The sequence below is a fragment of the Sesamum indicum genome, linkage group LG7 (assembly GCF_026168435.1).
Source record: "Sesamum indicum cultivar Baizhima isolate 11 linkage group LG7, ASM2616843v1, whole genome shotgun sequence".
Lineage (NCBI taxonomy): Eukaryota > Viridiplantae > Streptophyta > Magnoliopsida > Lamiales > Pedaliaceae > Sesamum > Sesamum indicum.
In genome coordinates, this window is record NC_142663.1 from 8,626,250 (window position 1) to 8,770,428 (window position 144,179).

General features: G+C 32.8%; 6 protein-coding genes and 26 non-coding genes across 46 annotated transcripts; 28 read left to right on the forward strand and 4 right to left on the reverse strand.

Annotated features, from left to right (window-relative positions):
• Nucleotides 1-6,624: 6,624 nt before the first annotated feature.
• On the reverse strand, nucleotides 6,625-7,745 carry LOC148787530 (uncharacterized). Its single transcript, XM_088882397.1, has 3 exons — nucleotides 7,520-7,745; nucleotides 7,062-7,299; nucleotides 6,625-6,898 (listed from the first exon to the last, which is right to left on the reverse strand). The coding sequence occupies exons 1-3, from the start codon at nucleotides 7,743-7,745 to the stop codon at nucleotides 6,625-6,627; spliced, it is 738 nt and encodes a 245-aa protein (XP_088738523.1).
• Nucleotides 7,746-11,308: 3,563 nt separating this feature from the next.
• Nucleotides 11,309-15,017, forward strand: LOC105166399 (Cyclophilin-like peptidyl-prolyl cis-trans isomerase family protein). Its single transcript, XM_011085737.3, has 2 exons — nucleotides 11,309-12,094; nucleotides 14,575-15,017. The coding sequence occupies exons 1-2, from the start codon at nucleotides 11,407-11,409 to the stop codon at nucleotides 14,781-14,783; spliced, it is 897 nt and encodes a 298-aa protein (XP_011084039.1). The 5' UTR covers nucleotides 11,309-11,406; the 3' UTR covers nucleotides 14,784-15,017.
• An 874-nt stretch (nucleotides 15,018-15,891) lies between these two features.
• On the forward strand, nucleotides 15,892-16,196 carry LOC148787531 (signal recognition particle RNA). The gene has a single exon (XR_016066576.1).
• A 1,932-nt stretch (nucleotides 16,197-18,128) lies between these two features.
• LOC148787532 (signal recognition particle RNA) lies at nucleotides 18,129-18,434 on the forward strand. The gene has a single exon (XR_016066554.1).
• Nucleotides 18,435-20,521: 2,087 nt separating this feature from the next.
• LOC148787533 (signal recognition particle RNA) lies at nucleotides 20,522-20,827 on the forward strand. Its single transcript, XR_016066574.1, has one exon.
• A 2,090-nt stretch (nucleotides 20,828-22,917) lies between these two features.
• On the forward strand, nucleotides 22,918-23,223 carry LOC148787534 (signal recognition particle RNA). The gene has a single exon (XR_016066575.1).
• Nucleotides 23,224-25,313: 2,090 nt separating this feature from the next.
• LOC148787535 (signal recognition particle RNA) lies at nucleotides 25,314-25,619 on the forward strand. The gene has a single exon (XR_016066550.1).
• A 2,090-nt stretch (nucleotides 25,620-27,709) lies between these two features.
• LOC148787536 (signal recognition particle RNA) lies at nucleotides 27,710-28,015 on the forward strand. The gene has a single exon (XR_016066570.1).
• A 2,090-nt stretch (nucleotides 28,016-30,105) lies between these two features.
• LOC148787537 (signal recognition particle RNA) lies at nucleotides 30,106-30,411 on the forward strand. Its single transcript, XR_016066571.1, has one exon.
• A 2,088-nt stretch (nucleotides 30,412-32,499) lies between these two features.
• LOC148787538 (signal recognition particle RNA) lies at nucleotides 32,500-32,805 on the forward strand. Its single transcript, XR_016066551.1, has one exon.
• A 2,089-nt stretch (nucleotides 32,806-34,894) lies between these two features.
• Nucleotides 34,895-35,200, forward strand: LOC148787539 (signal recognition particle RNA). The gene has a single exon (XR_016066558.1).
• A 2,090-nt stretch (nucleotides 35,201-37,290) lies between these two features.
• On the forward strand, nucleotides 37,291-37,596 carry LOC148787540 (signal recognition particle RNA). The gene has a single exon (XR_016066564.1).
• Nucleotides 37,597-39,685: 2,089 nt separating this feature from the next.
• On the forward strand, nucleotides 39,686-39,991 carry LOC148787541 (signal recognition particle RNA). The gene has a single exon (XR_016066559.1).
• Nucleotides 39,992-42,079: 2,088 nt separating this feature from the next.
• On the forward strand, nucleotides 42,080-42,385 carry LOC148787542 (signal recognition particle RNA). Its single transcript, XR_016066560.1, has one exon.
• Nucleotides 42,386-44,474: 2,089 nt separating this feature from the next.
• On the forward strand, nucleotides 44,475-44,780 carry LOC148787543 (signal recognition particle RNA). Its single transcript, XR_016066556.1, has one exon.
• A 2,090-nt stretch (nucleotides 44,781-46,870) lies between these two features.
• LOC148787544 (signal recognition particle RNA) lies at nucleotides 46,871-47,176 on the forward strand. The gene has a single exon (XR_016066557.1).
• A 2,090-nt stretch (nucleotides 47,177-49,266) lies between these two features.
• On the forward strand, nucleotides 49,267-49,572 carry LOC148787545 (signal recognition particle RNA). Its single transcript, XR_016066561.1, has one exon.
• Nucleotides 49,573-51,664: 2,092 nt separating this feature from the next.
• LOC148787546 (signal recognition particle RNA) lies at nucleotides 51,665-51,970 on the forward strand. Its single transcript, XR_016066563.1, has one exon.
• A 2,088-nt stretch (nucleotides 51,971-54,058) lies between these two features.
• Nucleotides 54,059-54,364, forward strand: LOC148787547 (signal recognition particle RNA). The gene has a single exon (XR_016066565.1).
• A 2,087-nt stretch (nucleotides 54,365-56,451) lies between these two features.
• Nucleotides 56,452-56,757, forward strand: LOC148787548 (signal recognition particle RNA). The gene has a single exon (XR_016066567.1).
• A 2,086-nt stretch (nucleotides 56,758-58,843) lies between these two features.
• Nucleotides 58,844-59,149, forward strand: LOC148787549 (signal recognition particle RNA). Its single transcript, XR_016066568.1, has one exon.
• A 2,088-nt stretch (nucleotides 59,150-61,237) lies between these two features.
• Nucleotides 61,238-61,543, forward strand: LOC148787550 (signal recognition particle RNA). The gene has a single exon (XR_016066569.1).
• Nucleotides 61,544-63,632: 2,089 nt separating this feature from the next.
• Nucleotides 63,633-63,938, forward strand: LOC148787551 (signal recognition particle RNA). Its single transcript, XR_016066553.1, has one exon.
• A 2,090-nt stretch (nucleotides 63,939-66,028) lies between these two features.
• On the forward strand, nucleotides 66,029-66,336 carry LOC148787552 (signal recognition particle RNA). Its single transcript, XR_016066572.1, has one exon.
• A 2,086-nt stretch (nucleotides 66,337-68,422) lies between these two features.
• Nucleotides 68,423-68,728, forward strand: LOC148787553 (signal recognition particle RNA). Its single transcript, XR_016066578.1, has one exon.
• A 1,955-nt stretch (nucleotides 68,729-70,683) lies between these two features.
• Nucleotides 70,684-84,747, reverse strand: LOC105166407 (uncharacterized). 13 transcript variants are annotated; one of them, XM_088882610.1, is made up of 19 exons: nucleotides 82,493-84,746; nucleotides 82,113-82,161; nucleotides 81,935-82,034; nucleotides 81,429-81,534; nucleotides 81,087-81,138; nucleotides 80,939-81,008; nucleotides 80,126-80,249; nucleotides 79,754-79,790; nucleotides 79,358-79,677; nucleotides 78,984-79,029; nucleotides 78,810-78,902; nucleotides 78,348-78,435; nucleotides 78,053-78,159; nucleotides 76,336-76,450; nucleotides 75,738-75,878; nucleotides 75,554-75,622; nucleotides 75,391-75,468; nucleotides 75,160-75,286; nucleotides 71,908-75,083 (listed from the first exon to the last, which is right to left on the reverse strand). In XM_088882610.1, exons 1-7 carry the CDS (start codon nucleotides 82,822-82,824, stop codon nucleotides 80,158-80,160), a joined length of 801 nt encoding a protein of 266 aa, XP_088738736.1. In that variant the 5' UTR covers nucleotides 82,825-84,746; the 3' UTR covers nucleotides 71,908-75,083; nucleotides 75,160-75,286; nucleotides 75,391-75,468; nucleotides 75,554-75,622; nucleotides 75,738-75,878; nucleotides 76,336-76,450; nucleotides 78,053-78,159; nucleotides 78,348-78,435; nucleotides 78,810-78,902; nucleotides 78,984-79,029; nucleotides 79,358-79,677; nucleotides 79,754-79,790; nucleotides 80,126-80,157. The 13 variants fall into 13 exon arrangements, with proteins under 13 accessions (XP_088738733.1, XP_088738740.1, XP_088738736.1 ...); XM_088882607.1 differs by lacking the exons at nucleotides 78,053-78,159; nucleotides 78,348-78,435 and adding an exon at nucleotides 70,684-71,102 and having other exon boundaries at nucleotides 74,989-75,083; XM_088882616.1 differs by lacking the exons at nucleotides 78,053-78,159; nucleotides 78,348-78,435 and having other exon boundaries at nucleotides 82,493-82,775; nucleotides 82,954-84,747.
• LOC148787554 (signal recognition particle RNA) lies at nucleotides 70,814-71,118 on the forward strand. Its single transcript, XR_016066552.1, has one exon.
• A 3,266-nt stretch (nucleotides 84,748-88,013) lies between the features above and the next one.
• Nucleotides 88,014-88,320, forward strand: LOC148787555 (signal recognition particle RNA). The gene has a single exon (XR_016066573.1).
• A 2,083-nt stretch (nucleotides 88,321-90,403) lies between these two features.
• LOC148787556 (signal recognition particle RNA) lies at nucleotides 90,404-90,710 on the forward strand. Its single transcript, XR_016066562.1, has one exon.
• A 6,820-nt stretch (nucleotides 90,711-97,530) lies between these two features.
• LOC105166495 (NAC domain-containing protein 46) lies at nucleotides 97,531-100,836 on the reverse strand. Its single transcript, XM_011085872.3, has 3 exons — nucleotides 100,558-100,836; nucleotides 98,650-98,933; nucleotides 97,531-98,338 (listed from the first exon to the last, which is right to left on the reverse strand). The coding sequence occupies exons 1-3, from the start codon at nucleotides 100,736-100,738 to the stop codon at nucleotides 97,649-97,651; spliced, it is 1,155 nt and encodes a 384-aa protein (XP_011084174.1). The 5' UTR covers nucleotides 100,739-100,836; the 3' UTR covers nucleotides 97,531-97,648.
• Nucleotides 100,837-126,209: 25,373 nt separating this feature from the next.
• On the forward strand, nucleotides 126,210-130,688 carry LOC105166408 (homeobox protein knotted-1-like LET12). 3 transcript variants are annotated; one of them, XM_088882779.1, is made up of 6 exons: nucleotides 126,210-126,794; nucleotides 128,843-128,963; nucleotides 129,190-129,383; nucleotides 129,470-129,601; nucleotides 129,699-129,835; nucleotides 130,446-130,688. In XM_088882779.1, exons 1-6 carry the CDS (start codon nucleotides 126,264-126,266, stop codon nucleotides 130,447-130,449), a joined length of 1,119 nt encoding a protein of 372 aa, XP_088738905.1. In that variant the 5' UTR covers nucleotides 126,210-126,263; the 3' UTR covers nucleotides 130,450-130,688. The 3 variants fall into 3 exon arrangements, with proteins under 3 accessions (XP_088738905.1, XP_011084050.2, XP_011084049.2); XM_011085748.3 differs by lacking the exon at nucleotides 130,446-130,688 and adding an exon at nucleotides 129,922-130,235; XM_011085747.3 differs by lacking the exon at nucleotides 130,446-130,688 and adding an exon at nucleotides 129,914-130,235 and having other exon boundaries at nucleotides 126,211-126,794.
• A 10,110-nt stretch (nucleotides 130,689-140,798) lies between these two features.
• Nucleotides 140,799-141,233, reverse strand: LOC105166496 (uncharacterized). The gene has a single exon (XM_011085873.2). It carries the CDS (start codon nucleotides 141,231-141,233, stop codon nucleotides 140,799-140,801), a length of 435 nt encoding a protein of 144 aa, XP_011084175.2.
• Nucleotides 141,234-144,179: the final 2,946 nt, after the last annotated feature.

A 144,179-nucleotide genomic window follows, 5' to 3' on the forward strand; every position in this document is an offset into this window, starting at 1 on the left:
ATATTAAGAGGAGACTGAACAACATTCACATCACATACCATAAAGACTTTACCAGAATTTTCTTCAGTGATAGCATTAGCATCTTCTATGTTATTATTATTCCTATTTTTCTTTTTTGATTTTCGACAGTCTTTTATATAGTGTCCCTTTCTCCCACGGTTATAGCATCTTCTTTCCCTAGTTTTTTCATCTCTATTTCTATCATCCCTGGTTCTAGATCTCGACTTACTCCTACTTCTGCTGCTACTCCCACCTTTGCTATGTTTCCTATATTTGTATTCAAAATTTTGATTTTTAGTCCTTCCTCTTACATTGTTTACTTCATTCTGGTTTTGACTAGGTTTATTAGTCTTAAGGTCCATTTTCTTACTCTTAAGGCTATTAATTACGGTATCTAGATTTACATTATTCCCACTGTATTTTATAACAACTTTTATATCACTAAAGGCTTCAGGGATATCATTAAGCAAGACAATAGGAGAGTAGTCATCAATATTTTTATCACCAGTAAGTTTTATGTCTTGAATTTTTGTTGTAAAATCATCCAAGTTTTCTTCAATTTTTGAGATAAATCAAGTTTATATCTAAAAAAATTTTCAAGCAAAAATAATTTACTTGGCAAAGAAGTTTCAGTAAAAAGTTCTTCTAATTTATTCCAAAGATCTTTTACAGAATTTGTTTATCAACTTTTCTTAAAATCGTGTACAAATTCAGAATAATGGAAGAATAAACATATTCATCATTTTCAAGCTTCTTTTCATCATAAACATTATAAGCATATTTTCCATCTATAACTTTGAAAACCTTTTCTTGAATCAAAATACCTTTCATTTGTTGTTGCAAAAAATCAGACTTATCGTCAAAAGGTTGCAAATTATAACCAGCCATATTATGATGACAGAATCAAAAAAGATATAACAGGAATAAATGACCTAGTAAATTTAGAGTAATATCAACAACGTATATAAGAAAAAGCAGTAAAAAGAAAACCACCAGAGCAGTTAAGTTAACAGATAAATGGGAAACCCAAGCTAAATCTCGACCAGATACTTGGTAGCCTCAAGGGTTCGGTCAGGTGAGGGATTAGCGAGGGGTTTTGATCTTGGTTTATAAGAATAAGCACTAAGTAATAAATAAAAGTAAAGCACAAAGCAGTAAAAAAGATTTCAGCACATAACAGATAAAGAATGCACTAAGCAGTAACCAAGATAAAATGGCACAAAGCTAGACCTCAAAGCATATTAGAACAAATCTAAGAAGAGTCAGAGCAGATATTACCGTATCGAAGCGGAGACAGAATCATGACATCTGATACCACTGTTGGGAATTAATCCTACCAGTGATGAGCTCGAAACTCACAAGCCCTAATCAAAACTATTACAAAAGAAATGGTGGGTACAAAACCCTTATTACAAACCGAATATACAAAAGAATGAATTTATGATACAAATTACTGAATAGATTTACAGATCTATAAAATAACAATAATTAGAATAAATGATTTTGCTCAGAGAGCCAGATCTGTAGAGAAAGAAACACAACTACAAAAGGCCTGCAACCTCTCACGGTTGCTCGAAAACAACCAAACAATCACAACCAGATACCCATGGCCATAGAGACTCACTCAAAAAACCACCAAGGTTTATCACGCAGATATCAGTTTACAAAGAACAACTTATGATCAGAATAGGAGAAGGAGAGAAAGTGATAGAATTCTGAATCGGTTATTCAAAATCCAGAAGCCATGGGGGGGCTTTATAAGGTAATTCATCAAAGACAGAGAGAGAGAAATGTGGCGGAGAAGTGATTCCAAGAGCATTAGAATCAATGGGGGAGAAACCAGAGAAAGAGAGAGACGAGGGAGGACAAACAACAGAGTGGGAGAGAGTGGCTGAAGAGAATGGAAATTAGGGTTAGGATTTCAGCCTTTAGGTATAAATAGAAGGGTTGTCGGGTCGGGTAGACGGGTTAGGAGAAAACGGGTGGCTGAGCAAAATCAGTGGGCCATCAAGTGGGCTGTAACAATTAGGTTGAGCCATCCAGTGAGAGATTGGGCTTTGACTTGGGTCTACCATTAAAGGTCATGGACCACATATTTTAACAATTTATTTGTTTAAGTCTACTTAATATTTCATTTAGTTTTTATTTCTATTTAAATATTTACTCTTTTGTATTTTTTTTGATTCATTATAATCATTTTACTCATCTTTTTATATTCAATTTGATAAATTGATATTAAAATTTTGAAATTATTTTAAATTAGTTCTTCTCTCTATCATCTTCTTTCTTCCCTCCCTCACTCCCACCCCTCCAGTTATCTTTCTTACCGTTCATGGATAGAAGTTTTCATTCTTAATTTATATTTTATTTTTTATAAGTACGATCAATTTAGATTATGTAATTTAATATAATTTGTGAAGAAGATGAATTACATAAACAAACAATACATTTAACTAATTTTTTATTTTTATTTTTAAATAAGACTTGATATATGTAGAAATTGATTAATCTATTCAAAACTACTATGTTTTACTCATTAAAAGTAAAAGTTTTATTTTGCATAAAAGATTCATTCATAGCACCATATATTGTAAAAAAAATTATTTAATTTAAAAAAAAAGAAAAAGTATATAATTGTGCATAGTACGGGTTCTACACTAGTTCATTAATTATGATGTGATTTATCTGTTTAAAGAGTGATTATATAAAGTTTATATATTATTCAAAGAGGGTGTTTGTAATTTATTTAGTAGGTAATAGGTAATAGGTAGATGTATATGTAATAATTACTAAGGATTAAAGGCAATTTTAGTCCCCTAATTTCAAGAAATTCTTATTTTAGTCCCGTAACTTACTAGGGTTCTATTTTAGTCCTCTATAATTTAAAAAAAAAACTCAATTTTGGTATACATTTGATCGGAAACTTGACTCAATCACCGGAAAAAGTCACATGGCCTTCACGTGACTTTTTAAATTGGGGGTTTTATTTTTATTGATTTAAAAAGTCACATGGCCTAATGGATTAAAGACAATTTTAATTCCCTAACTTCAGGCAATTCTCATTTTAGTCCCGTAACTTACTAGGGTTCCATTTTAGTCCTCTATAACTTAAAAAAGCTCAATTGTGCTGCACGTTTTTATTTCCATGTCATCGCCACGTTGTCGCCACGTGCGCTTTTTAAGCCAATAAAAACGAAACCCCCAATTTAAAAAGCCACGTGAAGGCCATGTGACCTTTTTCTGTGACTGAGGCAAATTTCCGACCAAATATGTACCAAAATTGAGCTATTTTAAGTTATAAAGGAATCAAATGGAATCCTAGTAAATTACAGGACTAAAATGAAAATTACTTAAAGTTAGGGAACTAAAATTACCTTTAATCCTAATTACTAACACCTAGGTAGCAATTTTTTAGGGCCCAATAGAATTATCTAGCCCTTTTAACCATTGGGTCAGGCTCAATTAAGATAAAATCAGCTGGTCAAAGTACACAAAGACCAAGGAGCAAATACTACCCTCGACCAATTGAAGCTTGCTTGCGAAATCAACCCAATCTAAGCCTATTTTTAACCCACTTGTGGCCCAATCAGCTTAGCTTGCATATCAACATTATTTCCCACCTCGACCTAAAGACACGCCAACAAGAAATAAACACATTATTTTGAGGTAAGACCATAGGTAACTACCCTTAAATAGGTCATTTTTCTGCTAATGTGGCAAGTCATGCTTCTGCTCGCGCAGGATATGGATGACATGGCATATAATTTGATCTGTATTACCCCATTAAACTAAATATCCTAAAATTTGGGTATGTTTAGATTATACTCAATCGATTCCTCAATTTTCTCATCTGACTTCTATAAATAGTAATTTGAATAGGTCAAAGGAATGATTTGATCGCTTTGACTCTACATACAAAATTTTCACTTATTTTCAGCTTAATTACTTATACTCATTACTCAACAAAACCTCTCATTTTCCCTAGCACTCCACATATTCTTCACAGGTTTCATCATATAACCAGCTAGCTTCTCATATATTTATGACATATTTTAACTTTAACTTCACTAATTCTTTTACCAACTTAAGTATTAAAGTGTTAATATTTATTCTGCAAGTTAGTCCCACATTGTGGTTAAATCAATGCCAAATTCCATTAATTAGATTACTTTCTTGGGAAATACATAAAAATGTTTGTTTTTTATTGCAATATACCTAATAACATCAGCATCAGATTTCTAGCTCCACAAGAAACGAAAGATGACAAAGTAAAGGCAAAGAGAAGTTATAATGGTAGGCAAGAAAAAAATTGCACTTTATATCCCATAAGTTAGCCCTTTGAATTTTGTCTTATTATTTTTAAGTTTATCACATTATATCCCATAATTTAAAACAAATTTATAATTTTAGTCCCACATCTCAAGGAAAATTAGAAATTATAATTTTGTTTCATTGTTTCAACGGGAACAACACGTGATGACACGAGCCCGGTTAAATCTTGATGAAAATTAAGGCTATTTTCGTCAAAAATTTAACAAAATTAAGGCTTGAGTTCAAAATTGTAAATTTTTTTGGAATTATCGGATGCAATATGATAAGTTAAAATTAGTAAGATTAGAATCTCACACACAAGAAAAAAAATAAAACCTAACTTGTGAGAAGTAAAATGTAGTTTTCTCATTAAAGGCCATTGAGGAGGCTGTTTTCCTCAGCCGAAAATAGGGTAAATTATATTTTTTGTCTCATAAGTGGACCTATTTTCAATTAACACTCAGGTCAATTCGCACATTGAGTCCCATATGTGGGTATTTTTTTTCAATTTGAGGACCATTGAGGAATTTCTGTCCAATTGATAACGGCAGTTGCTCTCTCCATTAGTCAATACAATCAAAATAAGGGTAAATTACATTTTTGGATGCATAAGTGGGCCTGTTTTCAATTTTGGTCCCATAAGTGGACCTGTTTCCAATTCTGATTGCACACGTAAATGTGCGAATTGGCCTGAGTGTGGGACTAAAATTGGAAACAGGTCCACTTATGAGACCAAAAATGTAATCTTATTTTGAATGTATTGACTAACGGAGAGAGCAGCTGCAATTATCAATTGGACGAAAATCCCTCAATGGTTCTCAAATTGAAAAAAGAAAACCACATATAGGACTCAATGTGCGAATTGACCTGAGTTTGAGAGCAAAATTAAAAACAAATCCACTTATAGAACCAAAAATATAATTTACCCGCCGAAAATACAAAGCCACATATTGTCCGTAGTCTTGCAAGTACGAGGTGAAGCCAAAGCAGGCTAAAACAAGAAAACGCACCAACGTATATATGCATTGGTAAGCACTCCAAAGACCTGAGAGGTAGTAAAATATCATTTGTCTTAGCCGGCTGCTACTTTGTCCTAAAAGATGCCAACAACACATTCTCAGATTCTAACACTGTTGCAACTACAAATTTATATGTTGACCTGAATCGTTTGTCTATTGTATAAATATCTTCAGACCAGTGCATAACTTTCACTTCTTACATATTTCTTGACAGAGAGAGAGAGAGAATGAACACGATTGCAGATGACATATTTCTGCAGTGTTTTCATGGAAGCTTATCGATGAATCAAACGGAGAAAGAGCGAAGACCCTATCATAGAAACTGCAGCTGCAAACTGCACAAGTCGAAAGACGCTAATGCGAGTGTGTGTTTGCATCACAAGAACGTTAAAGTCATGAAGAAATCATGGTACAAATGCTCCTTGTCGCTCCAAGTTCCTCAGTTTCAAAGGAGTAATGAGGAGAACAATGCATGGAAGATAGGGAGGACAGATCAATGGATGATCATGTAGAAGGAAAAAGGTAGCATTATTGTATAATTGTAACGACATATACATGTTTTTGTCAACCTTTCAAGATGAAAAATGTATCTGTAATTTCACCTTCCCAATGCAGTACATTAATATAAACAATATTATTGATATAATGTTACATGATAATTTTAATATTGTCACCAAAGTCACATAATTAAAATTGCAATCAATGGGAAATTTCTTACGCCCAAGTAAAATGTGTAAAGAAATCAACTGAAGCAAGATAAACGATGCTTGCCATTGGAAGGAAATCTTGATGCAGTGTTCTTGATCAAAGGCACAAGAAAGTGAAAGAAATGGTTTTCTATATCCTGTTAAGCTTCAGGAAGAAGAAGATACACATATATGTATTCCAGCTATGCCTAACTACCAAGAACTCGTGAGAAGAAAACTTACAACGTCTAGTTCGTATTTTTACTAATAAAGAATCAAGAAACCAAAACATTTATGTAGAATTTTATTGAAGAAGAAGTGAATAACAGAGTTGCTGTATCTGCTATATATATACATTTGAACCCAACGGCTATTAACTAACTTGACATTGAAACAAGGAAAGAAGTGCTAATAACTAAAAGAAGCGTGGTGACGCTTTCAAGAAGAAAACACAGCTAAACAAAGCTTGAAGTCGCAGTTAATTCCTTCTAAAATACTCGTCCTTCTCAAATGCACTTGTGACTGAGTCCAGCGTTTTTGCTGCTTTACTGTCTTCTTCCTGTGCTAAAGTCTTTGACTGGTTAGTAGCTATTTGAGCTAGTTCTTGGTTATCTTTCAACCCCCCACTCAAGCTGGACTGGGAAAAATTTGACTAGGCCAAGCTTGGGAAGCTGAGAATGGAAAAGAGGGCCTGACAGTGACTTAGTAAAAAGGTCAGCAAGTTGGTCTCTGGAAGGCACATGGGAAGGTGCAAGAAAACCGAAGTCATAGTGATCACGAACTAAATGGCAGTCGATTTCTAAGTGTTTAGTTCGCTCGTGGAAAACAGGGTTCTGCACAATATGGAGAGTTGCTCTATTGTCACAAAGAAACGGAATGGGCCTGGGAACAACAACACCAAGATCATCCAACAATGAAGAAAGCCAAACTAACTCACATGCTGTGGATCCCATGGCCCTGTATTCAGCCTCTGCAGTGGTTCAAGAGACGGTATTTACCTTCTTCGTTTTCCAGAAAATTAAGGCATGGCCTAAGAGACATAAACCTGTTAGCGACTTCGACTGTCTGGGCATGAAGCCTAGTCAGCATCACAATAGGCTTTGAGACAAAGAGAGGTATTGGAAGGGAAAAAGAGCCCCTTATGCTAAGTTCATTTGAGATAACCAACCAAATGTGAAGCTGCCTCCCAATGCTCTTTGCAAGGAGACTGTAAGTACTGACTAAGCTGTTGAGTGGAGTGGGACAGGTCTGGCCTTGTAAATCCAAGGCACTGTCTGAAGAGGCTGCAAGTTTTATTCACACTGGGAATGGCGTGTTCGTGCTCTTTGCATCAGTCATCTTCAAATCAGATATCTTGAATGTATTTACTTTGAGTGAGAACAATTCCTTTAGGAGCTCGGGCTATTTCAAGTCCTAAAAATTACTTTGTTGGCTCCATATCTTTTATAGTGAAAAGCTGGTGGAGATATGCCTTGACTTTTTCAATGAGTGACAAGGAGGTACGTGCAAGCAAAACGTCATCAACATAGACAAGTAAAAAAGTGAATCCATGAGGAGAAACCTTGGTAAATAAGCAGTAATCATTCTTAGATTTCTTGCAATCAAAGTGCTCCAATTTTGAGCGAAACTCAAAATGCCATTGACGTGAGGCTTGCTTGAGCCCATATAATGATTTGTTCAACTTGCAAGCATGTCCAGGTGGAACTGGATAACCATCTGGAGGCTCCATATAAATTTCTTCATCCAAGGGTCCATGCAAGAAAGCATTATTTACATCAAGTTGATGTAATTCCCATCCCTTTGAGGCTGTGACTGCATGAGAGCTCTTACTGTAACTACTTTGGCTACAGGGGAGAAGCTCTCAAAGTAGTCTACCCCTTCTATCTGATTGTACCCTTTTGCTACCAAGCGTGCTATGAATCTGTCAATTGTGCCATCAGGGTTAAATTTGAGCTTATACACCCATCTATATCCAATTGGTTTTTTGTTATCAGGTAATGGTTGAATGGTCCATGTCTGGTTTTCTTGTAGCCTTGATTTCAGTTTCCATGGCTTGAATCCATTGCTGTTGCTTGACTGCTTGTTGGTAAGTATAAGGTTCCTGCAGATGAGAGATACATGAGTTAAAAGCAGCGTATGTAGGGGAAATATTAGTTACAGTGATAGTATTATCAAGTATAGAGTTGCTGCAGATGAGTCATTCATCCAAGAAGGCTTTGAAGAGACTCTGGTGGATCTTTTGAGCACAGGTACTGTTGGACTAAGAGCTTCAAGAGCCTCTGCTGGTGAGCTAACATGATCATCAAAATCAGGATTTAAATCAGGAAAATGTAATGGTAAAGAACCTGAAATAGGATCAGATTGAACCTCTTTGTAGGGAAAGATGTCCTCATAAAACAAAACATCTCTGCTAACAATTATCTGATGTTTCTCAATGTCGTAAAGCTTATAGCCCTTTTGGCCATGCACATATCCGATGAATATACATTTAGAAGATCTAAAATCAAATTTATCTTTGGAAGGGTGAGTGTTGGTTGCAAAACAAAGGCATCCAAATACCTTCATATGTTTGTAATCAACTTGTTTATTAAAGGCCATTGAGGAGGCTGTCCTCAGCCGAAAATACAAAGCCACATATTGTCCGGTAGTCTTGCAAGTACGAGGTGAAGCCAAAGCAGGCTAAAACAAGAAAACGCACCAACGTATACATGCATTGGTAAGTACTCCAAAGACCTGAGAGGTAGTAAAATATCATTTGTCTTAGCCGGCTGCTACTTTGTCCTAAAAGATGCCAACAACACATTCTCAGATTCTAACACTGTTGCAACTTCAAATTTATATGTTGACCTGAATCGTTTGTCTATTGTATAAATATCTTCAGACCAGTGCATAACTTTCACTTCTTGCATATTTCTTGACAGAGAGAGAGAGAGAGAGAGAATGAACACGATTGCAGATGATATATTTCTGCAATGTTTTCATGGAAGCTTATCGATGAATCAAACGGAGAAAGAGCGAAGACCCTATCATAGAAACTGCAGCTGCAAACTGCACAAATCGAAAGACGCTAATGCGAGTGTGTGTTTGCATCACAAGAACGTTAAAGTCATGAAGAAATCATGGTACAAATGCTCCTTGTCGCTCCAAGTTCCTCAGTTTCAAAGGAGTAAAGAGGAGAACAATGCATGGAAGATAGGGAGGACAGATCAATGGATGATCATGTAGAAGGAAAAAGGTAGCGTTATTGTATAATTGTAACGACATATACATGTTTTTGTCAACCTTTCAAGATGAAAAATGTATCTGTAATTTCACCTTCCCAATGCAGTACCTTAATATAAATAATATTATTGATATAATGTTACATGATAATTTTAATATTGTCACCAAAGTCACATCTTAAGTGATATAATAATTTTAATTTATTACATTATAATAAATTTGAATTAAAATTGAAATCAATGAAAAAAAAATTTCGCCATGTAAGATGTCTGCAGATCCCATCTATTTAGCAAGAAAATGAATTAACATCTGCGTGTAGCAGCACTCAGTAGGTCGATATTAAACACGACACTAACTTACTTCAGAATGATTGTATTGGGGAAACCTTGAGACAACCTTCTTTTCTCTTCTCTATCCAAACTTGTATATGACACTACAAGAAATATAACATTTAACTACAACTAATTGCTATGATTAATAATAAATAGTTATTGACCATGGTCACGTAACGGTTATTGGGGTTATCGGCCGAGGTCTTTATGAGGGTGATTAAAATATTTGTCCGCCTGGAAATCAGGACACAAGTCAAGAACTACCGCCCTGAAGACTCCCACCGCAACGGAATATGCGAACTGTTGGGGAGCAGTTGGAAGCAGATAAAACCGAAAATTTCGTGAATCAAACGCTACGCACCTTAAGCGCTAGAAGGAATCCTAAACAGATGTAAGAACTAGACTAGATGCGTCAACCAACTAAGACAGATTGAAGTTTTTATCAGAAAAAAAAAATATCATTTTTACTTTTCTTTTTCAATTAGAAATTTTAGGCTTTTAGATGTTAATTTTTTTTCTTTTTTCTTTAGTTACCAAAACTCCAAACATAAAAAGAAAAAGAGAGAAAATATTGCTCCCAGTTGTCTTCCTCAACACCACCACCGCCGTCCCCTGCAACTTATCTTCCTCATCATACCCCGTCGCCGCCCGTTCAATTGTCACTCGTCAGCCATGAAACCCCACCCACATCCCGATATAGATCCGTCATGGCCTTTTCCGGTAGCCGTCTCAGCCGCGGCATCCCACCACAAAGCCAAGCAGACCCCCCGCCTTCGCCGTTCACATCATTTGATCCGGAATGCAAAGGTGAATTTAATGCAATAATAGGGAACGATTAGTCAAAAACTTCTCTTACATGTCATAAAAATCTCTGCTAGATATGTTGGGGTCATTGTGATTGGAATGAGGGGCAAAGAGCAGAAACCGTGCAATGTTAACAAGAGAAATCCCGCTACATAAAATTACTCCCAACGCAATAAGCCGTTCGCAATTTTTAGTGCTGTAACATCCTTTCTAGCAAGACAGAGACCGAAAAAAACGAACATAAATAAGTATGTGTTGAAATAATATATATGCTTGAATTTATTTTTAGAATTGATTTAAAATTATTCAAAATAAATATTGTATATTTGATGTTGTGTTATGAGAGATAAAAGTTAGTGTTTATTGTCAAATTATATATATATAAGTGTCGTATATTTAATGTTATGTTTTTTTAAATAAAAATTATTATTTATTATCAAATTATTTATCTTTTGTATCATGTTTATGTTTGTATATATTATATATATAAAATCCAAAACAAAAAATTCACTAAGATAATATGTTAAAAAAAGTACGCAAACTATCTCGAAGATCACCAAAAAATAAACCAGACAAAACCAATATTGAATTGTATCAAGATAATGTAAAATCTAAAATTAACAGTGATTAATTGGGACATCAAGCAAAGTAAAGAAAGAGTAAACGAAGCCTAAGAGAAATTCAAATATAGTCCAAGGGAAAATTAATTATATGATTAAAAAAAATTAAATATACCATGCGATATTTCGCACGAATTCGGATTCGTACTTGGATTGGATTGGAATTTAGATTAGAATCAATTAATTTAGTTGGAGGAGGTTTGATTCGAGTCAAATTTTTTCTAATTAGAATAACAATTTGCATCACAATATGAATTTGGAAGATATATTTAAAATGTGAAACAGTTTGGGCCACAATCAATCTGAGTTGTGTGGCATCCAAATATCCCACATAACCACACACCCTTCTCTCTGTCCCCACTCCCCCCCTTCACCCCCACCTACCTCTCTCCGCCATGCGCTACCTCTCACCATGGGCTGCTCCTCCACTTGCTACCTTCCCCCCAATCCCCTCCCATCACACCAGCACCACCATCCACACCACCAGCGTCTTCCCTTAAACCGCCGCTCCCTTCTCTTCCTTTCCACCACCCTCCCTCTCTCCACCCCGCTTACTTCCTCCGCCTCCCCCCCTCCCTCACCGGACACCACCGTCACCGACAGAGTCTTCCTAGACTTCAGCCTCTGCCCATCGTACTTCCTCAACCGCACACTCGGCGAGTACGACCTCTCCGTCTGTGCCGAGTCCGAGCCCCTCGGTCGCCTCGTCCTCGGCCTCTATGGCAACCTCGTCCCCATCACCGTCTCCAACTTCAAAGCCATGTGCAATGGCTCCTCGGGCTCAACCTACAAGGGCACTTTGGTCCAGAAAATATTCCCGGGTCAGTTCTTCGTTGCGGGTCGACAGGGCCGGAGAGATAAAGGAGAGGTTAAGCCGCCGGTTGAGCTTGCTAGAAACACGGAGACAGTTGATTCCAAAGCCTTTCTATTGGAACACTCCAGGCCCGGTTTAGTTTCGTTGTGCTTGTCTGAAAATGATGATGATGACGATTTGAAGCTCAGCCCGAATTATCATAATGTAGAGTTCTTGATCACTACTGGGCCCGGCCCATGCCCCCAGCTTGACAGTAAGAATATTGTCTTTGGGTCTGTGCTTGAAGGTGAGTTCTCTAAATTACTGCCATTTAGCCTTCACACTTTGGTTGTGAATTTGGATGAAATACTTTGATAATATGTGATGTTTAAAGTTTGATTGATGTGTATCAAGTTTTAAGCAAATACTCGTCAATAGTTGTTTAATGAGTAATTTTGGATCTCTGTCGATTTGTTCTTGGTTTATAGTCTCTTCGCTCCTCAGAATTATGTTCCTTTTTTCATTGCTTAAGAACTCATTGCATCTCAACGTTATATGCCTACTTTGATCTCACTCCGAACTTTGGGAAGAGCTAGGCATTTATTGTTTTAAGTAGTGGCTGAGACTTAGTAGCGTTGTCTTACTATGATTACTGTAATTGAGAGAGCAGTTTTGGAGGGGGAAAACAATGTATGGAAATCCAGCTTTATTTTGGGACATCAAGAAAAGTTAACAGTAGTTATAAGTTTGGGGCAGGGGAAGTATTATTTGTGAGCATTTGCAAGAATATAATAGGAAGGGCCGATGAAGGTGCTGCATTATGATGTGGAACTATTGTTAGGATTGTTTTGGTGGCATAGAAATTATCTCCAAGAACTAGAACAAGAAGACATTCAATTTGATCCGTATCAACTTTTTTCCAAATTTCAGCTTTAACAGCTCAGTTCCATGATGCCAAATTATGCACGAGATATATTCAGATTAGTGGTGTGAGAGCCAAAGTTTTAACTTGGTTGCCATATGTTGTGAGTCAATGTGATCCAACATTCAACACAGAGCTCTTTCAAAACCACATTTTAGATTAGTTTTTAAGGAACATACATCTTTTGTTGTTCTAGTATCTAAACCGTTTTGTTATATTCTTCAAACTAGTGAAAAGTTTCACCGCCCAACTGTTTAATTATTCGATAATGTGGTTCTTTAATACCATGGTTGAAAGTGAAGAAAGGTTTGAGGATATTATTTTCAACACCATATGATGATAGTTCTAATCCACAGCTCGGGACCACTAGAAAGAGCAGAATGAGCTAGTTGACGATAAAGTTGGGATTCTGATGAGCTCGTCCTTTAAACTTGATTGGTACTAAGTTCAGATCTGGTTTCTGAAGTTGAATGCCAAAACCGTTATCTCCTTAATTTAAGTTCTAGTTCACATAGATCATACAAATTTAGATGGTACAGAATCCAGTGTTGTTTAATGACAGGATCATGTCACATTTGTACTCCTTTTGTTTGTGCATTCAATGCCTATTTGGTTTCAATGTCACCTGCAGATCACTAGTACTTAGTTTAAAGAATTTTGAAAATAATTTTCATAGATCTATTATATGACAATTTTACGTCGAATCTATATTGCAATGTTCATATTTTTGGGGAGCAGGTTTCTTAAATATATATTTATGATTGAATAGGTGTCTTTCTAGGATCTTTTTGAAATGTTTCGGGAAACTCTTGGAGGATTTTGATTAGGAAAATTTCTACTCTTTTAAGATGGGATAGGTAGATTATATATCTTCAAAGCTTTTGTTTTTTTTTTTTTTCATTATGTTCATGTTTCTAGCATACATTCAACTGATTTGTGTGTTCTTGTTGATTTATGTTCAAATTATGATGTGATTTGCCTACGTAATTCTAAAGGCATCTTTGTAAATTCTATATTGTTTAAGAGGATATTTTAATATTCTTACTAGTAAGGACTTGTTATATTTGAAATGATAATAAATATATATATAAATTTCTCATTTTGGAAATGAATTTATAAGTTAACCACAACATATATCTTTCTATATAGATAATGATTTAGACAATCAATCAATTTATTCTTCATGTGATTATGATACTAAATACATTATTTTGGGAGCAATTATTATTAGTTGACACTTGCATGAAAATTACAATTATCTTGACGGTTTAAGTTATTGAATAACCTTTTGGAATTTGAAATTTGTAGTCGTTTTAAAAATCATCACCAATCGTTCTTTTTCACATTACTTTTTGACGTTCTTGTTTATTTGTAATATACTACAATAGTAGAAGTGCTTGAACTAAATATTCTTATACCACAGATGCAAGAATGCCGTAACATCATACTGTTCATATGGAAAGATAAAGAACTATCAATATAGATTATTTTCCCATCTTAAACTGCTATAATTCCCAAATAAGTTAGTTATAAAATAGCCTTTTTACATTGGAATTCTTATATTGATGTCAGCATTTTCGTCCAAAATCCTAATGTGTTAGGGGTGTGACCGTAAACAAAGCATTTAAGAATGGGCTTAGATGTAATCCTCAAACTTCAAAGGAGTCAAGTGCAAATACACTTTCTCATAGGAAGTCTACATGTAATTAGCTCAAAAGTTCATAGTTCAAATTTATTTTCTGTATCATGTCATACTGAAACTTATGCTGTAAAATATTCATATCCTCTGAATACCATGGCACAATGATATCAGTTATTCTCTGCCACCTGCTGGTGCACAACTGAAGAATCGAACCATGTTGCAGGGTTGGATGTTGTCACAGCCATAGCTTCCATTCCCACGTACAAACCAGCAGAAAGAATCCGACAATACAACGACTTTGCAGAGTTTATTGGAGACGGAAGAGCAAAAACTGCGCGCGCCATCTGGAACAGACCTCTCAAAACTCTGTATATCAGTGATTGTGGAGAACTGAAAGTTGCAAAACCTACACTTCCCCCAACTCTACCCTGATACTGCTATGTTACGTTGTTGAGGTTCCCAAATAGTACTCTTGTGCATCCTGTAAGTTACGAATATTTTCCTCAGCAACTACGGTAAAATTCAGGTGAGAAGAATCTGCGTTTGTTTCTAGTGTTCCGCTGCTCTCTGCATTGTTTCTTTCTTTTTTGTGAACCAGAATTCGTTTTGGTTGCTCGATATATGTAGACCTTCTTGCTCAGATGAAAATTTCTGATTAACTTTTAATCCGTTCCTTTGATGTATACGTATACATAATTTAACTTAAAAAAACATATATAACTAAGTTATGTTTTTATGTACATATATTATATATGACATAAATGTGTAGGAAAAATTGCAATTTTAATCCTGTAATTTAGGGATTGGCATTTTTTGTACCATTTTATAAATTGTATTTTGCAATTTTAAAATTTTAGCAACTTTAGTCTTTATCTTGCCAATTTGATCAGAAATTACATGTGAGTTGCATATGATCCAGTTAACTTGCAATTTTTGTCCTATAAATTAATTTCGTGCAGAACAAAAAATGTCAATATCTTAAGTTATAGGACTAAAAATGCCAGTCCCTCCTAAGTTACGGATTAAATTTAAAATTTAATTTGGTCATGTGTCACACATAATTTTTCGGTGATATTGGTCGAAAAAAGGACTAAAATTGTCATAATTTTGAAGTTACAAGACTAAAATTGTATTTTTCTTGTATGTGATGTGTGTATTTCGAGATCTATATTTATATGTATCTATATCTATATCTATATATATCTACATCTATATCTATATCTGTACTATATCAAAAAGTGTAAATCTTTCATGTGTTGTTTTTTCTTTAAAGACATTTATACCCTTACTTAAATAACCTCTATAATAATAAATAAAAATTACTTATAAAAATATAAAACCCTATTACAAGAAGACTACTTAAGAGTTCTAATACCTCTTAAAGTCTAAACTATTTAGATAATGATAGTTTAAAAGAATAATTGATCTCCCATCGGCTTCCAATTAAAAATGGTGAATGAAGGTAATCAATTCCATCCCACATTGTTCGAAAACTATTTCTGCAATTTATTAATAAGGAAATCAACAAGCAAAACTATATGTCGAGCTCGGGTGCGTGAGCTTATAACCCAAGCGGGGATATCAAAGTGGTTGAACATTGAGCTTACTCAACTAGTTGGGCCACTGGTTGCTAGATGCTGGCATGCCCGTTCCAAGCTAGGAGTTTGGGCCATGTGGTCCAGGCGAAGGTATGGGCTTCGTGGCTCTTAAAGTGGAGGGCACTGCGTCAGGCTGGCTTCACAGAGCAGCGAAAACCTCCCGCTCTTTGTATTGGAAGGATAACGTGTCGGTGCTCCATTGGCTCACCAAAGCTAGTCGATCTTCTCTTATTTTCGACATGTATTTGACCATCTTTCAATTTTTTTATGTGCATTTATCTATTTTATTAGTAAAGTAGGTATGGTTCTTGGAACTTCTATAATGCACAATTTTTCATATATAATGCAATGTTTTTATTGCAATTAAAAGTATTGACATTGTAATTAGTCTGTGGATTGTATACCCTTGATATTATATATGAAATTGTATGCTACAAAAATATATAATAACGGAGAAGACTGGTAAGTTTACGCTATCACGTGTTTGATCACGATTTCTCCTAACTAAATATTAAAGCCTAATTACATAATTCTTTTGTTTAACATAATATTAGGTGAACAAGGCAACTTCAAATTTACATTTTTTTTTTGTTGATCGCTAATACTCTTTTGAATAGTCAATTAACATAATTTACTTTTTCTGGATAGTCACATAATTAAGTATTTTTAATAGGTAATGCAGATAATAGAGTTGTAAATTAAAATTTTTAATTTCCTCTAATATTTTAATTGATATATTGAAATCCCAATATTAAAAGTTAAAAATTCATTAATTAATATTGAAAAAAGGATTGAGTAAAATTTTGAAATCTAAATTACTTTCTTTATAATCCTTTTCCAAAAATATTTTAAACATAAATAAGTCAAACAAAATATGCTACCAAGCATTAGTTAATAATTTGAATCAAAATTGTAATACCACTCATGAATCATAAATTGATGAAATAAATGACATATAAGTTCAGGCTGAGAACTCGTGTCCGTCGATTGAAAATTCCTTTTCGGCAAGTTGGCCATTAATCGAATTTTAAAATACATTCTACGTGGGTATAGAGAAGATACTCGCATAATCCCGGGCTCACTAATCTGGGCATGTCGAATGGTCTAAGCTCTAATCGCCAAGCAGATTTCAGAACTATGTGGGAGAAAGTTCTACATATGCGGAGCCACCTCTAGAATATTAATGAAGCACCTTTAGTGTCATTATGCCTAGCAGTCTGTCATGGGTAATATCACGTAATAACAAGGATTATAAAGGAGGGACGATTTCACTACCTCATTTTATACCGTTTAGAAAGCTATAAGATAAGAAACATACAACCATATGTAAATAACTCGTGCACGTACATGTTGTTCGTATCTAAGTTTCAAAATGCAGTCAATAGGTTAGGAGGATGTTCCCGAGGCCATTACTATCACTAACTTTTTTATTCAAGAAAAATGTCTATACATTAGATGATTCCTAAAATATTTTTCGCCCGATGTTGTGGTACTATGAACATAATTCATTTTTTGTCAATATACATTTGATATAATCTTGTATATTTATATAGAAAAGTTTCACACCACAATAAGATTTTACGAGGGTAAAGTTCCTGTATTTCAATGCAACAAGATGAACAATTATCCATCTACTTCATTAGATGAAGTACTATCTCATCTCATATTAATATGAGTGTTTGGAAATGGATAATCTATGTTTTTTACATTTTTTGATTTTCTCGGAATAATATATGGTCTTGCTAAAATTAATAATTATTAAGCTTGATAAAGCACGCAAAGCTTTATATACAATGGTGGTAGATTTAAGTGGGGAGGAATAAGAAAATTGTATATATGTATATACATATATCATGTATTAGCTACCGAATGGAAAAACATAATATATCAAATGAAATCTACATTGTTATATGTTTTATGCTCGAAACTTCATGCTTGAAAAATGAATTTCCAACAAATTTATGCATGTGTCAATCAATAAAAATACAGTCAAAGAGTTGATGTTCCCAAAATGACGAATTCAAATAAGGTTTACTTAAATTACAAGTTTAGAAGAATAAGTGATTTCCCATTGGCTTCCAATTAAAAATGGTGAATGAAGGTAATCAATTCCATCCCACATTGTTCGAAAACTATTTCTGCAATTTATTAATAAGGAAATCAACAAGCAAAACTATATGTCGAGCTCGGTTGCGTGAGCTTATAACCCAAGCGGGGATATCAAAGTGGTTGAACATTGAGCTTACTCAACTAGTTGGGCCATTGGTTGCTAGATGCTGGCATGCCCGTTCCAAGCTAGGAGTTTGGGCCATATGGTCCAGGCGAAGGTATGGGCTTCGTGGCTCTTAAAGTGGAGGGCACTGCGTCAGGCTGGCTTCACAGAGCAGCGAAAACCTCCCGCTCTTTGTAGTGGAAGGATAACGTGTCGGTGCTCCATTGGCTCACCAAAGCTAGATGGGCTGGCCCTAACTGAACAATCACTTTTTTTCTTATTATTTTTCAAACTAAAAATTAAATGAATGTGGTAATAATGTTATTTTAATTTAACCAAACTCACCAAATCGAATTATGAGCTATTCATTACGTAGAATTCAACATACAGTGAGATTAGTCGATCTTTTCTTATTTTCGACATGTATTTGACCATCCTTCAATTTTTTTATGTGCATTTATCTATTTTATTAGTAAAGTAGGTATGGTTCTTGGAAATTCTATAATGCACAATTTTTCATATATAATGCAATGTTTTTATTGCAATTAAAAGTGTTGACATTGTAATTAGTCTGTGGATTGTATACCCTAGATATTATATATGAAATTGTATGCTACAAAAATATATAATTACGGAGAAGACTGGTAAGTTTACGCTATCACGTGTTTGATCACGATTTCTCCTAACTAAATATTAAAGCCTAATTACATAATTCTTTTGTTTAACATAATATTAGGTGAACAAGGCAACTTCAAATTTACATTTTTTTTTTGTTGATCGCTAATACTCTTTTGAATAGTCAATTAACATAATTTACTTTTTCTGGACAGTCACATAATTAAGTATCTTTAATAGGTAATGCAGATAATAGAGTCGTAAATTAAAATTTTTAATTTCCTCTAATATTTTAATTGATATATTGAAATCCCAATATTAAAAGTTAAATTCATTAATTAATATTGAAAAAAAGATTGAGTAAAATTTTGAAATCTAAATCACTTTCTTTATAATCCTTTTCCAAAAATATTTTCAACATAAACAAGTCAAACAAAATATGCTACCAAGCATTAGTTAATAATTTGAATCAAAATTGTAATACCACTCATGAATCATAAATTGATGAAATAAATGACATATAAGTTCAGGCTGAGAACTCGTGTCCGTCGATTGAAAATTCCTTTTCGGCAAGTTGGCCATTAATCGAATTTTAAAATACATTCTACGTGGGTATAGAGAAGATACTCGCATAATCCCGGGCTCACTAACTTGGGCATGTCGAATGGTCTAAGCTCTAATCGACAAGCAGATTTCAGAACTATGTGGGAGAAAGTTCTACATATGCGGAGCCACCTCTAGAATATTAATGAAGCACCTTTAGTGTCATTATGCCTAGCAGTCTGTCATGGGTAATATCACGTAATAACAAGGATTATAAAGGAGGGACGATTTCACTACCTCATTCAATACCGTTTAGAAAGCAATAAGATAAGAAACATACTACCATATGTAAATAACTCGTGCACGTACATGTTGTTCGTATCTAAGTTTCAAAATGCAGTCAATAGGTTAGGAGGATGTTCCCGAGGCCATTACTATCACTAACTTTTTTATTCAAGAAAAATGTCTATACATTAGATGATTCCTAAAATATTTTTTGCCCGATGTTGTGGTACTATGAACATAATTCATTTTTTGTCAATATACATTTGATAAAATCTTGTATATTTATATAGAAAAGTTTCACACCACAATAAGATTTTACGAGGGTAAAGTTCCTGTATTTCAATGCAACAAGATGAACAATTATCCATCTACTTCATTAGATGAAGTACTACCTACATCTCATATTAATATGAGTGTTTGGAAATGGATAATCTATGTTTTCTATATTTTTTGATTTTCTCGGAATAATATACGGTCTTGCTAAAATTAATAATTATTAAGCTTGATAAAGCACGCAAAGCTTTATATACAATGGTGGTAGATTTAAGTGGGGAGGAATAAGAAAATTGTATATATGTATATACATATATCTTGTATTAGCTACCGAATGGAAAAACATAATATATCAAATGAAATATACATTGTTATATGTTTTATGCTCGAAACTTCATGCTTGAAAAATGAATTTCCAACAAATTTATGCATGTGTCAATCAATAAAAATACAGTCAAAGAGTTGATGTTCCAAAAATGACGAATTCAAATAAGGTTTACTTAAATTACAAGTTTAGAAGAATAAGTGATTTCCCATCGGCTTCCAATTAAAAATGGTGAATGAAGGTAATCAATTCCATCCCACATTGTTCGAAAACTATTTCTGCAATTTATTAATAAGAAAATCAACAAGTAAAACTATATGTCGAGCTCGGTTGCGTGAGCTTATAACCCAAGCGGGAATATCAAAGTGGTTGAACATTGAGCTTACTCAACTAGTTGGGCCACTGGTTGCTAGATGCTGGCATGCCCGTTCCAAGCTAGGAGTTTGGGCCATGTGGTCCAGGCGAAGGTATGTGCTTCGTGGCTCTTAAAGTGGAGGGCACTGCGTCAGGCTGGTTTCACAGAGCAGCGAAAACCTCCCGCTCTTTGTAGTGGAAGGATTACGTGTCGGTGCTCCATTGGCTCACCAAAGCTAGATGGGCTGGCCCTAACTGAACAATCACTTCTTTTCTTATTTTTTTTTCAAACTAAAAATTAAATGAATGTGGTAATAATGTTTTTTTAATTTAACCAAACTCACCAAATCGAATTATGAGCTATTCATTACGTAGAATTCAACATACAGTGAGATTAGTCGATCTTTTCTTATTTTCGACATGTATTTGACCATCCTTCAATTTTTTTATGTGAATTTATCTATTTTATTAGTTAAGTAGGTATAGTTCTTGGAACTTCTATAATGCACAATTTTTCATATATAATGCAATGTTTTTATTGCAATTAAAAGTATTGACATTGTAATTAGTCTGTGGATTGTATACCCTTGATATTATATATGAAATTGTATGCTACAAAAATATATAATAATGGAGAAGACTGGTAAGTTTACGCTATCACGTGTTTGATCACGATTTCTCCTAACTAAATATTAAAGCCTAACTACATAATTCTTTTGTTTAACATAATATTAGGTGAAGAAGGCAACTTCAAATTTACATTTTTTTTTTGTTGATCGCTAATACTCTTTTGAATAGTCAATTAACATAATTTACTTTTTTTGGACAGTCACATAATTAAGTATCTTTAATAGGTAATGCAGATAATAGAGTTGTAAATTAAAATTTTTAATTTCCTCTAATATTTTAATTGATATATTGAAATCCCAATATTAAAAGTTAAAAATTCATTAATTAATATTGAAAAAAAGATTGAGTAAAATTTTGAAATCTAAATCACTTTCTTTATAATCCTTTTCCAAAAATATTTTCAACATAAACAAGTCAAACAAAATATGCTACCAAGCATTAGTTAATAATTTGAATCAAAATTGTAATACCACTCATGAATCATAAATTGATGAAATAAATGACATATAAGTTCAGGCTGAGAACTCGTGTCCGTCGATTGAAAATTCCTTTTCGGCAAGTTGGCCATTAATCGAATTTTAAAATACATTCTACGTGGGTATAGAGAAGATACTCGCATAATCCCGGGCTCACTAACCTGGGCATGTCGAATGGTCTAAGCTCTAATCGCCAAGCAGATTTCAGAACTATGTGGGAGAAAGTTCTACATATGCGGAGCCACCTCTAGAATATTAATGAAGCACCTTTAGTGTCATTATGCCTAGCAGTCTGTCATGGGTAATATCACGTAATAACAAGGATTATAAAGGAGGGACGATTTCACTACCTCATTCAATACCGTTTAGAAAGCAATAAGATAAGAAACATACTACCATATGTAAATAACTCGTGCACGTACATGTTGTTCGTATCTAAGTTTCAAAATGCAGTCAATAGGTTAGGAGGATGTTCCCGAGGCCATTACTATCACTAACTTTTTTATTCAAGAAAAATGTCTATACATTAGATGATTCCTAAAATATTTTTTGCCCGATGTTGTGGTACTATGAACATAATTCATTTTTTGTCAATATACATTTGATAAAATCTTGTATATTTATATAGAAAAGTTTCACACCACAATAAGATTTTACGAGGGTAAAGTTCCTGTATTTCAATGCAACAAGATGAACAATTATCCATCTACTTCATTAGATGAAGTACTACCTACATCTCATATTAATATGAGTGTTTGGAAATGGATAATCTATGTTTTCTATATTTTTTGATTTTCTCGGAATAATATACGGTCTTGCTAAAATTAATAATTATTAAGCTTGATAAAGCACGCAAAGCTTTATATACAATGGTGGTAGATTTAAGTGGGGAGGAATAAGAAAATTGTATATATGTATATACATATATCTTGTATTAGCTACCGAATGGAAAAACATAATATATCAAATGAAATATACATTGTTATATGTTTTATGCTCGAAACTTCATGCTTGAAAAATGAATTTCCAACAAATTTATGCATGTGTCAATCAATAAAAATACAGTCAAAGAGTTGATGTTCCAAAAATGACGAATTCAAATAAGGTTTACTTAAATTACAAGTTTAGAAGAATAAGTGATTTCCCATCGGCTTCCAATTAAAAATGGTGAATGAAGGTAATCAATTCCATCCCACATTGTTCGAAAACTATTTCTGCAATTTATTAATAAGAAAATCAACAAGTAAAACTATATGTCGAGCTCGGTTGCGTGAGCTTATAACCCAAGCGGGAATATCAAAGTGGTTGAACATTGAGCTTACTCAACTAGTTGGGCCACTGGTTGCTAGATGCTGGCATGCCCGTTCCAAGCTAGGAGTTTGGGCCATGTGGTCCAGGCGAAGGTATGTGCTTCGTGGCTCTTAAAGTGGAGGGCACTGCGTCAGGCTGGTTTCACAGAGCAGCGAAAACCTCCCGCTCTTTGTAGTGGAAGGATTACGTGTCGGTGCTCCATTGGCTCACCAAAGCTAGATGGGCTGGCCCTAACTGAACAATCACTTCTTTTCTTATTTTTTTTTCAAACTAAAAATTAAATGAATGTGGTAATAATGTTTTTTTAATTTAACCAAACTCACCAAATCGAATTATGAGCTATTCATTACGTAGAATTCAACATACAGTGAGATTAGTCGATCTTTTCTTATTTTCGACATGTATTTGACCATCCTTCAATTTTTTTATGTGAATTTATCTATTTTATTAGTTAAGTAGGTATAGTTCTTGGAACTTCTATAATGCACAATTTTTCATATATAATGCAATGTTTTTATTGCAATTAAAAGTATTGACATTGTAATTAGTCTGTGGATTGTATACCCTTGATATTATATATGAAATTGTATGCTACAAAAATATATAATAATGGAGAAGACTGGTAAGTTTACGCTATCACGTGTTTGATCACGATTTCTCCTAACTAAATATTAAAGCCTAACTACATAATTCTTTTGTTTAACATAATATTAGGTGAAGAAGGCAACTTCAAATTTACATTTTTTTTTTGTTGATCGCTAATACTCTTTTGAATAGTCAATTAACATAATTTACTTTTTTTGGACAGTCACATAATTAAGTATCTTTAATAGGTAATGCAGATAATAGAGTTGTAAATTAAAATTTTTAATTTCCTCTAATATTTTAATTGATATATTGAAATCCCAATATTAAAAGTTAAAAATTCATTAATTAATATTGAAAAAAAGATTGAGTAAAATTTTGAAATCTAAATCACTTTCTTTATAATCCTTTTCCAAAAATATTTTCAACATAAACAAGTCAAACAAAATATGCTACCAAGCATTAGTTAATAATTTGAATCAAAATTGTAATACCACTCATGAATCATAAATTGATGAAATAAATGACATATAAGTTCAGGCTGAGAACTCGTGTCCGTCGATTGAAAATTCCTTTTCGGCAAGTTGGCCATTAATCGAATTTTAAAATACATTCTACGTGGGTATAGAGAAGATACTCGCATAATCCCGGGCTCACTAACCTGGGCATGTCGAATGGTCTAAGCTCTAATCGCCAAGCAGATTTCAGAACTATGTGGGAGAAAGTTCTACATATGCGGAGCCACCTCTAGAATATTAATGAAGCACCTTTAGTGTCATTATGCCTAGCAGTCTGTCATGGGTAATATCACGTAATAACAAGGATTATAAAGGAGGGACGATTTCACTACCTCATTCAATACCGTTTAGAAAGCAATAAGATAAGAAACATACAACCATATGTAAATAACTCGTGCACGTACATGTTGTTCGTATCTAAGTTTCAAAATGCAGTCAATAGGTTAGGAGGATGTTCCCGAGGCCATTACTATCACTAACTTTTTTATTCAATAAAAATGTCTATACATTAGATGATTCCTAAAATATTTTTCGCCCGATGTTGTGGTACTATGAACATAATTCATTTTTTGTCAATATACATTTGATAAAATCTTGTATATTTATATAGAAAAGTTTCACACCACAATAAGATTTTACGAGGGTAAAGTTCCTGTATTTCAATGCAACAAGATGAACAATTATCCATCTTCTTCATTAGATGAAGTACTACCTACATCTCATATTAATATGAGTGTTTGGAAATGGATAATCTATGTTTTCTATATTTTTTGATTTTCTCGGAATAATATACGGTCTTGCTAAAATTAATAATTATTAAGCTTGATAAAGCACGCAAAGCTTTATATACAATGGTGGTAGATTTAAGTGGGGAGGAATAAGAAAGTTGTATATATGTATATACATATATCTTGTATTAGCTACCGAATGGAAAAACATAATATATCAAATGAAATATACATTGTTATATGTTTTATGCTCGAAACTTCATGCTTGAAAAATGAATTTCCAACAAATTTATGCATGTGTCAATCAATAAAAATACAGTCAAAGAGTTGATGTTCCAAAAATGACGAATTCAAATAAGGTTTACTTAAATTACAAGTTTAGAAGAATAAGTGATTTCCCATCGGCTTCCAATTAAAAATGGTGAATGAAGGTAATCAATTCCATCCCACATTGTTCGAAAACTATTTCTGCAATTTATTAATAAGGAAATCGACAAGCAAAACTATATGTCGAGCTCGGTTGCGTGAGCTTATAACCCAAGCGGGGATATCAAAGTGGTTGAACATTGAGCTTACTCAACTAGTTGGGCCACTGGTTGCTAGATGCTGGCATGCCCGTTCCAAGCTAGGAGTTTGGGCCATGTGGTCCAGGCGAAGGTATGGGCTTCGTGGCTCTTAAAGTGGAGGGCACTGCGTCAGGCTGGCTTCACAGAGCAGCGAAAACCTCCCGCTCTTTGTAGTGGAAGGATAACGTGTCGGTGCTCCATTGGCTCACCAAAGCTAGATGGGCTGGCCCTAACTGAACAATCACTTTTTTTCTTATTTTTTTTCAAACTAAAAATTAAATGAATGTGGTAATAATGTTTTTTTAATTTAACCAAACTCACCAAATCGAATTATGAGCTATTCATTACGTAGAATTCAACATACAGTGAGATTAGTCGATCTTTTCTTATTTTCGACATGTATTTGACCATCCTTCAATTTTTTTATGTGCATTTATCTATTTTATTAGTAAAGTAGGTATGGTTCTTGGAACTTCTATAATGCAAAATGTTTCATATATAATGCAATGTTTTTATTGCAATTAAAAGTATTGACATTGTAATTAGTCTGTGGATTGTATACCCTTGATATTATATATGAAATTGTATGCTACAAAAATATATAATAATGGAGAAGACTGGTAAGTTTACGCTATCACGTGTTTGATCACGATTTCTCCTAACTAAATATTAAAGCCTAATTACATAATTCTTTTGTTTAACATAATATTAGGTGAAGAAGGCAACTTCAAATTTACATTTTTTTTTTGTTGATCGCTAATACTCTTTTGAATAGTCAATTAACATAATTTACTTTTTCTGGACAGTCACATAATTAAGTATCTTTAATAGGTAATGCAGATAATAGAGTTGTAAATTAAAATTTTTAATTTCCTCTAATATTTTAATTGATATATTGAAATCCCAATATTAAAAGTTAAAAATTCATTTATTAATATTGAAAAAAAGATTGAGTAAAATTTTGAAATCTAAATTACTTTCTTTATAATCCTTTTCCAAAAATATTTTCAACATAAACAAGTCAAACAAATTATGCTACCAAGCATTAGTTAATAATTTGAATCAAAATTGTAATACCACTCATGAATCATAAATTGATGAAATAAATGACATATAAGTTCAGGCTGAGAACTCGTGTCCGTCGATTGAAAATTCCTTTTCGGCAAGTTGGCCATTAATCGAATTTTAAAATACATTCTACGTGGGTATAGAGAAGATACTCGCATAATCCCGGGCTCACTAACCTGGGGCATGTCGAATGGTCTAAGCTCTAATCGCCAAGCAGATTTCAGAACTATGTGGGAGAAAGTTCTACATATGCGGAGCCACCTCTAGAATATTAATGAAGCACCTTTAGTGTCATTATGCCTAGCAGTCGGTCATGGGTAATATCACGTAATAACAAGGATTATAAAGGAGGGACGATTTCACTACCTCATTCTATACCGTTTAGAAAGCAATAAGATAAGAAACATACAACCATATGTAAATAACTCGTGCACGTACATGTTGTTCGTATCTAAGTTTCAAAATGCAGTCAATAGGTTAGGAGGATGTTCCCGAGGCCATTACTATCACTAACTTTTTTATTCAAGAAAAATGTCTATACATTAGATGATTCCAACATATTTTTCGCCGATGTTGTGGTACTATGAACATAATTCATTTTTTGTCAATATACATTTGATAAAATCTTGTATATTTATATAGAAAAGTTTCACACCACAATAAGATTTTACGAGGGTAAAGTTCCTGTATTTCAATGCAACAAGATGAACAATTATCCATCTACTTCATTAGATGAAGTACTACCTACATCTCATATTAATATGAGTGTTTGGAAATGGATAATCTATGTTTTTTACATTTTTCGATTTTCTCGGAATAATATATGGCCTTGCTAAAATTAATAATTTTTAACCTTGATAAAGCACGCAAAGCTTTATATATAATGGTGGTAGATTTAAGTGGGGTGGAATAAGAAAATTGTATATATATGTATATACATATATCTTGTATTAGCTACCGAATGGAAAAACATAATATATCAAATGAAATATACATTGTTATATGTTTTATGCTCGAAACTTCATGCTTGAAAAATGAATTTCAAACAAATTTATGCATGTGTCAATCAATAAAAATACAATCAAAGAGTTGATGTTCCAAAAATGACGAATTCAAATAAGGTTTACTTAAATTACAAGTTTAGAAGAATAAGTGATTTTCCATCGGCTTCCAATTAAAAATGGTGAATGAAGGTAATCAATTCCATCCCACATTGTTCGAAAACTATTTCTGCAATTTATTAATAAGGAAATCAACAAGCAAAACTATATGTCGAGCTCGGTTGCGTGAGCTTATAACCCAAGCAGGGATATCAATGTGGTTGAACATTGAGCTTACTCAACTAGTTGGGCCATTGGTTGCTAGATGCTGGCATGCCCGTTCCAAGCTAGGAGTTTGGGCCATGTGGTCCAGGCGAAAGTATGGGCTTCGTGGCTCTTAAAGTGGAGGGCACTGCGTCAGGCTGGCTTCACAGAGCAGCGAAAACCTCCCGCTCTTTGTAGTGGAAGGATAACGTGTCGGTGCTCCATTGGCTCACCAAAGCTAGATGGGCTGGCCCTAACTGAACAATCACTTTTTTTCTTACTTTTTTTCAAACTAAAAATTAAATGAATGTGGTAATAATGTTTTTTTAATTTAACCAAACTCACCAAATCGAATTATGAGCTATTGATTACGTAGAATTCAACATACAGTGAGATTAGTCGATCTTTTCTTATTTTCGACATGTATTTGACCATCCTTCAATTTTTTTATGAGCATTTATCTATTTTATTAGTAAAGTAGGTATGGTTCTTGGAACTTCTATAATGCAAAATGTTTCATATATAATGCAATGTTTTTATTGCAATTAAAAGTATTGACATTGTAATTAGTCTGTGGATTGTATACCCTTGATATTATATATGAAATTGTATGCTACAAAAATATATAATAATGGAGAAGACTGGTAAGTTTACGCTATCACGTGTTTGATCACGATTTCTCCTAACTAAATATTAAAGCCTAATTACATAATTCTTTTGTTTAACATAATATTAGGTGAAGAAGGCAACTTCAAATTTACATTTTTTTTTTGTTGATCGCTAATACTCTTTTGAATAGTCAATTAACATAATTTACTTTTTCTGGACAGTCACATAATTAAGTATCTTTAATAGGTAATGCAGATAATAGAGTTGTAAATTAAAATTTTTAATTTCCTCTAATATTTTAATTGATATATTGAAATCCCAATATTAAAAGTTAAAAATTCATTTATTAATATTGAAAAAAAGATTGAGTAAAATTTTGAAATCTAAATTACTTTCTTTATAATCCTTTTCCAAAAATATTTTCAACATAAACAAGTCAAACAAATTATGCTACCAAGCATTAGTTAATAATTTGAATCAAAATTGTAATACCACTCATGAATCATAAATTGATGAAATAAATGACATATAAGTTCAGGCTGAGAACTCGTGTCCGTCGATTGAAAATTCCTTTTCGGCAAGTTGGCCATTAATCGAATTTTAAAATACATTCTACGTGGGTATAGAGAAGATACTCGCATAATCCCGGGCTCACTAACCTGGGGCATGTCGAATGGTCTAAGCTCTAATCGCCAAGCAGATTTCAGAACTATGTGGGAGAAAGTTCTACATATGCGGAGCCACCTCTAGAATATTAATGAAGCACCTTTAGTGTCATTATGCCTAGCAGTCGGTCATGGGTAATATCACGTAATAACAAGGATTATAAAGGAGGGACGATTTCACTACCTCATTCTATACCGTTTAGAAAGCAATAAGATAAGAAACATACAACCATATGTAAATAACTCGTGCACGTACATGTTGTTCGTATCTAAGTTTCAAAATGCAGTCAATAGGTTAGGAGGATGTTCCCGAGGCCATTACTATCACTAACTTTTTTATTCAAGAAAAATGTCTATACATTAGATGATTCCAACATATTTTTCGCCGATGTTGTGGTACTATGAACATAATTCATTTTTTGTCAATATACATTTGATAAAATCTTGTATATTTATATAGAAAAGTTTCACACCACAATAAGATTTTACGAGGGTAAAGTTCCTGTATTTCAATGCAACAAGATGAACAATTATCCATCTACTTCATTAGATGAAGTACTACCTACATCTCATATTAATATGAGTGTTTGGAAATGGATAATCTATGTTTTTTACATTTTTCGATTTTCTCGGAATAATATATGGCCTTGCTAAAATTAATAATTTTTAACCTTGATAAAGCACGCAAAGCTTTATATATAATGGTGGTAGATTTAAGTGGGGTGGAATAAGAAAATTGTATATATATGTATATACATATATCTTGTATTAGCTACCGAATGGAAAAACATAATATATCAAATGAAATATACATTGTTATATGTTTTATGCTCGAAACTTCATGCTTGAAAAATGAATTTCAAACAAATTTATGCATGTGTCAATCAATAAAAATACAATCAAAGAGTTGATGTTCCAAAAATGACGAATTCAAATAAGGTTTACTTAAATTACAAGTTTAGAAGAATAAGTGATTTTCCATCGGCTTCCAATTAAAAATGGTGAATGAAGGTAATCAATTCCATCCCACATTGTTCGAAAACTATTTCTGCAATTTATTAATAAGGAAATCAACAAGCAAAACTATATGTCGAGCTCGGTTGCGTGAGCTTATAACCCAAGCAGGGATATCAATGTGGTTGAACATTGAGCTTACTCAACTAGTTGGGCCATTGGTTGCTAGATGCTGGCATGCCCGTTCCAAGCTAGGAGTTTGGGCCATGTGGTCCAGGCGAAAGTATGGGCTTCGTGGCTCTTAAAGTGGAGGGCACTGCGTCAGGCTGGCTTCACAGAGCAGCGAAAACCTCCCGCTCTTTGTAGTGGAAGGATAACGTGTCGGTGCTCCATTGGCTCACCAAAGCTAGATGGGCTGGCCCTAACTGAACAATCACTTTTTTTCTTACTTTTTTTCAAACTAAAAATTAAATGAATGTGGTAATAATGTTTTTTTAATTTAACCAAACTCACCAAATCGAATTATGAGCTATTGATTACGTAGAATTCAACATACAGTGAGATTAGTCGATCTTTTCTTATTTTCGACATGTATTTGACCATCCTTCAATTTTTTTATGAGCATTTATCTATTTTATTAGTAAAGTAGGTATGGTTCTTGGAACTTCTATAATGCAAAATGTTTCATATATAATGCAATGTTTTTATTGCAATTAAAAGTATTGACATTGTAATTAGTCTGTGGATTGTATACCCTTGATATTATATATGAAATTGTATGCTACAAAAATATATAATAATGGAGAAGACTGGTAAGTTTACGCTATCACGTGTTTGATCACGATATCTCCTAACTAAATATTAAAGCCTAATTACATAATTCTTTTGTTTAACATAATATTAGGTGAAGAAGGCAACTTCAAATTTACATTTTTTTTTGTTGATCGCTAATACTCTTTTTAATAGTCAATTAACATAATTTACTTTTTCTGGACAGTCACATAATTAAGTATCTTTAATAGGTAATGCAGATAATAGAGTTGTAAATTAAAATTTTTAATTTCCTCTAATATTTTAATTGATATATTGAAATCCCAATATTAAAAGTTAAAAATTCATTAATTAATATTGAAAAAAAGATTGAGTAAAATTTTGAAATCTAAATCACTTTCTTTATAATCCTTTTCCAAAAATATTTTCAACATAAACAAGTCAAACAAAATATGCTACCAAGCATTAGTTAATAATTTGAATCAAAATTGTAATACCACTCATGAATCATAAATTGATGAAATAAATGACATATAAGTTCAGGCTGAGAACTCGTGTCCGTCGATTGAAAATTCCTTTTCGGCAAGTTGGCCATTAATCGAATTTTAAAATACATTCTACGTGGGTATAGAGAAGATACTCGCATAATCCCGGGCTCACTAACCTGGGCATGTCGAATGGTCTAAGCTCTAATCGCCAAGCAGATTTCAGAACTATGTGGGAGAAAGTTCTACATATGCGGAGCCACCTCTAGAATATTAATGAAGCACCTTTAGTGTCATTATGCCTAGCAGTCTGTCATGGGTAATATCACGTAATAACAAGGATTATAAAGGAGGGACGATTTCACTACCTCATTCAATACCGTTTAGAAAGCAATAAGATAAGAAACATACAACCATATGTAAATAACTCGTGCACGTACATGTTGTTCGTATCTAAGTTTCAAAATGCAGTCAATAGGTTAGGAGGATGTTCCCGAGGCCATTACTATCACTAACTTTTTTATTCAAGAAAAATGTCTATACATTAGATGATTCCTAAAATATTTTTCGCCCGATGTTGTGGTACTATGAACATAATTCATTTTTTGTCAATATACATTTGATAAAATCTTGTATATTTATATAGAAAAGTTTCACACCACAATAAGATTTTACGAGGGTAAAGTTCCTGTATTTCAATGCAACAAGATGAACAATTATCCATCTACTTCATTAGATGAAGTACTACCTACATCTCATATTAATATGAGTGTTTGGAAATGGATAATCTATGTTTTCTATATTTTTTGATTTTCTCGGAATAATATACGGTCTTGCTAAAATTAATAATTATTAAGCTTGACAAAGCACGCAAAGCTTTATATACAATGGTGGTAGATTTAAGTGGGGAGGAATAAGAAAATTGTATATATGTATATACATATATCTTGTATTAGCTACCGAATGGAAAAACATAATATATCAAATGAAATATACATTGTTATATGTTTTATGCTCGAAACTTCATGCTTGAAAAATGAATTTCCAACAAATTTATGCATGTGTCAATCAATAAAAATACAGTCAAAGAGTTGATGTTCCAAAAATGACGAATTCAAATAAGGTTTACTTAAATTACAAGTTTAGAAGAATAAGTGATTTCCCATCGGCTTCCAATTAAAAATGGTGAATGAAGGTAATCAATTCCATCCCACATTGTTCGAAAACTATTTCTGCAATTTATTAATAAGGAAATCAACAAGCAAAACTATATGTCGAGCTCGGTTGCGTGAGCTTATAACCCAAGCGGGGATATCAAAGTGGTTGAACATTGAGCTTACTCAACTAGTTGGGCCACTGGTTGCTAGATGCTGGCATGCCCGTTCCAAGCTAGGAGTTTGGGCCATGTGGTCCAGGCGAAGGTATGGGCTTCGTGGCTCTTAAAGTGGAGGGCACTGCGTCAGGCTGGCTTCACAGAGCAGCGAAAACCTCCCGCTCTTTGTAGTGGAAGGATAACGTGTCGGTGCTCCATTGGCTCACCAAAGCTAGATGGGCTGGCCCTAACTGAACAATCACTTTTTTTCTTATTTTTTTTCAAACTAAAAATTAAATGAATGTGGTAATAATGTTTTTTTAATTTAACCAAACTCACCAAATCGAATTATGAGCTATTCATTACGTAGAATTCAACATACAGTGAGATTAGTCGATCTTTTCTTATTTTCGACATGTATTTGACCATCCTTCAATTTTTTTATGTGCATTTATCTATTTTATTAGTAAAGTAGGTATGGTTCTTGGAACTTCTATAATGCAAAATGTTTCATATATAATGCAATGTTTTTATTGCAATTAAAAGTATTGACATTGTAATTAGTCTGTGGATTGTATACCCTTGATATTATATATGAAATTGTATGCTACAAAAATATATAATAATGGAGAAGACTGGTAAGTTTACGCTATCACGTGTTTGATCACGATTTCTCCTAACTAAATATTAAAGCCTAATTACATAATTCTTTTGTTTAACATAATATTAGGTGAAGAAGGCAACTTCAAATTTACATTTTTTTTTTGTTGATCGCTAATACTCTTTTGAATAGTCAATTAACATAATTTACTTTTTCTGGACAGTCACATAATTAAGTATCTTTAATAGGTAATGCAGATAATAGAGTTGTAAATTAAAATTTTTAATTTCCTCTAATATTTTAATTGATATATTGAAATCCCAATATTAAAAGTTAAAAATATATTAATTAATATTGAAAAAAAGATTGAGTAAAATTTTGAAATCTAAATCACTTTCTTTATAATCCTTTTCCAAAAATATTTTCAACATAAACAAGTCAAACAAAATATGCTACCAAGCATTAGTTAATAATTTGAATCAAAATTGTAATACCACTCATGAATCATAAATTGATGAAATAAATGACATATAAGTTCATGCTGAGAACTCGTGTCCGTCGATTGAAAATTCCTTTTCGGCAAGTTGGCCATTAATCGAATTTTAAAATACATTCTACGTGGGTATAGAGAAGATACTCGCATAATCCCGGGCTCACTAACCTGGGCATGGCGAATGGTCTAAGCTCTAATCGCCAAGCAGATTTCAGAACTATGTGGGAGAAAGTTCTACATATGCGGAGCCACCTCTAGAATATTAATGAAGCACCTTTAGTGTCATTATGCCTAGCAGTCTGTCATGGGTAATATCACGTAATAACAAGGATTATAAAGGAGGGACGATTTCACTACCTCAATCAATACCGTTTAGAAAGCAATATGATAAGAAACATACAACCATATGTAAATAACTCGTGCACGTACATGTTGTTCGTATCTAAGTTTCAAAATGCAGTCAATAGGTTAGGAGGATGTTCCCGAGGCCATTACTATCACTAACTTTTTTATTCAAGAAAAATGTCTATACATTAGATGATTCCTAAAATATTTTTCGCCCGATGTTGTGGTACTATGAACATAATTCATTTTTTGTCAATATACATTTGATAAAATCTTGTATATTTATATAGAAAAGTTTCACACCACAATAAGATTTTACGAGGGTAAAGTTCCTGTATTTCAATGCAACAAGATGAACAATTATCCATCTACTTCATTAGATGAAGTACTACCTACATCTCATATTAATATGAGTGTTTGGAAATGGATAATCTATGTTTTCTATATTTTTTGATTTTCTCGGAATAATATACGGTCTTGCTAAAATTAATAATTATTAAGCTTGATAAAGCACGCAAAGCTTTATATACAATGGTGGTAGATTTAAGTGGGGAGGAATAAGAAAATTGTATATATGTATATACATATATCTTGTATTAGCTACCGAATGGAAAAACATAATATATCAAATGAAATATACATTGTTATATGTTTTATGCTCGAAACTTCATGCTTGAAAAATGAATTTCCAACAAATTTATGCATGTGTCAATCAATAAAAATACAGTCAAAGAGTTGATGTTCCAAAAATGACGAATTCAAATAAGGTTTACTTAAATTACAAGTTTAGAAGAATAAGTGATTTCCCATCGGCTTCCAATTAAAAAAGGTGAATGAAGGTAATCAATTCCATCCCACATTGTTCGAAAACTATTTCTGCAATTTATTAATAAGGAAATCAACAAGCAAAACTATATGTCGAGCTCGGTTGCGTGAGCTTATAACCCAAGCGGGGATATCAAAGTGGTTGAACATTGAGCTTACTCAACTAGTTGGGCCACTGGTTGCTAGATGCTGGCATGCCCGTTCCAAGCTAGGAGTGTGGGCCATGTGGTCCAGGCGAAGGTATGGGCTTCGTGGCTCTTAAAGTGGAGGGCACTGCGTCAGGCTGACTTCACAGAGCAGCGAAAACCTCCCGCTCTTTGTAGTGGAAGGATAACGTGTCGGTGCTCCATTGGCTCACCAAAGCTAGATGGGCTGGCCCTAACTGAACAATCACTTTTTTTCTTATTTTTTTTCAAACTAAAAATTAAATGAATGTGGTAATAATGTTTTTTTAAAAATAACCAAACTCACCAAATCGAATTATGAGCTATTGATTACGTAGAATTCAACATACAGTGAGATTAGTCGATCTTTTCTTATTTTCGACATGTATTTGACCATCCTTCAATTTTTTTATGAGCATTTATCTATTTTATTAGTAAAGTAGGTATGGTTCTTGGAACTTCTATAATGCACAATTTTTCATATATAATGCAATGTTTTTATTGCAATTAAAAGTATTGACATTGTAATTAGTCTGTGGATTGTATACCCTTGATATTATATATGAAATTGTATGCTACAAAAATATATAATAATGGAGAAGACTGGTAAGTTTACGCTATCACGTGTTTGATCACGATTTCTCCTAACTAAATATTAAAGCCTAATTACATAATTCTTTTGTTTAACATAATATTAGGTGAAGAAGGCAACTTCAAATTTACATTTTTTTTTTGTTGATCGCTAATACTCTTTTGAATAGTCAATTAACATAATTTACTTTTTCTGGACAGTCACATAATTAAGTATCTTTAATAGGTAATGCAGATAATAGAGTTGTAAATTAAAATTTTTAATTTCCTCTAATATTTTAATTGATATATTGAAATCCCAATATTAAAAGTTAAAAATTCATTAATTAATATTGAAAAAAAGATTGAGTAAAATTTTGAAATCTAAATCACTTTCTTTATAATCCTTTTCCAAAAATATTTTCAACATAAACAAGTCAAACAAAATATGCTACCAAGCATTAGTTAATAATTTGAATCAAAATTGTAATACCACTCATGAATCATAAATTGATGAAATAAATGACATATAAGTTCATGCTGAGAACTCGTGTCCGTCGATTGAAAATTCCTTTTCGGCAAGTTGGCCATTAATCGAATTTTAAAATACATTCTACGTGGGTATAGAGAAGATACTCGCATAATCCCGGGCTCACTAACCTGGGCATGCCGAATGGTCTAAGCTCTAATCGCCAAGCAGATTTCAGAACTATATGGGAGAAAGTTCTACATATGCGGAGCCACCTCTAGAATATTAATGAAGCACCTTTAGTGTCATTATGCCTAGCAGTCTGTCATGGGTAATATCACGTAATAACAAGGATTATAAAGGAGGGACGATTTCACTACCTCAATCAATACCGTTTAGAAAGCAATATGATAAGAAACATACAACCATATGTAAATAACTCGTGCACGTACATGTTGTTCGTATCTAAGTTTCAAAATGCAGTCAATAGGTTAGGAGGATGTTCCCGAGGCCATTACTATCACTAACTTTTTTATTCAAGAAAAATGTCTATACATTAGATGATTCCTAAAATATTTTTCGCCCGATGTTGTGGTACTATGAACATAATTCATTTTTTGTCAATATACATTTGATAAAATCTTGTATATTTATATAGAAAAGTTTCACACCACAATAAGATTTTACGAGGGTAAAGTTCCTGTATTTCAATGGAACAAGATGAACAATTATCCATCTACTTCATTAGATGAAGTACTACCTACATCTCATATTAATATGAGTGTTTGGAAATGGATAATCTATGTTTTCTATATTTTTTGATTTTCTCGGAATAATATACGGTCTTGCTAAAATTAATAATTATTAAGCTTGATAAAGCACGCAAAGCTTTATATACAATGGTGGTAGATTTAAGTGGGGAGGAATAAGAAAATTGTATATATGTATATACATATATCTTGTATTAGCTACCGAATGGAAAAACATAATATATCAAATGAAATATACATTGTTATATGTTTTATGCTCGAAACTTCATGCTTGAAAAATGAACTTCCAACAAATTTATGCATGTGTCAATCAATAAAAATACAGTCAAAGAGTTGATGTTCCAAAAATGACGAATTCAAATAAGGTTTACTTAAATTACAAGTTTAGAAGAATAAGTGATTTCCCATTGGCTTCCAATTAAAAATGGTGAATGAAGGTAATCAATTCCATCCCACATTGTTCGAAAACTATTTCTGCAATTTATTAATAAGGAAATCAACAAGCAAAACTATATGTCGAGCTCGGTTGCGAGAGCTTATAACCCAAGCGGGGATATCAAAGTGGTTGAACATTGAGCTTACTCAACTAGTTGCGCCACTGGTTGCTAGATGCTGGCATGCCCGTTCCAAGCTAGGAGTTTGGGCCATGTGGTCCAGGCGAAGGTATGGGCTTCGTGGCTCTTAAAGTGGAGGGCACTGCGTCAGGCTGGCTTCACAGAGCAGCGAAAACCTCCCGCTCTTTGTAGTGGAAGGATAACGTGTCGGTGCTCCATTGGCTCACCAAAGCTAGATGGGCTGGCCCTAACTGAACAATCACTTTTTTTCTTATTTTTTTTCAAACTAAAAATTAAATGAATGTGGTAATAATGTTTTTTTAATTTAACCAAACTCACCAAATCGAATTATGAGCTATTGATTACGTAGAATTCAACATACAGTGAGATTAGTCGATCTTTTCTTATTTTCGACATGTATTTGACCATCCTTCAATTTTTTTATGTGCATTTATCTATTTTATTAGTAAAGTAGGTATGGTTCTTGGAACTTCTATAATGCAAAATGTTTCATATATAATGCAATGTTTTTATTGCAATTAAAAGTATTGACATTGTAATTAGTCTGTGGATTGTATACCCTTGATATTATATATGAAATTGTATGCTACAAAAATATATAATAATGGAGAAGACTGGTAAGTTTACGCTATCACGTGTTTGATCACGATTTCTCCTAACTAAATATTAAAGCCTAATTACATAATTCTTTTGTTTAACATAATATTAGGTGAAGAAGGCAACTTCAAATTTACATTTTTTTTTTGTTGATCGCTAATACTCTTTTGAATAGTCAATTAACATAATTTACTTTTTCTGGACAGTCACATAATTAAGTATCTTTAATAGGTAATGCAGATAATAGAGTTGTAAATTAAAATTTTTAATTTCCTCTAATATTTTAATTGATATATTGAAATCCCAATATTAAAAGTTAAAAATTCATTAATTAATATTGAAAAAAAGATTGAGTAAAATTTTGAAATCTAAATCACTTTCTTTATAATCCTTTTCCAAAAATATTTTCAACATAAACAAGTCAAACAAAATATGCTACCAAGCATTAGTTAATAATTTGAATCAAAATTGTAATACCACTCATGAATCATAAATTGATGAAATAAATGACATATAAGTTCAGGCTGAGAACTCGTGTCCGGCGATTGAAAATTCCTTTTCGGCAAGTTGGCCATTAATCGAATTTTAAAATACATTCTACGTGGGTATAGAGAAGATACTCGCATAATCCCGGGCTTACTAACCTGGGGCATGTCGAATGGTCTAAGCTCTAATCGCCAAGCAGATTTCAGAACTATGTGGGAGAAAGTTCTACATATGCGGAGCCACCTCTAGAATATTAATGAAGCACCTTTAGTGTCATTATGCCTAGCAGTCGGTCATGGGTAATATCACGTAATAACAAGGATTATAAAGGAGGGACGATTTCACTACCTCATTCTATACCGTTTAGAAAGCAATAAGATAAGAAACATACAACCATATGTAAATAACTCGTGCACGTACATGTTGTTCGTATCTAAGTTTCAAAATGCAGTCAATAGGTTAGGAGGATGTTCCCGAGGCCATTACTATCACTAACTTTTTTATTCAAGAAAAATGTCTATACATTAGATGATTCCTAAAATATTTTTCGCCGATGTTGTGGTACTATGAACATAATTCATTTTTTGTCAATATACATTTGATAAAATCTTGTATATTTATATAGAAAAGTTTCACACCACAATAAGATTTTACGAGGGTAAAGTTCCTGTATTTCAATGCAACAAGATGAACAATTATCCATCTACTTCATTAGATGAAGTACTACCTACATCTCATATTAATATGAGTGTTTGGAAATGGATAATCTATGTTTTTTACATTTTTTGATTTTCTCGGAATAATATATGGCCTTGCTAAAATTAATAATTTTTAAGCTTGATAAAGCACGCAAAGCTTTATATACAATGGTGGTAGATTTAAGTGGGGAGGAATAAGAAAATTGTATATATGTATATACATATATCTTGTATTAGCTACCGAATGGAAAAACATAATATATCAAATGAAATATACATTGTTATATGTTTTATGCTCGAAACTTCATGCTTGAAAAATGAATTTCCAACAAATTTATGCATGTGTCAATCAATAAAAATACAGTCAAAGAGTTGATGTTCCAAAAATGACGAATTCAAATAAGGTTTACTTAAATTACAAGTTTAGAAGAATAAGTGATTTCCCATCGGCTTCCAATTAAAAATGGTGAATGAAGGTAATCAATTCCATCCCACATTGTTCGAAAACTATTTCTGCAATTTATTAATAAGGAAATCAACAAGCAAAACTATATGTCGAGCTCGGTTGCGTGAGCTTATAACCCAAGCGGGGATATCAAAGTGGTTGAACATTGAGCTTACTCAACTAGTTGGGCCACTGGTTGCTAGATACTGGCATGCCCGTTCCAACCTAGGAGTTTGGGCCATGTGGTCCAGGCGAAGGTATGGGCTTCGTGGCTCTTAAAGTGGAGGGCACTGCGTCAGGCTGGCTTCACAGAGCAGCGAAAACCTCCCGCTCTTTGTAGTGGAAGGATAACGTGTCGGTGCTCCATTGGCTCACCAAAGCTAGATGGGCTGGCCCTAACTGAACAATCACTTTTTTTCTTACTTTTTTTCAAACTAAAAATTAAATGAATGTGGTAATAATGTTTTTTTAATTTAACCAAACTCACCAAATCGAATTATGAGCTATTGATTACGTAGAATTCAACATACAGTGAGATTAGTCGATCTTTTCTTATTTTCGGCATGTATTTGACCATCCTTCAATTTTTTTATGAGCATTTATCTATTTTATTAGTAAAGTAGGTATGGTTCTTGGAACTTCTATAATGCACAATTTTTCATATATAATGCAATGTTTTTATTGCAATTAAAAGTATTGACATTGTAATTAGTCTGTGGATTGTATACCCTTGATATTATATATGAAATTGTATGCTACAAAAATATATAATAATGGAGAAGACTGGTAAGTTTACGCTATCACGTGTTTGATCACGATTTCTCCTAACTAAATATTAAAGCCTAATTACATAATTCTTTTGTTTAACATAATATTAGGTGAAGAAGGCAACTTCAAATTTACATTTTTTTTTGTTGATCGCTAATACTCTTTTGAATAGTCAATTAACATAATTTACTTTTTCTGGACAGTCACATAATTAAGTATCTTTAATAGGTAATGCAGATAATAGAGTTGTAAATTAAAATTTTTAATTTCCTCTAATATTTTAATTGATATATTGAAATCCCAATATTAATAGTTAAAAATTCATTAATTAATATTGAAAAAAAGATTGAGTAAAATTTTGAAATCTAAATCACTTTCTTTATAATCCTTTTCCAAAAATATTTTCAACATAAACAAGTCAAACAAAATATGCTACCAAGCATTAGTTAATAATTTGAATCAAAATTGTAATACCACTCATGAATCATAAATTGATGAAATAAATGACATATAAGTTCAGGCTGAGAACTCGTGTCCGTCGATTGAAAATTCCTTTTCGGCAAGTTGGCCATTAATCGAATTTTAAAATACATTCTACGTGGGTATAGAGAAGATACTCGCATAATCCCGGGCTTACTAACCTGGGGCATGTCGAATGGTCTAAGCTCTAATCGCCAAGCAGATTTCAGAACTATGTGGGAGAAAGTTCTACATATGCGGAGCCACCTCTAGAATATTAATGAAGCACCTTTAGTGTCATTATGCCTAGCAGTCGGTCATGGGTAATATCACGTAATAACAAGGATTATAAAGGAGGGACGATTTCACTACCTCATTCTATACCGTTTAGAAAGCAATAAGATAAGAAACATACAACCATATGTAAATAACTCGTGCACGTACATGTTGTTCGTATCTAAGTTTCAAAATGCAGTCAATAGGTTAGGAGGATGTTCCCGAGGCCATTACTATCACTAACTTTTTTATTCAAGAAAAATGTCTATACATTAGATGATTCCTAAAATATTTTTCGCCGATGTTGTGGTACTATGAACATAATTCATTTTTTGTCAATATACATTTGATAAAATCTTGTATATTTATATAGAAAAGTTTCACACCACAATAAGATTTTACGAGGGTAAAGTTCCTGTATTTCAATGCAACAAGATGAACAATTATCCATCTACTTCATTAGATGAAGTACTACCTACATCTCATATTAATATGAGTGTTTGGAAATGGATAATCTATGTTTTTTACATTTTTTGATTTTCTCGGAATAATATATGGCCTTGCTAAAATTAATAATTTTTAAGCTTGATAAAGCACGCAAAGCTTTATATACAATGGTGGTAGATTTAAGTGGGGAGGAATAAGAAAATTGTATATATGTATATACATATATCTTGTATTAGCTACCGAATGGAAAAACATAATATATCAAATGAAATATACATTGTTATATGTTTTATGCTCGAAACTTCATGCTTGAAAAATGAATTTCCAACAAATTTATGCATGTGTCAATCAATAAAAATACAGTCAAAGAGTTGATGTTCCAAAAATGACGAATTCAAATAAGGTTTACTTAAATTACAAGTTTAGAAGAATAAGTGATTTCCCATCGGCTTCCAATTAAAAATGGTGAATGAAGGTAATCAATTCCATCCCACATTGTTCGAAAACTATTTCTGCAATTTATTAATAAGGAAATCAACAAGCAAAACTATATGTCGAGCTCGGTTGCGTGAGCTTATAACCCAAGCGGGGATATCAAAGTGGTTGAACATTGAGCTTACTCAACTAGTTGGGCCACTGGTTGCTAGATACTGGCATGCCCGTTCCAACCTAGGAGTTTGGGCCATGTGGTCCAGGCGAAGGTATGGGCTTCGTGGCTCTTAAAGTGGAGGGCACTGCGTCAGGCTGGCTTCACAGAGCAGCGAAAACCTCCCGCTCTTTGTAGTGGAAGGATAACGTGTCGGTGCTCCATTGGCTCACCAAAGCTAGATGGGCTGGCCCTAACTGAACAATCACTTTTTTTCTTACTTTTTTTCAAACTAAAAATTAAATGAATGTGGTAATAATGTTTTTTTAATTTAACCAAACTCACCAAATCGAATTATGAGCTATTGATTACGTAGAATTCAACATACAGTGAGATTAGTCGATCTTTTCTTATTTTCGGCATGTATTTGACCATCCTTCAATTTTTTTATGAGCATTTATCTATTTTATTAGTAAAGTAGGTATGGTTCTTGGAACTTCTATAATGCACAATTTTTCATATATAATGCAATGTTTTTATTGCAATTAAAAGTATTGACATTGTAATTAGTCTGTGGATTGTATACCCTTGATATTATATATGAAATTGTATGCTACAAAAATATATAATAATGGAGAAGACTGGTAAGTTTACGCTATCACGTGTTTGATCACGATTTCTCCTAACTAAATATTAAAGCCTAATTACATAATTCTTTTGTTTAACATAATATTAGGTGAAGAAGGCAACTTCAAATTTACATTTTTTTTTTGTTGATCGCTAATACTCTTTTGAATAGTCAATTAACATAATTTACTTTTTCTGGACAGTCACATAATTAAGTATCTTTAATAGGTAATGCAGATAATAGAGTTGTAAATTAAAATTTTTAATTTCCTCTAATATTTTAATTGATATATTGAAATCCCAATATTAATAGTTAAAAATTCATTAATTAATATTGAAAAAAAGATTGAGTAAAATTTTGAAATCTAAATCACTTTCTTTATAATCCTTTTCCAAAAATATTTTCAACATAAACAAGTCAAACAAAATATGCTACCAAGCATTAGTTAATAATTTGAATCAAAATTGTAATACCACTCATGAATCATAAATTGATGAAATAAATGACATATAAGTTCAGGCTGAGAACTCGTGTCCGGCGATTGAAAATTCCTTTTCGGCAAGTTGGCCATTAATCGAATTTTAAAATACATTCAACGTGGGTATAGAGAAGATACTCGCATAATCCCGGGCTCACTAACCTGGGGCATGTCGAATGGTCTAAGCTCTAATCGCCAAGCAGATTTCAGAACTATGTGGGAGAAAGTTCTACATATGCGGAGCCACCTCTAGAATATTAATGAAGCACCTTTAGTGTCATTATGCCTAGCAGTCGGTCATGGGTAATATCACGTAATAACAAGGATTATAACGGAGGGACGATTTCACTACCTCATTCTATACCGTTTAGAAAGCAATAAGATAAGAAACATACAACCATATGTAAATAACTCGTGCACGTACATGTTGCTCGTATCTAAGTTTCAAAATGCAGTCAATAGGTTAGGAGGATGTTCCCGAGGCCATTACTATCACTAACTTTTTGATTCAAGAAAAATGTCTATACATTAGATGATTCCTAAAATATTTTTCGCCGATGTTGTGGTACTATGAACATAATTCATTTTTTGTCAATATACATTTGATAAAATCTTGTATATTTATATAGAAAAGTTTCACACCACAATAAGATTTTACGAGGGTAAAGTTCCTGTATTTCAATGCAACAAGATGAACAATTATCCATCTACTTCATTAGATGAAGTACTACCTACATCTCATATTAATATGAGTGTTTGGAAATGGATAATCTATGTTTTTTACATTTTTTGATTTTCTCGGAATAATATATGGCCTTGCTAAAATTAATAATTTTTAAGCTTGATAAAGCACGCAAAGCTTTATATACAATGGTGGTAGATTTAAGTGGGGAGGAATAAGAAAATTGTATATATGTATATACATATATCTTGTATTAGCTACCGAATGGAAAAACATAATATATCAAATGAAATATACATTGTTATATGTTTTATGCTCGAAACTTCATGCTTGAAAAATGAATTTCCAACAAATTTATGCATGTGTCAATCAATAAAAATACAGTCAAAGAGTTGATGTTCCAAAAATGACGAATTCAAATAAGGTTTACTTAAATTACAAGTTTAGAAGAATAAGTGATTTCCCATCGGCTTCCAATTAAAAATGGTGAATGAAGGTAATCAATTCCATCCCACATTGTTCGAAAACTATTTCTGCAATTTATTAATAAGGAAATCAACAAGCAAAACTATATGTCGAGCTCGGTTGCGTGAGCTTATAACCCAAGCGGGGATATCAAAGTGGTTGAACATTGAGCTTACTCAACTAGTTGGGCCACTGGTTGCTAGATACTGGCATGCCCGTTCCAACCTAGGAGTTTGGGCCATGTGGTCCAGGCGAAGGTATGGGCTTCGTGGCTCTTAAAGTGGAGGGCACTGCGTTAGGCTGGCTTCACAGAGCAGCGAAAACCTCCCGCTCTTTGTAGTGGAAGGATAACGTGTCGGTGCTCCATTGGCTCACCAAAGCTAGATGGGCTGGCCCTAACTGAACAATCACTTTTTTTCTTATTTTTTTTCAAACTAAAAATTAAATGAATGTGGTAATAATGTTTTTTTTAATTTAACCAAACTCACCAAATCGAATTATGAGCTATTCATTACGTAGAATTCAACATACAGTGAGATTAGTCGATCTTTTCTTATTTTCGACATGTATTTGACCATCCTTCAATTTTTTTATGTGCATTTATCTATTTTATTAGTAAAGTAGGTATGGTTCTTGGAACTTCTATAATGCACAATTTTTCATATATAATGCAATGTTTTTATTGCAATTAAAAGTATTGACATTGTAATTAGTCTGTGGATTGTATACCCTTGATATTATATATGAAATTGTATGCTACAAAAATATATAATAATGGAGAAGACTGGTAAGTTTACGCTATCACGTGTTTGATCACGATTTCTCCTAACTAAATATTAAAGCCTAATTACATAATTCTTTTGTTTAACATAATATTAGGTGAAGAAGGCAACTTCAAATTTACATTTTTTTTTTGTTGATCGCTAATACTCTTTTGAATAGTCAATTAACATAATTTACTTTTTCTGGACAGTCACATAATTAAGTATCTTTAATAGGTAATGCAGATAATAGAGTTGTAAATTAAAATTTTTAATTTCCTCTAATATTTTAATTGATATATTGAAATCCCAATATTAATAGTTAAAAATTCATTAATTAATATTGAAAAAAAGATTGAGTAAAATTTTGAAATCTAAATCACTTTCTTTATAATCCTTTTCCAAAAATATTTTCAACATAAACAAGTCAAACAAAATATGCTACCAAGCATTAGTTAATAATTTGAATCAAAATTGTAATACCACTCATGAATCATAAATTGATGAAATAAATGACATATAAGTTCAGGCTGAGAACTCGTGTCCGGCGATTGAAAATTCCTTTTCGGCAAGTTGGCCATTAATCGAATTTTAAAATACATTCAACGTGGGTATAGAGAAGATACTCGCATAATCCCGGGCTCACTAACCTGGGGCATGTCGAATGGTCTAAGCTCTAATCGCCAAGCAGATTTCAGAACTATGTGGGAGAAAGTTCTACATATGCGGAGCCACCTCTAGAATATTAATGAAGCACCTTTAGTGTCATTATGCCTAGCAGTCGGTCATGGGTAATATCACGTAATAACAAGGATTATAACGGAGGGACGATTTCACTACCTCATTCTATACCGTTTAGAAAGCAATAAGATAAGAAACATACAACCATATGTAAATAACTCGTGCACGTACATGTTGCTCGTATCTAAGTTTCAAAATGCAGTCAATAGGTTAGGAGGATGTTCCCGAGGCCATTACTATCACTAACTTTTTGATTCAAGAAAAATGTCTATACATTAGATGATTCCTAAAATATTTTTCGCCGATGTTGTGGTACTATGAACATAATTCATTTTTTGTCAATATACATTTGATAAAATCTTGTATATTTATATAGAAAAGTTTCACACCACAATAAGATTTTACGAGGGTAAAGTTCCTGTATTTCAATGCAACAAGATGAACAATTATCCATCTACTTCATTAGATGAAGTACTACCTACATCTCATATTAATATGAGTGTTTGGAAATGGATAATCTATGTTTTTTACATTTTTTGATTTTCTCGGAATAATATATGGCCTTGCTAAAATTAATAATTTTTAAGCTTGATAAAGCACGCAAAGCTTTATATACAATGGTGGTAGATTTAAGTGGGGAGGAATAAGAAAATTGTATATATGTATATACATATATCTTGTATTAGCTACCGAATGGAAAAACATAATATATCAAATGAAATATACATTGTTATATGTTTTATGCTCGAAACTTCATGCTTGAAAAATGAATTTCCAACAAATTTATGCATGTGTCAATCAATAAAAATACAGTCAAAGAGTTGATGTTCCAAAAATGACGAATTCAAATAAGGTTTACTTAAATTACAAGTTTAGAAGAATAAGTGATTTCCCATCGGCTTCCAATTAAAAATGGTGAATGAAGGTAATCAATTCCATCCCACATTGTTCGAAAACTATTTCTGCAATTTATTAATAAGGAAATCAACAAGCAAAACTATATGTCGAGCTCGGTTGCGTGAGCTTATAACCCAAGCGGGGATATCAAAGTGGTTGAACATTGAGCTTACTCAACTAGTTGGGCCACTGGTTGCTAGATACTGGCATGCCCGTTCCAACCTAGGAGTTTGGGCCATGTGGTCCAGGCGAAGGTATGGGCTTCGTGGCTCTTAAAGTGGAGGGCACTGCGTTAGGCTGGCTTCACAGAGCAGCGAAAACCTCCCGCTCTTTGTAGTGGAAGGATAACGTGTCGGTGCTCCATTGGCTCACCAAAGCTAGATGGGCTGGCCCTAACTGAACAATCACTTTTTTTCTTATTTTTTTTCAAACTAAAAATTAAATGAATGTGGTAATAATGTTTTTTTTAATTTAACCAAACTCACCAAATCGAATTATGAGCTATTCATTACGTAGAATTCAACATACAGTGAGATTAGTCGATCTTTTCTTATTTTCGACATGTATTTGACCATCCTTCAATTTTTTTATGTGCATTTATCTATTTTATTAGTAAAGTAGGTATGGTTCTTGGAACTTCTATAATGCACAATTTTTCATATATAATGCAATGTTTTTATTGCAATTAAAAGTATTGACATTGTAATTAGTCTGTGGATTATATACCCTTGATATTATATATGAAATTGTATGCTACAAAAATATATAATAATGGAGAAGACTGGTAAGTTTACGCTATCACGTGTTTGATCACGATTTCTCCTAACTAAATATTAAAGCCTAATTACATAATTCTTTTGTTTAACATAATATTAGGTGAAGAAGGCAACTTCAAATTTACATTTTTTTTTTGTTGATCGCTAATACTCTTTTGAATAGTCAATTAACATAATTTACTTTTTCTGGACAGTCACATAATTAAGTATCTTTAATAGGTAATGCAGATAATAGAGTTGTAAATTAAAATTTTTAATTTCCTCTAATATTTTAATTGATATATTGAAATCCCAATATTAAAAGTTAAAAATTCATTAATTAATATTGAAAAAAATATTGAGTAAAATTTTGAAATCTAAATCACTTTCTTTATAATCCTTTTCCAAAAATATTTTCAACATAAATAAGTCAAACAAAATATGCTACCAAGCATTAGTTAATAATTTGAATCAAAATTGTAATACCACTCATGAATCATAAATTGATGAAATAAATGACATATAAGTTCATGCTGAGAACTCGTGTCCGTCGATTGAAAATTCCTTTTCGGCAAGTTGGCCATTAATCAAATTTTAAAATACGTTCTACGTGGGTATAGAGAAGATACTCGCATAATCCCGGGCTCACTAACCTGGGCATGTCGAATGGTCTAAGCTCTAATCGCCAAGCAGATTTCAGAACTATGTGAGAGAAAGTTCTACATATGCGGAGCCACCTCTAGAATATTAATGAAGCACCTTTAGTGTCATTATGCCTAGCAGTCTGTCATGGGTAATATCACGTAATAACAAGGATTATAAAGGAGGGACGATTTCACTACCTCAATCAATACCGTTTAGAAAGCAATAAGATAAGAAACATACAACCATATGTAAATAACTCGTGCACGTACATGTTGTTCGTATCTAAGTTTCGAAATGCAGTCAATAGGTTAGGAGGATGTTCCCGAGGCCATTACTATCACTAACTTTTTTATTCAAGAAAAATGTCTATACATTAGATGATTCCTAAAATATTTTTCGCCCGATGTTGTGGTACTATGAACATAATTCATTTTTTGTCAATATACATTTGATAAAATCTTGTATATTTATATAGAAAAGTTTCACACCACAATAAGATTTTACGAGGGTAAAGTTCCTGTATTTCAATGCAACAAGATGAACAATTATCCATCTACTTCATTAGATGAAGTACTACCTACATCTCATATTAATATGAGTGTTTGGAAATGGATAATCTATGTTTTCTATATTTTTTGATTTTCTCGGAATAATATACGGTCTTGCTAAAATTAATAATTATTAAGCTTGATAAAGCACGCAAAGCTTTATATACAATGGTGGTAGATTTAAGTGGGGAGGAATAAGAAAATTGTATATATGTATATACATATATCTTGTATTAGCTACCGAATGGAAAAACATAATATATCAAATGAAATATACATTGTTATATGTTTTATGCTCGAAACTTCATGCTTGAAAAATGAATTTCCAACAAATTTATGCATGTGTCAATCAATAAAAATACAGTCAAAGAGTTGATGTTCCAAAAATGACGAATTCAAATAAGGTTTACTTAAATTACAAGTTTAGAAGAATAAGTGATTTCCCATCGGCTTCCAATTAAAAATGGTGAATGAAGGTAATCAATTCCATCCCACATTGTTCGAAAACTATTTCTGCAATTTATTAATAAGGAAATCAACAAGCAAAACTATATGTCGAGCTCGGTTGCGTGAGCTTATAACCCAAGCGGGGATATCAAAGTGGTTGAACATTGAGCTTACTCAACTAGTTGGGCCACTGGTTGCTAGATACTGGCATGCCCGTTCCAACCTAGGAGTTTGGGCCATGTGGTCCAGGCGAAGGTATGGGCTTCGTGGCTCTTAAAGTGGAGGGCACTGCGTCAGGCTGGCTTCACAGAGCAGCGAAAACCTCCCGCTCTTTGTAGTGGAAGGATAACGTGTCGGTGCTCCATTGGCTCACCAAAGCTAGATGGGCTGGCCCTAACTGAACAATCACTTTTTTTCTTATTTTTTTTCAAACTAAAAATTAAATGAATGTGGTAATAATGTTTTTTTTAATTTAACCAAACTCACCAAATCGAATTATGAGCTATTCATTACGTAGAATTCAACATACAGTGAGATTAGTCGATCTTTTCTTATTTTCGACATGTATTTGACCATCCTTCAATTTTTTTATGTGCATTTATCTATTTTATTAGTAAAGTAGGTATGGTTCTTGGAACTTCTATAATGCACAATTTTTCATATATAATGCAATGTTTTTATTGCAATTAAAAGTATTGACATTGTAATTAGTCTGTGGATTGTATACCCTTGATATTATATATGAAATTGTATGCTACAAAAATATATAATAATGGAGAAGACTGGTAAGTTTACGCTATCACGTGTTTGATCACGATTTCTCCTAACTAAATATTAAAGCCTAATTACATAATTCTTTTGTTTAACATAATATTAGGTGAAGAAGGCAACTTCAAATTTACATTTTTTTTTTGTTGATCGCTAATACTCTTTTGAATAGTCAATTAACATAATTTACTTTTTCTGGACAGTCACATAATTAAGTATCTTTAATAGGTAATGCAGATAATAGAGTTGTAAATTAAAATTTTTAATTTCCTCTAATATTTTAATTGATATATTGAAATCCCAATATTAAAAGTTAAAAATTCATTAATTAATATTGAAAAAAAGATTGAGTAAAATTTTGAAATCTAAATCACTTTCTTTATAATCCTTTTCCAAAAATATTTTCAACATAAACAAGTCAAACAAAATATGCTACCAAGCATTAGTTAATAATTTGAATCAAAATTGTAATACCACTCATGAATCATAAATTGATGAAATAAATGACATATAAGTTCAGGCTGAGAACTCGTGTCCGGCGATTGAAAATTCCTTTTCGGCAAGTTGGCCATTAATCGAATTTTAAAATACATTCAACGTGGGTATAGAGAAGATACTCGCATAATCCCGGGCTCACTAACCTGGGGCATGTCGAATGGTCTAAGCTCTAATCGCCAAGCAGATTTCAGAACTATGTGGGAGAAAGTTCTACATATGCGGAGCCACCTCTAGAATATTAATGAAGCACCTTTAGTGTCATTATGCCTAGCAGTCGGTCATGGGTAATATCACGTAATAACAAGGATTATAACGGAGGGACGATTTCACTACCTCATTCTATACCGTTTAGAAAGCAATAAGATAAGAAACATACAACCATATGTAAATAACTCGTGCACGTACATGTTGCTCGTATCTAAGTTTCAAAATGCAGTCAATAGGTTAGGAGGATGTTCCCGAGGCCATTACTATCACTAACTTTTTGATTCAAGAAAAATGTCTATACATTAGACGATTCCTAAAATATTTTTCGCCGATGTTGTGGTACTATGAACATAATTCATTTTTTGTCAATATACATTTGATAAAATCTTGTATATTTATATAGAAAAGTTTCACACCACAATAAGATTTTACGAGGGTAAAGTTCCTGTATTTCAATGCAACAAGATGAACAATTATCCATCTACTTCATTAGATGAAGTACTACCTACATCTCATATTAATATGAGTGTTTGGAAATGGATAATCTATGTTTTTTACATTTTTTGATTTTCTCGGAATAACATATGGCCTTGCTAAAATTAATAATTTTTAAGCTTGATAAAACACGCAAAGCTTTATATATAATGGTGGTAGATTTAAGTGGGGAGGAATAAGAAAATTGTATATATATGTATATACATATATCTTGTATTAGCTACCGAATGGAAAAACATAATATATCAAATGAAATATACATTGTTATATGTTTTATGCTCGAAACTTCATGCTTGAAAAATGAATTTCAAACAAATTTATGCATGTGTCAATCAATAAAAATACAGTCAAAGAGTTGATGTTCCAAAAATGACGAATTCAAATAAGGTTTACTTAAATTACAAGTTTAGAAGAATAAGTGATTTCCCATCGGCTTCCAATTAAAAATGGTGAATGAAGGTAATCAATTCCATCCCACATTGTTCGAAAACTATTTCTGCAATTTATTAATAAGGAAATCAACAAGCAAAACTATATGTCGAGCTCGGTTGCGTGAGCTTATAACCCAAGCGGGGATATCAAAGTGGTTGAACATTGAGCTTACTCAACTAGTTGGGCCACTGGTTGCTAGATACTGGCATGCCCGTTCCAACCTAGGAGTTTGGGCCATGTGGTCCAGGCGAAGGTATGAGCTTCGTGGCTCTTAAAGTGGAGGGCACTGCGTCAGGCTGGCTTCACAGAGCAGCGAAAACCTCCCGCTCTTTGTAGTGGAAGGATAACGTGTCAGTGCTCCATTGGCTCACCAAAGCTAGATGGGCTGTTCCCAACTGAACAATCACTTTTTTTCTTATTTTTTTTCAAACTAAAAATTAAATGAATGTGGTAATAATGCTTTTTTAATTTAACCAAACTCACCAAATAGAATTATGAGCTATTCATTACGTAGAATTCAACATACAGTGAGATTAGTCGATCTTTTCTTATTTTCGACATGTATTTGACCATCCTTCAATTTTTTTATATGCATTTATCTATTTTATTAGTGAAGTAGGTATGGTTCTTGGAACCTCTATAATGCACAATTTTTCATATATAATGCAATGTTTTTATTGCAATTAAAAGTATTGACATTGTAATTAGTCTGTGGATCGTATACCCTTGATATTATATATGAAATTGTATGGTACAAAAATATATAATAATGGAGAAGACTGGTAAGTTTACGCTATCACGTGTTTGATCACGATTTCTCCTAACTAAATATTAAAGTCTAATTACATAATTCTTTTGTTTAACATAATATTAGGTGAAGAAGGCAACTTCAAATTTACATTTTTTTTTTGTTGATCGCTAATACTCTTTTCAATAGTCAATTAACATAATTTACTTTTTCTGGACAGTCACATAATTAAGTATCTTTAATAGGTAATGCAGATAATAGAGTTGTAAATTAAAATTTTTAATTTCCTCTAATATTTTAATTGATATATTGAAATCCCAATATTTAAAAGTTAAAAATTCATTAATTAATATTGAAAAAAAGATTGAGTAAAATTTTGAAATCTAAATTACTTTCTTTATAATCCTTTTCCAAAAATATTTTCAACATAAACAAGTCAAACAAAATATGCTACCAAGCATTAGTTAATAATTTGAATCAAAATTGTAATACCACTCATGAATCATAAATTGATGAAATAAATGACATATAAGTTCAGGCTGAGAACTCGTGTCCGGCGATTGAAAATTCCTTTTCGGCAAGTTGGCCATTAATCGAATTTTAAAATACATTCAACGTGGGTATAGAGAAGATACTCGCATAATCCCGGGCTCACTAACCTGGGCATGTCGAATGGTCTAAGCTCTAATCGCCAAGCAGATTTCAGAACTATGTGGGAGAAAGTTCTACATATGCGGAGCCACCTCTAGAATATTAATGAAGCACCTTTAGTGTCATTATGCCTAGCAGTCGGTCATGGGTAATATCACGTAATAACAAGGATTATAACGGAGGGACGATTTCACTACCTCATTCTATACCGTTTAGAAAGCAATAAGATAAGAAACATACAACCATATGTAAATAACTCGTGCACGTACATGTTGCTCGTATCTAAGTTTCAAAATGCAGTCAATAGGTTAGGAGGATGTTCCCGAGGCCATTACTATCACTAACTTTTTGATTCAAGAAAAATGTCTATACATTAGACGATTCCTAAAATATTTTTCGCCGATGTTGTGGTACTATGAACATAATTCATTTTTTGTCAATATACATTTGATAAAATCTTGTATATTATATAGAAAAGTTTCACACCACAATAAGATTTTACGAGGGTAAAGTTCCTATATTTCAATACAACAAGATGAACAATTATCCATCTACTTCATTAGATGAAGTACTACCTACATCTCATATTAATATGGGTGTTTGGAAATGGATAATCTATGTTTTTTACATTTTTTTATTTTCTCGGAATAATATATGGTCTTGCTAAAATTAATAATTTTTAAGCTTGATAAAGCACGCAAAACTTTATATACAATGGTGGTAGATTTAAGTGGGGAGGAATAAGAAAATTGTATATATGTATATACATATATCTTGTATTAGCTACCGAATGGAAAAGCATAATATATCAAATGAAATATACATTGTTATATGTTTTATGCTCGAAACTTCATGCTTGAAAAATGAATTTCGAACAAATTTATGCATGTGTCAATCAAGAAAAATACAGTCAAAGAGTTGATGTTCCAAAAATAACGAATTCAAATAACGTTTACTTAAATTACAAGTTTAGAAGAATAAGTGATTTCCCATCGGCTTCCAATTAAAAATGGTGAATGAAGGTAATCAATTCCATCCCACATTGTCCGAAAACTATTTCTGCAATTTATTAATAAGGAAATCAACAAGCAAAACTATATGTCGAGCTCGGTTGCGTGAGCTTATAACCCAAGCGGGGATATCAAAGTGGTTGAACATTGAGCTTACTCAACTAGTTGGGTCACTGGTTGCTAGGTGACGGCATGCCCGTTCCAAGCTAGGAGTTTGGGCCATGTGGTCCAGGCGAAGGTATGAGCTTCGTGGCTCTTAAAGTGGAGGGCACTGCGTCAGGCTGGCTTCACAGAGCAGCGAAAACCTCCCGCTCTTTGTAGTGGAAGGATAACGTGTCGGTGCTCCATTGGCTCACCAAAGCTAGATGGGCTGTTCCCAACTGAACAATCACTTTTTTTCTTATTTTTTTTCAAACTAAAAATTAAATGAATGTGGTAATAATGCTTTTTTAATTTAACCAAACTCACCAAATAGAATTATGAGCTATTCATTACGTAGAATTCAACATACAGTGAGATTAGTCGATCTTTTCTTATTTTCGACATGTATTTGACCATCCTTCAATTTTTTATATGCATTTATCTATTTTATTAGTGAAGTAGGTATGGTTCTTGGAACCTCTATAATGCACAATTTTTCATATATAATGCAATGTTTTTATTGCAATTAAAAGTATTGACATTGTAATTAGTCTGTGGATCGTATACCCTTGATATTATATATGAAATTGTATGGTACAAAAATATATAATAATGGAGAAGACTGGTAAGTTTACGCTATCACGTGTTTGATCACGATTTCTCCTAACTAAATATTAAAGTCTAATTACATAATTCTTTTGTTTAACATAATATTAGGTGAAGAAGGCAACTTCAAATTTACATTTTTTTTTTGTTGATCGCTAATACTCTTTTCAATAGTCAATTAACATAATTTACTTTTTCTGGACAGTCACATAATTAAGTATCTTTAATAGGTAATGCAGATAATAGAGTTGTAAATTAAAATTTTTAATTTCCTCTAATATTTTAATTGATATATTGAAATCCCAATATTTAAAAGTTAAAAATTCATTAATTAATATTGAAAAAAAGATTGAGTAAAATTTTGAAATCTAAATTACTTTCTTTATAATCCTTTTCCAAAAATATTTTCAACATAAACAAGTCAAACAAAATATGCTACCAAGCATTAGTTAATAATTTGAATCAAAATTGTAATACCACTCATGAATCATAAATTGATGAAATAAATGACATATAAGTTCAGGCTGAGAACTCGTGTCCGGCGATTGAAAATTCCTTTTCGGCAAGTTGGCCATTAATCGAATTTTAAAATACATTCAACGTGGGTATAGAGAAGATACTCGCATAATCCCGGGCTCACTAACCTGGGCATGTCGAATGGTCTAAGCTCTAATCGCCAAGCAGATTTCAGAACTATGTGGGAGAAAGTTCTACATATGCGGAGCCACCTCTAGAATATTAATGAAGCACCTTTAGTGTCATTATGCCTAGCAGTCGGTCATGGGTAATATCACGTAATAACAAGGATTATAACGGAGGGACGATTTCACTACCTCATTCTATACCGTTTAGAAAGCAATAAGATAAGAAACATACAACCATATGTAAATAACTCGTGCACGTACATGTTGCTCGTATCTAAGTTTCAAAATGCAGTCAATAGGTTAGGAGGATGTTCCCGAGGCCATTACTATCACTAACTTTTTGATTCAAGAAAAATGTCTATACATTAGACGATTCCTAAAATATTTTTCGCCGATGTTGTGGTACTATGAACATAATTCATTTTTTGTCAATATACATTTGATAAAATCTTGTATATTATATAGAAAAGTTTCACACCACAATAAGATTTTACGAGGGTAAAGTTCCTATATTTCAATACAACAAGATGAACAATTATCCATCTACTTCATTAGATGAAGTACTACCTACATCTCATATTAATATGGGTGTTTGGAAATGGATAATCTATGTTTTTTACATTTTTTTATTTTCTCGGAATAATATATGGTCTTGCTAAAATTAATAATTTTTAAGCTTGATAAAGCACGCAAAACTTTATATACAATGGTGGTAGATTTAAGTGGGGAGGAATAAGAAAATTGTATATATGTATATACATATATCTTGTATTAGCTACCGAATGGAAAAGCATAATATATCAAATGAAATATACATTGTTATATGTTTTATGCTCGAAACTTCATGCTTGAAAAATGAATTTCGAACAAATTTATGCATGTGTCAATCAAGAAAAATACAGTCAAAGAGTTGATGTTCCAAAAATAACGAATTCAAATAACGTTTACTTAAATTACAAGTTTAGAAGAATAAGTGATTTCCCATCGGCTTCCAATTAAAAATGGTGAATGAAGGTAATCAATTCCATCCCACATTGTCCGAAAACTATTTCTGCAATTTATTAATAAGGAAATCAACAAGCAAAACTATATGTCGAGCTCGGTTGCGTGAGCTTATAACCCAAGCGGGGATATCAAAGTGGTTGAACATTGAGCTTACTCAACTAGTTGGGTCACTGGTTGCTAGGTGACGGCATGCCCGTTCCAAGCTAGGAGTTTGGGCCATGTGGTCCAGGCGAAGGTATGAGCTTCGTGGCTCTTAAAGTGGAGGGCACTGCGTCAGGCTGGCTTCACAGAGCAGCGAAAACCTCCCGCTCTTTGTAGTGGAAGGATAACGTGTCGGTGCTCCATTGGCTCACCAAAGCTAGATGGGCTGTTCCCAACTGAACAATCACTTTTTTTCTTATTTTTTTTCAAACTAAAAATTAAATGAATGTGGTAATAATGCTTTTTTAATTTAACCAAACTCACCAAATAGAATTATGAGCTATTCATTACGTAGAATTCAACATACAGTGAGATTAGTCGATCTTTTCTTATTTTCGACATGTATTTGACCATCCTTCAATTTTTTATATGCATTTATCTATTTTATTAGTGAAGTAGGTATGGTTCTTGGAACCTCTATAATGCACAATTTTTCATATATAATGCAATGTTTTTATTGCAATTAAAAGTATTGACATTGTAATTAGTCTGTGGATCGTATACCCTTGATATTATATATGAAATTGTATGGTACAAAAATATATAATAATGGAGAAGACTGGTAAGTTTACGCTATCACGTGTTTGATCACGATTTCTCCTAACTAAATATTAAAGTCTAATTACATAATTCTTTTGTTTAACATAATATTAGGTGAAGAAGGCAACTTCAAATTTACATTTTTTTTTTGTTGATCGCTAATACTCTTTTCAATAGTCAATTAACATAATTTACTTTTTCTGGACAGTCACATAATTAAGTATCTTTAATAGGTAATGCAGATAATAGAGTTGTAAATTAAAATTTTTAATTTCCTCTAATATTTTAATTGATATATTGAAATCCCAATATTAAAAGTTAAAAATTCATTAATTAATATTGAAAAAAAGATTGAGTAAAATTTTGAAATCTAAATTACTTTCTTTATAATCCTTTTCCAAAAATATTTTCAACATAAACAAGTCAAACAAAATATGCTACCAAGCATTAGTTAATAATTTGAATCAAAATTGTAATACCACTCATGAATGATAAATTGATGAAATAAATGACATATAAGTTCAGGCTGAGAACTCGTGTCCGGCGATTGAAAATTCCTTTTCGGCAAGTTGGCCATTAATCGAATTTTAAAATACATTCAACGTGGGTATAGAGAAGATACTCGCATAATCCCGGGCTCACTAACCTGGGCATGTCGAATGGTCTAAGCTCTAATCGCCAAGCAGATTTCAGAACTATGTGGGAGAAAGTTCTACATATGCGGAGCCACCTCTAGAATATTAATGAAGCACCTTTAGTGTCATTATGCCTAGCAGTCGGTCATGGGTAATATCACGTAATAACAAGGATTATAACGGAGGGACGATTTCACTACCTCATTCTATACCGTTTAGAAAGCAATAAGATAAGAAACATACAACCATATGTAAATAACTCGTGCACGTACATGTTGCTCGTATCTAAGTTTCAAAATGCAGTCAATAGGTTAGGAGGATGTTCCCGAGGCCATTACTATCACTAACTTTTTGATTCAAGAAAAATGTCTATACATTAGACGATTCCTAAAATATTTTTCGCCGATGTTGTGGTACTATGAACATAATTCATTTTTTGTCAATATACATTTGATAAAATCTTGTATATTATATAGAAAAGTTTCACACCACAATAAGATTTTACGAGGGTAAAGTTCCTATATTTCAATACAACAAGATGAACAATTATCCATCTACTTCATTAGATGAAGTACTACCTACATCTCATATTAATATGGGTGTTTGGAAATGGATAATCTATGTTTTTTACATTTTTTTATTTTCTCGGAATAATATATGGTCTTGCTAAAATTAATAATTTTTAAGCTTGATAAAGCACGCAAAACTTTATATACAATGGTGGTAGATTTAAGTGGGGAGGAATAAGAAAATTGTATATATGTATATACATATATCTTGTATTAGCTACCGAATGGAAAAGCATAATATATCAAATGAAATATACATTGTTATATGTTTTATGCTCGAAACTTCATGCTTGAAAAATGAATTTCGAACAAATTTATGCATGTGTCAATCAAGAAAAATACAGTCAAAGAGTTGATGTTCCAAAAATAACGAATTCAAATAACGTTTACTTAAATTACAAGTTTAGAAGAATAAGTGATTTCCCATCGGCTTCCAATTAAAAATGGTGAATGAAGGTAATCAATTCCATCCCACATTGTCCGAAAACTATTTCTGCAATTTATTAATAAGGAAATCAACAAGCAAAACTATATGTCGAGCTCGGTTGCGTGAGCTTATAACCCAAGCGGGGATATCAAAGTGGTTGAACATTGAGCTTACTCAACTAGTTGGGTCACTGGTTGCTAGGTGACGGCATGCCCGTTCCAAGCTAGGAGTTTGGGCCATGTGGTCCAGGCGAAGGTATGAGCTTCGTGGCTCTTAAAGTGGAGGGCACTGCGTCAGGCTGGCTTCACAGAGCAGCGAAAACCTCCCGCTCTTTGTAGTGGAAGGATAACGTGTCGGTGCTCCATTGGCTCACCAAAGCTAGATGGGCTGTTCCCAACTGAACAATCACTTTTTTTCTTATTTTTTTTCAAACTAAAAATTAAATGAATGTGGTAATAATGCTTTTTTAATTTAACCAAACTCACCAAATAGAATTATGAGCTATTCATTACGTAGAATTCAACATACAGTGAGATTAGTCGATCTTTTCTTATTTTCGACATGTATTTGACCATCCTTCAATTTTTTATATGCATTTATCTATTTTATTAGTGAAGTAGGTATGGTTCTTGGAACCTCTATAATGCACAATTTTTCATATATAATGCAATGTTTTTATTGCAATTAAAAGTATTGACATTGTAATTAGTCTGTGGATCGTATACCCTTGATATTATATATGAAATTGTATGGTACAAAAATATATAATAATGGAGAAGACTGGTAAGTTTACGCTATCACGTGTTTGATCACGATTTCTCCTAACTAAATATTAAAGTCTAATTACATAATTCTTTTGTTTAACATAATATTAGGTGAAGAAGGCAACTTCAAATTTACATTTTTTTTTTGTTGATCGCTAATACTCTTTTCAATAGTCAATTAACATAATTTACTTTTTCTGGACAGTCACATAATTAAGTATCTTTAATAGGTAATGCAGATAATAGAGTTGTAAATTAAAATTTTTAATTTCCTCTAATATTTTAATTGATATATTGAAATCCCAATATTAAAAGTTAAAAATTCATTAATTAATATTGAAAAAAAGATTGAGTAAAATTTTGAAATCTAAATTACTTTCTTTATAATCCTTTTCCAAAAATATTTTCAACATAAACAAGTCAAACAAAATATGCTACCAAGCATTAGTTAATAATTTGAATCAAAATTGTAATACCACTCATGAATCATAAATTGATGAAATAAATGACATATAAGTTCAGGCTGAGAACTCGTGTCCGGCGATTGAAAATTCCTTTTCGGCAAGTTGGCCATTAATCGAATTTTAAAATACATTCTACGTGGGTATAGAGAAGATACTCGCATAATCCCGGGCTCACTAACCTGGGGCATGTCGAATGGTCTAAGCTCTAATCGCCAAGCAGATTTCAGAACTATGTGGGAGAAAGTTCTACATATGCGGAGCCACCTCTAGAATATTAATGAAGCACCTTTAGTGTCATTATGCCTAGCAGTCGGTCATGGGTAATATCACGTAATAACAAGGATTATAAAGGAGGGACGATTTCACTACCTCATTCTATACCGTTTAGAAAGCAATAAGATAAGAAACATACAACCATATGTAAATAACTCGTGCACGTACATGTTGTTCGTATCTAAGTTTCAAAATGCAGTCAATAGGTTAGGAGGATGTTCCCGAGGCCATTACTATCACTAACTTTTTTATTCAAGAAAAATGTCTATACATTAGATGATTCCTAAAATATTTTTCGCCGATGTTGTGGTACTATGAACATAATTCATTTTTTGTCAATATACATTTGATAAAATCTTGTATATTTATATAGAAAAGTTTCACACCACAATAAGATTTTACGAGGGTAAAGTTCCTGTATTTCAATGCAACAAGATGAACAATTATCCATCAACTTCATTAGATGATGTACTACCTACATCTCATATTAATATGGGTGTTTGGAAATGGATAATCTATGTTTTTTACATTTTTTGATTTTCTCGGAATAATATATGGTCTTGCTAAAATTAATAATTATTAAGCTTGATAAAGCACGCAAAGCTTTATATACAATGGTGGTAGATTTAAGTGGGGAGGAATAAGAAAATTGTATATATGTATATACATATATCTTGTATTAGCTACCGAATGGAAAAACATAATATATCAAATGAAATATACATTGTTATATGTTTTATGCTCGAAACTTCATGCTTGAAAAATGAATTTCCAACAAATTTATGCATGTGTCAATCAATAAAAATACAGTCAAAGAGTTGATGTTCCAAAAATGACGAATTCAAATAAGGTTTACTTAAATTACAAGTTTAGAAGAATAAGTGATTTCCCATCGGCTTCCAATTAAAAATGGTGAATGAAGGTAATCAATTCCATCCCACATTGTTCGAAAACTATTTCTGCAATTTATTAATAAGGAAATCAACAAGCAAAACTATATGTCGAGCTCGGTTGCGTGAGCTTATAACCCAAGCGGGGATATCAAAGTGGTTGAACATTGAGCTTACTCAACTAGTTGGGTCACTGGTTGCTAGGTGACGGCATGCCCGTTCCAAGCTAGGAGTTTGGGCCATGTGGTCCAGGCGAAGGTATGAGCTTCGTGGCTCTTAAAGTGGAGGGCACTGCGTCAGGCTGGCTTCACAGAGCAGCGAAAACCTCCCGCTCTTTGTAGTGGAAGGATAACGTGTCGGTGCTCCATTGGCTCACCAAAGCTAGATGGGCTGTTCCCAACTGAACAATCACTTTTTTTCTTATTTTTTTTCAAACTAAAAATTAAATGAATGTGGTAATAATGCTTTTTTAATTTAACCAAACTCACCAAATAGAATTATGAGCTATTCATTACGTAGAATTCAACATACAGTGAGATTAGTCGATCTTTTCTTATTTTCGACATGTATTTGACCATCCTTCAATTTTTTATATGCATTTATCTATTTTATTAGTGAAGTAGGTATGGTTCTTGGAACCTCTATAATGCACAATTTTTCATATATAATGCAATGTTTTTATTGCAATTAAAAGTATTGACATTGTAATTAGTCTGTGGATTGTATACCCTTGATATTATATATGAAATTGTATGCTACAAAAATATATAATAATGGAGAAGACTGGTAAGTTTACGCTATCACGTGTTTGATCACAATTTCTCCTAACTAAATATTAAAGCCTAATTACATAATTCTTTTGTTTAACATAATATTAGGTGAAGAAGGCAACTTCAAATTTACATTTTTTTTTTGTTGATCGCTAATACTCTTTTGAATAGTCAATTAACATAATTTACTTTTTCTGGACAGTCACATAATTAAGTATCTTTAATAGGTAATGCAGATAATAGAGTTGTAAATTAAAATTTTTAATTTCCTCTAATATTTTAATTGATATATTGAAATCCCAATATTTAAAAGTTAAAAATTCATTAATTAATATTGAAAAAAAGATTGAGTAAAATTTTGAAATCTAAATTACTTTCTTTATAATCCTTTTCCAAAAATATTTTCAACATAAACAAGTCAAACAAAATATGCTACCAAGCATTAGTTAATAATTTGAATCAAAATTGTAATACCACTCATGAATCATAAATTGATGAAATAAATGACATATAAGTTCAGGCTGAGAACTCGTGTCCGGCGATTGAAAATTCCTTTTCGGCAAGTTGGCCATTAATCGAATTTTAAAATACATTCAACGTGGGTATAGAGAAGATACTCGCATAATCCCGGGCTCACTAACCTGGGGCATGTCGAATGGTCTAAGCTCTAATCGCCAAGCAGATTTCAGAACTATGTGGGAGAAAGTTCTACATATGCGGAGCCACCTCTAGAATATTAATGAAGCACCTTTAGTGTCATTATGCCTAGCAGTCGGTCATGGGTAATATCACGTAATAACAAGGATTATAAAGGAGGGACGATTTCACTACCTCATTCTATACCGTTTAGAAAGCAATAAGATAAGAAACATACAACCATATGTAAATAACTCGTGCACGTACATGTTGCTCGTATCTAAGTTTCAAAATGCAGTCAATAGGTTAGGAGGATGTTCCCGAGGCCATTACTATCACTAACTTTTTTATTCAAGAAAAATGTCTATACATTAGATGATTCCTAAAATATTTTTCGCCGATGTTGTGGTACTATGAACATAATTCATTTTTTGTCAATATACATTTGATAAAATCTTGTATATTTATATAGAAAAGTTTCACACCACAATAAGATTTTACGAGGGTAAAGTTCCTGTATTTCAATGCAACAAGATGAACAATTATCCATCAACTTCATTAGATGATGTACTACCTACATCTCATATTTATATGGGTGTTTGGAAATGGATAATCTATGTTTTTTACATTTTTTGATTTTCTCGGAATAATATATGGTCTTGCTAAAATTAATAATTATTAAGCTTGATAAAGCACGCAAAGCTTTATATACAATGGTGGTAGATTTAAGTGTGGAGGAATAAGAAAATTGTATATATGTATATACATATATCTTGTATTAGTTACCGATTGGAAAAACATAATATATCAAATGAAATATACATTGTTATATGTTTTATGCTCGAAACTTCATGCTTGAAAAATGAATTTCCAACAAATTTATGCATGTGTCAATCAATAAAAATACAGTCAAAGAGTTGATGTTCCAAAAATGACGAATTCAAATAAGGTTTACTTAAATTACAAGTTTAGAAGAATAAGTGATTTCCCATCGGCTTCCAATTAAAAATGGTGAATGAAGGTAATCAATTCCATCCCACATTGTTCGAAAACTATTTCTGCAATTTATTAATAAGGAAATCAACAAGCAAAACTATATGTCGAGCTCGGTTGCGTGAGCTTATAACCCAAGCGGGGATATCAAAGTGGTTGAACATTGAGCTTACTCAACTAGTTGGGCCACTGGTTGCTAGATACTGGCATGCCCGTTCCAACCTAGGAGTTTGGGCCATGTGGTCCAGGCGAAGGTATGGGCTTCGTGGCTCTTAAAGTGGAGGGCACTGCGTCAGGCTGGCTTCACAGAGCAGCGAAAACCTCCCGCTCTTTGTAGTGGAAGGATAACGTGTCGGTGCTCCATTGGCTCACCAAAGCTAGATGGGCTGGCCCTAATTGAACAATCACTTTTTTTCTTATTTTTTTTCAAACTAAAAATTAAATGAATGTGGTAATAATGTTTTTTTTAATTTAACCAAACTCACCAAATCGAATTATGAGCTATTCATTACGTAGAATTCAACATACAGTGAGATTAGTCGATCTTTTCTTATTTTCGACATGTATTTGACCATCCTTCAATTTTTTTATGTGCATTTATCTATTTTATTAGTAAAGTAGGTATGGTTCTTGGAACTTCTATAATGCACAATTTTTCATATATAATGCAATGTTTTTATTGCAATTAAAAGTATTGACATTGTAATTAGTCTGTAGATTGTATACCCTTGATATTATATATGAAATTGTATGCTACAAAAATATATAATAATGGAGAAGACTGGTAAGTTTACGCTATCACGTGTTTGATCACGATTTCTCCTAACTAAATATTAAAGCCTAATTACATAATTCTTTTGTTTAACATAATATTAGGTGAAGAAGGCAACTTCAAATTTACATTTTTTTTTTGTTGATCGCTAATACTCTTTTGAATAGTCAATTAACATAATTTACTTTTTCTGAACAGTCACATAATTAAGTATCTTTAATAGGTAATGCAGATAATAGAGTTGTAAATTAAAATTTTTAATTTCCTCTAATATTTTAATTGATATATTGAAATCCCAATATTAAAAGTTAAAAATTCATTAATTAATATTGAAAAAAAGATTGAGTAAAATTTTGAAATCTAAATCACTTTCTTTATAATCCTTTTCCAAAAATATTTTCAACATAAATAAGTCAAACAAAATATGCTACCAAGCATTAGTTAATAATTTGAATCAAAATTGTAATACCACTCATGAATCATAAATTGATGAAATAAATGACATATAAGTTCATGCTGAGAACTCGTGTCCGTCGATTGAAAATTCCTTTTCGGCAAGTTGGCCATTAATCGAATTTTAAAATACATTCTACGTGGGTATAGAGAAGATACTCGCATAATCCCGGGCTCACTAACCTGGGGCATGTCGAATGGTCTAAGCTCTAATCGCCAAGCAGATTTCAGAACTATGTGGGAGAAAGTTCTACATATGCGGAGCCACCTCTAGAATATTAATGAAGCACCTTTAGTGTCATTATGCCTAGCAGTCGGTCATGGGTAATATCACGTAATAACAAGGATTATAAAGGAGGGACGATTTCACTACCTCATTCTATACCGTTTAGAAAGCAATAAGATAAGAAACATACAACCATATGTAAATAACTCGTGCACGTACATGTTGTTCGTATCTAAGTTTCAAAATGCAGTCAATAGGTTAGGAGGATGTTCCCGAGGCCATTACTATCACTAACTTTTTTATTCAAGAAAAATGTCTATACATTAGATGATTCCTAAAATATTTTTCGCCGATGTTGTGGTACTATGAACATAATTCATTTTTTGTCAATATACATTTGATAAAATCTTGTATATTTATATAGAAAAGTTTCACACCACAATAAGATTTTACGAGGGTAAAGTTCCTGTATTTCAATGCAACAAGATGAACAATTATCCATCTACTTCATTAGATGATGTACTACCTACATCTCATATTTATATGGGTGTTTGGAAATGGATAATCTATGTTTTTTACATTTTTTGATTTTCTCGGAATAATATATGGTCTTGCTAAAATTAATAATTATTAAGCTTGATAAAGCACGCAAAGCTTTATATACAATGGTGGTAGATTTAAGTGTGGAGGAATAAGAAAATTGTATATATGTATATACATATATCTTGTATTAGCTACCGATTGGAAAAACATAATATATCAAATGAAATATACATTGTTATATGTTTTATGCTCGAAACTTCATGCTTGAAAAATGAATTTCCAACAAATTTATGCATGTGTCAATCAATAAAAATACAGTCAAAGAGTTGATGTTCCAAAAATGACGAATTCGAATAAGGTTTACTTAAATTACAAGTTTAGAAGAATAAGTGATTTCCCATCGGCTTCCAATTAAAAATGGTGAATGAAGGTAATCAATTCCATCCCACATTGTTCGAAAACTATTTCTGCAATTTATTAATAAGGAAATCAACAAGCAAAACTATATGTCGAGCTCGGTTGCGTGAGCTTATAACCCAAGCGGGGATATCAAAGTGGTTGAAAATTGAGCTTACTCAACTAGTTGGGCCACACTGGTTGCTAGATGCTGGCATGCCCGTTCCAAGCTAGGAGTTTGGGCAATGTGGTCCAGGCGAAGGTATGGGCTTCGTGGCTCTTAAAGTGGAGGGCACTGCGTCAGGCTGGCTTCACAGAGCAGCGAAAACCTCCCGCTCTTTGTAGTGGAAGGATAACGTGTCGGTGCTCCATTGGCTCACCAAAGCTAGATGGGCTGGCCCTAACTGAACAATCACTTTTTTTCTTATTTTTTTTCAAACTAAAAATTAAATGAATGTGGTAATAATGCTTTTTTAATTTAACCAAACTCACCAAATCGAATTATGAGCTATTCATTACGTAGAATTCAACATACAGTGAGATTAGTCGATCTTTTCTTATTTTCGACATGTATTTGACCATCCTTCAATTTTTTTATATGCATTTATCTATTTTATTAGTGAAGTAGGTATGGTTCTTGGAACCTCTATAATGCACAATTTTTCATATATAATGCAATATTTTTATTGCAATTAAAAGTATTGACATTGTAATTAGTCTGTGGATCGTATACCCTTGATATTATATATGAAATTGTATGGTACAAAAATATATAATAATGGAGAAGACTGGTAAGTTTACGCTATCACGTGTTTGATCACGATTTCTCCTAACTAAATATTAAAGCCTAATTACATAATTCTTTTGTTTAACATAATATTAGGTGAAGAAGGCAACTTCAAATTTATATTTTTTTTTGTTGATCGCTAATACTCTTTTGAATAGTCAATTAGCATAATTTACTTTTTCTGGACAGTCACATAATTAAGTATCTTTAATAGGTAATGCAGATAATAGAGTTGTAAATTAAAAATTTTAATTTCCTCTAATATTTTAATTGATTATATTGAAATCCGAATATTAAAAGTTAAATTCATTAATTAATATTGAAAAAATGATTGAGTAAAATTTTGAAATCTAAATTACTTTCTTTATAATCCTTTTCCAAAAATATTTTCAACATAAATAAGTCAAACAAAATCTGCTACCAAGCATTAGTTAATAATTTGAATCAAAATTGTAATACCACTCATGAATCATAAATTGATGAAATAAATGACATATAAGTTCAGGCTGAGAACTCGTGTCCGTCGATTGAAAATTCCTTTTCGGCAAGTCGGCCATTAATTGAATTTTAAAATGCATTCTACGTAGGTATAGAGAAGATACTCGCATAATCCCGGGCGCACTAACCTGGGGCATGTCGAATGGTCTAAGCTCTAATCGCCATTCAGATTTAAGAACTATGTGGGAGAAAGTTCTACATATGCGGAGCCACCTCTAGAATATTAATGAAGCACCTTTAGTGTCATTATGCCTAGCAGTAGGTCATGGGTAATATCACGTAATAACAAGGATTATAAAGGAGGGACGATTTCACTACCTCATTCTATACCGTTTAGAAAGCAATAAGATAAGAAACATACAACCATATGTAAATAACTCGTGCACGTACATGTTGTTCGTATCTAAATTTCAAAATGCAGTCAATAGGTTAGGAGGATGTTCCCGAGGCCATTACTATCACTAACTTTTTGATTCAAGAAAAATGTCTATACATTAGATGATTCCTAAAATATTTTTCGCCGATGTTGTGGTACTATGAACATAATTCATTTTTTGTCAATATACATTTGATAAAATCTTGTATATTTATATAGAAAAGTTTCACACCACAATAAGATTTTACGAGGGTAAAGTTCCTATATTTCAATGCAACAAGATGAACAATTATCCATCAACTTCATTAGATGAAGTACTACCTACATCTCATATTAATATGGGTGTTTGGAAATGGATAATCTATGTTTTTTACATTTTTTATTTTCTCGGAATAATATATGGTCTTGCTAAAATTAATAATTTTTAAGCTTGATAAAGCAAGCAAAGCTTTATATACAATTGTGGTAGATTTAAGTGGGGAGGAATAAGAAAATTGTATATATGTATATACATATATCTTGTATTAGCTACCTAATGGAAAAACATAATATATCAAATGAAATATACATTGTTATATGTTTTATGCTCGAAACTTCATGCTTGAAAAATGAATTTCCAACAAATTTATGCATGTGTCAATCAAGAAAAATGCAGTCAAAGAGTTGATGTTCCAAAAATGACGAATTCAAATAACGTTTATTTAAATTACAAGTTTAGAAGAATAAGTGATTACCCATCGGCTTCCAATTAAAAATGGTGAATGAAGGTAATCAATTCCATCCCACATTGTTCGAAAACTATTTCTGCAATTTATTAATAAGGAAATCAACAAGCAAAACTAAATGTCGAGCTCGGTTGCGTGAGCTTATAACCCAAGCGTGGATATCAAAGTGGTTAAACATTGAGCTTACTCAACTAGTTGGGCCACTGGTTGCTAGATGCTGGCATGCCGGTTCCAAGCTAGGAGTTTGGGCCATGTGGTCCAGGCGAAGGTATGGGCTTCGTGGCTCTTAAAGTGGAGGGCACTGCGTCAGGCTGGCTTCACAGAGCAGCGAAAGCCTCCCGCTCTTTGTAGTGGAAGAATAACGTGTCGGTGCTCCATTGGCTCACCAAAGCTAGATGGGCTGGCCCTAACTGAACAATCACTTTTTTTCTTATTTTTTTTCAAACTAAAAATTAAATGAATGTGGTAATAATATCTTTTTAATTTAACCAAACTCACCAAATTGAATTATGAGCTATTCATTACGTAGAATTCAACATATAGTAAGATTAGTCGATCTTTTCTTATTTTCGACATGTATTTGACCATCCTTCAATTTTTTTATGTGCATTTATCTATTTTATTAGTAAAGTAGGTATGGTTCTTGGAACTTCTATAATGCACAATTTTTCATATATAATGCAATGTTTTTATTGCAATTAAAAGTATTGACATTGTAATTAGTCTGTGGATCGTATACCCTTGATATTATATATGAAATTGTATGCTACAAAAATATATAATAATGGAGAAGACTGGTAAGTTTACGCTATCACGTGTTTGATCACGATTTCTCCTAACTAAATATTAAAGCCTAATTACATAATTCTTTTGTTTAACATAATATTAGGTGAAGAAGGCAACTTCAAATTTATATTTTTTTTTGTTGATCGCTAATACTCTTTTGAATAGTCAATTAGCATAATTTACTTTTTCTGGACAGTCACATAATTAAGTATCTTTAATAGGTAATGCAGATAATAGAGTTGTAAATTAAAAATTTTAATTTCCTCTAATATTTTAATTGATTATATTGAAATCCGAATATTAAAAGTTAAATTCATTAATTAATATTGAAAAAATGATTGAGTAAAATTTTGAAATCTAAATTACTTTCTTTATAATCCTTTTCCAAAAATATTTTCAACATAAATAAGTCAAACAAAATATGCTACCAAGCATTAGTTAATAATTTGAATCAAAATTGTAATACCACTCATGAATCATAAATTGATGAAATAAATGACATATAAGTTCAGGCTGAGAACTCGTGTCCATCGATTGAAAATTCCTTTTCGGCAAGTCGGCCATTAATTGAATTTTAAAATGCATTCTACGTAGGTATAGAGAAGATACTCGCATAATCCCGGGCGCACTAACCTGGGGCATGTCGAATGGTCTAAGCTCTAATCGCCATTCAGATTTAAGAACTATGTGGGAGAAAGTTCTACATATGCGGAGCCACCTCTAGAATATTAATGAAGCACCTTTAGTGTCATTATGCCTAGCAGTAGGTCATGGGTAATATCACGTAATAACAAGGATTATAAAGGAGGGACGATTTCACTACCTCATTCTATACTGTTTAGAAAGCAATAAGATAAGAAACATACAACCATATGTAAATAACTCGTGCACGTACATGTTGTTCGTATCTAAGTTTGAAAATGCAGTCAATAGGTTAGGAGGATGTTCCCGAGGCCATTACTATCACTAACTTTTTGATTCAAGAAAAATGTCTATACATTAGACAATTCCTAAAATATTTTTCGCCGATGTTGTGGTACTATGAACATAATTCTTTTTTTGTCAATACACATTTGATAAAATCTTGTATATTTTTATAGAAAACTTCCACACCGCAATAAGATTTTACGAGGGTAAAGTTCCTATATTTCAATGCAACAAGATGAACAATTAGCCATCTACTTCATTAGATGAAGTACTACCTACATCTCATATTAATATGAGTGTTTGGAAATGGATAATCTATGTTTTTTACATTTTTTGATTTTCTCGGAATAATATATGGTCTTGCTAAAATTAATAAGTTTTAAGCTTGATAAAGCACGCAAAGCTTTATATACAATGGTAGTAGATTTAAGTGGGGAGGAATAAGAAAATTGTATATATGTATATACATATATCTTGTATTAGCTACCGAATGGAAAAACATAACATATCAAATGAAATATACATTGTTATACGTTTTATGGTCGAAACTTCATGCTTGAAAAATGAATTTCCAACAAATTTATGCATGTGTCAATCAAGAAAAATACAATCAAAGAGTTGATGTTGCAAAAATGACGAATTCAAATAACGTTTACTTAAATTACAAGTTTAGAAGAATAAGTGATTTTCCATCGGCTTCCAATTAAAAATGGTGAATGAAGGTAATCAATTCCATCCCACATTGTTCGAAAACTATTTGCAATTTATTAATAAGAAAATCAACAAGCAAAACTACATGTCGAGCTCAGTTGCGTGAGCTTATAACCCAAGCGGGGATATCAAAGTGGTTGAACATTGAGCTTACTCAACTAGTTGGGCCACTGGTTGCTAGATGCTGGCATGCCCGTTCCAAGCTAGGAGTTTGGGCCAAGTGGTCTAGGCGAAGGTATGGGCTTCGTGCCTCTTAAAGTGGAGGGCACTGCGTCAGGCTGGCTTCACAGAGCAGCGAAAACCTCCCGCTCTTTGTAGTGGAAGGATAACGTGTCGGTGCTCCATTGGCTCACCAAAGCTAGATGGCTGGCCCTAACTGAACAATCACTTTTTTTCTTATTTTTTTTCAAACTAAAAATTAAATGAATGTGGTAATAATGTTTTTTTTAATTTAACCAAACTCACCAAATCGAATTATGAGCTATTCATTACGTAGAATACAGTGAGATTAGTCGATCTTTTCTTATTTTCGACATGTATTTGACCATCCTTCAATTTTTTTATGTGCATTTATCTATTTTATTGGTAAAGTAGGTATGGTTCTTGAAACTTCTATAATGCACAATTTTTCATATATAATGCAATGTTTTTATTGCAATTAAAAGTATTGACATTGTAATTAGTCTGTGGATCGTATACCCTTGATATTATATATGAAATTGTATGCTACAAAAATATATAATAATGGAGAAGACTGGTAAGTTTACGCTATCACGTGTTTGATCACGATTTCTCCTAACTAAATATTAAAGCCTAATTACATAATTCTTTTGTTTAACATAATATTAGGTGAAGAAGTCAACTTCAAATTTATATTTTTTTTTTGTTGATCGCTAATACTCTTTTGAATAGACAATTAGCATAATTTAATTTTTCTGGACAGTCACATAATTAAGTATCTTTAATAGGTAATGCAGATAATAGAGTTGTAAATTAATAATTTTAATTTCCTCTAATATTTTAATTGATTATATTGAAATCCCAATATTAAAAGTTAAATTCATTAATTAGTATTGAAAAAATGATTGAGTAAAATTTTCAAATCTAAATTACTTTCTTTATAATCCTTTTCCAAAAATATTTTCAACATAAATAAGTCAAACAAAATATGCTACCAAGCATTAGTTAATAATTTGAATCAAAATTGTAATACCACTCATGAATCATAAATTGATGAAATAAATGACATATAAGTTCAGGCAGAAAACTCGTGTCCGTCAATTGAAAATTTCTTTTGGGAAAGTTGGCCATTAATCGAATTTTAAAATACATTCTACGTGGGTATAGAGAAGATACTCGCATAATCCCGGGCTCACTGACATAGGGCATGTCGAATGGTCTAAGCTCTAATTGACAAGCAGATTTCAGAACTATGTGGGAGAAAGTTCTACATAAACAATCAGAATAAAATCTCACAAATCACATAACAATCAATCAAAAAAATACCAACATTCACAAAAATTTATAAGACAAACTTGCGATCACAAAAAGAATTGGAACACAAACCACAATCAGAAAAAGAATCACAAGACAAACCATAATCACAAAAAGAATACAAACAACCACATAAACTATTCAAAAGACAAAAGGTCTAATCCAATAAACAAGTTCAAACAATCAAGTCGAATTGCACCAAAATCCACAACAATTCAACTTCACAAGCTCACAAACAAAAACGATCAAACAATCAAAATACAAACAGTCACATAAACAAAACAAATCTAAAAATCACACAACAATCATAAAAAAAAACCGTGAATCACAATCAATCACAAAACAAACAACAATCACAGTCAAATTACACTACAAACAGTACAATCACATAAACAACCAGAATAAAATTTCACAAATCACACAATCAATAAAAAAGAAACCAACAATCACACGACGAATTACTGATATTCCATTAGAGTATCAAAAGAATCAAACACTGAGAAAACTAACCAAATAAAGGAACATCAATCAGACCAAATTCACCCAAAAAAATGAATAATCACAACCACAAAGAATGGTCCAAAAAACTAATTCAAATATCACACCAGTTGCACCCAAGCCCACAATCACAAAACTAATTACAAAACAAAATTAAAACAAATTCCAAGAAACTAGAAATTCAAGAATCATAACCGACAAAAAACAATCCAGAATCACAAACAACATCTCTCAATCACAAACTAATTTGAAATAAAAGATGAATCCAAGAAACAAGTTCGAACAATTAAAACAAATTGCACCAAAACCCAATGAGACCACAAACAACACAATCTCATAAACAATTAGAATAAAATCCCACAAATCACATAACAATCAATCAAAAAAGTACCCACATTCACGAAAATTCATAAGACAAACTCGCGATCACAAAAAGAATTTAAACATAAACCACAATCACAAGAAGAATACAAATAACCCATAATCACATAAAATATTCAGAAGACAAATCCAAGAGACAAGAATAAACAATTAAGTCAAAAATTGCACCAAAACCTACAACAATTCAAGTAACTTCACAAGCCCACAAACAAAAACGATCAAACAATCAAAACTACAAATAGTCACATAAACAATACAAATGCAAAAATTACACAACAGTCATATAAAAACTGTGAATCACATCAATCACAAGACAAACAACAATCACACGTCAAATTACACTATGAACGACACAATCTCATAAACAATCAGAAAAAAAAACCCACAAATCACATAACAATCAATTAGAAAAATACCCACATTCACGAAAATTCATAAGACAAACTCGCGATCACAAAAAGAATTAGAACACAAAAAGAATCACAAGACAAACCACAATCATATAAAAAATACAAACAACCGATAATCACATAAACTATTCAGATGACAAAAGGCCTAATCCAAGAGACAAGTTCAAACAATTAAGTCAAATTGCACCAAAACCCACAAAAATTCAAATAACTTCACAAGCCCACAAACAAAAACGATCAAACAATCAAAATACAAACAGTCACATAAACAATACAAATCCAGAAATCACACAACAGTCATAAAAACTGTGAATCACTGTGGTCAATCACAAGACAAATAAAAATGAGACGTCAAATTGCACTACGAACGATACAATCTCATAAACAATCAGAATAAAATTCCACAAATCACATAACAATCAATCAGAAAAATACCAACATTCACGAAAATTCATAAGACAAACTTGCAATCACAAAAAGAATTAGAACACAAACCACAATCAGAAAAAGAATCACAAGACAAACCACAATCACAAAAAGAATACAAACAACCACATAAACTATTCAGAAGACAAAGGTCTAATCGAATAAACAAGTTCAAACAATCAAGTCAAATTGCACCAAAATCCACAACAATTCAACTTCACAAGCCCACAAACAAAAACGATCAAACAATCAAAATACAAACAGTCACATAAACAAAACAAATCTAGAAATCACACCACAATCATAAAAAAAAACCGTGAATCACAATCAATCACAAAACAAACAACAATCACAGTCAAATTACACTACAAACAGTACAATCACATAAACAACCAGAATAAAATTTCACAAATCACACAACAATCAATAAAAAAGAAACCCACAATCACACGACTTACTGATATTCCATTAGAGTATCAAAAGAATCAAACACCGAGAAAACTAACCAAATAAAGGAACATCAATCAGACCAAATTCACCCAAAAAAATGAATAATCACAACTACAAAGAATGGTCCAAGAAACTAATTCAAATATCACACCAGTTGCACCCAAGCCCACAATCACAAAACTAATTACAAGATAAAATTAAAACAAATTCCAAGAAACTAGAAATTCAAGAATCATAACCGACAAAAAACAATTCAGAATCACAAACAACATCTCACAATCACAAACTAATTTGAAATAAAAGATCAATCGAAGAAACAAGTTCGAACAATTAAGACAAATTGCACCAAAACCCAAAATAAATTACACAAACAAAACAAACCAACACAACCCAACATCACAAAAACAATCAGAACACAAAAAACGCAAACATATAAATAATTCTAAAAAAAACCCCACAGACTAATCACAAAAAACCCACAATCAAAAGACAACAATAATCAGAAGACATCAATCAGACAAAAGTAACCAAAAAAAAAAAAAAAATACATCAAGCATAACCAAAAAGTCATACCTTGTATGTCAACTGCCAAATTTATCTTACCTTGTTCGAGTCATTCACATTCAGCAAAGCGTGTGACTGAAATGTTGATGTCGTGAACACGCACGATCAATCTTGTGTTGGTCCTTTGGTAAGAGCTACAGGAACAAGATATTGATTAAAATATATGCCACGATTCAAAAAATTAAGCAAATCAACCACATGAAAACGTACTGAAGATGCAACTATGTTCCTTTCCATGATGGAAGTGCACGATCACTATAAGCATTAGATTTTCCAACCTTTGAACTGGTTTTGGATGTTATGGTTGCTAAAATCAATCTACCCGAATCGATATTTTCTACAAGCCAACAAGCAGCCATGAAATTCAGATTTGGAAGATAGAAAAACTGTTTCATCCTTTCGATGAGAGTTTACTCGAGTTAGGGCACAAAACAGAATTACCTTGAAAACCCTATACGATTACAGTTGTTCGACATCAATAGCTAAAGAACCTTGTACATTTTTCAAAACTTGTGTCACCTACAAAAGGAACAAATTAGATAAGATTATGATCCCTAAGGAAGTCAAGTGATCTCTAACAAAGCTTTAGAACTTTGGAGCTTACATGCCATTTCGTGTCCTCAAACCCTGAATATTAACTAAAGCATGCTTCAGCAGCTTTACGAACATCTACCTGATTAACCCAAGGGAAAGCTTTACCATATAATATCATGAGAATATTGAAATAGACGCACACGCCAACCAGTGAAAACTGTACACGACAAATTTAACTTTGCTAGAGAAAATACCGTCACAGCAGAAGCAGATGCAGAGGGTTTTAGTAAATGTATAGCATGAGGAAAATCGGATAGTCCAGCAAGTTGTCTTGACAACTAGTGAAAAATATCTTTGCGCCCTTACACGCCAAACTTAGTGTCCTTGAATGAGACCTACTAGAAAGAAAAAGCAACAAGGTTGACAATACATGAAGCATGGATGCAAGGAAAAAGAATTTCTGAATAAAAAGAAATCTGCAGCAAGATAGCATACACATCAAAAGAGAGTGACCTTTTTCTTCTCGAAATCCAATCACGTACGACACTCAAAGATATAAACAAGCTTTCTATATCTATAGTAATAGGCTTTTGATATATTACAATTGTTCTGATTCTATCAACATTCTTTCTTTTAAATAATTTGGGACACAAGAAAAAGTATGGGTAAACATAAAGTCGGAAGAATAAGAAAACATAAAGTTTCATAAATATTTACTAAATTTATCCAATAAAACTGTAAAGTAATCTCTACACCTGAGAATGGTGAATAGATAAGTGGATAATAATAAAATTGTGAACAAGCTTAAGGGAATCAAAAGTCAATGCAAACAACTAGACTGCTTCTACTTACCTCAACATCTTTTCCCTTTTAGCCATTTTGGATGAACTTCAAGACGCAGGTAATAATATCAGCTCCCCGGATGTTCGCGTGACCAAGTGAAACAAACTATGTTCCTGAAAGAATGCTGCAGAATATACATAAAATGTCATGAGATTCCATTTACATTAAATCATATTTTTATCCAATCATATAAAGGAAAAAGCAACACATCTTGTGATATTTTCTATTATCAAAAGATGTATTCTCTTCTCATGAAATTTGAGAGGCTCTTAGATGTAAGATTATACCAGTTAGAAAGTAAGAAAAAACGAAGATCAACTCTAAAGATTCGCTATGTACAAGAAAAGAAAGTTGTTTAGTGAACTTTTGACTAGAATGATTTAGTCCAGGGCTCTGGGTCCATGTAAAAATATGCATTATCTGTGTTATGTATTTCTTTGAGATGAGACTAAATCAATGAGACACAATTCCGAATTTCTTTTGGTTAATGAAGACAAGTAAAGAAATTTTATGCCGATGAGATCTCGCATGCGAGCTCATTGTACGTGGAATGACCAATACAAGAGTTATTGCTAATATCTGAAAGAAATGTGGGAGTAAGTTATTTAATATGGCAAATTCATCAAGCTTGCTGGGGTCATTGAAGAAACCGAGGAGCACTTGGTCTAGTTTGACGACATAAAATAATTTAAACACATCAAAATTTTCCTATATTATAGATTGTTATGCACTTCTTTATGTTGCACAAAAACCCAAAGATCCAAAGATTTTACACCCCTGCCTTCTTTATAGCACCACCTACATGTTACAGCACCAGCACTTGGTGCAGCCACTCGAGAACAACTGCCTCTACTAATAGAGACTAGCAGCGTAACTCGATAACTGGCAATGTTTAGGCTGCAGTACTGATAAATAATTACATCAATAGCGACACCTATAAAGCATTTAGGTCCCCTACTAACTAAATGGGTAGCAACCGTGATGCCTATACTGAACCGCACTTAGCTGTACTGCTATTCTCATGCTAACTATAAGCCAATTCATGATTTCTTGCAGATAAATCCTAGTCCTGTGACGAGTGTGGAAACCAGATTCTGGAAGCGGTCAGGAGCTATATCCAGTCCTATTACTCTTCTTAGAACTCTTCGCCCTTATCTCTATGCATCAGCTGTGAACGGGTGTAAATAAGGCATTGTACAATGTATAACTTCATCTCCGTGGATCCTAATGTCTTAACCTAGCAATTAAATATATTCTAGTTAGATATTACCTCCGTATCGGTAAGCACCATTCTTCATGCCCTAACAAGATAATTACTACATAATTCCTATAATATGATCCCCTAATCACCAACCAAAAGATAGATACCAAATCTAGATGGTATATATACATCAAATCCCACTGTTCATCATAGGCTTACAGCTCACCACAAAGGAATAGTCCATATTTCATCACACCTATGCATGCAAGCCTGCTTCCCAACCGAAACAAATTTAATGTAGATTTGGTAGTTTTTTCTCCCGCCCTTTTGGATACATTGCCTATATTTGTTGATTATTTAAGATGAATGCTTGTAACTAAGTAGAAAGGATGAGGTGAAAGTAAATTGAGGTAAAAGAACTCCCATAGGTCAAGCGAATAAGATAATAAAAATTTGTTGATTTAATATCCATAAATATTATTGCACAACAGTATCTTATGATAAAACAACAATATTACTTAATACCATGCTTGAGAAAATATTAGCTGCTCATGTCGCTTCATGCACCAACATAAGTTCTTGGATTCAGAAGCTGGAATCAAAACTTGTAGAATTGGAACTTGTTGAAGAGCCTACTACCAGCACATCAACAATGCACTCTATTATGAAGCAGCCAGCAAATTTTGAATCATAATTTAAGAGGCTTTTCACATAGTTCCCTAGAGCAATTACAGCGTGATAATCATGTGTGCTAAATTTGGTTAGACACAACTTGCAAAATGGTAAGTAATTCTTTGTATTTGTTGCAACACCAGCTTACCTTTGAAACTTGTCCAGCATCACAAACATCCCATTAGGACCCTAAGACTAAATCCAAGTTCCTCCCTTTGCAAAATCTTTAAAGGAACCTTTACAGGCAGAAAAGCCAACTTAATATCAACTTAATTGCGCAAATGCAAGGTTTTGATTCTATGATTTCAATAGTAATATGAAGTACTGGTGGAGTTCAAGTAAATTACGTTTAGCTTCAGATTTTAGTAACACACCAACCACTTCAAGATTTGGTCATTATCCCAGAGCTTCTCAAATATATTCTTATTCTATATTTTTGGTTCAAGTTATCCGCCAACGACTTTCATAACAAGCCAATAAAATTTTATGCAAGTTTTCAGCAAGCAGACTGAATGATCACCAGCAGTGGTAGTGAAATGATAAAAAGTGTAAAGCACACCAGGAAAAGATAAAAAAGGAGGAAAGAGCATGTAAAGTGAACCAGTATTACCTGTTCCCACATTATATTGTATAGCTTTTGGTTCATTACGAGTTGGCTCAGCAGCACAGTAGATATCCTCAGACTAGTTCCAGATCTGTCATCCTGCAAAAACAAGTGAATTATTTTGTTGAATTCATTTGATCAATGATCCTATACCCATTGACTTTACAAATGCATACATACTCGGGTAAGAGAAAGGTGACTCTTATTAACATCCTTCTGAGGATGGCTGCAAGATATAATGGCACATTAAAGAACAGATCAGCATCTTGCTTTACTATAAATGAATAATTGATAGTCTTTAAAATTAAAAAAAAAAAAAAAAAAAAACTGAAGCAAGAAAAAAGTTAGTGAAATGTTAAGTACGAGAAATCATAATAGTTGCGGAATACCCTAATTCCATACAAACTAGTCCAGCTTAATAACAATCATCTTCACTTATGTGACTTAAGACCTTGCCCTATTTCACCTCTCCATAGGACAGATGAACATGATAAGGTATTGTGTATCCATAATAACTTTGGAATCAGCAGAAAGTAGACTCAAAGGAACATCACCTGCAATTGCCTGATGATGACAACAGGTGAGCTGTGACTTGGAATTCAGATTCTTGACAGGTAGATTAAGAAGCCCTTGCTTTGGCATTCTTGCATCAATTTGGATATGAAAATACATGTAATGCAAGTAATTCAACCAGCACACCGGATGGATTAGTGTAGATGCCGAACAATAACCAATATACTACTCACTAGGAAAGAACAAACATCTATACAAACCTGCATCAGCTGGTCTTGTTTTAAGTTGTATAGTGTATTGTGCATGACAAATTGGCTCAGCACCAATATAATCTCCTCAAATCAGTACCACATTTGCCATCCTGCATGACAAGGAAAATATTTTTCAATATTATTTCTATCTCCTAAATCCCATTGATTGTATGAATGAAGACATACTCGAGTAACAGAAAGCTGATGCCTCTTTTGGGGATGGCTGCAAGATAGGACGACACATTAAAAAAAAAAAACGTGTTAGCATCATGCTTCTAAATAAATGAACAATTGATTATTTGGAAAGGAGTAACCTAGAAAAGTCATTGAAAAAGAGGAGATTTGCAAATCATATGATGCAATTTACTAATTGCATGAAATACCAAATCCAAGGAAATCGTTATACTGACTATAGCTCAAATAATCTGGCTTATGCCATCTATGACCTTCCAACAGTCTACCAAACCATAGCACAGATGAACATCATAGGCATTTAGTGGAAGTTAGTAGTAACTTTAAAACCAGTGCAGGGAGACGGTAGGCTCAAGAGAACATCACCTGCAATAGCTTGAAGATGGCAGCATATGAGCTCATTGATGGACGTCAAGGAGCTGTGAGTTGGAATTGGAATTCAAGTTCCTGACATAAAGCCTAAGAAGCTCCTGCTCATGCATGCTTGCATCTAAGGGGATTAAGAAAAAGTGCAAACTTTTAATTTTGAGAGGGTGTCTCACTAAGTTTATTTGGAACATCTTATGAGCTCATATATTATGCTAAAAGTAAGCTTCAGAAATACTGTGATTTTAAGATGATAAAAATGCAATATTTGAATTCATACGAGTAAAACTCAAAGGTTTTGCCAAAAATCTTAAAAATAAGTTAGGACCCCTTTACTTGTCTAAAGGATCCTAACATCTCATTTTGGGAGCTTACAAGCTCATTTACTAAAACTTTAACCAGACATTTTGAGACATTTTATAATTTCTCAAACATTTCACCAGACATTTTAGGAGATTATAAGCTCAATCAAACCCCTAAGTAAACTAGAAATTTTTACTTCACATTGTAATAACATATTCACTGTTTAATCCAACATTTGGTCGGTGAGAAGAAGGGGTTTCCTTGTGCCAGAGCTCCTAATAAAACTTTGATCCAAATACTTGGTGGATGGAGGCCTATCCATGTTAGTTTTTGTCTAAAATTTAAAATAATATAAGGGAATCCTAAAGAGCTTTTCAGAAGTTGTAGGCAACGTCCAAGATATATACCAAGCGCATTTAATAAGCAAACTGTGCAATCAGCATACATGGTGAATCACCACTAGATTACTGCTCACTAGAAAACAGCAAGAGCAACAAGCATCTAACAAACCTGTATCAGCAGGTTGATGAGTTGGAATGGCAGCAGTCGAGATCCACGAACTAGCACCACATTTGTCATCCTGCAGAACAAGTAACATATTTAATCAACATCATTTTCATCTACAGAACCTGCACCATTGATTGTTTAAAATACATACTCGTTTGACAGAAAGCATAGGCTGCTTCTTATATATATTCTCCTTAGGATAACTGCAAGATCAAAGAGGTAAGCATCTTGCATCTGTATAAGGACAAGTAATAATATGTGCAAAAGGAGAAAATCGGAAAAATAACATGATGCAAATCGTAGCATGAATGAAATATTAATTCCACGGAAATCAGAGTAGTCGTGTCACCTCTGTAACTGAGAGCATTATTTTACAATAACATAAGACCTTCGCAACACAATTACCCCTTCGTAGGGCATAACAAGAAACTGAATAGAATGTCATGATAACTTCAGAATCAGCAAACAGACTGTATATTCGACACAATGTTACCTGCAATTGCTTGAAGATGGCAATAAGCAAAGTAACTGATCAAAGTCAGAAAGCTCCGAGTTATAACTCAAGTTCTTGACAGGAAGCTGAAGACACCCTTGGGAATCTGTGGGGCAAAAGATTATAAACTTGCAATCTGAGAACGTCAGATCAAGTGAACTCTACATTTTAGCTTTACATTGTAATAACATATTCAGTTCAGATCCACAATTTGGTCTTGGGGAGGGGTTTCATTATGCCAGAGTTCCTAATACAATTTTGATTTAAAAATAATGCTTTAAATGATTGAACCCCAGCCCTTTTTATTGTTGGTCTAAAGTTTAAATTCTTTCAGAACCAAAAAACTTCTCAAAGATTCTAATGAATTCTCCAAAATACAACTTCTGTTCACAGAACCCATCAACTACCCTTTTACAAGACAAAAGGGTACATAGTGGAACAAAAATCAACATACAACTTAGTAGGAACGAGGAAAGAACAATAAGAGGAACAAGCGTCTAACAAACCTCTATCAGCAGGTGCTATTTTGGGTTGAATAGGTCGTGGTGGATGATATGTTGGTTCTGTGGCAGTGGATCTCCTCAAACTAGCACCACCTTCGTCATTCTACAAAATAAGTAAAATATTTTATCAACATCATTTTTAACAGTATCCTACTATTAGTTGCATAAAATGTTGACATACTCTAGTAACAGAAAGCTGAGGATTCCTATATACTTTCTCCAGTAGGTGGCTGCAAGATAGAACACATTAGCATTTATAAGCCAACAATTCATAAGTTTTCGAATGAAAAATTACCACGCCAGCCGTAACTTAGGAAGTCATTGCAAATCAGGAATTCTCACAAATCATGTTATGCAGTTTATGTAACTTTTAAGTGAAATCAATTCCAGGGAAATCAGAATAGGTATAAAGCACCCTTTTAACATCCTTTTAATAGCAATCACCTTCCTTTATATCACCTTTGTAATGAGAACATCACCTAACAAGGACTTTGGAAGAAATTTATAGCATCTTTGCGAGAGACAGATTCAAATAGACAGTAGATTCAGAAGATGTGTTACCTAGAATTTCTTGAAGATGGCAGCACGCAAGCTAATTCATTGACATTTAGAACCACCGAATCAGAATTGAAGTCCCTGACAGGAAGCTTAAGACGTTCTTGCTCAAATATTGGTGCAGTTATCAAGCTTCTTGAAGTTTGTCCTGGCCTTAGACTGAAGTCTGAAATAGGAAGTTCTAACATTGGCCTTGGCATCATTCTCGAAGCATCACTTTGCTGTAAATTTCCTATATCTGGCCTTGGACTGAGAGTTTGTAGCATACTACGAAGTCCTGGCATTTGCACTGTGGAGCATAGAGTCTGTAAAATATATTCGACATCCGGGTCCAGCATAACAGAATTAACATTCTGAGACACACTTCCAGCATTCTGAGTTGCCAGAAAAGTACGAAAAACCTGGCATAATTGTAGAATTTGGACAGAGATAGAACGGCAGTTAAACAAATTTATATTAAGCAAAACCTTTGATGAAGAGTCTTCTACTGCTTCAGCATGATTTGTGCAATGAGTAGAGTATACACTCCAAAATAACGACCACCATTCTGACAGAAACCCTTCAGAAGGATACAATGCTGCAGAAAGAAATACATGTAGAAATGGCCCACAAACAAACTGAAGAAATGGCCATGTGAGAGAGAGAGAATATATATATATATAAAATAATAAAAAGAAACAAACTCAGGTCTCTCTCGGATAAAAGAAGCATCAAGAAGAAAATCAAGAAATTCATCAAGGAAACAAGGGGAGCCGTCGGATCTAGGGTTTTGCTGCAGCGATGCCGAAGAACAAGGGAAAGGGAGGTAAGGATCGGAAGAGGGGAAAGAACGAAGTCGATGCCGAAGAACAATACGCTTTCTTCTGTGAAGTAAAAACTCTTTACTCTTTCTTCTTTCTTCTTCAAGCTCTGCAGACTGCAACCCAGCTCAACTTCAGATGCTATTCTTTACAGAGAGCACTAGGCTTAATGAGGGTATTGCTGGTGGACTTGACGAGGAGGATAATGGCCCTGGCGATGATTACATTGAGTTTGAAGACGAGGACATCGACAAACTAGACACTTTTAGCAACAAGTACAGTGAATTCGAGGACAAGGACATTGACAAAGGGGCAAAAAAACAGACCATTTCAGGAAAAAAAAAATCAAGAAATTACAAAGTGGCAAAAAATAAAGAACTCAAGATCTTGTGAAGTAAAACTACCAACAAAAAAGAAAGAACAGAATATATCACGAAATAGAAAAACCCTCAAGAAAATCGAAAAATAAATAAAGAAATAGAAAAAAACTCAAAAAATCAATTTAGAACAAAAAAGGATCAAGAAATTACAAAGGGGCCAAAAATTAAGAACTCACGATTTTGTTAAGTAAAACTATTGCTCCACATATCGTGTCTAAAACCAACAAAAAAGAAAGAACAGAATAGATTACAAAATAGAAAAACACTCAAGAAAATCGAAAAATAAATAAAGAAATAGAAAAAACCTCAAGAAATCAATTTAGAACAAAAAAAAATCAAGAAATCACTCAAGAACATTCACAAATTTCTTAAGAAATCTGAGGATCCCAGTGCTCCATGATGACAAAAAACAAAAAACAAGAGAAGAAAGAGAAGATGGGCAACAAAATAGTTAACAGACGAACAGAAGGCGGAGAGATCAGTTTAAAGAAATCTTGATTCTTGATGGGAGAAGAAAGCCGGAAACTCAAGCGAAAAGAAAAACCCTTCCGAGAGAATTTAGAAAGTGAAAATGAATGGGTTGGTGGCGGTTAAACAAATTTATATTAAGCAAAACCTTTGATGAAGAGTCTCCTATTGCTTCAGCATGATTTGTGCAATGACTAGAGTATACACTCCAAAATAACGACCACCATTCTGACAGAAACCCTTCAGGAGGATACAATGCTGCAGAAAGAAATACATGTAGAAATGGCCCACAAACAAACCGAAGAAATGGCCATGTCGGGAACGGCAGATGTGAGGCCATGGGCAACGATGGCGTTAAGCGCTTGTGCCATATCCGTGGCAAGATGCACAAGAAGGTCTGGATTGCTACCGGTGATATTATCCTCGTCGGCCTCCGCGATTATCAAGATGACAAGGCTGATGTAATCTTGAAATACATGCCTGATGAAGCAAGGCTGCCGGATGTGAAAATGGCGTGGATTTGCAGTTCAAGAAGAACTACTTCCATTTTGGAAGAAAAACCAGAAACAGGGAACTCAAAATCAAGAAACCAGAACACTGTTAATTTCTCTTGAAGAAGACTGATACAATCAGATATATATATACACCTCAACTGAAAAACTAAACTCTCCCGCTCTATAAGTTGCTACTCTTACTATATACGCCTTTAATATTTTAATAAAACATATTTTAGAAAGTAGAATAAAAAAGTATAGTGGTAAGTGAGTAGGGTATTTTTGTCTCGTAATGCTAAATTATTTTGTCAGGGATGTTTTTGTTACCTTTTATATTTTAGGGATGTAAATGAGACAAAATGCATAGTTCTGTGGTGCAAAATTTATTTAATTATATTTTAAATTATCTATAAAATAAATCCAAACATACATTATTTCCAAAATAGATTTATTTATCTTTATTTTTCTCTCTCTATCTCCATAAAATAAAACAATACACCCGAAAAGCGAATCCAATCACCATGCAAGATTTTGCGGCGGGCTTTGACCCTACTAAACTCACGACGGTTCACTATCATTTTCGTTAGTTGTGTGCCACAAAATTTGATATGAATAATTTTTTATATTTTAAAATATATTATAAAAAATTTAGTATTATGATAATTTTATTGTTAGATTGTGATAGGCTCAATATATATTATACTAAATACATTTTGAATAGAGTGTTCGAATAATCACTACAAAAAGATTAGGATTTGTAACGGCTATACATACACACGAATTTTGTTATGTAGTTGTAAAAAATTGGATGTAATGACGTCATGGAAAGGCTGATAAAAAATTGTTTTCTTTGTAATGGTCGAAGTTGTTGAAGAATCCGTTATAATTTTTTGTATCCGTAAAGCCGTTACAATTTGTAATGATTTCTGAAATTAGGCACGGCCAACTTTTCGCATTATGCCAGTCGTTACAAAAACACATTACATATACTTGGTCGTTACTATTTTTCTATTACTTTTGAAACAGTGTGTAATATTTGTAATGGTCTTAAGAAAAAATTAAAAGTCGTTACACTTACTGTGACAAAAACAACAAGAAAATGTACAATAAGAAGGTGTTACAAAAATCAAGTCATTAGGGACGGCTTTCTTTATAGATGGTATTACAAAAGCCATTCCAAAGGCGAACATAATAATAATTACATTTTTTAACAGCTAATTTAATCGTTTCAAAAGTCGTTAGAAAGACCGTTACAAAATAGATTATATATAATTATTTTCATTTCATTTCATTTGTTGTAAAGATTCTTATTAACCACACACACTCTCAATATTCTAATTTTCGTGCATATACAATTAATCAGGTTGATTATTAATTATTTAATTTTTGGATCGTCAACTACTGATCATCTCTTAAGTTGATTGACCAGGTAACAACGCCTAATTTAATCATTTTGTGTTTAATTAAATCAATTGTAGTTTACTTATTTTAGTTATTATGATTTTTGATCTCATATGTTATGTAAACCTAAATAGTGTAATGTAATATTTATAAATTTATAGGTCGTCGAATTATATAATTATATATATACATGTGAATATGTAGTGATATATATATACTCATATTATGAGAACTGAGGAGATGGATGTATGATAAGAACCTCCGAGGGAAGGCAGGTCTTACATCACAGTTTGAGTATGGGGTTAAGACTTTCATAGAATGGCTAAGTGTCATTGTGAACATATGGATGAAGACAAAATTAGGTGCTCTTACCGAAAGTCAAAAAATACAAAGTTCAGGACACCCGACGATGTCAGTTATCACTTGTGTATGCGTGGATTTATGCAAGAATATATTATAATTAGACTTCTCATGGTGATGTTGTGACTGTCCCTTCAGTGCCGGAGGAGCAAATCCCAGCTACTCATGATCGAGGGTAATTATTCACACCGATGATGAACAACAAATGGATTGGGCGTAAATGATGGTTTTTTATGTAGTCGGGCCGTGTTATTTTTCTTCTTCTCACAATAGTATGTCTGATGATGGTACGAGGACCTGCCCTATTAATGTTGGTCCTAGTTCATATTATTGTGTCGGTGACCCCTATGATTATGAGTTAGGGTTGGCAGACTGTTTTTATGATGTGCATGTTGTCGACCAATTATTGTGGAACGGTTGCATCTAATCTCAATTGATATCTATTGCTGAGTTGGTGGATGTCAAGCAGACGGTCATATTTCTGAGCGATCATATGATAGAATATCTCAGAGGGCTAATAAAATATTGTCTCTCGATCACACCCTGCCAAGAGATTACTATAGCATGAAAACGTTGATAAAGGATTTGGATTTACCCGTTGAGAAGATTGATCCACCTCTAGAATATTAATGAAGCACCTTTAGTGTCATTATGCCTAGCAGTCGGTCATGGGTAATATCACGTCGCAACAAGGATTATAAAGGAGGGACGATTTCACTACCTCATACTATACCGTTTAGAAAGCGATAAGGTTAGAAACATACAACCATATGTAAATAACTCGTGCACGTACATGTTGTTCGTATCTAAGTTCCAAAATGCAGTGAATAGGTTAGGAGAATGTTCCCGAGACCATTACTATCACTAACTTTTTGATTCAAGAAAAATGTCTATACATTAGACGATTCCTAAAATATTTTTCGCCGATGTTGTGGTACTATGAACATAATTTATTTTTTGTCAATATATATTTGATAAAATCTTGTATATTTATATAGAAAAGTTCCACACCACAATAAGATTTTACGAGGGTAAAGTTCCTATATTTCAATGCAACATGATAAACAATTAGCCATCTACTTCATTAGATGAAGTACTACCTACATCTCATATTAATATGAGTGTTTGGAAATGGATAATCTATGTTATTTACATTTTTTGATTTTCTCGGAATAATATACGGTATTGCTAAACTTAATAATTTTTAAGCTTGATAAAGCACGCAAAATTTTATATACAATGGTGGTAGATTTAAGTGGGAGGAATAAGAAAATTGTATATATGTATATACATATATCTTGTATTAGCTACCGAATGGAAAAACATAATATATCAAATGAAATATACATTGTTATACGTTTTATGCTCGAAACTTCATGCTTGAAAAATGAATTTCCTACAAATTTATGCATGTGACAATCAAGCAAAATAGAGTCAAAGAGTTGATGTTCCAAAAATGACGAATTCAAATAACGTTTACTTACATTACAAGTTTAGAAGAATAAGTGATTTCACATTAGTTTCCAATTAAAAATGGTGAATGAAGATAATCAATTCCATCCCACATTGTTCGAAAATTATTTCTGCAATTTATTAATAAGGAAATCAACAAGCAGAACTATATGTCGAGCTCGGTTGCGTGAGCTTATAACCTAAGCGGGGATATCAAAGTGGTTGAACATTGAGCTTACCCAACTAGTTGGGACCACTGGTTGCTAGATGCTGGCATGCCCGTTCCGAGCTAGGAGTTTGGACCATGTGGTCTAGGCCAAGGTATGGACTTCGTGGCTCTTAAAGTGGAGGGCACTGCGTCAGGCTGGCTTCACAGAGCAGCGAAAACCTCCCGCTCTTTGTAGTGGAAGGATAACGTGCCAGTGCTCCATTGGCTCACGAAAGCTAGATGGGTTGGCCCTAACTGAACAATCACTTTTTTCTTATTTTTTTTCAAACTACAAATTAAATGAATGTGGTAATAATATTTTTTTTAATTTAACCAAACTCACCAAATTGAATTATGAGCTATTCATTACGTAGAATTCAACATACAGTGAGATTTGTCGATCTTTTCTTATTTTCGACATGTATTTGACCATCCTTCAATTTTTTTATGTGCATTTATCTATTTTATTAGCGAAGTAGGTATGGTTCTTGGAACTTCTATAATGCACAAGTTTTCATATATAATGCAATATTTTTATTGCAATTAAAAGTATTGCCATTGTAATTAATCTGTGGATCGTATACACTTGATATTATATATGAAATTGTATGCTACAAAAATATATAATAATGGAGAAGACTGGTAAGTTTACGCTCTCACGTGTTTGATCACGATTTCTCCTAACTAAATATTAAAGCCTAATTGCATAAATCTTTTGTTTTACATAATATTAGGTGAAGAAGGCAACTTCAAATTTACATTTGTTTTTTTTGTTGATCGCTAATACTCTTTTGAATAGTCAATTAACAAAATTTACTTATTCTGGATAGTCACATAATTAAGTATCTTTAATAGGTAATGCAGATTATAGAGTTATAAATTAAAAATTTTAATTTCCTCTAATATTTTAATTGATTATATTGAAATCCCAATATTAAAAGTTAAATTCATTAATTAATATTGAAAAAAAGATTGAGTAAAATTTTGAAATCTAAATTAATTTCTTTATAATCCTTTTCCAAAAATATTTTCAAAATAAATAAGTCAAACAAAATATGCTACCAAGCATTAGTTAATAATTTGAATCAAAATTGTAATACCACTCATGAATCATAAATTGATTAAAGAAATGACATATAAGTTCAGGCTGAGAACTCGTGTCCGTCAATTGAAAATTCCTTTTCGGCATGTTGACCATAATCGAATTTTAGAATACATTCTACGTGGGTATAGAGAAGATACTCGCATAATCCCGGGCTCACTGACCTGGGGCATGTCGAATGGTCTAAGCTCTAATCGCCAAGCAGATTTCAGAATAATGTGGAGGAAAGTTCTACATATGCGGAGCCACCTCTAGAATATTAATGAAGTACCTTTAGTGTCATTATGCCTAGCAGTCGGTCATGGATAATATCACGTCGCAACAAGGATTATAAAGGAGGGACGATTTCACTATCTCATTCTATACAGTTTAGAGAGCGATAAGGTAAGAAGCATATAACCATATGTAAATAACTCGTGCACGTACATGTTGTTCGTATCTAAGTTTCAAAATGCAGTCAATAGGTTAGGAGGATGTTCCCGAGACCATTACTATCACTAAATTTTTGATTCAAGAAAAATGTCTATACATTAGACGATTCCTAAAATATTTTTCGCCGATGTTGTGGTACTATGAACATAATTCATTTTTTGTCAATATACATTTGATAAAATCTTGTATATTTATATAGAAAAGTTCCACACCACAATAAGATTTTACGAGGGTAAAGTTCCTATATTTCAATGCAACAAGATGAACAATTAGCCATCTACTTCATTAGATGAACCTACATCTCATATTAATATGAGTGTTTGGAAATGGATAATCTATGTTATTTACATTTTTTTATTTTCTCGGAATAATATACGGTATTGCTAAACTTAATAATTTTTAAGCTTGATAAAGCACGCAAAACTTTATATACAGTGGTGGTAGATTTAAGTGGGGAGGAATAAGAAAATTGTATATATGTATATACATATATCTTGTATTAGCTACCGAATGGAAAAACATAATATATCAAATGAAATATACATTGTTATACTTTTTATGCTCGAAACTTAATGCTTGAAAAATGAATTTCCTACAAATTTATGCATGTGTCAATCAAGCATAATAGAGTCAAAGAGTTGATGTTCCAAAAATGACGAATTCAAATAACATTTACTTACATTACAAGTTTAGAAGAATAAGTGATTTCCCATTGGTTTCCAATTAAAAATGGTGAATGAAGGTAATCAATTCCACCCCACATTGTTCGAAAACTATTTCTGCAATTTATTAATAAGAAAATCAACAAGCAGAACTATATGTCGAGCTCGGTTGCGTGAGCTTATAACCCAAGCGGGGATTTCAAAGTGGTTGAACATTGAGCTTACTCAACTAGTTGGGCCCACTGGTTGCTAGATTCTGGCATGCCCGTTCCAAGCTAGGAGTTTGAGCCATGTGGTTTAGGCCAAGGTATGGACTTCGTGGCTCTTAAAGTGGAGGGCACTGCGTCAGGCTGGCTTCACAGAGCAGCGAAAACCTCCCGCTCTTTGTAGTGGAAGGATAACGTGCCGGTGCTCCATTGGCTCACGAAAGCTAGATGGGTTGGCCCTAACTGAACAGTCACTTTTTTTCTTATTTTTTTTTCAAACTACAAATTAAATGAATGTTGGTATAATGTTTTTTTAATTTAACCAAACTCACCAAATTGAATTATGAGCTATTCATTACGTAGAATTCAACATACAGTGAGATTAGTCGATCTTTTCTTATTTTCGACATGTATTTGACCATCCTTCAATTTTTTTATGTGCATTTATCTATTTTATTAGTAAAGTAGGTATGGTTCTTGGAACTTCTATAATTCACAATTTTTCATATATAATGTAATGTTTTTATTGCAATTAAAAGTATTGACATGGTAATTAGTCTGTGGATCGTATACACTTGATATTATATATGAAATTGTATGCTACAAAAATATATAATAATGGAGAAGACTGGTAAGTTTACGCTATCACGTGTTTGATCACGATTTCTCCTAACTAAATATTAAAGCCTAATTACATAAATCTTTTGTTTTACATAATATTAGGTAAAGAATGCAACTTCAAATTTACATTTTTTGTTTTTTTGTGATCTCTAATACTCTTTTGAATAGTCAATTAACAAAATTTATTTTTTTTGGACAGTCACATAATTAAGTATCTTTAATAGGTAATTTTTAATTTCCTCTAATATTTTAATTGATTATATTGAAATCCCAATATTAAAATTTAAATTCATTAATTAATATTGAAAAAAAGATTGAGTAAAATTTTGAAATCTAAATTACTTTCTTTATAATCCTTTTCCAGAAATATTTTCAAAAAAAATAAGTCAAACAAAATATGCTACCAAGCATTAGTTAATAATTTGAATCAAAATTGTAATACCACTCATGAATCATAAATTATGAAATAAATGACATATAAGTTCAGGCAGAGAACTCGTGTCCGTCGATTGAAAATTCCTTTTCGGCAAGTTGGCCATCCAGTTCGGACAAAGAATAGTAGCAGGATTTTCTGGCTCCGGGGGAGAATCCTGGGTAGCCAACCAGGCCTTTCTCATCTCTTCGTGTAAACCCTCCAGTGCCTCCAAATGCCACTTCATAAGCACATATTCAGTAAAAAACTAAATAAAACTTTCCTTTAACTCCACAATCACTCTAAAGTGCACAATCCCCTCTCTTTACCTGTACTACCCTTTGAAGTCCTGCTAATCTTCTTGGCAGAGGCAGAAGTTTTTACCTCAGCACTAGAAACTCCCTTGGTAGTCAGGGGGCGAAGGGGAAGATTATCCCCGTTATTATCTTCCTCATCAGAGTCATCTATGCCAATAAACCTTCTCTTGCCCCTTCTAGAGACGCCAACACTTGGAGTACTTTCTTTCTTACCCTCTTAAGCAGCTTCAGTAGGGGTTATTACAGTGACAGGAACATCTATGGGTGTAGAAAATGAATCAGAGACAATAACAGCATCGTCAGACTCATTCAAACCTTGAGAAATGCCTTCAGAAGAAGAAGGTACTCCTAGAGAAACAGAAAAACTGCAATAAGGTGTAACGAAGAAGTGCCGTGGGCATAAGACGTTTGTTGCCCGTAGAGAGAACACCTATCTGAAGCCTATGAGAAGGCATGATTATATTCACTAAAACAATCGAAATAAAGGGTCAGTAAGCGAAACATGAACACTTAATGGATACAGAGATAACATAGATGAAAGTATACCAAGGTAAGATACATCCAGGTTAAAGGAGGCCAGAGACAAACCAGCTAAGAAAAATATTTGCTCGGTCATAAAGACCCCATAATCATATATATTTTAAAAGAGTTTGCTTTAAGAACCTATCATACCAAGAAACAAGCCCAAAGGGATCAAGAGAGGACTTTGTCAAACACCACTTACTCGTGCTATTACAAGACTTATGAGGAGAAGGACGAACATAAAGGAGACACCCTTTTCAATCAATATAAAACTTCTTATTATTAGTCACCAGTTTCAAACCCCTCAACAAGTTAGATAAAAGACGCCTTTCTTCCCAATACTAAGGTTTAATTGGTGAAGGGTGCAAAAATTGTTGAAAAATGATCAATGTGAAAGTAAGTCATCAAGATTATGAAAGCAGAAATAGCCTCAAAGGAACTAGTGGTAAGCCATGATATGCATCATCCTAAGCACCTAAGGATATCTTTAACTAAAGGATGTAGAAGCAGTCGAAGACCGTCCTCAAAGTCAGCAAAAAACAGGGTCCGACGTTCAAAAAAAGAAAGATGTATGTGATATGTGGGCACGGGAGATATGATTTCACAGGAACATGAAACCTAAACCACATATTATCAACATCGGCAGCACTCAAAAAAGAAGAAGAAGTAAGAAAGGGACAAACAGATCCTTCAGACCCTTCCGAAAATAAATCCGCATACCAGACTCCATGGGATCACTTGTAATTGTTCCTTCGCTTGAAGCGCTGGATTGCGACATAAGGAAGGGACGATCCAAGAAGTTAAAGAGTGGGCAAAAAAAGAAACTAACCTGATAGATGGAGGAGATAAAGATTGGCTTCAAAAATTCTATTACAACAAACAAAAGAGTTTGGGAGACGAAGGATTGCTAAACCCTGAAGAGTTGGTATTTAAAGCAAAGGATGGGCGCAAAAATCCAAAAACCCATGTCGCTACCCATTGGACATGACCCTGCAAAAAAGTAGCCACAATAGTGGCACCTGTTGCATTGTGACTGGATGGCAGAACATAGACACCCAGTAAGTAGGAAAACTGCTCAAAGTTTCAAATGAAGGCATCACATCTCCACTTACCCAAATTTAGTACAAACACACTTGGTAAGTGGGGGAAACTTCTGATGTCAGGATATTTCCTACATTCCTTATGAGAGCTTCATAATGTAAGAAAGAAACTGATGAAAGGTCAGGACTAGCGGCAACTCACGAAGGTAGTCACACTTGAAGAGAAGACCTTGAAGGACATAGAATATGAAGGTACTTGAAGGTCACCAGAGACCTCTGATTACAAAGGACAGAATGTCATAAAAGCATTACCAAGGCTGCCCGCACTGTTCTGTTCGTATAGTTATGGTCCCCTGGACTACTTTTTGTCTTTATCTGCTAGATATGTACGGCACATTACCCTCCATTGGATCAAAACTTGATCCAAATAAGCACATGAAATCGTAGAATCCACCAACACATATAAATATGGCTCTCTATCTCCAAAACTAGGTTTGGTCACTCTATATCTCATATATAGTCGCTAAATATTCTTGGGATTCTTACTGACTTGATCATTGAAGAGTCATTGCTTGAATCCCTCCCAACTTGGCTCTAACATACTTCTCTCTTGGAGATTCCCCCAAACTCCATAAAGTCCAGCTGGATACTAGCTCCAGAAACTTTAGTAGCCCTTCCGTGTACCAGCAGATACCTAGGTTATTTTCAGGATACAAAAATATCAAAAAATTATAATACCCCCCATGAATCATAAATTGATGAAACAAAGAACATATAAGCTATGGGCAAAGAAATCGAGTCCGTCCTATTCGAAAAGTTGATTATAACTGAATTTTAAAATGCACTCTAGGTGGGTATGGAGAAAATTCTCGCATCATCCCGGGATCACTGACTTGGGTTGTGACAAATGGTTTCAGCTCTAATCGCCAAGCAGAATCGAGAACTATGAGGAAGAAAGTTCTACATGTGCGGGAGCCACCTTTAGTTTCTTTTGATGCCTAGCGACTGATCATTGGTTATATCACGCTGCAACGAGGATTGTAAAGGAGAGATGATTTTACTACCTCATTCTATAACATTTAGAAACAGATAAGATATGTTAAAATTTGAATTGTGGGGAACAGAGTATATTCATGGTAGTTAAATTAGAGAATGAAAAGAAGTAAAAAATTAGGTTTTATTCATCTCAAACTCAAGTCATTTATTCATCTAAACTCTCAAGTACCAAAGTTACAGAGATATGAGACTATATATAAAGAATAGAGTCCTAGATAAAGAAGAAAACTAACTCACTTTGAACTCTAGTTGGCAACAGACTCAACAAAAATTAAATACTGAAATACTAATAAGAAACAAACACTGAGAACAAAAGGATAAGTATGAGCAGAACTTGATAAGTACAAGCAGAACTTTCAATAGCCCCCCCTCAAGATGGAGCCGAGGAAGCGAGGCCCAGCTTGCAAAGGAATCGTCCGAAGTCAGCAGTAGGTTGTATCAGGATGGCAACATTGTTATCGCATCAGAAGGGAATGGATAGCGGAACGGAGACATGGAACATAATGAAGGCCCACGAGCCAAAAAACCCAAGGCTTACTAAGACCAAAGGCACAACCACTTCAAGGTTACACAAATCACTCAAAGCCACAAAGGCTTATAGAACCACAAAGGCTCTACCAATATTCAAAGCCACAAAGGCTCTACCAATATTTAAAATCACAAAGGCTCCACAAATATTCAAAGCCACAAAGCCTCATAGAGCCACAAAGACTCCACCAATATTCAAAGCCCCAATGGCTCCATCAATATTTAAAAAGGAAATAAGCCACAAAGGCTTATAGACGAATTTTAAAGAAGGAAGAAGGAGATCATCAACGTTCGATTTTGCCAAAGTTCCGTTGACGAACGCAGTTTCATGCAGCGTTGCTCTAGGGTTTCAAAGCAGCAAGCATGTATGCCAGCGGAGGCGTGCTAGGGTTTCAAAGGCAGCGAGCAAATATGTCAGGGGTAGCATTCTAGGGTTTCTAAAGGCTCTCTCACCTTCTTTTTTTTTTGAGAAACCAACTCTGATACCATGTTAAAATTTGAAGTGTAGAAGAGAGTATATTCATGGTAGTAAATTAGAGAATAAAAAGAAGTAAAAAACTAGACTTTATTCATCTCAAACTCAAGTTTTTTATTCATCTAAACTCTCAAGTACTAAAGTTACAGAGATGTGAGACTATATATAAAGAATAGAGTCCTAACTAAAGAAGAAACTAACTCACTCTGAACTCTAGTTGGCAACAGACTCAACAAAAATTAAATACTGGAATACTAATAAAAAACAAACACTGAGAACAAAAGGATAAGTACGAGTAGAACTTGATATGTACAAGCAGAACTTTCAACAATAAGATAAATAACATATAAGCATTTGTAAATAACTCGAGTGCGTCCATGAAATATATCTTGTCCTCGTGTTGTTCATACCTCAGGGGGTAGGTTGGATTTATCCCATTATTATTGTGATAATTTATTTATATTTTGATTTTTAGACACGATAAAATTAGCACTTACAGAGGCTACTGTTCCTATTAGCTTATTTTTATAAGTGTTTTTGTCCTTTAACTTTATGTCATCTTAAATCTTTTTTCCAAGTTTCGCAACTTCAATTCTTTTTTTCCAACCGGAGTTCATTTATACAGACAAGAATGATAAACTCTGACGAAAAAAAAATAACTAAACTCACTAAAACTGAAAAGATACAGTATCAAAATGCTATCCAAAAAAATTAAACAACGTAAAAGTCAAATAACCTAAATTACAGGACCAAAAGTATATTTAACCCTACATACATTTATATATATAACAAAGTTAAAGTTATGAAAAATAAAATATTAGAGGGGTCACACACATATACATATGCTGGAATAAATGCAGAATTGCAGGAGAATTAAACGGATACAGTTGCAGTTTCATAAAGGAAGCTCGGAATATTCAGACAGCCAACCGTATAAGAATGTAATGTTTGTTAGTGATGCCACCTTAATTAATATATAACCTTATAGTCTGGGAATATTAAGATATAATATCCTTTCTAGAAAGAGAATAATTAATTAAGCTCTAATTATGTTTAATTAATCTCTAACTATATATATTTATATCTAGAGTCTTCTAAGGATGTATGTACGTATGTATGTGCTTAAGCAGTAGAAGCAACTCCATATCATAATTGCCTTCGAGTCCAAGACTTTGAGGGCTAGAAAATTTTAAATTCACGGAACTTAATTTAATAATTTAAAGTTACAATAAATTTCAACTCATAATATTTAGTTCGAACTATTTTCTTCATAATTGTGATAATTAATATTAATTACTCCAACTAATATTCGAGTTATCTCAAATCTGCCACTCCATATATGTATCCAAATAATAATTATACGCACCGCACTTTGAACAACTTATTGTTTGTATTGACAATTTTACATATAACTTTTTGTCATTAACTATACCTGGTCACGTTTAACTTAAATATATATCCTCACCAATTAAATTATGAAAATAATTATAGTGACAAAATAGAAATTCTTGCCACTTAATATAGATAAAATTGTATTTTTCATTCCACAGGATAGTGGGTCTACATTTTGGTCTTTCACTTACGTAAATTTTACAATGATCCCAAAATTAATTTTTCTAAACATATTTGGTCTCATAATCCAACTTTCGTAAAATATAAAAAATAAAAAGAAATATCAAAATCCCGTATCCTGCATGTGACCATTATTTTTAGATGAAATGTGGTTTTTGGGACTAAATTTGAGAAAAAATTGAAATATTGGTACCAAAACTGTAGACCCCCATTTTATGAGAGACGAAAAATGTTGAAAAAAATTGCATTTTTTATCCCATATAATAGAAGGGTACATTTTTTGTCCTAAATTGGCTTCTTCTTTTTTTCTCCAACATATTTCTAGTCCTAACAGAGCATTCTACTTTTTTACTGAAGTTGGATTATGGAACTAAATACGTCGAAAAAATCAATATTAGGACTATTTTAAAATTTTTATAAAGTGAAGGAGGAAAAAAGTTGGCCTCATTGTCGACATATGAGACAAAAAATATAATTTTGCACTTAATATATATAATTTGGAAAAAATGCAATTTAGCCCCATATGATATTATAAATATGCAAATTAACCCTATAATATTTATAAATATTCCTGCTGCACTCAAATACTGGCATACAGGCAGAGAGGTCTATACTGATGTGAAGCAAATTAGTTTATATCATGCTTCATATATATTAATATCTCCACAAAGAATCCAAATCTGAAATATTGGGACTGAAAGAGAGATCTTCCTCGCGTTCTTGATCGAATGGGTTCTTGCTTTCATCAATGTCTCCCAGCTGGGACTGAAAAGGGGTTGTCTCAGTGGCCATTTCAGAGATAAGTCCACTGTCTTGATGGCAAGCTATGGAGTTGTTAGGTGTAAAATGCTTCATTTTACTCAACTTCTCAGGCCCCTTCGTACCTGCATCAGGTGCAGGAATCCTTAGATTTACTTGATAATCTGCTCCTTTGAAGGGAAAGTCTGCCAAGATCGTCGAAGTACTGATGAACTCATCTAGGAGCTGGTAAACAAGAGATGGTGATGAATGATGAGGAACCATTGAATTGGAGTCAACAATCTGAGGGCAGAAAATGGGGTTTGGTTCCTGATTATGGGGACTAGAAAAGTATGGGTTGTGGTCATTTTGCAATATTTGTGATTTAGGGTTTATGAACATCAATCTTGGTGAGGAAATATGTGGTTCCGGTTCATGTTCATGAGTTGCAAAACTTGAATTAGGTCTTTCCTTGGTGAAGTTATACTCTGTCAATGGTGGCAGTGTAGGGCTATCCAGCGTAGTCTTTCTTGCTAGTTCTACATGTGCTGGATCTGTTCTGATTCCTTTGTGCTTGTGGAAAACTCTACAGACAACCCATTCTTCCTGGCATCACAAGGTAATGTACAAAGTTAGAGTATTTTATTGGTAAAATCAATACCAATTACTAGGAATGAATTACTGCATTTTACCCCTCTGAGAAAAGATAACATGACCCTCTAAATTTTCAAAAAATAAGCTCATTCTCGTCTGCAAGGATCGTGGGATCACGTCACCGGTTTCTTTTTTAAAAAAGAACTCATCATTAGGGTTTTTTGACCTAGCGATGTATATTTTGATATTTCCAGACACGGATAGCTGTGACGGTGAACAAAAATATAATAAAAGATTCACGATATTATTCTAACAAAAAGTACCTTTGCAGAAATAGATAAGTTGAAATTAGAAAAGTCGCCCTCCAATCTGTATTCATGCATGATCCAATTGGTTTTCTGGCCTTTAGGAGCTCTCCCTATGTAGAAAACCAGAGTCTTTTTCATCCCAACAAGGCAACTGTTTCTTCCCTTGTGAATCTCCTTATCTTTGCCAGTAGCCTTCCAGTATCCTGACTCTGTTGCCCTATTAGTTCTCATGCCTGTTGGGTACTTTCTGTCTCTCTGCCAAAAGAAATACCACTCTTTTTCTCCCCTCTTTGCCGTCTCTGCACATTAATCATTAGTACAACAAAACATGAGTCAATAAATATAAGACAAATCAACAAACATTTACAAACACCTATTTTACTTAATTTAGATGTAAAACGGGAACCATCGATTGGCTGACACACTCTCAGCCCGTCAGCCTACTGAACGTGAGAATTGCCTTGATGGACACACTGAATTAGTCCGGAAATTACAACCAGTTCGAAAGGGAAATTTGCTCGTCTATAAGATATGATCCCTTTTTAAATTTTTATTCCATTTGAATGGAGTATCAAATCCGCGCATTAATTTCTAGTTCAAATGTTATTCCATTTAATATATGCACGTCATGTTTATCAAGTACAATGATTACATTATTTATTTTAAAAAGAAAAATTATATATATACAAATCATGTATGCATTAAATAGAAAATGTAATAAAATTTGAAACAAAAACTCCACCTTCTACCATGGTTTAAAGTTGTGGTATCGAGGATAATATTGATGAGTATTGTTCGGTGTATTGGAATATTATAGAGCGATTCGGAACAAAATATTATACAATCCTCAAAAAATTCCCAAAAATTAGTAAAATTACCAAAAAAACAAAAGTATAGGTATCACAAATTACTACATGATATTATAAACCAAAATTTTTATCATATCAAGCATCCATAAAATTAATTATAGAAGTGCTTGAGAAATTAATACATAAGTTTAAAATATATATACAAAAATGCAACTGCATAATTATTTATAGTTTAAGCAAGATTATTTTGTACGACATTAATATTGATGAAACATGGCACTCGACTTGTTAGAATTAGGCCACAAACTAATGATTAAATCATTCAGTGGCTTCTGCAGCAGGCTGAGACATTAATTATTATCGCGATGGGCACTGGAACTATTCCAACTTTAGCTATAAGTTGCTCAATTAAACTGCTTAATTATTAAATCTACAAGCGGTTGCAAGTTGCTTGATGATTAATTGTGTGAACAGCATGAAAAATTATCTATCTTTATACAGAAATCATCTCAACTATCGCATCAGTCACCCGATAAAATCCGATATTGTCGACGATATATCATATTCAAGCGCTAATATCATTATATCGACGATACCAAATAATTTCAGAGAATATAAAAGATCAGACGATTATATATCAGACCGACACTAGCCGATCCTAATACGTAACGACCGATACTTGATCGATGCCTTCTACTCCTCCTTTCAATTGTTTGTTTCTCTTCCACCACATGCAAAACCAGCAACTTTGGTTATTGAATCAGCTACTCGATTTCAATGGAAATTCTCACCAAAATAACAATACTAGGTACGTCTTGTTAACCACTTGAGATAGTTCATCGCCAAACTCATTAAATCCAATGATCAATCTTCATCAATAATCTCAACCTTCTCATTCTATTACAAGAAAATTGGATTCAAAAGACTGAAAGATATAGAACAAGTTCAAGTCTCAGAAAGAGTCACGAAATCAGCTTTAATCCTCCTCTTAACAGAAAATAAAGAGCTGGCTTTTCAACACAACTTGACATATATATACATATAAATCCATCAACCATCCATGAGGCAACTAAAGTTAAAGAAAAAGATGAAAAGGGGTTGGAAGAATTATTACTTGGCAAATCCCAGGGCTCACACTTATTGAGATGGGCTTCAGCTATGGCCAAGGGTGCAAACCGGGTGTCCATCACCTTCTTGAGCAGGTAGTGAATGATGATCTCCTCATCGGTGGGATGGAATCTGAATCCCGGCGGCAGTCCTGGTGCTGCCTGTGTTACCATGCCATCTGCTTCCATTTTTAGCAACACAGACTGATTATGTTTGGAACTGTCAATTATATATATAGAGAGAGAGTTGGGGAAGGTTTCTTGGGGAGAAAGGAAAATGTTGGAGAGAGTTGTTAATTATTTTAATTAGTATTTGTTAACAAGGGATGGAACCTGTTCGAGTTTTATAATATATATATATATATATATGTAAGTTGTCAGTGAGAAATGGTGGAAGAGAATTCTTCTGTAAGTTTCATACGAGCTTCATTTTATATATATATATATATATATATATATATATTTGGATAAATTGCAGGCACTTTCCGTGAGATTAGGTATAAATATAATTAATTTTCGTTCTTTGATAAACTACAAATGCTTGTTTAATTTTAATATTCGTCTAACAACGAGCTCATTCCAGTAATCTCTTTAAAGTTTTCTTCCAATTTTTATAATAAATTAACCAAAATACCCTTTTAGTATGATTTATAATTTTATATATTTTTAAAAAATTTTAAAATATTTTTATGGACTAATAATCTCCATGAATTATTTATTTTCCCCACGCTCAATTGTTTTGTATTTTTTCAAATATTTTTTTATTTTTCAAAAAATTTCAACAAGAATGAAGTAGTATTGTCAACTAATCATCTAAAGACTGCAAAATTTTTTTTTTTTTTTGCAAAAGATATTTATAAAATTATAAATAATAAAAAAATATTCATAATTATGTCAAATTTTAAAAAAAATAACTGTAATTTACCGATATATATATATATATATATATAATTGATTGTTGAAGGTTTTGTCAAACTGAGGAGTTTAGGGTGCTGCTATCATGCTGATTCTTGCGTACATTGTGTATGTGCGTGTCAAAATACATTAAAGCTAACGCGGAATGCTATGGACAGTGACATCTAGATTTACATTGTGTATTTTAATCGTGTATTTTTTAAATTTTCGTGATTTTAGTCTTTTTTTTTTAATTGGAGTTCACCTTTCTCACCTGTGGAAGTGAACTTTGATGAAAAAAATGACTAAAATTGCAAAAATTAAAAATATTTGAGATTAAAATACTATTATAAAAAGTTAAAAGACGAAAATAATAACAAAAATGAATTAACAGGAACACTTTCCTTGTCGTTGTAGGGGAATTGTTATTTTCCTTGGACCTCCGTAGATTCCATAGACTATCCATACGTGGAGATTTCTACTAAATAGCTATTCCTTCCGCCAAAAGAGTTGTTTGCCATCGACATTTGCAGGCCTTGACACCACGCGATTGCAAGCACATATCTTTAACACGCCATGGACTGCTTACGACTCTTAGATGGTATAACTTGATGGTCCCTTAAAAGACAGTTTCTGAGCAAAGCCATTCTGCAATTCTTGTAAGATCTTGGCCTTTCCGTCCATCGAAGTTCATGATTCTTGCCTCCAAGTCATACAGACTTGAGCCTAGTAGCATGAAAAAGAGAATGTCTGAATGGTCTTGGAGCTGAAATTCTTTAAATCATGCAAGCAACAAAATGAATCTAAGAATCGTGCGACAAGGAAAAGTCTGTGAATTCATCACTCCAAGGCGCCAAAAGGAACTTAACCAATGAGAGAGGCAAGATCTCTTCGCTTGAACACATACCTTATTTATCTGAAAGAAAAGATTGTGGCTTTGGAAAATATGGAGGCACTTCTTGAAGACTCAAGATGAGATTTGGCAACTTTCAATTTGTCTATGTGAGCACTTTGCAGTTATTCATCATTTTTTATTACTCTCCATTGCTTCAACTTTATTTAATGTAAACGAATATTGTACAAAATAAAATGTCCTTTTGAAATTCATCTTGTGTGTTTTCTTAAAGAAACCTCTTTCTTTCATTTATATTGATCCCAGTTACGAACAACTGCAGGCATGTCACATAATCAATTGAAACTTGAAGACTTATTCAATTTGGAGTTAAAATTGGCTAACTTTTAAAACATACTGGTTCATTCTCCTTCATTTTGTTTTTTATTCTTTTCTTTTTTGGAGAAGCAGCAAAAAATGGCATCGCCATGTTTTTTGGTGTCATAGCAACGCAGCTATGTGAAGCAACACGGCGTGGCATGCCAACATTGATTGGCATAAGAACATGACCTACTCGTTTGCTCTGTTTCTCTGCTAATTTTTTTTTTTTTTTTTTTGGGGGGGGGGGGGGGTGGGGAATCGATGGTCACTAGGATTGGATGATTAGGCATAGCTTTACACTCCAACAAATGAATTTTTCTTAAGTCCATAGGAACATGATCATGTAGTGGTATTTCTTTTGTATTTTTTTTTTTTTTTGGAAGAATAAGTCTTGTGTAGGATATCAACAAATTTGCTTGCAAATATGACTGAACTTGAGCAAATATATGCAAGCTCCCTACGAACCCCGTGAAAGAATCAAGTTAAAAACATAGTTCAAAGAAATTTGAATTTTCTTCTTCATATAACAAGGAGGTGGTATACATAGTTTATACTCAAATCCGTATCACAACTAAAATACAATTTAGGCTCATGTATCAATGAGCGTGTTCTTCATAGGTTAGTTATACATGGGACTAAGGTAGTACTTTTGATTTGGGATGATGGAGGGTGCATGTTCACTATCTTCAAGTTGTGCAAAGAAACGTCTCCAATCTCATCTTTAGAGATATCTATCGGAAAACTTTCATCAACACTAACATGGTTACATGCATGAAGTTAATGCTTTCATCGTCCATGGGTTGTTCCACTTTGGGATCTTGATTTCTTAAACACAACTAGCCACTTCAAAACTCAATCTGATAGCGACAAGTGTCATTGTCCATCCAGGATAGCTCATTGCTTGCATTATGTTGCCTTTGACAAGTCTATTGAGCTCACTAAGAACTTGGTTTAGGGTATGTTCTTTGGCTTTTGCACAATGCAATGTTGTTGGATGGACGATGATTTCTATCTCTTCTTCATTTGAATTGCTCTTTGAATCATGATATAGTCTAGCGATATGATGTTTCACCTTGAGTGGCCTATCGAAAGAGATAGGCATAAATGGGATCTTGCTTCCTTGACCCCAGGATAGATTCAAAGGTTTGATCCTTGTCACTTTCTTATGACTCATTTCTTTCATTGGGGGAGTTATTTTTTTCAATTGTTGCGCAACCATCTCAAACACGTTCGAACACGAATCCTTATTTGGGGGGTTGGGGGTTCTTAAATTGCTAGATGAAGTCTCATTTACCTTATCCTAGTCATCCAAACACAGAAGTGTGAGAAACAAGAGACCTAAGTTGGTTAGACCTAAGACGTAGTTGTCATTTAGCCGTCGACTTTCATCACATGTATTATGTAGCTACACACTTGTCCTTCTATCTCATGTGTATCCTCATATATTCATCTAAAGTGTAAGCGAGCGTAGGCTTGGTCGACAAGAAAACATTATTTTCTTATTTTATGTTGCATTTAGTTAGTTCGTGGATTCTTTTTCCGATCAACTTAGGATTTAATTTGTTGAGTCGGGATGGAGCAAATAATTCATACCCTAATTTTTCCAAGAGGTGATATGCTTTTGGGCTAGATGCGTTCTATATTTTTGTGTGTTGATCTTTCAAAAGACTTGAGATCAATAGGTGTAGATCGATGATAAGAATGACTAGTTCAACTTAGCACTTTGAAGGTCATTTAATTTTGCATCTTTTAACTGCTTGATTCTTTTTTAACAGTGGCGTAGCATGGTCTTTTGATGAGTTTTCTTCGTCTATATCATTTGACCAAACCACGTATCCGAATATTGGCAATAGACTCACGATTCCCATTGGTTGGGGCTTCATCAATGGTCAATTTCCCGAGCTCTTCATCACTGATTGCTAAGGCAATAAGACTGACGTACTTCCTTGTTGGGCCTATCAACTAGAATCTTTGAAAGCAAAGTTTCTTGCATTCGCCCCAGAGTCGAGGTGGAGTTTGGCATCAACAAAGTATGATGGTTCAACGAAAGATTTCATATTGGCATCAAATTTCATGATTTTTGCATTTTTTATATACTTGAAGTATCAGTGTAATATCGAAGGCACAATTCCATTTTCATGCAGTCATGGTCTTCCTAACAGCATGTTGTAAGATGTCATTACATCAACGACATAAAATGGAGTGCTTAACTTCAGTTTTCCGATGGTAATGTCATATTGAATCATGCATCGCCCATTGGCTCTCTTGTTTGAAGCCTTGGATAGTTAGGCGGTTGCATGATAAGTTCTCCATGGTTATGCCAAATTTCTTCATGGTGGATTTCAATATGATGTTGACTGTAGATCCACCATTTACGAGTATGCAATTGACTTTTCGTCCTTGTATGAATCCTACGGCAAAGAGTGGTCAACTATTGGGCTTTCATCCGAAGGTCAACAATATCATATTGGCTTTTATAATTAATGCGATTCATATATAGTATGATAGGTTAAATAATGCCCAATGTTGCAGGATGTATAGGTAGTCCTTGACCAGCGTATTAGATATGTCATTATTAAGGCATTCTTCGGCACTAAGATGGCCAAAGGAACCTTGATCCATGAGCATGAAATCCACATGCTATCCATTGTGGAGAAACTTGAGGACTTGCAAGCAGGGATCGATAATGACACACACACACACACACACACACATATATATATATATATATATGATCCTTTAGTTTCTTCTTCCATCTTACGACATTTTCACTGAGGTTGTCAATACAATAAAAACATCCCATACCTGTACCATAACGCCAGGACCTAGCTTCTCTGCTCTTCAGGGACATGATAAGCGCGCCAATAGTGAATATAACTGCGAGTAACCCATTAATATAAAGCCATTCAAAATGGTGTATCTCTTCTGTGGCATTTTCACCTTCTGGCATGCTAAATTCACTCATCACACCTTGTGATTCAATATTACTAGTTTATAAACACAACTCCAAAAAGGCTAGGATAACAAGAAAGAGGATAAAGATAAGAAAATACAAGGGAAAAAAGTACCTTGATGGCCTCCTGAATGAAAAGAACTATGATTAACATGCCAAAAAGTTTCCCTACCACCCTTGTAAATCTTGTGATAATGGTACAAGCGTTAAAAATAGCAAGAAGAAACAACATCAAGGTCATCCAAAAACAGACCCTGTTTAAGTAAAAGAAATCTTGTGTACATATTAAACAGATCAAAAAGGCCACCTGACTTTCTAACTAATCAAGTTGAGTTTTGCTTACCACCCAGCCCATGCTAAATACAGTTCTTTACCTATCCTGCTCTTGGCAAAATCATACAAGTAGTGGTACATTATAATGGTTGGTTCTGCAACTCCTAGAATCAACAATGGCTGCCCACCGAAAATCGCTTGTCATAAACTTTAACATAAATGGGCTTACGAATCCCATCCATGAGCTGATCAACATATTATTCCAATTTGAGGCAACGGCTAAGAAGTCAGGGTCAACGATCATTTTTAGGAAGACTTCGACCTTGAAAGTAAAAGGCAAGGGGACTGAACACTAGAGGAGGAAGAAAGGTAAGGGCAAGGCCCTAGGTAGAAGTTGGCAAAGGAAATAGGAACGTGGCAGAAAGCGGGGAGGGAAAATGATATGTACTTTAACTGCCATGAAAAAGGACACTGGAAGAGGGACTGTCCTAAACTACAGTCATGTCAACATACGTTTGCAATTGAGGTTAATATGATCACTAACACTGCTGCTTGGGTATTAGATACCCTATGGAGCTCACATATGTAGTCTGCAAATGATGGGAAAAAATAGAAGGTTAAGTAAAGATGAAATGGTCCTAAGGCTAGGCGACGACAAGGTTGTTACAAAAACTGTAGGACTAGCAACTTAATCATTTATGATCATGTCAGGATAGAATTTACGAATTGCTATTATGTTCTGAGAATGATAAAAATATTGTATCCATTCTCTTGTTGGACGAGCTTGGACTTAAATTTCTAATCAATAAAAACTATTCTTTTATAAACAATGTTTTCCACATCTACTTGATAAATTGCGTAATGGTCTCTATATCGTTCTTTAGTATAATATGATTATGACTACTCAACACAAACATAAACTAGATAATCAAGATAATATACAGATACAACATGCTAGTGTCTCATATCTCTCAAGATAAGATGAGGAAGTTGGACTCAAAAAATTTAGAAATAGACAATTCAAATAACCTACCAGCTTGAGTCCTGCTTGAAAGGAAAAATAACTAAGAAGCCCTTTATAGAACAAAGCCCACTAACCAGTTGTCTGTAGGATTTGATACATTCATACGTCTATAAATCATTAACTACACTGGCCAAAGGGGGGTTCACCTACTTCATAAACTTTATCGATGATCACTCACGGTATGGTTATGGTTATATTTATTTAATAAGTTACAAATCTGAAGCCTTTTGAAAGGTTGATGAAGTTAAAACTTGAAATGAAGAACCGAGCTGATCTCAAAATTAAAATCCTTCAATCGGATTGAAGTAATGATTATTTAAGTTGAGATTTCTTGGAGTATCTAAAAGATAATATGATTCTCTCTCAGTGGACCCCTTCTAATACACCATAATTGAGCAGTGTATCTGAAAAGAGATAATCAAATTCTAGTTGACATGGTTCGATCCAAGATGAGTTTCACTGAGTTATCAATGTTCTTTTGGGGGTATGCTCTTGAAACGACGGCCAAGTTGTTTAACATAGCGCCTTCTAGAGTGTAGCCCAGATTCCATATGTGATATGGCATGGCAAACTTGCACCTACAAGTATTTTAGAGTATGGAAAAGTCCTACATATGTTAAGAAACTAGTAGGAGATAAGCTGGACTCAACATCTAAGCTTGTGCAGGCTTAATCATATATTTCTAAAAAAATTATGGGGTATTATTTCTTTAATCCCTCATATCAAACATATTTATTTCAAGAAATGCAGTATTCTTGGAAAAAGGTATTTCAATAGATAAACAATATGAAGAGTTTTCTCCTTAAGGAGTGAAGTGAAGCAGCACCTCAGCCATAAACCACATCATAATCTGTCCCACCCCTTCCTACTAATAACACTCCAATTCTGAAAGTCAAGCGGAGTACCTCACAAACCTGAGAGGTACGGACTCTTTTGTCTAATCGATCAATTCGATGTAGATCCAAATACATACAAAGAAGCAATATCGAACATCGATTTGGGAAAATAGCTTAAGGCCTTAACTTTAAAATGAACTCCATAAGTTCAAATAAAGTTTGGATCTTGGTAGATCCCCCCAAAGGTGTATAGCCTATTGGGTGTAAATAGGTTTACAAACGAGAGCTTAGAGCTGACGAGGAGGTGACAACCTTCAAGACTAGACTTATGGACAAATATTAAACTCAACGACTAGGAATCGATTTTGAGTAAACTTATTCACCTGTGATGGCCAAGTCCATCCAGATATTACTAACTATAGTTGCATGGTATGACTATGAAATACGGTAAATAGATGTGATAATGGCCTTCCTTAATGGATATGTTTAGGAAGGGATCTGCTTAGAGCAACCGAAGGGATTCACATCTATTAGAAAAGAGCATAAGGTGTGTTGTCTCAAAAAGATCCATTTATGGACTAAAATAGGCTTCTATAAATTGGAATAGTAGTTTTAACAAAGTTGTACAAGGTTATAATTTTGTCAATTACGACTTTCCTTGTCTATAGTAGATAGTTAGTGGGATCTTAGTGGTTTTCCTAGTATTTTATGTCAATGACATCTTGCTCATGGAGAATGATGTTAAGATTTTGAGTGACGCTAAAGAATGGTTATCCACATAATTATCCATAAAGAACTTGGGACAGACTTCCTACATCTTAGGCTTTAAGATTGTTAGGGATAGATCAAAGAGTGTGTTGACAATGACCCAAACCTCTTATGTCGACAAAATCTTGAAAAGATTCAAGATGGAGAATTTGAAACAAGGAATCCTTCTCAGGAAGCATGGTGTAAAACTTTCCAACAATCAGACTCTCAGGACTAATAAGGAAGTTAAAAAGATCTTAGACATTCCCTATACGTCTCGTGGGCAATATACAATATGTTGCCTAGTGCACTCGATCTGACGTGGCGTACAATTTGAACATGACGAACAGATATCAGGCGTGTGTTGGAAAGACACTGGACTACTGTCAAGACAACTCTTAAGTGATTGAGAAGGACTAAAGACTTGTTTTTTTGTGTAAGGTGGTGGAGAATTGATTCTGAAAGGTTGAGTGATGCTAGCTATCAGTCTGATACGGAAGATGCTAAGTTTCAATCTAAATTTATATTCATGATGAATGGTGGTGTGGTATCTTGGAAAGTTTCAAACAGGATACCACAACAGATTCCACTATAAAAGTTGTATACATAGAGGTTTTGAAAGCTGCTAAAAAGCAATTTGGATGAAAAACTACATCCAAGAATTGAGTATAGTACCTAGCATTTCCGAGCCAGTGGTTATCTTCAGCAATAACAATGGGAATATAGTGCAAGCGAAGGAATCAAGATCTCTTCATAGACCCAAGCACATTCTTATTCAGAGAGATGGTGGAAAGAGGTGACGTGCCTATGGACCACTTCACATTGGTGGAAAACACTTCAGATCCACTAATCAAATCAGTTTTGCAGATTGCTCATACTTAGCATCTTGGAAAGATGGGTCTAAAGAAAACGGGTGATTGGCTTTAGATCAAGTGGGATTGTTAAAATATGTGACTAAAAAGCCTATTAGATTGTTGGTATTGTAATATGTTCTGAATAATTTCTTTTATCATAGAATATTTAATTATTGAATTTAAGCTATATTCGATGGCATCACTTTGTTGTGTTAACTTCATATGTATTTTATTTTACTACTTTACATCACAACAAAGCTCGTAGACCAATTGTAAAACCAAGGTAGTTGGGTTGCGCATTAGATGGCAACTATGAGACCAACTAATGATGGTTAGATTTGAAACGTTTCAAGTCGAGAATATCGAGGCAAGGCATTTTACTACTCTATTGAGACTTGCATTAATTGTTGTATTTATTAGATTAATGTCGTGTTTCATCAACGACAGATGTGGGATGTCTATGTAATTTTAGTGGGTGGTTGACAAGGGTTGCCAAGCCGACTGAACTGCCTAGCAAGAAATCATCATATGGAAGCCTATGAGGTTTGGTCGGTATGACTAGTACTCCTCGACTCCGATAGTACGGAATCTAATATTCAAACTTGAGAAACTACGGCAGTCACAAAAATGGTTGTATCTTGGATCTGAAAAGAGATGATTGTGCCTTTAATGTGATCGTTATAAGTCTTGTCTAGTGCAGTCTAAACATATAATAAGGATGGCGGCTTCCAGGATAGCATTCTTCGTCTGTTCATACGTGATAGTAAGATCTCTTTTGTGCGCTCTAAAATGCGTTTAAGCTCCCCAAGTCTATGGCCAAAGCAAACAGTGGAATAGAAAATAATTTTCTATATAATCCATGGAGTACACGCGTTTAGAGTTTTGAGCATAGCTGTCAAGTTTAGGATCAAAATCAATGCCTAAATCCTTGCCCTCGACTTAGATTGAAACACAGCTGATGGAAGAACTTATTTGTATAGTACTTGGGAACCTAAATGTTCACACCAAATTCACCTATTCTCGAATGTCATGGACCATTGCTAAACGGCCACCCATTGTGATGGATGCTTTTGGATAATGGTTAATCAGGAGCAATTCATTAATTATGTTAGACACAAATTCAAAACTAGTTGAGGGTGAACCTAAACAGTCATACACAAATCAATATGAAAGTAGCAGAATTAATTTGAAATTAATTATAGAATATACAAATTAATTTAGAAAATAAATAATTGGATCATTAAATGGGAAGATCCACTTGATGGATGGTACAATCGAATTAATTAAATCCGAATCTGCACAATTAAATTAATTTGATTATTCTAATTATGGTTAATGCAATAAATTAGATTAATTAATTGATGGAGATGGGATCAATCTATTTAATTAGATTGAATAAATAAGTTGAGCTACTTGTTGAATTTTTAACTGATGGGATTGATTGACTGTCGGGCATATGGACAAGCCCAATCCATGAGCAAGGGAGCTCAAACCAAGGAGGAGTTGGAGGCTCCTCTTGGGAAATGAAAGTAGCCAAGAATAGGACCCAAAGGCGCCTCATTCTCGGCCACCGCTAACATCATCATGACTAGATTCATGATGTTTGACTTGGGTGTTATGGCAAGTCATAAACGTCAAGGCTTGGTTAGCTTGATTGATTCAAAGTTAACCTGCATGCTATGGGAACACACAATTACCCCATATGTAAGGTGAATATGCATCTAGCAATCAATCACCTCTCATCTCCTTACTCCCCTCCCCCCCCCCCCCCTTTCTTGTGTTCTTGTACAATATTCAAATTGAACTATCAATTCGGATTATCAAATTGACAGTACAAATCCGAATTCATTTCTTCAGTTGAGAGAGCACGAGTCATCTAGCAATAGTCTCATGCATGCCGCTTCCGTTTGTGTGGTATGGACAAATAAGAGAGGATCTATCTTGATCGTTGCGTGAACACGAATCTGGAGCAATGCTAGTACCCGAGTTAAAAATCAAAAATGAAAAAGTAAATTCAATTTACAGTCATATATTGTTTCTCAATTTTCTCGCGTAAACCACTTATGGATGTTTGTAATTTATTCATTTTTACATTATTAAGTGCCGAACATCCAAGCGATACACCTCTTTGATCCGATATTAAATTTAATTTTAAATTCCGTCTTCCATTACTTTCTCTTATTCCCGGGCACGTAGGGTTCTCTTTACAGACTTGTATATACGGATTGATTTTCCCTTCCCTTGAATCTTTCGAATTAGACCCCCAAAATGGTATCTCCTTTGTTGTATTGAGGAGAGAAGGGTTGGGTTGATTTGAACATAAGTGCAAAAGATGATGATGGGGTCGTGGCGATGAAGAAATGCAGCTAAGAATTTTATACACAATTTTTTAAAATAATAGTAATTATTAAAATTATAAAATTTTATTATTGTAACAAAATAAATTTCATGTCACTTGATATTTTTTATCCTTTATTTTCTACTTTTTTTGTAGTGAGTAAAAATAATTATAATAATTTACACTTTGCACTCCTAAACTATGCATAAAGTGCATTTACACCCTAAACTATAAAACATAACAAAATAGTCCCTCATGATATACGCTAATTTTTTTAGGATGAAAATGCCCTTATTATTTACACTCTAAAAATATCTCTATATATGATCATTCTCCTAAATGTAATATGAATTATTATAAATTTTTATTTAAAATAAATACTATCCAAAATTTATTATTTTATACTGAGTATAAAGTCTGTATAAACTCCATAAATTTATAATTCTTATATTTTACATAACTGGTAAAAGATTTACATAAATTTTTCTTGTGTTGTTATATATATTGAATTTTTTTAAAAATAAATTATCGATACAAATTTAAAAATATATGTTCCAAAATATATATGGAACGTATATATATTGTAAAATATACAAATGTATAATATAATTAATTCTATATTTTTTGAAGTAATGATATGATAAGTTACATAACATACTTCTTCTATATTAATATATGCATTATATACTTACACATATTTTCGTGTATTTTTTAACATAATTTATTTATTTTGTAAAATATATTTGCATATATTGAGTCGTAAATATTTTTATGTTCCATAATTTATAAAAAATTATAAATATTATTTTTAAAATAAAATATTTAATTCATGCTAAAAATATATAGTTTGGGGAGGATATTTAATAAAATATATTTTAAAAAATAAAATAAAATATATAGTTGTAACTAAGAAGGGTATTTTTGTCCAATTAATATCAAATTATTTTATCATAAATGTCTTTATTACTTTTCATCTTCACGAGTGTAAATGAAACAAAATGCATAGTTCAGGAGTGCAAAATATATTAAATCCTAATAATTAATCATATCCTAACATATCACAAATATAATAACAATTTAATCTGTCAGTCTATCATCCCATCTCATGCGGTAAACATGGCCTAAATATACCGAACTTAATAAACGTAGTCCGCAATCACACTGTGAACAAAATTTAATTCTACAATTAGATATAGACACCACATTTAGTCCTATAATATTTCAAAAGTGACACATTTAGTTCTAAACTGGTCGATGAGACCGAACGATTAATAACAATGTGTTCCACACATCTTTTGAGGCATGTGAGATATGTATTTTGGGCATAAACGTAGTAACTCTTGAGGGATTTCATAGATTAATGTTGAAGTAAAAAGAGGGTATTAATTCATGGGATATTGAATGTATACATGCATAGTAGTTAAGGCAAAGGTGGATGATCTATCTACTACTGATCAAAGAATGACGACAAAGTAATATTGAAGATGCATGAGAGGGAATAAATGCAGATGGTCCCTCCTTGAAATTTTTCCAAACAGGTTTAACTGTAACAAGAGATCCACTCCCCAAAACCCTAATATGACTTCTCATTTTAGGACCACCATACACACTCTATCCAATGTTCAAAAGTTTAGGGTTCTCACACTAAATTAAAGCAGAAAAAATGCCTAGAATCAACATAAAGTACGTGCCCACTCATTTTAAACCCCTACCCCTCTTTCTGTCTTGATAAGGCTTGGGACTCGATCGGTGTCTTGTTGTGCAAGGTATTGGCCGTTCTGATTTATATGAGCCTAATGATTTTTTCCTGAAAAGGCATCTCGCTAGGGAGAGAACCCTTGAGGCTTATAAGCCACTCTTAAGCTCCTCATATACAATCAATGTGAGACGCTTGCCTCCATCATGTTCTAAATCTAAAAATCTTTTTTTATTTTTTTAATTTATTTTTGAGAATGTTGAATAAAGGTTAGATATATCTTGAAATAGAAATTATTTTCTCATATGTACTTTTAATTAAAGTAATTATATGATAGAAAGAACTAATTGAAAAGAATTCGAGTCGAAAACCTCAATGTTCTCTCAAAATCTAAGAAAGATTCAAAAAATAGTTTGAGACTATGGATATAGGTTAAACTATATATCTATGAATTAGAACTCTTGAACCAAAAGATGGACAAGATCTCTCTTTGCTGGGGCTCTACTCGAATCTTGGTGGATTGTAGATGCCTCACATCATTTGTTGTTTATTACTGAATGAGTCAAGCACCTGTAAACCATCTATTGTGATAGTGTGGTTGAATGAAATTCGTAAAATCAAGAGCTTGGAATGCCTGATGGGCAATCAAACCAAGGCATGAAGTTTATCGAGACTTATTTTTATTTTGGAAGGTTGTTGTGTCTAATTAAAAAAAATTATCTGACTATTGAGCTTTTATCATAAAAGCGTAAAATGGTTACTGATTGGGTTTACGGACCGAAGTCGCTATTATTTTGAAAGATAGAGGACTAAAATCACTACATCCAAAATTAGAGGATCAAAATTGCCTACCCTTTAAAGATATAGGACCAAATTTGCAATTAAAAGTTGCAACTCAAATTGTCGTATCATCACATTCACCCGATGCCCCAATTTAGGTTTTGACAAGACTGATGATATGAAATTTACCTATCAAATTGGTTGAAAAGAATTAATATTGACACAATTTTTAAAGTTATAGAACTGAAACACAAATTTTAATTTTGTACATGACCAAAAATTTTGTACTGAAACACAAATTAATATTTTACCTATCAAATTACAAGACTAAAATTATCTTTTTACCATATTGATATATTAATTGAATTAACATATTATCTAATTTATTGAGATATTAAAATAATTATGTAATCATCGATTCAAAAACAAAAAAAGAAAGAAAGAAGCAAAAGATGATGTAGAACTCAATTGATTTTACTTCTAATTACAACTCATTATAAACTTTTACAGTGAACAATATTCATTATGCAGTAAAAAAACAACATCTACTATACAATAGACACAATATTTCACACATATAATGAGGTTCGAACTCATAACTTTTGAGATTTTGAAATTCAACTTCGCCACTTAAATTAGACCTGATAACTTTACACACTGTTGTGTTTTGCCGCTATAGTTGAAAAGCCATTCAAGATGGAATTTTCGCACATTGAGATAGCAACGTATCAGTGAGATGCTGCTTTGCTTTCTACAAGGATTCAACTGCAACAAGAGAAGACATATTTTTACATTTTAATATTATGAATAATAATAATATTAATAGTAATAATAATAATAATAACTTCGAACCACAGGTCTCATATAAGCCAGATATTTTCATGTAAAATAATGTTTTTTTAATATTTTATATTAGTACCTACGGACATAATATTTAAGTTTATTCACTGAATTTTCCAGCGAGATGTTCATAGTCGAATTTTAAAATAACTATCATATAAGTTCTCGATTTTAATTTCACAGATGTTGCTTTTCGTTTCTTTTCAATTGATTTTCAGAAAATAAAATAAAATAAATTAGTCGAGCACAATTTTCAGCAGTATTATATTTAATTTGTCTGGAATTCTTTATGTTAAAAAACTCTATTTTCTTAATTTGATAAACAAGCAAACACAGTTTTGGACTCTATTCCGTCAGCGTCAACATGGGTCGCTAAATCGAATTGAAATAGAGATTATATATACTTTGTTACCAAGAAAGTATTATATTATGAACTATATTTATAATGTATAATTATCCTAAGTGAGCCAACGAGACTTAGCTCGATTGATGAAATTGGGGTCTCATAACTTTAAAGATCATGAGTTGGAATCCTGCTATATGTAATGGTTTTTGTTAGATATTGACATTCGACATTAATGATTGTAGTCTATTTATTTCAATTAATAATAATTTATCGCTGTTATTTCAAAATAAAATTATATCCTAAGTAAGGATTACAATTAATTATTATTTTTTTAGTCTTAGCATAACTATTTGATCAGTGGAAATGATCTTTAACCTTCATGGGGATCATGATATCGAAGATCGCCTCCAAAAACGGGAAAAATGCAATTTACTCCATGTGATATAAAAATAAGTAAAAAAATTCCCTTGTGAAAAAATATTGCATATTACTCCACTGTATTTTGAAAAATGACACAAATTATCCCCCTATCAAGCGTTCAGATAAGAGGTAATTTTCTTCATTTTTCAAAACACAGGGAGTAATTTGCTAATTTTATTTTATAAAAATCTTATTTTATTTATTTCTTATATCATATGAGGCAAATTGCATTTAACCCCTCCAAAAACATGGGACAAGGGATAATGTTGTTATCTGGTTGTCTGGTTCCCAAATGTGTCGGTGTAGCTTTCTTGATTTGATCTTATGCACTTAAGATTATCATTGCTTCTCCTCCTTTCTAATCACACTTGGTGATATTGATTAAGAGGGTCGCAATTGATTAGGAGGTTGTTTGAATGAATTTTTAAGTTTTTTAAAATATTTTATAAATTACTTTAAAGTGATTTATTAGGTTAATTATATTTAAACTTTTTTTAAAAATACAAAATTATATTTTTTTTCAGAAAAAATTAAAATTATATTTACATCTCTTCTATTAGGGTTTGAACGAAAAATGCTGATGTCAGCAAAAAAATGTATAAAAAATTTCAATTTTACTCTTCATTCAGTAATTTTGTAATAATATTTTTGTATTTATGTGATATATATATCAATTTAAAAGGGTATAATTATAACAAAATATTATTGACTCATCAGATAAACGGTAGCTTTCTGATAATGGAAAATTTAGTCAATTTTTTGTCCTTTATTTAATTTTTATATATGGAGTGAGATTAACATGGTGGTTTGTTTTATATATTTATGTATTATATATGTCTAATTGTTATAATAATATATGGTATTTATGGGATACATCGATGATAAAATATTGACATTTTTAATATTTCTTCTGTATTTCCATTCTATAACACTAGATAAAGAATAAGATATTTTCAAAAAATAGATGCAATAAAGTACTCGAACAAGATATGGTTGTGATTTTAGCAAAAGGGACGAAACGATAATTTTACCAACGACACCATTGCGCTCCATATGAAAATATACGGTTTACGAGAGGGTTTTGGTATGTGTGAGAGGTCAAAATCAATTTAGACGATCCCATATATTGTTAATAAAACAATTTCAAAATATAAGCTTACAAGATGCAAAAATAAGAAGTTAGGATTCTATACAAACTCTTCAAAATTTGAATCCTAATATTGTTAATTGTAAATTGTTATGATTGACATTTCAAAAGATTTATAATTAATCTTATTGCATTCAATTGCTATACTATGTGTTCTCAGTATACAACATTTTATTATAATTATACCCTTTTAACTTTACATACGTTACATTATCACCTTAAAAAATACTACTCGTTTATCTTTGGTAATAAATAATACAAATTAATACTAAATAAGGTTTACGCAATTTTTTTTTATTGACATTAGCATTTTTTGTTGTAAACAGCGAATTTTCGAAGGGGATGCAAAATTTTAATATTTTTTTCTGAAAAAAAAATATAATTTCGTATTTTTACAGAGGGCTTAAATGTAATATAATTAAGTCTTTAGAAACTCTTCATTTAAAATAAATTCTCCTAAATGTATTGGCATGAATGATTATGTTACTTTACTATAGTAGCTTATTACAAATTGGACACATGCATCCAAAAAAAGTGCCCCAACAAAATCATGGGTGCTATTTCTACTTTACCTTTTACAATGGGCTTTTTGCTCATCACTTTCACATGATGAAGAAATTGGCAAATTGCATGGATTTTAAAAGTTTCCTTGGAGGGCATGTCTCCACTTCTTCTTTGTGCTTGTGTTATATGTAGGAATTTTGTGATTACATCAAAATTTTAATAAATTGAACAGTCTGAACAGCATACTGCACCAGTACAATATGAATTTTTTGAGGCTATTTTATGTATCTCTACCGCTGTGAAAATTGTATTTATATGTACTGAACACAATTTTCATAGTTACAGAATCATATAAAATAGTCTCGAAAAACTCATATGTACTAGTGTTGGCTTTATCGATCCAACAGTATAATTATAAAGAATTATAAAATAAATTACGATAAATTCACATAAAATAAGTGAATACCCACATGTTTTACGGGATACAGGCCAAGAATGAAATAATTGTTAAACAAACAAATTACAGAAGGAAAAAAAAAAAAAAAAAAAGACAACGCAACTCCTGAATTTTTTAAAAAAGAAGCCACTGCGTCTATCATAGAGAATATTACAACACCCTTTTTTTTTAAAAAAAAAAATAGAGAAATCCTTTGTTTATTCTTAAGAAATGTCAATTTTACTTTTCCTTATGATCCTGCAACATTATTTATAAATGTTTAAAATAAGTTTAAAAAAAAGAGTGTTTTATTGATTTATTTATATATTTACTATAAAAGAAGACTTGCAATTTCACCACAATTTGGGTGTAGGTTGCTATTTTTCTTCTTTTTGAAAGAAAAAAATTGCATTAGTGGTTCAAAATTTTCTTGAAAAAGCATTAATTTAGAGCCAGTTAGTCCCACTAACGACTCAGACTTTTATTCTTTTTTAGTTTAATTTAATTTTATTCATTGTAATAATTTATACATTTATTATTATTTTTAATTAATAATATCATGAACTTTTTATACAAGATTATGAATTTTTCTCTTTAATATTATCATAAATAAAAAATTATTAACAAATGCGAATATATTTAATGTTTTCAATTACATAAGATTATAATTAAAAAATTTATTAATAACTAATAAACTTGAAAATTTGCATTCCAAAAAGACAAAATAATGATCAAGTATTAGTTTAATCATTTTGTCGTTTTCGATCCTATTTTGGCACATTAGTTTGACACGAAATTGCTTGGTTTTTTTCGAAATTCTTGTGGATATGAATTTGTTGTCTTGCATATGTTTTTAGTCAGTTCCGCTCATAAAAATACGTATAATTTGCTTTTGATATGTACAAATAAAAAATAATTGACTCAAAAAATTGTATCGTTTACCAATTCAAATTCGAAAACATTGCAATAATTTTAAACTTATAAATTATCCCTTTTTATCTATTTCCAAAGCCATTCAATTACCTCCAAAAAGGAACCAAAACTGACACCAAACACCAATTGCATTAATCAATACACTTTTCATAATCATCCAAAGCCCAAATTTACTTTCTCAAACCATTGAAAATCAACCCAAAAACGACCCCAACACTCCAAATGGTGAACAAATTTGAAGAGAGAGAGAGATAGGGAATGCCCGACCCCCACTCCACTCGTCAATCTCATCATCATTATTGAAGGTTGTCCGAAGAGGGGTGGGACCAGCCGGCGGGGGAGGTAGGCACCCACCCAGAACTAGAACAGACAGTGTCAGGATGGGGGTCCACACTCTGCGGCCCAACCAGCCCAACCCAGTCCGGCCCGCCGCTCGGCACTGCCGGCGCCTCCGCCGCAGAGAAAACAGCCGCCTGTCCGCAACAGGTGTTTAGAAATGAGGTTAGAGAAATGGGTATGTGTGTAGCGTAGTGTAGGTATAGATGGAATGGGATGGGAGCAGCGGTGGGGTTTGCATGTGATAAAGGCATATGCGGGCGGGGGCGTGCTTCGGTGCGGTCCCGAGCGTGTTTGTGGTCCATGAAAGCAGCGCGCGACGCGTGTGTCATGTACGAGGGCCTCTTGTCAGTGTCCTTATGCTGATGTTATCACCTGATGTTCTCTTCTCCTCCTTTCTTGTTTTTCCGGTCAGGAATCTTTTATTATTGGAATTATTTTATTTTTGGTCCTACAATTTGCTTATTTAATTATTTTTGGTACTTTATATTTTGATTTCATTAATTTGATTTTTAATTTGTCTTAAAATAATCAAAATAATTATGACTATTAGTTGATTGTCTGAATTAATAGAGGGATTTAAGAAAAAGTTAATTACACTTTTCTATCATGAAATTTGGTATAATTACACATAAACCCCCTATAGTTTGATAAATTATATGTAGCATTCTTGAGGTTCAATTCCGTCTAACAAATAAGTCTTTCGTTAGTCAAAATTAACTGAATTTGATGATATTAAAAAAAAACTGAATGAAAGTTGATTTTTGTTCTTCATTCACTTAAAACTGAATTATTACAAGTCAAATAATTATTTTTGGACTAAACTACCGTTTTAACGATGAAGATGTACATTCTCATATGTATTAACGCGTGAAAACGTAGGCAAGGATAATTTGGTCATAAAAATATTTATTTGACCTGTTATAAGTCAGTAATAAGTCACTTGGGAATAAATATAGATATTTTTTTTTTATTAATATCGACGAATTCAGTGAATTTTTACTAAGGAATGACTTATTTGTTAGGCAAAAGTAAATCCTAAGGGTGCTAGATATAATTTTCCAAACTATTGAGATTTTACGTATAATTACACCAAGCCTTAGGGAATGAGAGTATAATTATCCCTTTAAGAAAATTTGAGGATCAAAATTGAAGAGGTGAAACATAGGATACTAAAGTGATTTAGTAATCAAATTAAGGGACCAAAAGTAAAATTATCTATTTTATTATATTTTTGTATACATGCATATTTATTTTTAATTTAATTTATTATATATTTATATTTTTTGAAAAGGCACATGTCAGTTATACTAGTGTAGAATAAGATATGATGCATCCTGCGAGCGTTTGGACAGACAGGAGTCAAAAACAATGTGATTTTCGCATACTTTAATAGACGATGGGAGTGTTCGTCAGAGTTTTTTGGAAAATATTTTTCAGCTTATGGCTTTAAAAAGTACTTTTAAAGTATTTTAGAAAATAAACTTTTGCTTCTAAAACTGGTTAAAAAAATACTTTTAAACCCAACCTAGAAGCACCTTCACGGTGCATCTAGCTACTGTAGTTTTTTCGTAAATAAATTCAAGTTATTTACCCTCATATAACAACTTTAATTTTACTTTACCCCTTCTAATTTAATTTCAAAGTTGCACGTCTCTAAAGTTGATGTTAGAATTTTCCAATCACTTGATAACTTACAGTTAGCACATATATAATATTTTAGAATATTTATATTTTAATTTTCTATATTATCTAATATTATTCTTATATTATAAAAAAATATAAATTAAATTATTGAGTATGAATGAAATTATATTACTTATTGGGAGCATTTAACATTGGACAAAATGCATAAAATCCCCCTGTGTTTTAAAAAATCTGTAAAAAAAAACCCTCATGTTATGAGAATAGGCTAAAAGCTCCCATGTATTTTGTAAAATAGAGGGGGGCTTTATACATTTAAAATATAGGGGGATTTTATGCATTTTGTTTGACAATTTCTCTATTAGTTTCAATATATCTTAATAATATACATGACAAAGTTTGTAAAAAATTAAATATGAAACATAATACTTAAAATAAAATCTTTTATTTTTCAAGAAAATTTTATTATTTTTGACAAAAAATAAGTACAAATATTAAGTAAAAATAGTATAAATTTTAAATAAATGAGGGAAAAATGATTTTTAATAAATCAAATTTGTTTTAAAAATAGTTTTTCGCAAAAGCTATGCAATTTAGTTTTTATTTACTTTTTCACTGTTTCTACAAATACTATCTACTATTTATTCTATTACAATTTTTAAATTTTTCTAAAAGAATCACTTATCTATAAATTTTCGCAAACACTCCTTTTATAACTTTTGATCCAAAATGAGTTATCAGCCAATCTACCATCATTTTGATTTTCTTTTCGAAAAGAACTCAACCCCTCATGACGATACAGTTCAGCTACTGTACTCGTTGCAAAATTTCATTGTTGTAACCATTATTGTTTATTTATAATTATGCTTTTTTTATTTTCAAAAAAAAAAAAATCAGTATCTCAAATATCGAACATCACACCCGAAAAATTCGATAATTATCAAAATTGAATCGACTAATTCAATTCAACGTCAGTATAGTATTCTAACGTATCGATTTTTAATTTATAAATTTTTTATTTAATTTTATTGAAGAAACACCTACCCAATGTTTGTTTTTGTATTTTTTCACCCTATCTGTGTGTTTTTTTTTATTTTTCAACTTTCTATATATATAATATAAAAGAGACATGATTTGACAACAACCAGTGATTTTTGTCTCCAAAAAATACAACATTAAACATATAATATATATATATAAAAATATATATATATATAAGAGATATGATTTGAAAACGAACAATAATTCTTGTCTCCCAAATATCAATACTTATTTTAAAATATTTTAAATTACCTCAAAAATACAAATCCAAACATACCATTTATCTTAATCACACACTTACTTATCTCTATTTTTTTCTTTCTACCTTCAAAGCACAAAACAATATACTCAAAACATAAATCCAAACATTACGCTGTATTCTCAAATGTATTGCCGTCCAGTTCGAATACGATCTCGACACGAATCAAGTTATAGAATCACATTAGTAGTTGGTGTTAGGAGCAAGGTTAAGAGCAAGTCCGAAATTTCGGTGATAGGAAAGAAGAAGGGGAAGGTGTGGCCCAAACGTCAATCAACCTGTCGTTTCATTCACGTCTCACGTTTCTCATTTCTTCTCTGCACCAACCCCTACCAGATAAATTATTTTTTTAATTAAAATATAATTTTTTCCCTCCTTTTAATTTTTAAATTATTTATTTAATTAATAATAAAATGTGAATGAATCATCAGCTTTTGTCTCACTCCATACGACCAAAAAGGAAATATATATATATATATATAAATGAGTAATTGACGTGGCATTTGTCAATCCCGCCAAACGACGTCGTCGGTGTTCTTCTCCCGGTTCCAGCATCTTTTTACTGCTTCCAAAGAAGTGAGGTGGTTCGAGTGATGTACCTTCTGCTGACATGATTGTACTGTTGTTTCAGTTCTCGGTAGCCTTGTTCCCTTTCAGAACTCGGCCGACAACTCCTCATCCTATTCACGGCGTGTGCCACACTCCATTGTGTGCGTAATTATTTATTCTTTTAATAATAAAAATAATATATTATTTTTTAAAATATATTTTAAATTAGATAAATTAAAATTAATAAAAAAATAGAAACTGTTGAATTTATTGTGAGAAAAAGAACTGCTGATACAATTTAAAAAGTAGAAAAACGACAGACCAAAAAGTACTTGAAATATCAAAAAAATCATCTCCAATTATAATAAAGTATAGATAATTTACCAAAAATTATTATTATTATTTTTTAATAAATTTACCAAAAATTATTATTATTATTTTTTAATAAATTTACTCACCCACACACCTAAATTCAAATAAGAATTTTTCATAAAAATTTTGAGCCCAAATCGTAAATTTTGTGAAATTTGGCAAAAAAATACTACTTTTGCTTCAAAAAAATAAATAAGGAACACAAAATATATTTTTTTTGGATAGACAGTACATAATTACATTAAAATAGTAATTTACTAATAAAAAAATTAATAAATTCTTAAATAACAATTACTTATATAAAAAATTAATTATAATACATAAGTTTCTATAAAGTAAAATAAATATTAACATAAAAATTCAAATTTATAACTTTATACTTATGTATTTAAAAATCTAAGGGTATGTCAGTTTGAAAAAGAGGTCCGATCGAACCAGTACTGAGTACCAAAAAATTAGTCCAATATTCGATACAAAATTTTGTAGAAATTCATTTCAGCATCGATATTTGGTTCCCGTATAAAATTTTAGAAATAAATATAATACATAATATAATTATATATAGATATAATAAATTCATAATTATATATAAAAAAATTAAATATTAATTGATCTAAAAAATTAAAAGTTATTATTTTTTTAATTAATAATTGTTATAAGAAAATCGGGAAATTCGATAAAAAAAAATCGAATCGAGCCAAAAAAAAAAAAAAAACCAATCTTGATAGTATAAAAGAGATTAAATTGTTATTTCAATTTAAACATATATATTATAAATTTATAAGGTTTTCCCAACCGACCACAATGATTAACTTTATGTACTATGATTTTGATATTTAATATGATTTTATGAGTATCACTATTGCAACTAAACTTAGCAATCAACATTAATTATACTAATGTCCGAACTCTAAAATTTTATTATATTTTTTAATTAAATGAAAAAGGAGAAAATAAAATGATAACAGGTTAAAATTGATAAAATAAATTAACTTTAGATATGTATAAATAAATATTTATTAATAAAATAAATGGAACATATTCGAGGACATTTTAGTCTATGCGCATCGCACCAACCAAGTTAGTTGCTATGAAGGTGTACTATGAGAAATATAATTTTTTGTTACGGTTAATTACTATAGTCAAAAAGAAAAAATCGTAGTGGATACAAATTAATCACGGCTCCACAATTGTTGTTAGTTGTTGTTTCTGCAAATTAGGCCAAAAACATTAGTATATGCACTTAGGAACGACGTGCCACAACGGCTAGTATTTTAAAAAAATAAGGTTATCTAGACTCACAGAAACGGTTAATAATACCGTTACACTAAATTTAAATATGACAATAATACCCTGAAATGGATTCAATTCTTTTGTTATGTCTATAATACCTAGAGTTGATTTTCTTTTATTTTTTTTAAACGTGATTGGTTGGTTTATGTAATTTTTATTTTTAATTATAATATACTTTAAAATATCAAAGATTGTTTATTGTATGGACGTAGGGACCTCGTGCTACAACAGCTAGTCTAATATACTACTGGCTGTTGAAGCACACTCGTTGTGTGTACACATCATTTATTTATTTTATTTAATTATATGAAGATAAATTTTTGTGGGGCCAATTGCTTTCAAATTAGTTCATAATATGTCTATTATTCAACATCGTATATGTTTAGAATATAAAGTATGGTTAGACCAACTCCCCTCCTATTTATTGTTTACACCAAAATTATGCAGATTCTTTCCCAATTAAGCCTACCAAATTTTCTTTTTCTTTTTTTTAATTATCTTTAATAATAATAATAATAATAATAATTAGGATAATTTATATTTATATCTTTATATATACTATAATTTTTTTATTTGAAGCGATGGATTATTATTAATTGAAATAATTCGATTACAGTCGTTACTTGTCAAATATCAGTATCTAACAAAGACAATTACGATGATCATATCCTGATTATCAATATCAAATAAAGAAATATAGACAACACCTACTATAATAAAGACAATTACAACAATCATATTCTGATAAACAATATCAGATAAATGAAATTTAGATAACACCGGCTATTAAAGTAGATAATACCTACTATTATAGTAGACAATACCTATTATGCACTAGATTAACATCCCACGCACATAAGTGGGTTCAAACTCATGATTTCTAAGGTTATGAGACGTCCATTTCATCAACTGAGTTATTTATACAATAAATTAAAGCTCAATATATCAGAGTAACTACTTTTGGTATACAAGAGGGGAACTGATTGAAATATCCTCATTTATACTTATTTGTTTTAGAAATAATCATTTAATTAGTTATTTTGATTTTTTTTTTGTTCATGCAAATTCAAATTTAATTTATTTTACTATTTTTCATCACCCATTGATTTTATATTTATTTTATTTTATTTAATTAACATAAGGATATTAAAAATTTTAAATTAAATACTCATATCGAGAGTGCTTCAATCACTAATTATTTAAAAAAAAAAACCCTTTTAATGACAAAATGTGTACCAACTAAAACACCTTTTAATATATTTATTTATTGAGTTGAATTTATCAATAATGCACATTTAAAATAATTTTTTATCGATTTTGTTAAGTTATTTTTTTTATTTAATTAAGTAAGTATAATAAAAATTTATAGTAAGCACACACATCGAGTGATCTCGATTAGTAATTATTTTATTTATACCTTATAGTTTAATTTTTTGATTTATTAATTTATATATTATTTTAATTAATTTATTAATTTCCCCTCTTCCATCTTTATTTTAATAATTTTAACTTCTTCAATTAAAATATATTTTTAAAAATAAAACTTAATTTTTAAAATTTAATTATATAAACTTATTTGAGTGAATATGAATAACCACCTTTTCTGATATTTTTTTCTTTCTATTTAAAATTATATTAGTATAGTCTCTATCCGCAATTTTCTTATAAATATAATGTTTTTATTTTGATGTATATTTTAAAATATCTTATGATCTATAAAATTAATTTAAATAAATATTATATTAAATATTTTATGTTGAAAAATGTTACATAAATTATTATTAATAATATAATTAAATTAAAAAAAAAGAACTTTTCTTAGTTTCAACGTCCATGGTGACTTGTACACTCCAATCCCCACAACCCAACCCCTCCCCCCCCCCCCCACCCCTCTTGTCTGTCTGAAAGTCTTAATAGCTATATATATAGATACTATGTGTGTATAGGCAGCTGTGAGGAAATAGGCTCATCATACACACACGCAACATGGCGTTCCAGGACCACCACCACCACCACCACCTCTCCCAAGAAATGCCCCTCCACCTCCCCCGTTACTCCGACCACCACAACCCTCCTTCCGCCGCCGCCGTCTTCAGCTCCATCCTCCCCGATCACCACCAATCACCAGATGAGAAACCACCGCCCACCACAACCGCGTGGCTCAACAGCTCCACTTTCCACCACCAGTGGCTTCCCACCCAAAGTCAACCCAGCCCACCGGACAACAGCGATCATCCCCAGGACAGCGGAGGCGGTGGAGGCGGGGATAATAGTAATAATAGCAACGGGAACAACACTAACTGGGAGAAGGAGAAGTGCAAGGCGGATATTCTGAGCCACCCTCTTTACGAACAGCTTCTGTCGGCGCACGTTGCGTGCCTGCGTATAGCTACGCCGGTGGACCAGCTGCCCAGGATTGATGCCCAGCTGGATCAGTCCCATCAGGTGGTGGCTAAGTACTCTGTTCTTGGACATGGCCAGCCGCCCCTTGATGATAAAGACCTCGACCACTTCATGGTACACAAGAATTTAGTTATTTTGCAACTGTTTTTTTTTTCTTAGTGTGATGAGTATATGTTTTTCCTATGCTGATCATTTGGTGTTTTTCTTTGGAAGTGGGAGGTGGTTTTGGAAATAATTTTTCTGTTGTTTGAATTATTTTACTGCAAATCTGTAGGTCTTTTACACGGAAAAATTCTGTTGTCTTGTTTCAAAGATTAAATTTTTAGATCTCCCACGTTGAATCTTTATAATTAACCTGACTCTGTGAGTGACTGTGTGTGGGAGCGCATGCGGTTGCTTCTGCAATTTACCAGATGAAAAGTTTCTGTTTCCTAGTTATTCATCATCTGTAATTAAGAACTCCCGGACTTTTCTCCTGTTAAGATATTCAATTTATGAGGATTAAGGCTATTATAATTGGAGTTCTCATCTGTAATTCCTTGTATTAGGAAGATGATGAGTACATCTCAGTTTATTGTTAGAATTAGTTAGCTGACGATGGCTTGGTTCTTATATTAGGATTCAGTTGTCTGGATATTGACCTCAGTTATATCATTTAGCTGAATGTGCTTCAAATGGTCACGATGCTTTGTACTTAATTTCCAATTGCATAGAACTGGTACGGCATAAAGAGGATCAATTAATTTGTCTATGATTGCCTAAGAGGAGACTTAAAGAAATTGTTTTGGTCCGTGTGATAAATATACATTGCATGATTAATATAACTGATCTTGAGGGTTTTGGACAACCAAGCACTGGATTTACTTTTGCTTGAGCTGCCGTCTCTGTTTGGTATTCAAGTGGCATGTGACTATATATGATTATGTAGTTCATAAAAGGACGATTGTAGATATCCACCAAGAGACACAAGGTTTTGGACATGTCAATTAATGATACTTGTGTAAAGTCTGATTCTTGCAATGAATTTGTCGGGCTCTTTTGTAAATTAATTCTGTTTGGTTTTAGAGTGGCCCGAACTATAAATGACTGCATGATTTATTAAAGGGGGATAGGTGGTAATTAGTAAGAGAGAATACAAGTTGTGGGGCTTATTCACCGCTCTTTGTTTTGATGATATTTGTGTGCGCTATGATTCTTGGAGAAATATGATTGGAGTTTCAGTTCTGTTATCTGAATATGAATTAGGTTGTCGCATCAGAAGAGGAATCCTGTTGTTCTCAGTAGACTAATAATTGAAACCTATATTTAGTGCTTTGGAGAATCTATTTCTTGTTGTAGCTCCACTTGTTACTCGTTTGCTTGTGCTTCTGTGAGTTGTTTCCTTCTGGGAATGGATAGATCATACTGTCTCATAATTGGACTTTGAAGCTGAAATGTCTTCTATCTTACATCTGAATTTACTTATGTTAGGACGTTGTAAACTTATCAGTCTATAAGTAAGATAAGCATCCATTATCTGGGCAAATTTGAATTGTAGAATCTATTTCTAAAAGGAGCCTGTCCTAGATTTGAAGTCAGTTTTTGGTAAAATCTTCAAAAGCTATTTCACATTAACAGTCTCCTTTGAAAACACCGATGTTTCTTATGCTGACGGCCGATGCTTTTGGTTCGATAAACATTTGTGGGAAAAGTTGCGTGTTGACGTTTGAAAAGTTATTCTCAAGTCATCAAAGCTCCACTAGTGCGTGAATATGTGTACCAAGAGGATGCTCTCTTGAAAGCACAAGGTTATCTTCTTCTACTATGATAAAGTCTGTTTTACAGAACATGACTAAGTTTTACTATTATCTTGTCCATAATTCATTGTCTCTAATCCTGGAAACTCAAACTTGTCATATAAATCAGTGGGGCCTTAAAAAACTCGGGTTGAATGTTAATCTAGTTTACAAGTTTCTAAAGTTAATTATTGGTTAAATTATAAGGAATGACGTGAGATGTTTTCTTATTCATTTTTGCATGTAATGTGGGGTTATCCTTATACAACGATGCATGCTTCTTTTATATTCCGTAGTGTTACAATTATATGACGCCCATTTTGCTAAGTTTTAATATTAATCTTCATTCTTCTCTTCCCTCCATTTCTTCTTTTCCTTCTGATGTAGACGCATTATGTTCTATTGCTGTCCTCTTTTAAAGAACAATTGCAACAACATGTTCGAGTCCATGCAATGGAAGCAGTCATGGCTTGTTGGGAGCTTGAGCAATCGCTGCAAAGCTTGACAGGTTATTATCAGATTTCGTCTATCTAGTTTTGTACCTAGTATTGGGCATTTGACTCCATTAGTACTCCACAGGTTTTATGCAGTAATTTTAATGTGTAAATTAGTTGGCTGCTTAAAATCGACTAATCATTCTGTGGAGTTATATTTTGATGGGTTGGGGTGCGCTATCCAATGTGCAGAGCCATGCATCAGTCTGATACATCCTTATGATCGAATTTGCTTGACAGGTGTAGCACCAGGTGAAGGTACAGGTGCAACCATGTCTGATGATGATGAGGACCAAGCAGACAGTGAAATGAACTTGTTTGATGAAAGTCTGGATGGGCCGGACAGCATGGGATTTGGCCCTCTTGTGCCCACTGAAAGTGAGAGGTCTTTGATGGAACGTGTCAGACAAGAACTGAAACATGAGCTTAAACAGGTGAAAAATCATCAACTTTATTGGTACTGCTATTTCATGTGTTCTTTTACGTTTTACTTAATTAACCATTGTTTTCTTCTTTACAGGGCTACAAGGAGAAGATTGTCGACATCAGAGAAGAAATATTACGAAAAAGAAGGGCGGGTAAACTGCCTGGCGACACTACGTCCGTCTTAAAAGCTTGGTGGCAGTCACATTCCAAGTGGCCTTATCCAACAGTAAGAAAGCCACTATTTCCCTGAACCATTTTTTCTTCTTGCATGTAATGTTGAAAGAAAGCTGCCGTCTCAATGGTGTATGTTATGTGTTCCTTAGGAGGAAGATAAGGCAAGACTGGTGCAGGAAACAGGTTTGCAACTCAAACAGATCAATAATTGGTTCATTAACCAACGGAAAAGGAATTGGCACAGCAATCCTTCATCTTCAACCTCCCAAAAGACCAAGCGCAAGAAGTAAGTTAATTTATATCTCGTTTACCAGAAAACCAGATCTCCTTGCCAGTATCCCGACTTGATTTTGAGAACAAATAGTGGTGCAGGTGATAAAACAGCCAACGACCGTTTCACGTGAAGGACACCTTCAGATTAAAGTAACACACACTTATGTATTTGTTCATATTCCGTTAGAGTACAAATGGAAGAATATTTGCACTAGTTGTTGTGAGGTACTTTGACTTTGGCTAGACTTAGAGGTTATTGACAAGAACATCCAATTTGATGCCCAACGCAATGGCTGATGCTTTGGACTCTTAATGAGAACACATGGAAAGCTACTGCAATGTATCATGTTGTCATGTTCTGGTATCTATATGGCAGTCAAAGATTCCCTGTATGAAAAGTTTTGTTTGTGATCTTTGCATGCTTGCCATCGTTATGCATATATGACACAGTTATTGATTGTCCCCTTGTGCACTTCTGATGCTTAGCTGCATACAATAATCTGATAATTTGGTCCCAAAGCTTTCTTCCCAGAAAATATTTGTATTTGGATATTCCAATGCCATATGTTGTTTTCTTCGTGCACCATGTCCGGATAATATAGTTTGGTTGTTGGTCAAAATAGGTAGCTGTGACGATGAGATGTCTCTGGTTTGTTACTGGTAAAGGTGGCTGGCTAGGCGGGATCTGTGCTTGCTTTCGCCTAAAAGCAAACACTGAACGTGTTTTCACGGGTTTAGGACTTCTCAAAAGTGTTGAATTTAAGCAATTCTCAGAAAATGTTTAATAGTAAAATCAGGACATGTTTGTATATGTATGAAGAAAAAAAAAAGTTGTTGCTAAAGGAATGCACAGATGTTGATAGGCATGGTGTTTGGTAAGTTTTCTTGATGAGTAAAGATGCTATCTTTTGGTGTAGCAAGAAACAAACTCGTGCATCATTTTTTGCCAAATCTATCGGATGTGGTTTAGACGTAGAAAAAGGTGTTTGATTGAGAAGATTATTGTGTGCAAGTTATGACTATTTATTGTGATAATCATAGAACCAAACTATTGCCTACACAAAGATCCCAATACATAGAACCAAACTACAATTTCAGCGGCAGACATATCACCAGAAAGAAAGATGCAACTTTGAAATATATGCATATGCCTTAGGTGTTATGGTTGATGTTATTTTTCTTGGTCTGCATCCGATATATAATTGGTTCAGATTTAACCAATCACACGGATATCACAACCATTACCGGCTGCAGGACTTGGCAGGTTTATTATGCTTGTACAAGGCTTACATTTAATATTTTTTTCATTTAAATTTAAATATTATGCATGTAAATTAGGAAAATTTTTGTCCGAGCCTGATTTAGCCGAACCAATTCATGTAATTGGTTTAAACTTAGCCGAATCCGATCCTGACAAAAATTTCCCATAAATCCATTGTATACAAGCTAATATATACACGATGATTCGGGAGATCGTAGCTTCACCGAAGCGTCGTCCAAACACGCTAGTGTGCGTTGGATCACCAAGTCTTTGGTTCTAGGAGGCTGAAGGTGAGCATTTAAAAAACAAAAAGAACAAAAATACTATTTTTGATTTATTATATACTAATTAATTTGATTTTAAATAAGAAAGTCATGAAGAGGTGGAACCATTGATATATAGATAATGCTACTTAGTCGCTTACATAAGAGTGATATCAAGATAAAATTAACATATATATATATATATATATATGAATAATGCTAATTATTTATTTATCTAGATTTTATAATGATTTACTTAGTAGATGGGGAATTGTTCAGTCATTTACTTTATGCCTATGTAATATCTATATCAAGATTGTCGTAGTTTTTAAATAAAATATTAAATAATATTTATATACTTTCCACCCTAATCTTTTAGCTATATTTAATTTCTATTAAAATTCAAATTTTCGTTCCATTTCTTCTAAATAATTAGACATCCTAAGCTCACAAGGATATATATATATACACACACAATTTAACTCATGAGGATTTATTTTATTATTAAACCTCTCATATCGTTATAACCGTCATTTTTGATAACATCTTTGAATTAAATTACCACAAAAATCTTATATTCCTTTCTAATAAACATAATAATTTTTTAATATTTTTGTTGGAAAAATTTATGGCCTAGGACCAAATGGTAGGCCCACCCACTTGGATGACTCAAGTTCGGCCCAAGTCTAAGCCCACGACCCGACCCAAGTGTTGAAAAATAAAACCCTAACCTTTCTCATTCACTAATCGGTCTCTCTCTCTCTCTTCCTCTCTTCAACAATGCCGTCTTCTCTGTTTCTCTTCCTCTTGTCTTGGTTTTCATGGTTTTTTCTTGGGAATTTGTCACCGCCTCCTTCCTCTATTCTACATTCGGAGGGCCGTCTTATAAATATGTGGTCGGTTCCTGTTGTGGGTAACTTAGTGTGTGCAAGAACTAAGTGTAAGAAAAAGGGGCCTTTGTGGCCAAAGGGCTTAGTGCCAAACTTGAGCAACCGTGGGTATTTTAGGCTGCAGGTCTTTGTGACCGAGAGTAAAGCCAAAATACGGATCAGGCTTTATGAACCTTTGAATGTTCGATATTCTTTACTGCTTTATTTCTGCTGTAATTTTTGATTTGTAATCTTGTATTGTTCTATAATTTAATGGTTTGAAACCATTAACTTGTAATCGTAAAATGGCCCTCCACCCAACAGTGGTATCAGAGTCGTGGGCTCTGTCTTGAAGAATCCTGTGGTAATATCTCTCATTTTTCTCGCTTGGTGCTATTATTGTTATGATAAATTTGGTGCTATTTTGTTGATACATTGCTGAAAAATTTGATGTTTTTTTGGGCATTAATAGCTGCTGCTAGTGTCTGTTTTGAGCGAGAAATTTACTGCTGAAATTTGTTGTTTTTGGTGGTTAATTGCTGCTGAATTTTTTTTTTTTTGTCGATAATTCGCTGCTGAAAAATGCTGTTGTTTTCTTACTATTTTTGTGCGATAATAGCTGTTGTTCTTTATATGTTCATGTGCGATAATATTTCGTATAAATATTACTATTGGCCCATTCATCGATCTTTCCGTCAAACCACTTACTTGGCAGAACCCTTGTGGTTGCGGGTATCTAGTTGAGCTTGACCGGGATACTTTCAAAATCTGAAATTTTTATTGATTTTGTATCAATCCATAACTTGTTCGCTTTGTAAATGCTATGTGCAATTTATCGCTTATTGCATTACTATTAAAGAATATTTTTAGGCTTTGTGCAAATGATCGCTATATAAATTTGTGTTGTGTGTGATATTAATACTTAGTACATTAAGTAATGTTCTGATAGCGTTAGTCTTTGTCTCATTTGCCTAAGTGGCTAAGTGTCCTTGAAAATGAGCCTATGTGGATGTTTAATTTAGCTTTAGTGGTTTTATAAATGTGCCTAAATGACTGGTTGAACCTATGTAGTTGTGTATCTTTGTGACATTGCCTTGGTGGCAATTTTAGCCTATGTGGCTGTGTGTCTTTGTAACATTGCCTTGGTGGCCGTTTTAGCCTATGTGGCTATGCGATTCGCCGATGTGGCTGACCGTGCCTAAGTGGTTGTTGAGTTCTTTGTGTGCCTTGGTGGCGTGGATTAGCCTAAGTGGCTAATTGAGCCTCGGTGGCTACAGGTTTATAGTGTCGCTATATGCTTGGTGATTGTTGTGTACAATAGTTAATTATGCTGTGTGCTGCTTTGTGGGTAAGATATCATGTTACTAACGTCTCTTTTTGCAGGTAAAAATGGTGGTGCATAAATCGTTCCAAAACACATGTACAACATTGATCCAACAGTTCCAATATGTATTCCATACAAATGACAAAACTGTTCTAAAGTATATCCGAAGCCCGGTCCAAAAAATATCACTCGAACATAGATAGTGTTACAATGGCCGTTCCAAAATCTGTACAAAAATAAAACTAAAAACAGTTCCAAATAGAAAAAAAGTGTTCCAAAAAACTGAATTACAATCTTAGAGTTAGACGTATTTAGGAGCGGTATATGAACAGGTGGTACAATACAACTAGAAAACCGCCACAAGCGGTAAAGCGCACAAGTGCTAATAGCAATACGTAATGCTACACTAAGAATCATCTGTTGCATATCTCGAACCATCAGCGCATCCACAGTGTGTGTATCTCTATGTATTCTAGCAAATCACCTAATGTTGCGCTTAAGCTAGATATGGTACACACACGAGGCCAAAAGAGCGCGGTAGGCCGTAGAAACATAGTGTTCGACTCTCCATCTATAAGCAGCCCATAAGAGGTCAGTAGCCCAAGCTCGGTTTGGCCAATCGAACCGAAGTGTGCATTGAATCACCCTCAAGCTGCCATGCGAATAAGTGCAGCGAAAAAAAAAATGATCATGGGGCTCATCAGCACCATTAGAACAAAGTACGCAGGAACTATTAAGATGAGCCAACCAAAACTTATCCATAGTAGAGAGTCTATCAAGGATCGCCAGCCATAACACAAAAACATGTCTAGGGATTTTGAAGCGGCCCAACAATAGTGAAACACAACCTACCTTGGGCCCTTCACCCCGCAGTGAACGAATCATCATAGCAACTGTTAGTTGTGTATCTCTTGACCGCCAAAGGATATGATCAGCCCCTCCATGGATGGTTGGAAGGGAATGCGAGAGTTATAGGGAGTGAGTGTTAGTGATAGAGGGCCAAACCATTGCCCATCTTGAAGGAAAACCGCAACCTTATCCGTTTCCATAGTGTTTGTAAGTCGATTATCCTGCAGGAATTGCTGGATGAGTGGACCAAAATCATGCTAAGGATCGTGTCATAGTGAAAAAGTAGTTCGATCCCCTATGAAATAATGAATAAAAGGCCAGAGAAGTGGTCGTAAGCGAAGGAGTTTCCTCCAACCCCAAGAACCTCCTCGGTCAGGGACCGTCCAGATAATAATCTTTCTCAGGCGTGTATGATAGATCAAATCAACCCAAATAGAAGCTTGGTTGCCACGAATAATTTGCCACAATTGGAGTCCTATAAGTGCGCGGTTAAGAGTAGCAATATCTTGAATCCCTTGACCACCTTCATCAATAGGACGACATACACCTTTGCATACCCTCGAGCAGATGATCCCTTCCATAAGAAGGTCCTCAATCGTTTTTCTATCTCTCAAATGATGCCTTTTGGTAGAATAAAAGCGGAGCCCCAATAAATACTAAGGGCAGTAATAACAGATTTAATAATTACTCGTCCTGCATAAGATAAAGCCATGCCCTTCCATCCTTTGATGCGCTGATCCAGTTTTAACAGTAAGGGTTGACAATTCGAAATAGTGAGCCGTGATGAGATAAGAGGAAGTCCCAAATACTTCATTGGTAGAAGTCCCTCTTGGAAGTGGAGTTGGTCAATTAGCAAATCCCGAATCCCCATAGCTGACCCTGAGATAATAAAGTCACTCTTTTGGGCGCTGACCCGAAGGCCCGACAAATCCCTAAATAAATCAAGTCCCTACTTGAGCACAAAGTTGAAAAAGTTGCAATGCATGTATTTTGAACTGATATCAAAGTTACAAATGTTACATTTGTTGAAAAAATATATAAAGAACATTTTAAAGAAATTATAAGATGAAAAAAAAAAATAATAAATCGAAGATAAAAGCATTGAAGAAAATGGGTTATACCTTTATCAATCCCAAATTTGCAAAAGAAATCATAATAATTAATTAAAAAAATATTATTTAACAAAACTATATAGAATAGTATAGAAAAGAAAAACATCACTAATGTATATATTTGGGGTAAATTTAAACCATCATAGAAATTATTAACACATACATGAAAAATTTATACAATCATCTAATTAAATGCACATCCCATCTCTGTCATCTATAAAATGGTACAGAAAAATATGCCAAAACCTATTAGTTGAAGGAATTATTCAAAACACACCCCAGATAGCTTCTTGTCAAATGTATCTATCAATAGACAAAGAAGATGTAAAACATAGTTAATATTTAGCATAAATAAAATTTCAATAGCTGTTGAATATATGGACAATTTCAATAATTGGAACCCTTCTGGCAATAATAATGAGGGCACCTCTGCTAGTTAGAAGATATATAGAGTCTACTCAAATTGTAGCACATTTTTCAATAAAGTCTATGAAAAATTAAAGTTTAATATAACATTTCCAAGAATAATGAGATGCTCCTCATAAGAGTGACGAAAAGGATATCGAGAACCAATTTTAGGAAATACAACTTTGACGTTATAAACATTCACTAAAAATCATGAAAAATGAGCATATCATAATAGAGTGTACTTCAGTTTGCCAATATGAATTGCGTTTTGTGTTGTGCAAAACGGTCCCTCTTACCAGTAAGATATCCACCAAGAAGCTGGTCAAAGAACATGCCCTCTATCGCCCCGCCTAAAGTTGCTTTTTCTATTGCCAGCCGATTGCAGCTAGCAGGGGCGAGATATTTGGGATGGGCTCCGATGCCCAGTCCAAATTTTGTGGACCGCCCAAAAACATTAGTTGCACCATTGGCAGAAAATAGAGTGTAAATGAGTCGAATTCGACCTTTTTTGGTGAGCTCGAGCTCGAACTCAATTTTGAGAGATATTTGGGATGAACTGACAAAGCGGCTCACCCGTTGCCAAGTATTGCGATAGATATCTATTTCTATCGCCAGGGTTTTGCAATAGGGACTCCTACAATATCTCATCATAAGTTTTGATTTGTAATTGATTTCTGAAAAAATATGTCACAAATATCAATTGCTAAAGCCCCATCTTTTCTTAGTGAAAGCGAAGGTCATTATTAAAACTTAAATGATGATCAGTACACCGCTACGGGCATTCATTTGAAGCTGAAAAATGAAGCAGCCTATTGATAAACACCGACCAAGTTGTAACCATATTCTAAAGGTTTGGAATGACATAAAGAAATGTAACCAACGTTTATTGGAAAAAGCATACTCATTTGCAAATTGACACTAAAAAAAGGAAAAAATCTAAAGACCCCCCTACGATAATAAGAATATTTAAAAAATTTCCTATAAAAATTAAAGTATCGAATACCCCCTGTGATATAAAATAAAGTTCAAAAAAACCCCACCGCACAGAAATTGATCTACACACGCTTTTGACTGCGAAGTTGCTATAAAAATGCCTTTTTTGACATTTTTGCTCTTCTCTTACATCTAATATATATAATATTATATATATTTAATTAATAATAAAATATTATTTTATATAATAAGGCCAAGGGGAAGACTCTTTCCTTCTATGGACCTATCGAAAATGTGGTGTGGTCTGCGGAGGATGAAGACTCAGAAGACGCAACACTCTATCGTTGAATTGTCGTCAACATCCCTAATCCTTTCCTTTGAGCAGCTTTTTCTTTCAGTAGCGCTTAATTATTTAATTAAAATATTATATATATTTATTAATAATAAAATATTATTTTATATTAATAATTATTTAATTATTTATATAATAAAGTATAACTTTAATTAAATTAATTAAAAATTATATATTTTAAAAAAAAACTCTTTTCCGTCGCTGCTGCTGAAGAGGAGGGTGCGTGCGACGGCCGTCGCCCTCGATCTGGCGTCGCTCAAATTTGGGCAACCGGCGTCGCCCAAACGGGCGGTGGGGCGAGGGAAGGGGAGGGGGTGGGGGGAAGAGGGCTGCCAGGGAAGAAGATTGGTGTGTGGGGGGGGTTTGGTGGGGGTTATAATTTTTATTTTGAATTTTTTTTATAAAAAATAATAATTACATATAATATAAATATATTTTAATAATCATAAATTATATATATTATAAATTAAAATAATTATATATAAATAGACTTAGTTTGAGTGGTTGACTAGAAGGGGTATTTTAGTAATTGTTTCTAAAAATAGGTTCAAATTGACCAGGGGACAGTGTGATTGTTTATTCATAACATAAGGATGATTTTTGATATTAAAAATTTCATAGGGGGATTTTTGATATTTTAATATATCACTGGGAGTCAAAATGAATTTAACCCCTAAAAAAAACAATGCTATAGTAATGATTTTTTTGCAACAGAGATTTTCGTGGAAAATTTGCTCGGACTTTGCCACAATTTCGCAACGAAATTCCAAAAATTGGAAAATTTTCGTGGCAAAACAGTAATGAAATATTGCAACGGACATTCCGCTGCAAAATTCAATTGCAAAAATCGGTCATTTGAATGACCCACTTTTGTTGCAAAAGTCGTGGTAAATGTTGCCACGGAACATATCCACTGCTAATCTGCAATGATTTGTATAACAGTTAATATCCATGGTTAAGTTTGCAACGAAGTTTCAAATTATATCCGTTGCTAATAATTTGCAATAAATATTGCAACGGAAAGAAGCCATTGCAATATAATTATTTTTTTGCAACGGATTTCACAACAATCTTCAAGTTACAAAATTTTTAAAAAAAATAACAAATAATTTTTCCACGAACTTCTTGGTATATTTTTACTTGCAAATTAAGGAGTTTAGCTTGCAATGGTTTTTCCCAAGGACGTAAAGTCGTGACAAAGTTTGATGGTAAATTTGCAATAATATTTGCACTGACGTTGATCACTGCAATCCGTACAAGGTAGTTGGAGGCATTTATTTTTTAGATGTTACATTTGCCACGATTTTTGCAACAGTAGTTTAACCCGTTGCAAGCTGTACAATAAGATTAGTGCTTTTTAATATGGAGATGTTACATTAGCCACGGAATTCACAACAATTTTTTGCTTAGTTGCAATCTATACAATACAACTGTAATGCATTATTTACAAAATTACACTTTTGCCTCAGATTTTGCAGTGAATGTGAGGGTTGTGGCAAAATCCGCTGCAAAAAGGCAAAAAAAGAACACTTACACCCTTATTCATTCTTGTTTTATTATTTGTTTTTCTTTACCTATTTTTAGGTCTCATATCTTTTACTATACTATAAGTTTGATATTCTATGTGAGATTTAGCTGTTTGTAATCAAAGTTGGTGCAACAAGTCACATGTCTAGAGGTTAACCAAGTTAAACTAACAATTTAAAAGTTTCAATGAAATTATTTTAACTTAGTTAACTTAAATTTAAAAGTTTTAGGTAAGCTAACTATCAACTTAAATGTTATAACTAATATAAGTAAGTTATTTATTTATTTATTTATTTAATATGTTCGTGTAGATATGGTATGTGGATTTTTTTTGTATATTTACTATGTTTATGCAGATATGTTTAAGTAAGCTAACTATCAAGTTAAATGTTACAGAAACAGATACAAATACTAAAGATGCAATTCACGAATAAATTTGGTACGACGTTGGAAGATATGAATGAATAAGAAGATGGCTCCAGTGACAATGACCCACCATCTGTTCAACCACCTTTAGATGATTATGAAAATAATGACCCAATATTGAGTATTAGATACTTGAAAATTTAAATTTTTGTGTAATAGACATGTTTTGACATATACTGAATTATTATTTTGATTAAATATTTATTTTATGTTTGAATTTTATAACTTGTTAGTTGTAAATTAAATATAATTTTAATTTAAAAAACTATGTATAAAAAGTTGAAACAAAAAATATTGTAAATAAAAATTATGAAATTTATTATAAAATTTGATAATAAACATTTGCAATGGATTTTAATAAAATAATCGTTGCAAAATCTATTGTAAAATTTGTAAAGGATTGAAGTTCATTACACATGTTGTTGCACAATTTGGAATGGCAGTTGTTGCAAATAATGCGTTGCAAGGGAATTTCGTCGCAATGAAATAAGATATCGTAGCGAAATTTTTATAAATTTTTGCAATGGAAACATTATCATAAAGTCATTGCAAAAATATAGAGAATTCTGTTGCAAATATCATTCCAAAAATTATTGCAAGATTCGTTAAAAGTCAAAGGTTTTGGAAACATAATTTGACATGGATTTTCGCAACGGGCAATTACTTGTGGCAAAATTTTGCATTGATGGAATAAACCGTTGCAACTATAGCATTGGTACCTATAGCACCAGAAATTTTTTCTTTGCAAATTTCCATGGCAATACTGTTTTGCCATGAATTTTATGTAAATTTCATGGTAAAAATATGTTGCTATAGCATTATTTTATTTTAGCGTGAATAATTAGATTTTTATATTCCAATCAGGAGTTCAGGAGATGCTATAAATAAATTAATTTAATAAAATACCTTGTGACATCCTCGTATAAAGATCTCGTTTTAAGAAATTTTATCGTTCGCTTTTGATATAAACTTAAAATATGGGAAATTTTATTTGTCAAAGATATTACGAGTAAGAAAACCACAAATATTAATGGATAAGATCAAAACATCACCTGATATTTTCGCGTATATCTGAATAAGAGTCAATTAATATTCCATTCTGGAAAATTCTTGAATAAGAACAGAGTGGAAAAACAATAATTATGAATATTTCTTGATTGTAGGCATAAAACCCTCCATCGCCAAGCTGAAGCCACCAATACTTCATCATTTTAATGGATTGATAGAGGGGCTAAACTTTTAAATAATCCAGTTATATTACCTCCAAATTAGAAGAATTCATAATTAATTCGGATTAGATGGATTGATAGAGGGGCTAAACTTTTAAATATGTGAAATGAGCATGAGCAAATGTCTCTTGTAGACAAAGAATAAGAAAATTATCATTTGTATTTCAAAAAATGAAGCAAATTACCCGCTGCAAGTGTTTTAGATAGAGAGATAATTGCTTTATTTTTTAAAAAACAAGGAATAATTTACTATTTTATTTTTTACAGGGTTTTTTTTGTTTATTTCTAAAGTGCAGCTTTCCCTAATTAATTCTGAGCCCATAAAACTTCATATCATCAAAATTGAAAACCAATAAGCTAAACAACATCATGATCATTAATATATATTCACCAATTCCAGAAAATTTCCCATATTCTGTACAACTATGATGATAGGGCTGGTTTCTTGTGCTGATCATTTAGGGCAAAACCAGGCGCAAACCTTACCGAAAAACTGTGCAAAATAATTTCATCTTCTTCCTCATCATCACCCGCAAAATTCAGTGCATAGCTCTCGGGCGAATACTGGAACTGTAAGGTCGACTTATTATGTCTTCTGAGCTTGCAAATCTTCCCTATTCTTCTGATCAAATTCTTCCATTTCGGCCCCGCCAAGACCTCCGACAACTCCCTCAGTTTCTTGAGTCGTGCCACAATCCAGGCTTCTTTATGGGCCACTCCTTCTTGCCTCTCTTGCAGCAGATAGCTACGGCTCTCGACGTCGTCCCACCCGAAGCAGAACCGGCGGAAACAGCCGCACCCGCCCGCCTCTTCGTCGTAGACTGTGGCGAAGGTAGGTTTGTCTTGAGGCCTGGCCATGTGTGGAGATGGAAACATTACCTTGGAGGAATCTGCGTCGGAGGAAAAGAACAAGAAATGCAAATGGGAGTAACCCTATTGGAAATTATGATTTGAGTTGCTTATATATATATGTGTGTGAGTGTGTGTGTTCTTGCCGTGTTGCTGTGGCCGTGTTGAATGCGGATAGGGATATATAGGGAAAAAAATCAAACCAAGTTTGGAAGAGAGTGGAAGGAAATATCAGAGAAGTGAAGTGCAGCTTAGGCTTATATGCCTATTAAAGTTTCGTTTCTATCACATTTTTCAAGTTAATAAATATTAGAAACTTTTTGAAAGCGTTAGGAAAATTGTAAATTTAAAAAAAAAACATATATAATAGTTTAAAAATAAAATTTAAAAATATTACGTTTTTCTTTCTAAAACAAGCATATTTATTTTAATTTTGTATTGTTTATGCCGATTAAAATAATTTATTTTTCAACTAGTATAATTATATTTTAGAGTCATTATTTAATATAGTTGCTATTGAAACTAAATATATATATATATATATATATATAAACTACGTGTTTATAAAATATCTCTATTACTTTGATATATACATGCACTAGAAAAAAATTACCATTGACTAGATTTTATTAGCTACATATTGAAGCTTTGCAGTTAAACAAAAATCGATCTAATAATTTAATTTATTCGCCATCAAAATTATTTTTTTCATGGTTATGAGCTATAGAAAGTATTTTTTGGTGGCTTCTAGCCATTATAAATGTATTAGCCACGCTCGAAAAAAACACACTTAATAACCATTGTTTGGCCGCGGTCAATAACTTTTTGTTGCTGCTATTAATTTTTAACCATGATAATTAATAATGATTAAATGTTATATTTTTTTATAGTGATGCAATATTACATAATCAAAAAGTGTCACTATCGGAAGAAAAAGAACTCAGAAGGTCTTTTGACTTGAGAGCTTAACAAATGGTTGAGATTTAGTGTCGATTTGCCGGCTCCATAAATGTCCCTTTTAACTAACGCGGACGCAACACGACTCTTTCATTAGGAACGCGCTTTTAAGTGTTTCTATGAGCGCCCGCGCATTCCTTTATCTGATTTAAATATTAATTATATTTATGATGATAGATTTTAAAGAAGAGCGATGAGAAGTTAGTAACAAATGGATACTTCACATTTTTTACATTAAAATAAGGGGGTTGCTGCAATTTACTCTTGTGCGATATTGCAATTGTAAATTACTCCCTTATGAAAAAAAATAATTTATCCCTCTGTATTTTTAAAATTAAGTAATTACTTCTCCGTCTGGATAAATTACTGCATTTTAAAAATACAGAGTTAAATTACTTTTATTTTTTTTTGACATAAGAGGATAATTTACAATATTACAAAAAAATTACTTGCATTTTTCCCTTAAAATGACAAAATCGGAAATAAATGGGAAAATAACATAAAATTATTATGTCCGAAGATAGTTTGAGTCAAAGAGACTTGGCAAAATTATATTTTTGGTATTGTAGCGTTGCGATAGTATTTTTAGGACATTCAAATATTGAGTTGACTAATTTATTTATTTATTTATTTATAACAATTTTAGTCTATTGCTCATCAATTTTTTTAGGATAAATTAAAATGATACTCATAATATTAGGTCTAATTACACAAACACTCTTTATTATTAAGAAAATTATAAGTATACCCTTAAGAGAGTATCAACGTCAGGAGGTATACTTCATATAAGGAGGTGTACTTATAATTTTATAAAAAGTAAGGGGTGTTAATGTAATTAGACTTATTTTCAGGTGGTGTCCATATAATTTATTCAAAAAATTTTTTACATCGGAACATGTGGTGTGGAGCTTACATGACTAATTTTTGCACCTACTATAATTATCACTGCATATAAAGAGATGTACTTATAATTTTATAAAACGTACGAATATTTAAAGAATTGGACCAAAAGTTGAGAACGTTTCATTCTTGAAAAAAAAAATTCACATTCCTTTTGAATGTAAAGACTGAAATTGATACTCTTCAAGTTTATAGGACTAATATTATTGAGACCATATTTTTAATTTGTAGAACCAAATTTCACAAACTTGGGATTTATGTGGTTGGTAAAGTTTCAATATTAAGTCCTATAAATTAAGTAGCCTCGATTTTAGTTCTAAATGTTTTTTGTGTTGCAATAGAAAAATCGTCATTTACGAAAAGGAGGTGCTGAAGAAGAAAAGATATCAATGAAAAGGAAAAAGTTGACATTTCAGGGAAAAAAGGCGTTGAAGAAGGAAAGAAATCAATGAAAAAGGGAAAGGTTGACGTTGCAAGGAAAAAAAAAAAAGGTGTGGAACAAGAAAACAAAACAATGAAAAAGAGAAATGTTGACATTCCAGATAATGAAGGTATTGAAGAAGGAAAGAAACTAAAGAAAAAAGGAAAATATTGACTTATCAAATTAACATAATGCTGTATTAGTGTAAGTACCCCATTCATCATTTGGGGGGGGGAGGAAGAAAAAAAGAGATTCATATCTATATTCTATTGTAACTATACAAAATTACCCCCCACGATTTTTTGCACCATCAATTTTGCACCGTCTGTAAAAAATCACCAAAATTTCTTTTGAGTTTGAGAAATACGGTGAAAAACCCCAACAAAGAATTTTGATATATGTAGATTTCTTGAAGATTTAAATATCTCACATGGAAGAAATGTCAGGGAACTTGAGGAAATGGCCTTGTGCAGCCGCATCCATTCATTTTTCATTAAGCACTCACCAGCATGGTCTCTTCACTGCAGGCACATTTAATTCGATAAAACATTTGATATAATCAATATTTATTATATAACTCGATCGAATAAATACTTCATCAAAAACTTAGTATCATATTCTTTACTGTAACATATGAAAAAGAGAAAACCGGTGCTTCTAGTTGTCACAATACTTAA

Excerpts from the sequence above, each read along its gene's own strand:
- LOC148787530 (XM_088882397.1), bottom strand. The coding sequence starts at position 7,745 with ATGGAGCCTCCAGATGGTTATCCAGTTCCACCTGGACATGCTTGCAAG. Across the intron at positions 7,300-7,519 it reads TGATGACGTTTTGCTTGCAC|CCTCTTCAGACAGTGCCTTG; the intron begins GTACCTCCTTGT and ends TAAAACTTGCAG. Across the intron at positions 6,899-7,061 it reads ACAGTCGAAGTCGCTAACAG|GCCCATTCCGTTTCTTTGTG; the intron begins GTTTATGTCTCT and ends TGTTGTTCCCAG.
- LOC105166399 (XM_011085737.3), top strand. The coding sequence starts at position 11,407 with ATGGGCTGCTCCTCCACTTGCTACCTTCCCCCCAATCCCCTCCCATCA. Across the intron at positions 12,095-14,574 it reads CTTTGGGTCTGTGCTTGAAG|GGTTGGATGTTGTCACAGCC; the intron begins GTGAGTTCTCTA and ends ACCATGTTGCAG.
- LOC105166407 (XM_088882614.1), bottom strand. The coding sequence starts at position 82,824 with ATGCTGGACCCGGATGTCGAATATATTTTACAGACTCTATGCTCCACA. Across the intron at positions 81,535-81,934 it reads AATAGCACCTGCTGATAGAG|ATTCCCAAGGGTGTCTTCAG; the intron begins GTTTGTTAGACG and ends TTTGCCCCACAG. Across the intron at positions 80,250-80,938 it reads TCATCAACCTGCTGATACAG|ATGCAAGCATGCATGAGCAG; the intron begins GTTTGTTAGATG and ends TAATCCCCTTAG.
- LOC105166495 (XM_011085872.3), bottom strand. The coding sequence starts at position 100,738 with ATGGAAGCAGATGGCATGGTAACACAGGCAGCACCAGGACTGCCGCCG. Across the intron at positions 98,934-100,557 it reads TGAGCCCTGGGATTTGCCAA|AGACGGCAAAGAGGGGAGAA; the intron begins GTAATAATTCTT and ends ATTAATGTGCAG. Across the intron at positions 98,339-98,649 it reads ACTTATCTATTTCTGCAAAG|GAAGAATGGGTTGTCTGTAG; the intron begins GTACTTTTTGTT and ends TTGTGATGCCAG.
- LOC105166408 (XM_011085747.3), top strand. The coding sequence starts at position 126,264 with ATGGCGTTCCAGGACCACCACCACCACCACCACCTCTCCCAAGAAATG. Across the intron at positions 128,964-129,189 it reads ATCGCTGCAAAGCTTGACAG|GTGTAGCACCAGGTGAAGGT; the intron begins GTTATTATCAGA and ends TTTGCTTGACAG. Across the intron at positions 129,384-129,469 it reads TGAAACATGAGCTTAAACAG|GGCTACAAGGAGAAGATTGT; the intron begins GTGAAAAATCAT and ends TCTTCTTTACAG.
- LOC105166496 (XM_011085873.2), bottom strand. The coding sequence starts at position 141,233 with ATGGCCAGGCCTCAAGACAAACCTACCTTCGCCACAGTCTACGACGAA.